The sequence below is a fragment of the Ranitomeya variabilis genome, chromosome 2 (genome assembly GCF_051348905.1).
Source record: "Ranitomeya variabilis isolate aRanVar5 chromosome 2, aRanVar5.hap1, whole genome shotgun sequence".
Taxonomy (NCBI): domain Eukaryota; kingdom Metazoa; phylum Chordata; class Amphibia; order Anura; family Dendrobatidae; genus Ranitomeya; species Ranitomeya variabilis.
In genome coordinates this window covers 1,014,958,545-1,015,102,723 of record NC_135233.1, presented here as the reverse complement: position 1 = coordinate 1,015,102,723, position 144,179 = coordinate 1,014,958,545, and the positions used below count along the sequence as shown (strand labels likewise).

Sequence of the window (144,179 nt, the reverse complement as noted above, 5' to 3'; positions counted from 1 at the left end):
TGGGAACCTCTGTCGGACACAATATTCTCCGGAATACCATGCAAACGAACCACATGTTGAAAAAACAACGGAACCAAATCAGAAGAGGAAGGCAATTTAGGCAAAGGCACCAAATGGACCATCTTAGAGAACCAGTCACAAACAACCCAGATGACAGACATCTTCTGGGAAACCGGAAGATCAGAAATAAAATCCATAGAAATATGCGTCCAGGGCCTCTCAGGGACCGGCAAAGGCAAAAGCAACCCACTAGCAGGGGAACAACAAGGCTTGGCCCGCGCACAAGTCCCACAGGACTGCACAAAAGAACGCACATCACGTGACAAAGAAGGCCACCAAAAGGACCTACCAACCAAATCTCTGGTACCAAAAATACCAGGATGGCCAGCCAACACAGAACAATGAACCTCAGAAATCACTCTATTAGTCCATCTATCAGGAACAAACAGATTCCCCACTGGACAGCGGTCAGGTTTGTCAGCCTGAAATTCCTGAAGAACCCGTCGTAAATCAGGGGAAATGGCAGAAAGGACCACCCCTTCTTTCAGAATGCCGACCGGTTCAAGGACCTCAGGAGAATCAGGCAAAAAACTCCTAGAGAGGGCATCAGCCTTAATATTCTTAGAACCCAGAAGATACGAGACCACGAAATCAAAACGGGAAAAAAACAAGGACCATCGATCGAGGTAAATCAGATTTTTATGATCGGTCAAGACCACAATACGGTGCTTAGCTCCCTCAAGCCAATGTCGCCATTCCTCAAATGCCCACTTCATAGCCAACAACTCCCGATTGCCGACATCATAATTGCGTTCAGCGGGTGAAAACTTACGGGAAAAGAAGGCACACGGTTTCATCAAGGAACCAACAGGATCCCTCTGAGACAAAACGGCCCCTGCCCCAATCTCAGAAGCGTCAACCTCAACCTGAAACGGAAGAGAAACATCTGGTTGACGCAACACTGGGGCAGAAGTAAATCGGCGTTTAAGCTCCTTAAAGGCAGAGACAGCCGCAGAGGACCAATTCGTCACATCAGCGCCTTTCTTCGTCAAATCGGTCAAGGGTTTAACCACACTGGAGAAGTTAGCAATGAAACGGCGATAAAAATTAGCAAAGCCCAAAAATTTCTGAAGGCTCTTCACAGATGTGGGTTGAATCCAATCATGAATGGCCTGAACCTTAACCGGATCCATCTCTATAGATGAGGGAGAAAAAATGAAGCCCAACAAAGAAACCTTCTGCACTCCAAAGAGACACTTAGACCCCTTCCAAACAAAGCATTATCACGAAGGATCTGAAATACCATCCTGACCTGTTTCACATGAGACTTCCAATCATCGGAAAAAATCAAAATGTCATCCAAATATGCAATCATGAATTTATCAAGATAAGTCCGGAAGATATCGTGCATGAAGGACTGAAAAACAGATGGAGCATTAGAGAGCCCGAATGGCATCACAAGGTATTCAAAATGGCCTTCGGGCGTATTAAATGCAGTTTTCCATTCATCACCCTGCTTAATACGAACAAGATTATATGCCCCCCGAAGATCAATCTTTGTAAACCAACTAGCCCCCTTAATCCTAGCAAACAAATCGGAAAGCAGAGGTAAAGGGTATTGAAACTTGACCGTGATCTTATTCAAGAGGCGATAATCAATACAGGGTCTCAAGGAGCCATCATTCTTAGCAACAAAAAAAAATCCCGCTCCCAACGGTGAAGAAGATGGCCGAATATGTCCTTTCTCCAAAGACTCCTTAACATAACTCCGCATGGCGGTATGTTCAGGCACAGACAGGTTGAAAAGTCGGCCCTTAGGAAACTTACAGCCTGGAATCAAGTCAATCACACAATCACAGTCCCTATGCGGTGGAAGGGAACTGGACTTGGGCTCATCGAATACATCCTGAAAATCAGACAAAAACTCTGGAATTTCAGAAGTGGAAGAAGAGGAGATTGACATCAAAGGAACGTCATTATGAACCCCCTGACATCCCCAACTAGTCACAGACATAGACTTCCAATCCAACACAGGATTATGTGCCTGCAACCACGGAAAACCCAGCACGATAGCATCATGTAAATTATGCAACACCAGAAATCGACAATCTTCCTGATGGGCTGGCGCCATGCACATGGTCACCTGTGTCCAGAACTGGGGCTTATTTTTAGCCAAAGGTGTAGCATCAATGCCCCTTAAAGGAATAGGGTTCTGCAAAAACTGCAAGGGAAAACCACAATGCCTGGCAAACTCAAAGTCCATTAAGTTCAAGGCGGCGCCTGAATCCACAAACGCCATGACAGAAAATGATGACAATGAGCAGATCAAGGACACAGATAATAAAAATTTAGGTTGTACAGTACTTATGGAAAATGAACTAGCGATCCTCTTTGTACGCTTAGGGCAGACTGAAATGACATGAGAAGCATCGCCACAATAAAAACACAACCTATTCTGACGTCTGAATCCCTGTTGTTCTGTTCTAGACAGAATCCTATCACACTGCATTGACTCAGGCATCTGCTCTGAGGACAGCGCCACTGCGCGCACAGTTCTGCGCTCCCGCAAACGCCGATCAATCTGAATGGCCAGAGACATAGAATCACTCAGACCGAAAGGCGTGGGAAACCCCACCATAACATCTTTAACGGATTCAGAAAGACCCTTTCTGAAAATTGCCGCCAAAGCATCATCATTCCATTTAGTCAACACAGACCATTTTCTAAATTTCTGACAATACAATTCTGCCGCTTCTTGACCCTGAGACAGGACCAACAAGGTCTTCTCCGCTTGATCCACAGAATTTGGTTCATCATATAATAATCCTAAGGCCTGAAAAAAGGCGTCTACATTAAGCAAGGCCGGATTCCCAGATTCCAGGGAAAATGCCCAATCCTGAGGATCGCCACGCAGCAGGGAGATGACAATTGAATGGAATGGAATGGAATCACCAGAGGATCGAGGTCTCAGAGCAAAAAACAGTTTACAGTTGTTTTTAAAACTCAAAAATTTGGACCTGTCCCCAAAAAACAAATCAGGAGTAGGAATCTTAGGCTCTAAAACTGGAGTCTGAGCAATATAATCAGAAATACCCTGTACCCTAGCAGCAAGCTGGTCTACACAAGAAGCTAATCCCTGAACATCCATGCCAGCACAAGGCTCCTCAGCCACCCAGAGAAAAAGAGGAAAGAAAAGACAAAGCAGGCTACAGAAAAAAAGGCTCTTTCTCTTTCTTCCCTTCTTCTGAGATGCATTTAACTCATTGTTGGCCAGTTGTACTGTTATGATCCAATGACCTTGGAGCCGCATGAGACTTTCTCAGGAGTAGGTGGAACCTGTACTGACAGCAAACCCTAAACTGTCACCGCAACTAGAAGTAGCCGTGGGGTGTACCTAACACATCCTAGACACCTCGACACAGCCGGAGGACTAAATACCCCTATAGATGGAAATGGTAATTCTATCTTGCCTCAGAGCAGAACCCCAAAGGATAGGCAGCCCCCACAAATATTGACTGTGAGTATTAGAGGAAAGACACACGCAGGCAGAAATGAGGATTTAGCAAAAGAGGCCACGCTAGCTAAATAGGAAAGGATAGGACAGAATACTAAGCGGTCAGTATTAAAACCCCAAAAATATCCACAGCAGATAATACAAAAATTCCACCATCTAACTAAAGACATGGAATGTATATCTGCATCTCCTGAGAATCCACCTTGACTGAAATATCCAAACACAGTCTAAAGGCCCCGTCTCACATAGCGAGATCGCTAGCGAGATCGCTGCTGAGTCACAAGTTTTGTGACGCAACAGCGACCTCAGTAGCGATCTCGCTATGTGTGACACGTACCAGCGATCAGGCCCCTGCTGCGAGATCGCTGGTCGTGTCAGAATGGCCTGGACCTTTTTTTGGTCGTTGAGGTCCCGCTGACATCGCTGAATCGGTGTGTGTGACACCGATCCAGCGATGTCTTCACTGGTAACCAGGGTAAACATCGGGTTACTAAGCGCAGGGCCGCGCTTAGTAACCCGATGTTTACCCTGGTTACCAGCGTAAATGTAAAAAAAACCAAACAGTACATACTCACCATCTGTTGCCCGTCAGGTCCCTTGGCGTCTGCTTCCTGCTCTGACTGCCGCCGTAAAGTGAGAGCGCAGCAGTGACGTCATCGCTGCGCTCTGCTCTCACTGTACGGCGGCACACAGTCAGAGCGGGAAGCGGACGGCAAGGGACCTGACGGGCAACAGATGGTGAGTATGTACTGTTTGTTTTTTTTTACATTTACGCTGGTAACCAGGGTAAACATCGGTTTACTAAGCGCAGCCCTGCGCTTAGTAACCCGATGTTTACCCTGGTTACCCGGGTGCTGCAGGGGGACTTCGGCATCGTTGAAGACAGTTTCAACGATGCCGAAGTCGTTCCCCTGATCGTTGGTCGCTGGAGAGAGCTGTCTGTGTGACAGCTCCCCAGCGACCACACAGCGACCACACAGCGACGCTGCAGCGATCAGCATCGTTTTCTGTATCGCTGCAGCGTCGCTGTGTGAGACGGGGCCTTAAGCTGGACAAGAAAAAACATTGAATAGTACTGAATTGTAAAGCACACAGCATGTGTGCTGCAGAAACAAAACCAGACACTTATCTTAGCTGATTTGGCAGCAGGGCAGGAGGAACCAGACAGAGATGCAAAACCTCCAAGAACAATGGGCAACTGGCAAGTGCTAATGAATCCTGCACACCTAAATATCCCAGTCAGAGCTGCAATCAGCAGGGACACCTGCCCAGGATTGCAACCCAGGGACAACTGCATTACTATCAACAACCACCCGAGGAAACCCAAGAGCAGAATTCACAACAGGTGTATTCCTGTACTGATGGCGGTTATGGTGATGGAACCATGTACTGATGATGATTCTGGTGATGTATTGCTGTACTGTTTGTGGTTCCAGTGATGTTTTCATGTATTGATGGTGATTCTGATAATGTATCTTTGTATTGTTGGTGGTTCTGTTGACATATCTATTTACTGTTGGTGGTTTTGGTGATGTATTTCTGTACTGTTTATGGTTCTAGTGATATATTTCTGAACTTTCGGTGGGTCCTGGTGAAGAATTTATGCACTGTTGAAGGTTCTGGTGATGTATTCCTTTGCTATTATTGATTCTGACCCTGTACAGAAGTAATAATCCTTAACTTGTCAGATAACGTGATCAATGACTGTATTAATAAATTATTGTGCTGTCTGACAAGTTACGTTTACTACATTTATATTTATGTTAGGAGAATTAAGAATAAAATGAAACACTGTAGCATGCCAAATCCTGATAACATATAATGTATTCACTGTAAGGATTCAGCTCTGCTTGCTGGTTCCAGTGGTCATAACGTGAACACTCCTGTGCGATTTCTATACTTATGAAGCAAAGGCTATATACTTTCACTGAAAACTGAGAGAACTAGCAAGAGCAGCTAGTTAGCACGTGACTGTAAGTATGACAATTGCATGTGAGCGATCACATTACAACTACTGAAGCAGCTTAATCTTTGTGTGAGAGGAGGAGCAAAACTGAATTTTTCCACAGATACCGGAAATTCTAGATTCGCCTCTACTCATAGTCACCAGTCCGATCTTTTCCATATGTTCTTATCACCACTACAAAAGCTGAAATCCCTGTTGTAATCTTTTGTGAGCTTGCATAGAACCCTTTTCAGAGTCAGAAGTGGATTTCACCGCAAGTGGTAGGAATCAGAAGATGGGATGAGGATGAGGACCGGACAGGCAACCATTAGGATAGAGGGGTCAGAGAGGTGAGCGGTAGAATGAGTAGAAGATTTTTTTTTAATTTTTTACAGCTTGGTGAGACCATGTAGTCAATTTGACTGTGGAGAGAATCTAAGAGCATCCTTAGGGCATTTGATTGCAGTCAGTGATTCCCGTGGGGAAAATGTGCACTGTGATAGCTTTTCATAGACAGCCATTTATTAATATGATGAGCTCTTTTGGGCATTGAACAAAGTGTCATATAGCCAATGTACACGTGTCCTAAATTAGAAGCAGTTAGGAAAAACCCATTGCGGAAGTTTGGCCTGCTGAGAGAAGTAGTGCACTTGAGGTTCCACAGGGTGGTTTCAAAACAATACCTACGCTATTGAGCTGCTGTAACTTTTGGCATGCCTCCCAACATTTTACAGAACAGATGGGCAGACAAATTTTCAAGATGCCCCTACCTACACCCATTTACCATTTGTTTTTACCCTAATAGGAGGAGATGTTAGAGGGGGTGATGACAGTGAGGGACATTTAGCAGACTGCCCAGTACAGCAGGGACTCAAAATCCCAAACTGTTCCACTGTCCTTAAGATGACTGTGACGTGTGGATTTATTTTTTTGTTCATTCATTCATTCATATTTGTAACAATTTTAACTTTTTTATTTTTATGAAAGCTTCACATGAAGGCTGTGGTCACACGTAAATGCTGCATTTTTGCTACAGGTGTTTGCATCAAACTATGCAATAATCTTCTCTGGGTTTATTTTACCTGTAATATAGAAATACATTTGGTATACAGAGATCTATATCTTTGTACTGGTACAATCTCCCTATAAACAACACAAAAATAGAGTATCAAGTAGAGAATATTTTCCCATATCTGTCAATGTAACCTGATTCTTGTACTTTTTGCTGCTGCCTTCAATGAAATAGTTTTGGGGTTCAAATCTTGAGGAGATTAAACTACAGTAAAAGAGAAATGTTAGTTAAATATAACTGTAAAAAAAACATCAGAATTCTATTATTCCTACGCTCTCCCCTTATCTCCACACATAGAGCCCCATATATTCCATTGGCCTCACATATAGATGGCTGGACCATCATTGTAAATACACACCTGTACTTTGTATCTCCCCACCTCATTGTAGATTGTAAGCTCTCACGAGCAGGGTCGTCTTATTTTGCTTTATTGCTGTATTGTTAACATTGTTACCTATGACTGTTGTGTTTGAAACTGTTAAACTGTAAAGCGCTGCGGAATATGTTGGCGCTATATAAATAAAGATTATTATTATTATTATTATATATTATCATGCATGATGGGTTTTAGGCACAATTTTACATATAAACAAACCTCTCTATTGTTTTATTGTTGTCACATACTTTAAAACATTTCTAAATAATGTTTTTCTTACCCTCAGGGGACTTGATCCTGTGATCATTTGATCAGGTATACCATATGCTCCAGTACAGCACTTTTCAAGTAGAGTGAACTAAGATTGAAGTAGCGGCAGCCTTAAGCTGGAGCCCATTTGTCATTTCAACCCATCAGTTCACAATGTCCTAGGGAGATGGGAGAGTCAATTATTGACAGCGGCATTTAGGTGTTCAAACTTCATTAATTGGTGTTAGCTCTGTTTGCTGAGGTAACAGGCAGATGATTTAACACAATTTGCTTCCCTCTCTGTCCCCCCAGTTAATGTAGCAATTTTTTTAACACTATTTTTCATGTCAATAACTTAATTTATTCCTTTTATTGTAGATATATTTTGTTAGTTTTACTGGAGGTATACCTCTCACATATTCTCATGCTTGTCAACGCTTCCAGAACAGCTGGAGGAACAAAGATAAAGGGAGACCTGATATTTGTGAAAAAGCCTGAAAATCTCTAGGACACACTGCAATTTTCTAAAACCTGAAATGTACATTCAGCAATGTGATGTAGATTTGGTGAGGGTCTAGCCCAAAAGCAACCAGTGCTGGCACAGAGACATAAGAAAGCTAGAATGCCAAAATGTTTGTGATTAAGCCAAAATTCTTCTGGGAAAGTGTCTTAAGGACACATGAGACCAAGAGAGAGCTTTTTGGTAATGCACATCATTCTACTGAAGAGAAAATTGGTTGAGCTCACCATGCTGTTTAATTCACATGCTACAGTTACAGTCTAAATGGTGGGTGCCAATCCTGCTAGTGAAGCACAGCACATTATTCTACTGTTTACCAAAAACGGAATGAGGCCTATAAGGATAAGAACACAGGACAATGACTCCAAACAAACTTCAAGATGCACCCAGAAATGGATGGAAACAAAGCACTGGAGAATTTTGATGTGACCAATAATGAGTCCGGTTTTAAAGGGCCACTGTCACCCCCCTCCAGCCGTTATAAACTAAAAGAGCCACCTTGTGCAGCAGTAATGCTGCAGTCTAACAAGGTGGCTCTTTTAGTTTTTGATTCAGTTATTCCCTCAATAAAGCGTTTTAAAATTTGTACAAAATAACCTGTCCTTAGACCTGGAGGCGGTCCGAAGCTTCCTCGGTGAATCTCCCAACGGCCGTCACTCTTCTCTTCTGGGGATGTGGTCGCCGCCCCCTGAGCGCTGTTTCTTCTTAAATCCGGCGCCTGCGCTGTGCGTGCCTGCCTGGGACAGGCGCAGTCTTCATTGTCTGTCATAGGTCAGATGCAGGGTGCCTGACTGCGCCTGTGCGGGCAGTGCAGGCACCCTGTTGCTGAATCCCCGCCCCGCACTGTGTTATTCATTATGCACAGTGCGGGGCTGGGGTTCCTGGGCATGCGCACTGCGCTGTTCAGACGCTCCCCCGGTCCCCTGCCTTCCAGCGTTGCCGTAATATACAGGTTTCCTTGCCAGCGTTTGGAATGAAGCAGCCGCAAATAACGCTGGAAGGCGGGGGAGCAGGGGGAGCGTCTGAGCTGGGGGAGCGTCTGAACAGCGCAGTGCGCATGCCCAGGAACCCCAGCCCCGCACTGTGCATAATGAATAACACAGTGCGGGGCGGGGATTCAGCAACAGGGTGGCCGCACTGCCGGCACAGGCACAGTCAGGCACCCTGCATCTGACCTATGACGGACAATGAAGACTGCGCCTGCCCCAGGCAGGCACGCACAGCCGGATTTAAGAAGAAACAGCGCGCAGGGGGAGGCGACCACATCCCCAGAAGAGAAGAGTGACGGCCGTTGGGAGATTCACCGAGGAAGCTTCGGACCGCCTCCAGGTCTAAGGACAGGTTATTTTGTACAAATTTTAAAATGCTTTATTGAGGGAATAACTGAATCAAAAACTAAAAGAGCCACCTTGTTAGACTGCAGCATTACTGCTGCACAAGGTGGCTCTTTTAGTTTATAATGTCTAGAGGGGGGTGACAGTGGCCCTTTAAATCCCATTGAACACCTGTGGAGAGATCTTAAATTTGCTGTTGCAAGAAGGCACCCTTCAAATATGATAGTCCAGGTGCAGTTTTCAAAAGAAGGGTAATCCAAAATTCCAGTTGAGAGGTGTAACAAGCTTGTTGATGGCTATAGGAAGCAATTGATTGCAGTTATTTATTCCAAAGGGTATGCCACCAAATATTAAGCTGAGGGTGCCATCAATTTTGTCCTGACCATTTTTGAGGTTTTGTGTGAAATGATGTCCAATTTGTCTTTTTTTCTCTGTGTTTTTTTTGTTCCAATACACACAAAGGAAATAAACATATACGTATTACAAAAAAATATGTAATTGGAATACATATTCTGGGAGAAATACTTCACTTTCTGGAACAATTTAAAGGGTGCCAACACTGTTGACAATGACTTTAGCTCAAACCACTCATTGACTCCATTGCATAAAACTCAGGATAGGTGCACCATGACAATACGATCCCAATACACTCACTTGTTAATGGTATCTTTGGCTGTCGGTAAACTGTCTCTTTACATCTTATATGAAGTCTGTGTAATGCATCAATCCCGAATCTGGATGTGTAATTTTGTAGTAAACTTGTATGCCCACAAGTACACAAGTGCTTCATATTTCCAGGGAACATACATGCAAGGAACCGTGGTTGCATATTAAATGGTTTGTCCTGTTTTCGAAAACTTTATACCATATGCAGCGATAGTTGTGAAAAAAAGTAATATTTACCCCTCAAGGGTTCAGCATCAACTTCTCAGCCTCTGTCTTGATCTCTGTTGATTGGCTGCAGATAATCACTGAGTTCAGTGGCTTGGACCAACTGTACGGGCATAGATTCTTAGCTTAGCGATTGGCTGCCGGGAACTCATTTTTTTTTCTAATTCTCGCAGTAAATTGCAGTAACTTTTCTAATACAGAGTAGAGCAATTTCTAGATGTTGAGCTTTTGTTTTTTCCCACATCTTCTTCCAAGAGCCATAACAAACATAAAAATACCATATGTAAATTTTTGGTGAAGAATCAACAACAAGTGGAACACAAATGTGAAGTTGAACAAAATTTATTGGTTATTTTAAAATTTTGTTGAAATTCAAAAACTGAAAAGTGGGGCGTGCAATATTATTCGGACCCTTTAACTTAATACTTTGTTGCGCCACCTTTTGCTGTGATTACAGCTGCAAGTCGCTTGGGGTATGTCTCTATCAGTTTTGTACATCAAGAGATTGAAATTCTTGCCCATTCTTCCTTGGCAAACAGCTCGAGCTCAGTGAGGTTTGATGGAGATCGTTTGTGAGCAGCAGTTTTCAGCTCTTTCCACAAATTCTCGATTGGATTGAGGTCTGGACTTTGACTTGGCCATTCTAACACCTGGATACGTTTATTTGTGAACCATTCCATTGTAGATTTTGCTTTATGTTTGGGATCATTGTCTTGTTGGAAGACAAATCTCCGTCCCAGTTTCAGGGCTTTTGCAGACTCGAGCAGGTTTTCTTCAAGAATGGTCCTGCATTTGGCTCCATCCATCTTCCAATCAATTTTAACCATCTTCCCTGTCCCTGCTGAAGAAAAGCAGCCAAAACCATGATGCTGCCACCACCATGTTTGACAGTGGGGATGGTGTGTTCAGAGTGATGAGCTGTGTTGCCTTTACGCCAAACATATCGTTTGGCATTGTTGCCAAAAAGTTCGATTTTGGTTTCATCTGACCAGAGCACCTTCTTCCACATGTTTGGTTGGTGTGTCTCCCAGGTGGCTTGTTGCAAACTTTAAACAACACTTTTTATGGATATCTTTGAGAAATGGCTTTCTTCTTGCCACTCTTCCATAAAGGCCAGATTTGTGCAGTGTACGATTGATTGTTGTCCTATGGAAAGACTGTCCCACCTCAGCTGTAGATCTCCCCAGTTCATCCAGAGTTATCATGGGCCTCTTGGCTGCATCTCTTATCAGTCTTCTCCTTGTTTGAGATGAAAGTTTAGAGGGACAGCCGGGCCTTGGTAGATTTGCAGTGGTATGATACTCCTTCCATTTCAATATGATCGCTTGCACAGTGCTCCTTGTAATGTTTAAAGTTTTGGAAAACATTTTGTATCCATATCCAGCTTTAAACTTCTCCACAACAGTATCATGGACCTGCCTGTTGTGTTCCTTGGTCTTCATGATGCTCTCTGTGCTTCAAACAGAACCCTGAGACTATCACAGAGCAGGTGCATTTATACGGAGACTTGATTACACACAGGTGGATTATATTTATCATCATTAGGCATTTAGGACAACATTGGATCTTTCAGAGATCCACAATGAACTTCTGGAATGAGTTTGCTGCACTGAAAGTAAAGGGGCCGAATAATATTGCACGCCCCACTTTTCAGTTTTTGAATTTCCAAAAAAAATTTAAAATAACCAATAAATTTCGTTCAACTTCACAATTGTGTTCCACTTGTTATTGATTCTTCACCAAAAATTTACATTCGGTATCTTTATGTTTGAAGCATGATATGTGGGAAAAGGTTGAAAAGTTCCAGGGAGCCGAATACTTTCGCAAGGCACTGTAGCTGTTTGAAAGTTTTTTTATGGGTCAGGTTTTAGTTTTGAATGATGCCTTGAAGTTTACCATAAAATGTGCTGAAGGACGAGTAACAATTCCAAGTTTGATGAAGTGGTGGGAAAAAATTGTAATTAAAACGTAATTCTATCACTGTATTTTGGATTTTGTTTTCCTGAAGTTCATTGTTTAGTAAAAATGACGCTAAATATAATTCCACAGGTCAGTAAGAATACACCAATTCCAACCTTGTAGTTTTTTTATTTAAATAGTGAAAAATATTTAAACGCTTGTAAAAAAAATATGTTTGTTTTGGTATTTTCTAAAATCTATAAAGTTGTTATTTTTCCATGCATTGAGATGATTGGGAGCTTCTGTTTTGCACAGTGAGCTGATGTTTTCCTCAATATCATTTTGGCATTCATACAAAATATTGATAACTTTTTACTATATTTTCTTATACATTTTAGGCGTATTGTGTTTTTTTTTCTGCTTATGAAAAAAATAAGTAAGGGAGGAGGGGGAGAGGGAGCCAGCTCACCAGATTGTTGAACACAGCTGAGGATCTAGCATGGAGCAGCCCGGGATGAGACTTGTCTTTAGGGCAAAAGGGATGGAAAAATTCCAGTGAGAAAAGAAGTCATATAAAATCCAAAATGTATTAAAAACACTAAAAAGGTAGGAAAGACATCTAGCAGCACACAGACCAATGCGTTTCAGCTTACAAAGCTTTACTTATGGTTAAGGCTGATGTTTTCCATACTGATTAATTAATTTTGTAATATTTTGATAGGCCAAACTTTTATGGATGTGGTGATACCAGATTTGTTTATTTTTTTATTTCTTTATTTTTATTGGTGAGAGTGATTTACATTTTTATACTTTATCAATTTTTTATATATATTTCTATAACCTTTTTCTTTATTTTTTTCTTCCTTTTCTAGTTCTCTTCAGAACCTGCGATTGTACGATTGCTTATAATATATACTGCAATGCCACAGTAATGCAAGTGTATTGTAACAATTGTAGTCCCTATGAAGCTCAGCCCATGGCTGAGCTTCACAGAATTGCCATAATGACACTTCAGCCGCCATGGGGGCCAATGACATCACTCAAATGGTGCTGACAGTGATTGACAGCAGCTTCTAAATAGTTAAAGCAGAGATTGGCGCTCAGCTACATCTATTGCTGCTGGACACAGATGCCGACTATATAACATAGCAGGCATCAGAAGTGTGTGGAGGCTGCTCAGCTCCTGAGTTCCCTCCACAAAAGGTAACCCTAGCGCTGAACGTACAGTTAGGCCCATATGTGTGAAAGGGTTAAGGGTGCAATAACTGAAAGGGAGAAGACCAGATTAGATATTAGAAAAAACTTTTTTGACAGTGAGGGTGATCAAAGAGAGGAACAGGCTGCCATGAGAGGTGGTGAGTTCTCCTTCAATGAAAGTCTTCAAACAGAGGCTGGACAGACATGTTTCTGAGATGGTTTAGTGAATGCTGCATAGAGCAGGGGGTTGGACACCATGAACCGGAAGATCCTTCCAACTCTAACATTCTATGATTCTATGAACTGCAATGAATTCCTGGTCCTTGGGTGCAGTCTGGTATAATAAAAACAACACCGTGTTATACTCACCGTCTCCAAATCCGCAAGCGAGTCTCTGCCACTGCTCCCAGTGTCGGGTATTTATTGGCTGCAGCGCTGACGTCACCTTGATAGAACGGTAGCCAATCAATCTGCTCAGTGGCTCCAGGATTGGCTGCCATGATATCAATGTGATATCAGCACTCTAACCAATGCTAGACACTGAGAGCAATAGCAGAGACACACCGGTGGATCCATGGATGGTAAGTGTAGCTTGGTTTGTTTTTTCATACCAAAACACTCTTGGCGACCAATATTTCCTAAAAAGGGGCAGTTGCTTTAATGTCCCCATGAATAAAATAAAAAACCATGTAGGGAGTGTCACTTTTGACTTTAGAGCTGTTTACTATATTTTGTTGTAATTGTTTTTGCTCCATTTATATACGTGTGCATCCTCAGATGATGCTTCTCAAGATTAACTCATTGAATTCTTTGCATCTTTTGTCACAACTAAGATCCTCCATGCATCCTAATAGTAAAAAAAAGTAAATAATTTAATATAAAAAATAAATATAATAAAACCATATCTCTAATACTATAAATCTGTCCACAAACACTAAACTTCAGTATGGCTTTTACCAGCATCCTCTAAGGAGTCAAGGCGGCTGGTACCGGCAGATTAAAGATGATATTAAAGAGAAGAGGCATTATGCAGTCTAAAGGGCCTAGAAGATAGGGCATGATAATTTACACTTATTAGCAGCAGAATGGGCTAGATTAAAGGTAGCATGCTAAAATGGTTTCTCATTTTCCCTTTTTGTATGTGCATGGAAAACTTGCAGAACCTTTTATTCACCTATTAAACTCATTATTCTGTTCTCAAACTTAGATAGCAACAACAGAGAGAAAGCCATCTAGGTGACGTCTTCATAGCGAAAGGGCATATCACAGATTAAAGGTGCGAGCTACAGCTGAAAAGGGATCCTCATTTATGTCAATTCATCTCACTCCAAAGAGGGGTACGGAAATTAATTAGCCAGCAAATTAAAATGATGGGACCAGTGGCAGAATGTAAAAAAAAGACCCTTTTGAAAAAATTACGGTGCATACATTCAAAGGATGAGTGTTAAACACTTTAACTGTACTTTTCGGAGAGATCAAAAGCTTCACTGGCGCGCTGCGAACATGCACAATCATACATGAATATATCTATATTCCTCCCACTCATTCTGTATTTAAATAGGAGGGGGCCTGAAATGGTGCAGATAAAGGCTATTACTGCAGACAGACCTCGTATTACAATATGATGAAAGGTCCGGCCGCTGATACACAGAACGGACATTGTTTTATTCTTTTTCCGATATAATTGCATTTAACACACACACGTATATATATATGTATTGTATATTATATACAATTATATCTTAAAAATAGAATTAAGCATAAAACAGCCATCACATAGAGGGTAGGGAGCTCATTTATTTATCAGAAAACTCAGAAGAACCTGTAAATAATTTTAGGATTAAGCACTTACGGTATGTTTCTACATGTATGTAGATATAGAACAAAAAACCTGACCAGCACCTCCATATAGTGTGAACAGATGCCTACTGCAATGGGAATGTAAAAAAATGTAAGAAATGTATCCATTATTCTCTACTATTTTAGATAAAAATGCACATAACAGATCAAGCTATAAAATAATTGTAAAAATGTACATATAACTTTTACATAAATTATATATAATAGTACTATTTTTTATTTCTATAGCTCCAACATACGCCGCAGCACTTTACATTTTAGAGACGTGTACAGACAATAAAGATATTACAGATTAAGAAAACTCAGATACCCAGAGGAGTGAGGACCCTGCTCGCAAGCTACAATCTATGAGGAAATAGAGGGGACATGAAAGGTGAATGGTAAAATATGTTAAATAAATGTGTTGAGGCGGTAGGCCAGTCTAAAGAAGTGCGTTTTTAGGCCATGCTTAAAGCTGTGAACATTGGGAATTAATCAAATTTTCCTGGGTAATACAATCCAAAGAATTGGTGCAGCATGCAAGAAGTATTGGATACGGGAGTGGGAGGTCCTGATTATTGAGGATGTTAATATTGGGTCATTAGCAGAATGGAGAGCACGGGTAGGGTGGTGGACTGAGACAAGGGAGGAGATGTAGGGTGGTGCTGAGCTATGGAGCGCTTTGTGGATGAGTGATAAGTTTATATTGAACTCTGGAGTGGATGGGTAATCAGTGCAACGACTTGCACAGGGTAGAGGCGTCGGTGTAGCGTTGGAAAGAGTACTGTGCATAAGTTTTAGTCAGGTGTGGTAAAAATGGTTTTTAACAAATAAAAGTGGTAATAGTTTATTTTTATAAATTAACAAAATGTAAAGTGAATAGTGTTGAGCGATACCTTCCGATATCCAAAAATATCGGTATCGGATTGGATCGGCCGGTATCAAAAAAATATCGGATATAAGCTCTGGCCATGTATCCAGCTTAGCAACCCAAAACTTGAAGGGGGAAGAGCCGTCTGGGAGTGCACTGAGAGGGAAAGACATGTAGTCTGTCACCATCTGACGGAAACGATGCCTCCTGCTGACTGGAGCCGTCTGTGATGGTGTAGACATTTGTGGCGGGCACACAAAACTTTTCCACATTTGGGCCATACTGGTCTTGCCTTGTGCTGAGGCACTGCTTCTGCTCCCTCTTTGTGCAGAGCTTCCTTCACTGCCTCGATGCACTGAGCTGCTTTGTATAGCACTAGCAGCACTGCTCTCGGTTGGAATGGAGAACATGATGGAATGCACCAGTGTGTCTTCCCGCATTTTATGCTCCCGGTTCAACGGTGTTATGAGGCTTTGTAAGTTGTCCCAGTAGCAAGGATCTAGGAGGGTGTACACCCAATAATCAGCCGTGTTGATAATGTGGGCGATGTGGCGGTCGTTTCTCAGGCACTGCAGCATGAAATCAACCATGTGCTGCAGACTGCCAACTGTCCCCTGCTTGAGGCGTCATCTCTGCCTGCTCTGCATCACCCCACCCTCGCTCTACATACTGACTACTAAAGCATTGTGTAACTCCCTCCTCTGGATGGATGTCTTCCTCCTCCATTGACTCCTCCTCATCCTCCTCACAAAGTGTCCCCTGCCTAGGCCTTTGTGAGGAACCACGTTGCCCAGACTGTCCAGAAGCAGATGGTGTTTGTGACTCCTCATCCTCCACCTCGTCCACAACCTCCTCCCTTAGTGCTTGCAGTGTTTTTTCAAGCAGGCAGATAAGGGGGATAGTCATGGTGACTAGTGCATCATCTGCACTTGCCATCCACGTGGAATCATCAAAGGCACGCAAAACGTGGCAGATGTCATAGAGGCCCACTCAGTGGTGGTGAAGCGTGAACGGTGCGCAGTGCGAATTGTTTGCGTCTGATGCAGCTGGTACTCCATTACTGCTGCCTGCTGCTCACTAGTGTTGAGCGATACCTTCCGATATTCGAAAGTATCGGTATCGGATTGGATCGGCCGATACCGGCAAAATATCGGATCTCGCCGATACCGATACCCGATACCAATACAAGTCAATGGGACACAAATATTTGAAGGTATCCTGGATGGTTCCCAGGGTCTGAAGGAGAGGAAACTCTCCTTCAGGCCCTGGGATCCATATTCATGTAAAAAATAGAGAATAAAAATAAAAAATATGGATATACTCACCCCTCCGGCGGACCCTGGACCTTAGCATTGTAACCGGCAGCCTCCGTTCCTAAGAATGCAGAGTGAAGGACCTTCGATGATGTTGTGGCTTGTGATTGGTCACGTGACCGCTCATGTGACCGCTCATGCAACCAATCACAAGCCACGACGTCATCGCAGGTCCTACACTCACTGCATTCTTAGGAACGGAGGCTGCCGGTTACACCGCTAAGGTCCAGGGTCCGCCGGAGGGGTGAGTATATCCATATTTTTTATTTTTATTCTTTATTTTTTACATGAATATGGATCCAAGGGCCTGAAGGAGAGTCTCCTCTCCTCCAGACCCTGGGAACCATACACTGGGAACTTCCGATTCCGATATCACAAAAATACCGGAACTCGGTATCGGAATTCCGATACAGCGAATATTGGCCGATACCTAATATTTGCAGTATCGGAATGCTCAACACTACTGCTCACACAACCGCTCCAACATATGTAACGTTGAATTCCCCCTGGTTGGTAGGTCACATATGATGCGATGTTCCGGAAGGAAGAATCGGCGCTGCCGAGCTGCAATGCGCGATCTTGCCATGCTGGAACGCCGCAAGTGAGCGCACTCTAGGCGGACCTTGTGCAGCAGTGCATCAAGATCCGGATAGTCCCTCAAAAAACTCTGCACAACCAAGTTGAGAACATGTGCCCGACATGGGACATGAGTGAGGTTGCCTAGGCCCAGAGCTGCCACCAGATTTCAGCCATTGTCACACACTACCATGCCTGGTTGGAGATTCACTGGTACAAACCACATGTTGCTCTCCTGCTTGATGGCATTCCAGAGCTCCTGCGCTGTGTGGCTTCGATTCCCCAAAGAAATTAATTTCAATACGGCCTGTTGAAGTTTGGCCATGGCTGTGCTCATATCGGTAGTAACAGGTAAGCGTTCATGGGTCCATGTGGAGGTAGACTGTGATGGCTCCTGCAGTGGTGATTCAGAGGAACTGGAGTATGAGGAGGAGTCAATGTGTACAGACTGGATTCCTGCAATCATTTGAGTTGGCAAAACACCTACAGCACCACTCTCAAGATCTGTACCTGGCTCCACAACATTTACCCACTGGGCAGTGAGGGAAAGGTGTCTTCCCTGTCCATGGTGACTGGTCCACGCATCGGTGGTCAGGTGGACCTTGCTACTGACAGCATTTAGTAGTGCATGTTTAATTTTTCCCTCTACATGCTTTTGCAGGGCAGGGATGGCTTGCCTGCTGAAATAAAAGCCTCTGGGCACGTTGTCTTTTGGGACTGCCAATGCCATGAAGTTACTAAAAGTGTCAGTCTCCACCAGCCTGAATGATAGCATTTCAAGGGACAGTAGTTTTGCAGTGCCAGTATTCAGAGCCTGTGCTCAGGGGTGGTTTACCGAGTATGGCCACCTTTTCTCCCATGCCTGTGCTAGCTGGCTGTAGTAGACTGGCCTGGGAGTGTGAGGATGACAGGGAACGTGGTGCTGTGGGTGGAATTACACTGTGTCTCTGTCCAACAGTGCCAGAGGTTCTTCCATGGCGATCCTGTGAGGAAACTGAACCAGCTGTGTGTGAGCTGGAGGAAGAGGCTACAACACGAGCTGAAGAGGTGGTAGGTGCCGCTGTTGGTTGGCCTAGGTCTTCAGCGTGCTTTTGTAACTCCACCACATGCTTGGTCCGCACATGTTTCCACATATTTTGTCATGCAGCTGCAGTGCAGTACAGTGCAACCTTCACCAGGGGGAGCTTTTATAGGGAAGCGAGACTACACACACTGAGCAGCTGAACAGATGCCACCTAAAGGCAAGAGAGTAGTCAGAAAAAGCCGAGTCAGGGCACAAGATAACACGTCAGTACAAAAAGGATTTACACAGAAAGGATAGTCAGGATGTAGCAATAGATCAGTAAACCAGGACGAGCAAAATACGGTACAATAGGGACAAATCCAAACAGAGTCAATAGCCAAGCCAGGAGGTCAGAATCAGAGAATCAAGCAGAACAGACAAACGCAGGGAAAGGGCAGACAGAGGGAGATAACAGACACAGGACAAGTCAGGGTTCACAGCAGGACAAACCAAGGGCTTCCAGAGTCAGGTTCACAAGCCGAAGACAGAACTATAGCTGACACTGCCAGCAAGATTCATGGGAGCTAAATAGCAAACCTGAACCCAGAATGAGGCAGAGCAAAGTTAACTCTTGACATGATTCACCCAAATAGGGCAGACACTAATAAACCCTGGAACGGATCATGACATATTTGTTGTATTGAAGTTGCTGACACTTTTCCCTCTTTTGACTTTCTGATTACACAGCTTGTATTTGACAAAGCAAATGTCATCTGCAACTGTGTGAAAAAAGGACCAGGTACTGCAAGTCTTGGGAGTGCCCATTTTGGGTTTTGGAAGAGTCATGCTCCTAATGGGTGCCGAAGTGGAGGCTACAGGCAATGCAGTCTTCCCCTTCCCTCTCCCTCCTTTTGGGCCGTTCAGGGAATCTCTTCCTCAGAGCTGCTCCAACTACCTTCCTGTACCTCACGCCATGATGGGTCAAGGACCTCATCATCTACACTACCCTCTTCCAACAACTGCTTCTCCTGGGTAGTCTCGGCAGCACAGTATGCACCAGAAAGTGGCACCTGAGTCTCATCATCAGATGCAAACTGAGGTGTGCTGACCGTAGGCGCTGGCCCACCCGCCTCTTCGGATTCAGAGAGACAAAGCTGTTGCGCATCACTGCATACTGCCTCTTCTTCAGTTTCTCGAATGCTGCTTGGCTGGCCCCCTCTTTCCAAGCCAAGAGAATCAGAGAACAGAAGTAGAGATGGCTCCTGTCCTGGGATCTCTGACTGCCTGGGCAATTTGGAAGGTGGTGAAGAGACAGTTGGCTGCTCTTCAGTGCTCTGTGCCTGAGAGGATGTGGCACTAATTGAAGTCAATGTGTTAGCTGCCATCCATCCGACAACGGCTTCAATTTGTTCGTCCCGCAGCAGTGGGGTACGGCGAGCTCCTACAAAGCTGCGCATGAAGGACTGTTCCCTGCTTAAACTGGGAGATGATGAGTCACCGATGCCCGCAGCAGGCACAGAATCCCCACGTCCTCTCCCTGCAGAAACTCCACGCCCACGACCACGTACCTTACTCCCTGCCTTCTTCATCTTGGTAGACTGATAAAGATAGGCAGAAAAGTACTAAGGGCTTAGTGTGCTTATTCTTGAACAGCTGCTAACTAGTGTTGAGCATTCCGATACCGCAAGTATCGGGCATCGGCCGATATTTGCGGTATCGGAATTCCGATACCGAGATCCGATACTTTTGTTTTATCGGGAATCGGTATCGGGATCGATATAATGTGTAAAATAAAGAATTAAAATAAAAAATATTGATATACTCACCTCTCCGACGCAGCCTGCACTTTACCGAGGGAACCGGCAGCCTTCTTTGCTTAAAATGCGCGCGTTTACTGCCTTCCGTGACGTCACGGCTTCTGATTGGTCGCGTGCCGCCCATGTGACCGCGATGCGACCAATCACACAAGCCGTGACGTAATTTTCAGGTCCTGAATGCCTAATTCTAGGCACTGTAAAGTGGAGTGTTGGGTGAACTTTATTAACTTTTTGTTTCTTTCACAAAAAGACACTGGATGTGCCCAAAGATGTAAAACCGATAGTATCACAAACTTTTTGTAGCGATTACAATGCAGGAAGGTAATCTACAATGCAATAGATGAGGCTCCAAAAAATAGGCTAATACTAATCTGGCTGGGGCTGCAGGGCACAAGGCTGCAGAAAGGCTCCTCTATGTATTCCTATATAGTGTTTTTCCACAATCTAGCAGGATACGGATGGAAACCCACTAATAGGATAAATCAGGAAAAATGTGCAGCAGGCAGCTCTAATTGAAAAAAGGACAATGGAACAGTATGAGGCAGTGACGCACGCTGAGCTATCTACAACCAGCTGTGGTTACAGAACAGGCGACAGCGTGAGCTGCACTCACACAGAGACCTTGCAGACAGCTGTGAACAGCGCTGCAAGGCCAAAAAAAGCTCCTCTATGTACTCCTATATAGTGTTTTTCCACAATCTAGCAGGATACGGATGGAATGCCACTAATAGGATAAATCAGAAAAAATGTGCAGCAGGCAGCACTAATTGAAATAAGGACAATGGAACAGTTTGAGGCAGTGACGCACACTGAGCTGACTACAACCAACTGTGGCTGCAGAACAGGCGACAGTGTGAGCTGCACTCACACAGACACCTTGCAGACAGCCGTGAACAGCGCTGCAAGGCAAAAACAAGGTTCTCATACAGCGGTTGCTAAATTAGCCTGGGTAAAGCACAATGAAGCAAATCGCTATCTCAAACTATCCCTCAGTCAGAACAGCAGCGTCCTGTCCCTAACTGAATTCACAGCAGAGTGAACCCAAAATCGCGGCGGCATCTTTTATAGTGCATCATGACATCATTTCAGAAGCCAATCACAGCCCTTATTTACATGCCTAACATGCATAACAGGATGTGCCCACACTTCTTAGGATTCCTTCCTTGGCTCATTGGCTGAATTAAATCAAACTGAGTCATTGCATTATGGGAACTTCCGATTCCGGTATTCGATATACTGAAAGTATCGGAACTCAGTATTGGAATTCCGATACCGCGAATATCGGCCGATACCCGATATTTGCAGTATCGGAATGCTCAACACTAAAAGTGAATGAACAAGAGATGTTTAAGTCAAGTCAATATTTCATGTGACCACCATTTGCCTTCCAAACAGCAGTAATTCTTCTAGGCACACTTGTAGACAGTTTTTGGTAGAATTTGGCAGGGAGCATTGCCTGCCTGGCCTTTTCATCCAATCTGCTGGCATTTTCTATGCCACAGAAATACTACTTCAGTTGCTGACTGGACTAGCATTTCTGGAGCAGCACAAGTAGGTGCACACCACATAGTAGAGAAGTCGAATTAATGAAGTGGCGTGTGCCATTAATGAACTTAGTGCCCTACAATCTGTCCAGACTGGTGTAGTGTGAGTTTGCACTATGCCAATCTTGATGAACTGGCCCTGTATTAAATTTTTTTCTTAAAGGGGTAAAGAGACTTAAGTTTTGTTTTCCTATTTGGCTAAGAGCTTAACAGCTGGTAATTGTAAACTACCTGAATGTTCTGCCCTGCAAAGATCTTTTCCACCTAACATCAACAGAGCAGAACCTTCCGGGCTGCGCTGTCAATGAGGTATCAGGCCAATGTCATGCTGATTGACAGCTGTCTCCCCGTAGTTAGGCAGCAAGGAGCTAGCTATTAATCAGCATGACATAGCATGACATAGGCGAGATGAACCATCAACAGAGTGGATTGGAAGAGAAGATGTTGCTCTGTCTAAGTAACATCACCAGAGGAAGGAGAAATGCCTGCAGGAGCAGTCAATCACCAATATGAACAGGGTCAAATTGTTGCAGGGCTGCATGGGCAGATAGCTTCTGCCTGTAATTTCTTCGTCCAATACAAAAAACCCTATTGCAGAATAACCCTTTTAAGCCACCTTCATAACAATGAAATAGAGTTCTATGATTCTAAAAAAATCTTTATAAATCTGTCATTTTCACAATGTTTTGCAACAATTAATTTATTTCAAATAAGTGGGAAAAAAAATAAAAGAAACAGCCCTGTCTAATGGTCTTTGTACAGGTCACTGAATATACCTGCCTAGGAAACCTCCCATAAAAGTCTTTGGCTCAGATTCATCAAGACTGTCATGTTGTGCACTAATCTTGATGAAGAGCATTATGTGGTAAGATGCACTAAATTCATTAAGAGGCGTAAATTTGGCACATTTTTCAGGTGCGGTGCACAATCGCACAAAATGTGATCCAGTTGACGACTTTAGTACATTTATGTCACGATTGTGGAGTAAATTAAGAAGAATTTGTCACGCTCAGTCATGTCCCATCGAGTTTTAAAAAGCTTACTGAGCTAGCTACAAGATGCACAATCATTTGTCAGTATTGCAAACAGTTTTATTCTGGCAAAAACTATTTTATGAGCTGCAGCCTATAACACAGCTTTAGTCTACCAATTCCTTTGTTCCACGTGGCTGCTGTAAAGAATATCTATTAATACTTTAAAAAGCAACTTGGGCAAGATGGCTGACATGACATGAATGCAAATAACTAAATCTGCAAATAACTAAATCAGAAAATGAAACATTTAAGAATAAAAAGTAAAATTAATCAGTATCTGGCATCAATTACATAAGCCCTCCTTCTCCCCCATCAAAGTTTTTATCCTCTTACTATATTGCAATCACCATATCATATAGCACTGTGTACTTACAATTGCTCATTTCGCCTTTTTACCCAGCTAATTCTTCTCTTTTCCATTAGGTCTATGACATCATGATTAAAAACTGACTAGCTAAATCCTTTATAGAAATAGGAAATTAATTTTCCCTGTATGAGTCATCACTGCAAAAGTCTAGCAGAGGGTGCAGGGAGCAGCTGGGTCAGGAGTTGAAGAGAGGAATGATTTCTTTCTGCAGGGAAAATAGACTTCCCTTTTATAAATAGAGCAGTAAAAAGCAAAGAAATTACTGGGTAGAAAGGCAAAATGAGCAATTGTAAGTTCACAGTTCTACATAATATGATGATTGCAATATATTAAGAGGATAACAAATTTGATGGGAAGGCATCTTTAATAAACTATAATATAGTGGTACATTCCCTTTAAGTGGTAACTTTGAGGCACCTTATTTTCTTACGTGGTTATGTGACGATCCATACTGAGTTCAGTACATTTTTAGCATATCTAATTTGGCTCAATGGTACTGAAGTCAGGAGACTGTGAGGACCACTTCAGAATTATCCAAAAGCACTTCACTGGTAATACAAGAATGCAATTCAATATTGTATAGAACAATAACAAACCAAGCCTGAGATCTGCAGGCCAATAGACAAGGCTGTATGAATATCTTGTGGATGTGAAGAGTGGAGGTACTCCAAAGCACTATACAAGTGATCAAGGATCGTTGCTTCAAGTCCCTACTGCAACAAATAAAATACAATAGAATTATGTTTAATAAAGTTTCAGAAACATCATTTAATAAAAAAAAAATATTGTGACATGTCTTCTGTTTTTATAAACCCTCCCCTCGCACCTAAAGAAAAAGTATAAAAATTTGACAATCAATTCAATGTATGCCAAAATGGTACCAATAAAAACAATAGCTCATCCCACAAAATAAACACAAAGCATCATATGGCTTTATATGAAAGAAAATGAATGTATAAATTACTTATATAATAAGTATAATTAAGTATATAACTTAATACATATAATGTATTTATTGAGTAAAAAAAATAAAAGTGTAAAAAAAAACCCTACAACATATTTGGTGTTCCCACATTCACACCAACTAAAGCCTCATGCAGATGCCCATGATTTTCTCGTACATTGTTCATCAGTGTTTTGGATCAGGGTCATCAGTGTTTGGTCTGTGTCAGTTTTTACCATCAGTTTTTCATCAGCGATTTTCAAGTATGAAAAAATAAATACAGTAAGTAAATTACAATAGTTCTATTTATTACAATGTTAATCATGGACAGCGCACAAATAGCACACCGATACCATCTGTGAATTGTCAGTGATTTATATGGATCCAATGACTTGACCCATAAATCCAATCAAAAATGGACATGCTGCCGTGATTTTTGGTAACATTATTGAAACTTCAGAATGATGTTATTAATGAAAAAATTTTTTAAAAGCTACATATATTGAAATTCGAGGATGAAAAATGAAAAAAAAAAAAGCTTTGTGAGGGAAATCTAAATAGATGAAGTCATTGAAGGAAATCTGTGGTTTTTGCTATGTAATCTAAGATCACCATGATGTTGGGGCAGAGATCCTGATTCCAGCCATAAGTCACTTACTAGGCTGTGTTGTGCTGTTTCAATCCAATCAGTGATTTATCGGTATAACAAATTCACTTAGGGACTGGATGCCTTGTGCCTCCTAGTCCAACCATGCTGCCACCATAGATTAACAGCTTTCTGTCAATATACAATGTAAACAGGGAGGTGTCAATCCGTGGTGTGGGCGGGGCTACACAGCTCAGTATTCCAGGTTTTGCCAAAACTGCTGCAGAGAAAAGTGTGATTCTACCACAACTACTGCACCCAGTAAAATAAGTGATACAGTGCTGGAATCAGGGCCTCTTTCTCTACATAATGCTGCTGTCATATTACATAGCAAAAGCTTAACTGTTTCCCTTTAGGAAGTCAATGTGTTAGGGGGAATGTTTACAGTTGAGCTGGGTTTATCTGTCTAAGAAGGGTTGGGGGTAGCAATTGACACGAGGCATGAAGAACAAAAGTCCAGCTCTTCCGCCCTTTAATTTAGGGGTTCAAGTAAGGTTACATATCTCAACATTGGATGATGATGTCATTTCGGCGAGCGGTGGTGAGGAGTTGGTGACAAAATTATGGTGGGGGGCTGTATATCAGGTGCATGATAACCTCCCCTTTATGTTTGGATTTTGGTTAATTAAGGATTTCCGGCATGCCGGCGTAATGCTGGATGGTTAATTATTATTTAGTGGTTTCTGCTGGTTTTGGAGCTCCAAGAACCCCCTTACGAAAAGTTATTTATATAATTGTATTAATTTATTAATAATTTATGTAATGTTTGCTAATAAAAGGCCGATTTGGCCAATTTATCCGAAGAAAAATGTGCTACAAGTGTTCATTTTGGTGGAAGGGGTGTTCCTTGGGAGCGGGACAGGGTTTTAAAAGGGTAGGGTTGATAGAGAAGGGGGTCAATTGGAAGAAAGCCTCTACAATACCGCAGTCATGCACAATTTACCCCAGTGCTTGTCCTGATGACTGAGAATCGTGGCATTACACACAGAAACCCTTCTAGAAGCCTTGCATTCCAGAGAATTTCCGGAGGCTTCATAATGTGCCCATCAGATGTGTCAACTACTCTGAAAATCTGGGAGCTTTCAGTTTTTACTAGTAGCCTCTCGGACATTTGTAAGATTTGGCAAGTATATGCCATCTGTAGTGACTAAAAAATGCCAGTTGTAGTCCCAATTTTACTATGTAGCGGTAATGTCCACCACATGATACAAGCCACTGCGCCTTTATAATAATACCTTCATTGGACTACGCCAGGCTAGAAGCCTTGATGTAAGGATACTTCATATTTCATATATTTAAGAAAATAGAAAGATCGAGTGAATACAACATTTCCCAACATATATACCAATATGTCTTAAGAAAGCTATAAGGCTTCCGCTACGTTTTGCTAAGGAAATTAGGTGGATCAGGGGTCAGGGCCGTTGTATAAAAAAAGTCATGTAATATAAATAAGTAGAGGGTGAAAAAATGTCTTTAATGTGTAATATTTCCATACTTTGAATGATTTGAAGGATACCTTTGTTACTCGTTGCCTGACCTTGGCATATATGGCCAAGACTCGGCCGTTGTTCCCTCCCATCGCCACCTGCACACATTGTAAGTGTGATTACACCATTAAGAAGTCAGTAGCTGTGTCCTCATCAACAAAGCCTAGTGTGGTGTCCATGAGAAGTTTAATCTCTCTGAATGTAATAATGAGAGATGGATTGGTCATTAAACGTTTCTCGTGCACAGAATATATCTTGTTAGCTGTGGCTATGTTAGAAGGGGGTGTAGGCATTAAAATCTTTCATGAGATAGGATGCCATAATTGGTAGGCTCATATATTCCCTTCCTAAATTATTGCTTAAAGATTACAGTGCCATTAAATGTGAAGTGTGTTCTTCCTATAAATTAGTCCTCTCCAGCTCCGGCTCCCATAATGAGCACACACATATTTCAGTCTTCATTCTCTTTCAGGTTTTATGCCTACTCCAGCTTTCTGTTTATTACTTCTGTGTGGTCGGAGTTTCTAAGTATCCTGAACAAAATGTTTGTCTATCTGGCCTTAAATATCTTTAACACCTGCCTTCACCTTCACGAATAGGAAAAAAACAGCTTTATCTGGGATTGTAGTCATTTTATGGCAAAAACATATATGTGCAACTGTTTTGAGAAATGGGCATTGTTGGAGAAATTCCAAGGATATATGTACACAATACTGCTGAATCCACATGTTTCCTATAGAGATATCAAGTCTAGATATACGGTAGTTGAGAAAAGATATATGTCCATCAAGTGCAATTGAGGGATGAGAAAAGATAAAGGGTCTGCAATAAAAGAGCAAATTTTTTACCTCCTGAACCCAATTGTCAATGCACTGGACGAAACATTTAAAGAAATACTTTGCGCAAGTACAGAATTTGTTACTGTTTTCTAAAAAACATCTAATCCTTTTTTTGAAACCATCAACTGTTCTCGATGTGACCAGCTCCTGAGGTAGACTATTCCAAAGATTAATAGTTCTCATTGCATAAAAGCCTTGTCTCCTCTGGAGACTGAACCTTTCTTTCTCGCAGAGGGAGCACCTCCTTGTTTTTTGAGGGAGTTTGACATGAAACAGCTTTTGACCACAGCTTTTCTACTGGCCATTAATTTACTTATGCAAGTCAATCATATAGGCCTGTAAATGTTTCTTCTCAAGACTGAATAAATGTAACTATTAACCCAGATCCTCCATGTCAGTTTTTTGGCTCTTTTTTGTATCTTTTCTAACCTCACGGCACCCTCCCCATGAACTGGTGCCCAGAGCTGAACCTACATGTTCCAGGTGGGGTTTCATTAAAGTTTTGTATAGTGGTACTACTATTACATTCTTGTCCCATGAGTTCATCCTTCTCTACAAGTGACTCTCCTAGTTTTACTCCTCCGGGGAAATTTGATGCCCACATATTATTACTTCTCAGCTGCATAACTACATTTCTCCACATTGAACCTTATCTGTCATGTTAATGCCCAAACACTTGATTATTAGCTAAAAACAAGTACAAGTCAGCTTGTAACTTATGACCATCTTCCGTAGGCGGCACTATATTTCATAGCTTGGTAGAAACAAAAGTAGAAACAAAACTTACAAAAGTAGTAACAAAACTTACAAAAGTAGAAACAAAACTATTAATCCCGTCTTATAAAGTATTAAATAAGCGGAATAATAGTGGACTCGGCACTGAACCTTGGGGTATAATACCTAAAACTGGAGATAGAAATTAGCAGATCAGGCAAGATTTGAAGTCACCTGTTTATGCAGATGTTCCCAGGAAATTTGATTTGCTAAGAAGTTATTATCCTTTATATTAATGTCCTTCATTATGCTCTGGGTCTCAATAGACCACTGAGCATAATAAATATTACATGTAAAAAATGAAGGAATACTTGTGCTCACCTCACTGGTCACCTCTCCGGCCCCTCTGCTCCTCACTATCACCCACTTAGTCCTTGCCAGCAGTGACTTCCAGCCCTGATCTGGGAGGGTTCTGCCACAATGTGAACTTTGTCCCTTCATCAGACCCCTGACAAAGCATTTGTGAAACGTTTCATCTTGGCTGACAGAATGTATATTATTATATAATTACATTGATTGACTTTTTACATCAATACAATTTTCCCCTAGCATGTCACTCTTATTTCCATTTTACTTATGTGATCATGAATTGATTACGTTTTATTATTTCTACCTGGATTATTACTTTCAGGGGTTATTTTCCCTTTGGCTTACCCTTAAACCCTTGTCAATTAAGTCCTCTATATTGGGACAATTGCCATTATTAACTTTTTTGCATTTTAATCATTTTTTTACAGCAAAAGTTATTTGTTAAATGCAAAATGTAATTATAATAGAAGTAAAAAAAATGCCATATTTAACTAAAAAACATAACTCTTTTATATAAGAAACTTTTATAGTCTATAGTTATAGCGGATCATACAACATACAAGGGGTTTAGTAAAAAGGGAACACTTTTCTCTTTCTATGGTGTTAAAAATTATTTTAAAGCAATGGTTTAATTTTAAATAAGACTTTACCTGATGGGACATGAGGGTTGTGTTGAAAAGCAGAATATGGGTCCCTTGGTTTCCATTGAAGTCACATCAGTTTACTTCCCAATTTGGAGGGCACAGGTGGTTAACTCTTAAAGATGTGATGGCACAGCTGCTTACATTACTTGCAGGGGTTTTCAGGATTTAATTGTTTTAATTAAATTATACCATGGTGTTTTGGTGTAATTTCCGCCATTGTTGAGATATACATTACAGTCATGTGCCCTTGTCTGGTGTGCTGTGATCTGGGAGAGATGGCATCAGCCTCTCTTGTGTTCTATCATTGAATTAATGTTTAGCCATGGTGTGTTGTGCTGCATGTACTGCACTTTAAGCGTTTAATATGGCGATACAAAAAAAAATATTGAACTATATTTGCAGATTTACATTGTCACACAAGAGCGACTCTCAAACAAACATCTTAGATATCTGTTTGCAATATTATTTTTTGCAATTATTTTACCTCCACAAATTTGCCCTGAAAAAAATGGCCAAATTGCAGCCAAGTCTCATGCCCCTAACATAAATACAGATGTAGTAATCTTTACTATGTCAGATGGCACAATACTTTATTAACAAAGTCATGTTATCTGGCAAGTTTTGGATTGCTACATTTGTACAGAATGTGAACCAATACAGGAATATTTCACCAGAGCAATAATCAATACGTGAATACATCACCGGACGCACCATCAGCGGCACCAACGAGTAACTAGGTTTCACAGCCTTCTTGTGAGGGCGGCACTGTCTCTGGACGGACGATCATTTGTAATATTAGTCTGTAATTGTTCTTGTCTCCTTGATGTTTGTAGTTAAATTCGTGGATTTATCAAAGAACGTACTTTTTTTTTAAAGCATCTCCCTCAGCACAGTATACTCCACAAACCCAGCTGGTCTTTGAGAAATCTGGACTCCATTCATTGACTTATGGAACTATGGTGGATCTCCAGTGATTGTTCTACACATCATGCTCTGCAGTCCGTAATTCTTGTATTCTGTCTTATTCTATTGAGTGTTCTTTTCATTTATGTATATACAATATTTTCTCATTATATGTTCACCAATTTATGTACTATTTAGTACACCAGAGGATGACTATGCTGGATATGCACTTTATGTTCTTCCTTCTATAATCAATATATTGACACACAGTTATTGAGAGAATCTGTGCACAGCTAAAATCTTGAATTAATTTTGCACACTGGGATACGGCCTCCATTTTTACTTCCCCCGTTTGATATGCAATTCTATATTTTCTATTATAAGCACTGTAATATGATATATTTTGCATCTAATATTTTTGTTTAACATTTGCACTTGCACTTTAATGTTTTGTCTCATGTTTAATGTATTTTTGGTGTATATTGGTGTGTGTACTGTGCATTATGATGCTGGTTACATCTGACGCTGGGATTTCTTGGCATTTGCTTTGTAAACAATTACATGTTGAGTTATCAATATGATGCTAATGTTATATTTTTGCCTATAGATTTGCCAAAAGCAATATGGTGGCGCTGGTAATCGTATGCAGACTGGTAGTGATATTGTGCGCATGTCTCCAATGCAATCAGAGCTGGTACATCATTTCCGGAGCCTGTTAGTGACACGTGCGGCTCACTGACGTCACCTATACTGTCCACTCCTATTGCCCAGTCTTTATATTGTGCTCTATTTTTACACTTTTCCCCCATATTGTGCCCTCACACTGTCCCCCCTTGCTCCCTCCTCTCTAAAATGTCCCCTCCCACATTGCCCAGTCACTATAATGTGCCCCCTCACACTCCACCCAATAAAAATCCCTTGTTTCTTCAGCTCTATTGTAGAGCTTACTTATTGCCATCCTCTCTCTGCAATGATGTCAGCAGCGTTATGGAGTGACCTCATCATGCTGCTGTACATCTCCTTGATCTCAGAAGTGTTGATGGTCATAATGTCAATTGTACTTAGAATATTACAAGTTAATGCAGGGAACTGGCCTTTTACATGATCTCTGAGCCAGCTGTCAGTTTAACAAGCGACTCAAAGAATTACCGTGCCACCCGTTTTATGTGTCCAGGGGCATATGCTCAGTCTGCCCCTCTAATTTCATGCCTACTAAAGATTTTGTTTCCTGTAGCAATTATGAAGCGGGACACTAGATAATTCAGGTTTTTGTAGACTAGGAAATTTAGTTTCATCTAAGGCTCTGCACTAGGCATAGTGTTTGAACGTGAATTCCCTAAAGAATTTAAAGCACCACTCCATTGTTTTTATTTATTTCACCACTGGAGTGGTCCTGTAAATGTAAATTCTCTGTCCCCTGTCTCATACTAACCTTTTGGTTGTTTCATCTGTGTTGACCGCCACTCCCACTATTCTCCAGTGAAAGTGACCTCCCTGCACCACCGGTTCTCATGGAACTGTGCAAAGCTCACTTTTCAATACAAGTCTATCGGAGCCTTGTTCTGGCTCTCGTAGACTTGAGCATTGAGCTTTTGTGACGTAGCTTCTTACTTTCGGCCAGTCAGAAGCTGTGCTCACAAGATGGTGTCACGGGACTGGAGCGGTGCCGAAAAACGGAGAAGATGCCCGAGGGTGAGTATGTGAATTGAGGTAAGGGGCTTACATTTAAAGCTCCACTCCAGTGGTGAAAAAAAAACCTGCTGGAGTGGTGCTTTAAGTTTTTTTTCTTAAAAAATAAACTTGAAGCAAGCTATGTAGCAGAAATGGTTTAGACTGGGAATATTTAAAGTTTTATTTTCCACAAATTAACGATGAATAGTAGTCTGCACTCCTAACCCATCAAATACAAAATCCCTGGCTGCAAATATGCAGGAGAACAGTGGAAACAAGTGAAAATTAATCTTACGTTCCTTTCCCTTACAATTCTCAGTGCCTCCTTCTTTTATATTGTTGGTCAACAATAGAAAATAGCTTAGAAGGCTAAGATGTTGTTATGAATCAAGGTTATTTAGCCAGGAATCTTTTCACAACAACAATTCTTTGTTATAGCATTGAAATAAGAAAGAGAGAAAGGAGTAAGAGAGGGGATAAAACAGAGGTACAAAGGATTGGCCTGCATAGACAGTAGATAAAGCTCTCTTTGTAATGCCGCTGAAAAGCAGGTGTAGAGCTTGGCCTAGGAGGGTGAAGGTGTAGGCCTCATTGGAAGGTGAAATTAGCAAATCCATTGTGGACAAGCAATACAAAGCCTTTGTCATCTGCTAAAGAAATAGCTTGTACATTGTGATTCTTGTAATGTGAAGGATTTTTTACCTCTACCAATGTTTTCCCCCACATTATGCTCATCCTATAATAATTAGCCCTGATTTTTCAGATGGTCCATTGTGGTTGTAGATTGAAGGATTAAAAATGATTGTACAGCTCAAAAAAAGTCATGCAAAGAACCCACTTCACAATGCCTAGAGATGTTGTAGTGCCAGGCCGTCGGCTCAGTTCTAGGATGTCTGATAAGAGACGAGAATGAACATTACACATCGGTTCGGTAAGGGTTGAAGTCAATCCAAAAGTGTACAAAACAGGAAACATTCAATCATGTGAATCTATTACGTCTTTGATATCTTTTATTACAATTTAGATAAAGTTGGACTAATAATAATCTCTAAATTATCCTTCATTAGGTAGATGACAATTCTCAATGCCAATAGACCTGTATCTCTCCATACTCTGCTTCTGGAACGCCCCCCCAAGGCCGTGGGGTACTCGGTACCGGGTCCGGTACTTAAAGGGACGTGTCACGGTGGCGGCGACTCGGTCTGTGGCCCTGGGCACCCATGTTAAAGGGAAGGTCTTTAAAGGGATTTGTGAAATAATAACAGTTTGTGACGCCATCTGTGGTATTTGGTCAGGGGTGACCAATGCTGCTTAAAGGGGTCCTCTGGGGTGATGTTATGGCAGCCAGATGGTATAACTTCCCACAGGTGAAGTAGGTCCCCAGGGCTCCCGGTGAATAGATGGAAGATGGAGAGTGGTGCAGTAAAGAACGAAGGATGCAGTTGTGCAGTCTTTTTACCTGGCTTACTGATGGTAGCAGGCAGCCACAGTCCAGGGCACCAGATCACAGGTACAGGCAGGGTCTGGCTGGCTTGGAAGCGAGTTCAGAGTCCAACTTTAACCAGGTGGAGATAAAAGCCTTCTTTTAGCGCAGTGGTATTGAAATCCCTTACTGCCTAAGGCTTCTGGCAAGGTCCTCTCAGTTCTCTCTGTCCCCCTATAGGTAGGACTCAAACCCGTATGACAGGTGACTCGAGCCCTTTCACAGGCTCTCTATCACGACCCAGGCCCTATACGCCACTGTGTCTTCAGGTGTTAGGGCGGGCAAGTGATCTGTAGTTCAGTTTTCCTGCCAGTTTCTGCTGTGCCTCCTAGAGTATGACACAACCTTGGTCTTCCAGTTACCGGTATCTGCACTCTGTCAGGGAGGTAGCCCAGTCGCTGCTATTCTCCCTTGTTGTCACTCTCTTGTGCTTTGCTCTCTGGCATGTTAGCTAAAGGATGTTCTTCCTTCTGTATCTCTCTATCTAGGAGCTACAGCACCTCAGGCTGTACGGCCCCTCAACCGTCCTTCTGCCTCAGACTGCTCCAGTCTGCTGTCTGGCACCAACTCTCCAAATCTTTCTAACTGCCTAGCAACTGCCTTGCAACTAACTCCTCCTCCCGACCAGAGAGAGCAGATCCCCTGAAGTCGGGTGTAGAGCTCCCTCTTCTGGCCTGGAATCAGAATGGTGTTGTATGTGCTAATTACCTGTTAAAAGGAATCTTCCATTGCTTCCAAGCGTGACATCACTCTCCCCATGAGGAAAGCAATCCCACTGTGATAACCAGGACCAGGGCATCATACTTCTATACCTTAGACTAAGGTTAAGTTCCCAAGATTTTGTTGACCAAAAATGCAACATTTTTCAGTTCCAGCAAAGTGAATGGAATTTATAGAAGTGTCATGGCCACGGCGGTATCTTTTTTACAATGTGTAAACTGACATGTGGTGCGTGTATGAAATATGCAACATGTCAATCTCTCTTATCAGTATGCTAAGTTTTATGTGTCGATGTTCCAATACAATTGCATTAGAAATGGAATATCCACAGGTAAACAACACAAGGCATTTTCAGTGCAATTTTGCTATGGAAATGCTCTAAAAACAATATTATCTTTACATACAGCTCTGACAAAAATTAAGAGACCACTGCAAAATGTTCAGTTTGTCTGATTTTTCTCTTCATAGGTATATTTTTGAGTAAAATGTAAATTGTTCTTTTATTCTATAAACTTCTGACAACATGTCTCCGAATTTCCAAGCAATAATTTTTGTATTTTTTTTCTGACAAAGAAAAATGGTCAAAATTTAAAAACCCCAGTGCTTTCAGACCTTAAATAATGCAAAGAAAACAAGTTCATAATAATTTAGAAACAACAATACTAACATTTTAATTCAGGAAGAGTTCAGAAATCAATATTTTGTGGAATAACCATAATCACAGCTTTCATGCGTCTTGGCATGCTTTCCACCAGTCTTTCACACTGCTTCTGGTGCAAAAATGTAAGCAGTTCTTCTTTGTTTGTTGGCTTGTGACTATCCATCATCCTCTTGATTACATTCCAGAGGTTTCCAATGGGGTTCAGGTCTGGAGATTGGGCTGCCGATGACAGGGTTCTGATGTGGTCTCTTAATTTTTCCCAGAGCTGTATATTATTAAAGTTTGCCAAAGACAATTACCAGGAAGTACAAAAACAAAGCAGCTTAAATTAAAACTTAAATGGAACCAGTCGCCATTTTTGTGTCATACCAGCTACAAATATAATCTTGGTCAGCGTCTGCTATGCATTCCATAACTACTTATGTAACTCCGACTCCCCCTGTATAGCCCTGAAAAAACTTTTTTATTTCTCCCGTGCTGTATTCTAATCAGGTCCGTCCGGTCCAATGGGCATGGCTTCAGGCCACTCCACCCCTCCCCCCGGCTGCTGCTTGATGTCCTGGACATGGATGACATCTCCTAAGTCATCCTCTTCGCCATGAGAAATTTTGTGTCTGCGCAGACAAATTGTGTCTAGCACCTGCGCAGTATGCTTTGCCCAACTGTGGGCAAAGATGAAAAGTAGAAGTGCACATTCTCCAGCAAACGTATTTCTGGCTTATGTACTGGAACTACTTCCATGTACCGGAAATATGTTTGCCAACGTATCTCTGCTTTTCGGCCTTGCCTGCAGTTGGTGGAAGCATACTGCGCAAGCACGAAACACGATTTGTCTGCGCAGGCACGAAATTCCTCTCAGCGATGAGGATGATGCAGGAGGTGTCATCCACGTCAAGGATGGCGAGCAGCAGCCTTGGGAGAAAGTGACCCGAAACCACTCCCATCGGACCAGATAGACCTAATTAATTTACAGAGCGGGAGAAATGAAAAAGGTTTTTCAGGGCTATACAGGGGAGTCCTAAGTAGTTACAGAATGCAGAGAAGACACTGACCAAAGTTATATTTTTAGCTGGTAAGACACAAAAATGGTGACAGGTTCACTTTAACATACTAAAAAGAAATAAAAACAATGGTGTCAAAAAGGCGATAAAAACATGAATAAAAGAACACATTGAAAACTGAAGTAGCCTAATTCAGCTAATAGGTGCAGAAATGCTACAGAAAATCTGCAACATCAAAAGCTCAACAAATACTCATTGTGGGATCAGTGACCTGTCATAAGCCATACTGATGAGTATCTAAGCAGAGCACCACTTGAAGACCCCCCCACAGGCCGTCCCGAACCATGAAAATCTCATTAACTGAAAAATGAAATTAAAGATTAAACAACAACCACAAGACGGATTTCATTACCCAGGTATCATGTTATTCAGCATAACGGCGCCAACCTGACACTGTCTGAAGGTTACTGTGCACAATCCTGCTGACAGGATCCCTTTAAAAGAAGGCATTTTCGGATTAAGAAGTGGCAAATTTATTAAGAAGGATGCTAACGAATTTGGCACATCTTACACTTGCCATGCACTTCGGCCAGAAATATTATTCCAGCCAGGGACCGGTGTACATTTCCAGGTTTAACTTATGCCACTTTTGTGGTGTAACTCATGATAAATTTGTCAGGCAGGCTTCACCAGATCTGACAAGTTTGGATGGCGTAAAAACAACAAAAGTTGCAACATTTTTAGCTAAAATTTGAGTTTCTAAAAAAATTTGCGACATTTCAAGGAATTTTCATTCAGAATTTTGGCAAAAACTTCTTGATGATTCAGGACCTTTGAACCTGGCTAGGGACTCCGCTGATATCAGTACAATACCTACTGTACTGCTGTTATCACCACTGCTAAATCATTTCTCGGGTTTGAAACTTTTGTACAAAATTATGAATTTTGGGGCAGATTTCTTTCCTGTGGTAATTATTGCTTTAAAGATGATGTGATGTGTCAATTTTCACCTTGATTCAAAACCAATCACAAATGAAGCTTCTTATCAGTAATTAGCACAATCCATTGTCTGGAACCCCGTATCTGCAGCATATCATGCGAACAAATGAAATTACCTGGTCAGATTAACAGCATGGCGCGGCTGATGTAGACACAATGTTATATTTTCCTGAAATCATTACAATGAACTCAAATTCTCATACTACAATGCAGAAAAGCAATTAGTTATCTAATTAATTCAATGCTACTTTGTGACATGTGGACCGACATTAAGGGGAGAAAGCCTGTACCAAAACATAAAATGCGCCTTTTGAGAAGATGCTGTCATATGTGCACATGAAAAATAACGTTATTTCTAGACATTATATGACTTGTATCCTGCATTTTTCTTAAGTTTTCCCCCCTTACTAATTTTCAGCTGTCTCTGAGGTAGTGGTTAGAGACTAAATGCTAAGATGTTTCCCCCACACAGCACACACAGACATGAAGGATTCCTGCTAAACTGTCCCTGTGAGGCATATGTATAGAGGTAGCAGCAGTGTAGCTGTGAATCCAGCTCTGGAGTGAGATGAAACATCTATTATAAAGTGTGTGTTTTTGCCTCTGTCACTCTGCTCCTCCTTCTTAATTTACCCTTCCTAGGGTTCAAAAGGTCACAAGCTTTGCTGTTCATATGAGGATTTTTTTTTCTCTTTTTTCTTTTGAAAAGCGTCTGATATAACAAATGAAAGAGCACATCACTTCTTCTAAGTGAATCCTGAAGAAACCTCTTCTAACTAGGCACTCGCCTCATAAAACTGCTTCAGGATGACTTTCAGGATAAGAATTGATTTCTCCTTGAAGAACTCTTCATAAAACTCTCTGTGAACATAGCCAGAGCAGCAAGCAGCCCAGTAAGTGACACATCATTGGAATCAGACTCTCCGCCCCTTCATTACGGTGATTTGTTGGCAGATTCTTTTTTAATGTAATATAAGCTCTTAAGCAGGGGATTTGGTGCTTTGAGTTATAAAAATATGAGCCATGGCTGCTATAATTATATATTCAGAAATCAATCAACAAAATATATGGACCATTTAAAAAAAAAAATGGTGATCACAGGAAAAAATGCAGTCAAAACTGCAGAAAGCAATACAATTAAAATTGACAGCTATATAATAAATACTTCCTAAAAAAAAATGTAAGGGCAAGAAATCGTAAAAAAAAAAAAATTAAAATACCAATGTAATGATTACCGCCGGACATAACCTCCATTTTCTTGCATACGACTCTATCCTGTGTTCTGTTATCTCCCTCCTTTTCAAACTTTTCTTATGTTCACCTTTCATTAATATAATTCAGACACTTCTTTTATTAAATCAGTCCGGTTCACATCCCATGATGCTTAGCTTGTCAGGTCACATCGAACACAGAGAGGTCAGGGTGCGATTTAGTGTAAGGAAGGTTAGCCGGGGTTAATAGACTGGCTGCCTGGGATCCTGCTATCTTCCATAGGAGGATAAAGAAACATCGTTTTCAATGAGGAACAATGGGCCCTGGGATTAGATAAACCCCAGATTCCTATTAGATGCTGATAGAGTGAGCGTTTTTAACCTGACAATACCGTCAGATAAGATAATCGCATCACGCCGTCTTGTTACCGCAAAGGTGTTGTTTCCTACATTCGGTATAGCAATGTCAGCGGGGGGTTAAACGAAGAAGTCCATAATGTATATATGTTTCATGCCTACCCATCCTAAAGAGAATTCATATACTAGTCCCGTGTGAGTCATCAATAGGCCTCTGTCTGAGGTACACCACCATCAAATGGCTTCTACATATGCCACTATGTAAGCAAAATGATGAATACATCGCCCATAGGACCCAATGGAACAAAAGAGTATGTGTGCACTGTAAGTTTTTCCACAGTACGCCTCTGCTTGGAATAGCGTATTCTTAGTGGGATAACCTGAAGCTCAAGGCCCTCAAGGAAAATCCACATAGCCCACAACTACAGTTTCAAGGGTCTTAAAGTGAATTTTAAGGATTTTTTCACTCAATCTGACAGCAGCAGAATGTAGAGATAAAGATCCTTGATTGTAGTGATGCATCACACACTGGGCTACATTCTGTAGTTTCGACAAAATCACTGATTTATCAGCAAGAGATTATCAGTAGAGGACTAGCAAACCTTCTGACAGATAGTCCTTCATCTGCATGAGTTCTGCATAACTCCTCCCCCATCACTGATTGGCAGCTTTCTGCCCATGCACACTGTGCACCGAGAGCCACCAATAAGTGGTGCAGGCGGGGATATACAAGGCTCAGAATTCAGTGAAACAGTAGATCTGCAGCAGATAAAATTGGTAAATTTATCAGAACTACAGTAAGCAGCCGAGTATTTCATTTCCACCATATTTACACCTGTGATTATAGACAACTATGTTATTCTATTGAGCAAAAAAAATGCTAACAAATAGCAATGGGTGAACCTGAACGATAACATTCGGGGCACGTATCGAATACCTAGTGTCTGTGCATGGACCACAAACACAGACTTCTGAAGTCCATGTTACTGTTTGTGTTTTGCAGCATGAACGTGGTAAAAAGGTTTCTGTTGGTCACACGTGTCGGCTGTTGAGAGTACTACTCTCATCATCATACGCCTGCTCTTGCTTACAGCAAAAAAATTACGTGCAGTCCTCTCTATTTTTGACAACCAGCGCAGGCAAAAATGACAGCTGCAGGCTGCAGCCCTTAGCTGTCAGGGCTATCTTGGTTGCTAATCAAAAACAGAGGATTCCCCAAGCCATTTTTTTTAAATTATTTAAATAAATAATAAAAAGAACAGCGTAGGGTCCCCCTCTTTTTTTGACAACCAGCTAAGCTAAAGCAGAGAGCTGGGGGATGGAATTCTCAGGCTTAGAAGGGGCCATGGATATTGCCCCCTCAGCCTAAAAATAGCAGCCCGCAGTCACCCCAGAAAAGGGGCATATATTAGATGCGCCAATTTTGGCGATTTGCTTGGCTCTCCCCACTTGCCCTTGTGTGGAGGCAAGTGGGGCAATAGTTGTGGGATTGATGTCAGCTTTGTAATGTCAGCTGACATCAAGCCTACATGTTAGTAATACAGAGGCGTCTGTAAGATGCCCCTATTACTAACCCCACAGTAAAATTGTAATAAAGACAGAGCAAGAATAAAGACCTTTATTTGAAATAAAACTCCCAACCCTCTTTTACCCATTGCTTTTCAAAAATTAAAAATAATAAAACACCATATTCCTCTGTTGTCCAATGAGAAGATAATCCATATCTGTTCCACGACGATCCGAATGGTTTGGAGAGCAGTCACATCAGCGATGCTACCACTCTCCACGCCAGCTAGAACACACTGAGGAGAGCATGAGAAGCTCTGCCTGTGACCAGCGGTAACCTCAATGACATCACCGCCGGTCACGGGCAGGCAGTGTTTCTCACGCTCTGCTCAGTGTGTTGCAGCTAGCGTGGAGAACAGTCGCATCACTGATGTGACTGCCCTCCAAATCATCCGGATCTTCGTGGGACAGATATGGATTACTTTCTCATCGGAAATGTGAGCAATATGGTATTTTTTTATTTTACAGTAATAAATGGGCATAATGGGTAAATATTACCCCACTTGCCACCACACCAGGGCAAGTGTGAAGACCCAGGCAAAGTGCCAGAATTGGTGAATCTAATAGAAGAGTCTTTTTCTCTGGTGGCTGCGGGCTGCTTTTTTTTAGGCTTGGGGGAAATATCCCAGTCTGAGAATATCAGCCCCCAGCTGTCTGCTTTAGCTTGGCTAGTTTTTAGAAATGGAGGGACTCTACACCATTTTTGTAAATTATTTATTTAAATAATTTAAAAAGAATGACATGGGGACCCCTCTATTTTTTCATAAGCAGCCAAGATAAAGCTGACATCTGGGGGGTGCAGCCCACACCTGTCAATTTTGCCTGCACTAGTTGTCAAAAATAGAAGGGACCCCACGCCATTTATTTATTTATTGCACAGGCACCCGCCAGCTGGTGAATACTCCCATCATCGTACATGGAGAACAGAGAGAGGAGAAGAGGACTCTTTAGAACAATCTGAAGGTTAAAAGTCCATCTCCAGAGATCTTGATATTCCTTTTTCCATTGTTCACAACATAATTAAGAAGTTTACAACCCATGGCACTGTAGCTAATCTTTCTTTGGGTGGCAGAGAAAAATTTATGAAAGGTTTCAAGACAATCCGGATGATGAATTAGCAGCCCCAATCAAGTTCCAAAGAAATTCAAGCTGTTCTGCAGGCTCAGAGTGCATCAGCATCAGCGCAAACTATCTGTCAATATTTGAATTAAATGAAACGCTATGGCAGGAGACTCAGGAGGACACCACTTCTGACACAGAGACATATCAAGGCTTAACTGCAGTTTGCCAAAATGTAAGTGAGTTAGCCAAAATCCCTCTGGGAAAGCGTCTTAAGGACAGATAAGACCAAGATAGAGCTTTTTGGTAAAGAACATCATTCTACTGTTTACTGAAAACATAATGAGATCTACAATGAGGTCTACAAAGAAAAGACCACAGTACCTACAGTGAAATATGGTGGATGTTCAAAGATGTTTTGGGGTTGTTTTGTTGCCTCTGGCACTAAGTGCCTTGACGGTGTACAAGGAATCATGGAATCTGCAGATTCCCAAAGGATTTGGTGTTGCAAAGTAGTGTCCAGTGCCAGAAAGCTGGGTTTGCGTTCTAGGTCATTGGTCTTCCAGCAGGACAGTGACCTCAAACATACTTCAATAAGCCCCCAGAAATGGATAGATGCAAAGCGCTGGAGAATTCTAAAGTGTCCAGCAGTGAGTCTGGATCTAAATCCCATTGAATACCTGTGAAGAAATCTTAAAATTGCTGTTAGGAGAAGGCATTTTCAAATATCAGAGACCTGGAGCAATTTGCATAAGAAGCGTGGTCCAAAATTCCAGTTGAGAGGTGTAAGAAGCTTGTTGATGGTTAGAGTAAGCGATTGATTGCAGTTATTTATTTATTTAAAGGGTGTGAATTTATGTCTAATTTGCCTTTTTTTCCCTTTTTTTAATGTTGCTCCAATACATACTAAGGAAACAAGCATTTGTATAACAAAACATGTAACATTGTTCATTTTCTGGAACAATTGCAAGGGTACTAACACTTATTTATATATATATATATATATATATATATATATATATATATATATACTGCTTTATGATGACATATTGCCAAACTAATCATGTGTAAGGTCAAACTGATGCTCAAAATAAGTGAAAAACAAAATCATATAATAAAATTTGCCCTTGAAACCAGCTGTCCCTGTGCCCAGGGTAAGCGCGTATATTCCATGTCATTCATTGTGATTTGGGAAAAATCCTGCACAGACTAAATTCTCAAAGGAAACAATATATGACACATGGCTGCCATCTAGTGACACATTTTGGGTAATAGTAGTGTTTGTTCAACACTTTTGTGAAACCTGTGAAAATGTTGAAGGATTCTTCTTAATAAACTGAAGGAAGGTCTATTCCGTGACTTTCATGTGTCCCACAAACATCATTACAGCCATTCATATTTTTATACATATATCGTCATATAGTAACTACTAGTTAGGTACGGACTGGGGCTGAAATTCAGCCCTGGCATTTGAAGTCACACAGGCCCATGTTGTCACCGTCCCCAAGAACCAGAAGGGATATATTACTAATATTACTCTGGATGGAGGAAAGGAAGATTTACTACAAGACCAATATTGCTAATGATACCCGTGGCCTGCTGGGGTAAGTGATGGAATCAGCAACTTTGTGCTCCATCACAACTCTTAAGAGTATGGGTGTCTTGAGAACACCACTTCTGTTAACAACATAGCAGACAAGGCGGCCCATGACCTGATAGGCCCTTCTGGCATTTGCCAGAATTGCCAGATGGCCAGTCCGGCCCTGCTACTAGTGATGAGCGAGTGTACTTGTTGCTTGGGTTTTCCTGAGCACGCTCGGGTGACCTCCAAGTATTTATGACTGCTCGGAGATTAAGTTTTCATCGCCGGCAGCTGAATGATTTACTACTACTAGACAGCTTGATTACATATGAGGATTCCCTAGCAACCAGGCAACCCCCCATGTACTCAGCCTGGCTAGTAGCTGTAAATCATTCAGCTGAGGTGGTGAAAACTTAATCTCCGAACACTAACAAATACTCGGAGGTCACCCAAGCGTGCTTGGGAAAACCCGAGCAATGAGTATACTCGCTCATCACTAGTAACTACCTCTTTTAAATACCTTGCCACTGTTCTGACCAGTAATATGTGGGGTATAATATATCCAATCAGGGGTTTTCTTTTTCTGGTGGGTGATCTTCTCAAAGTAGATGGCCAGTATGCATAATATATAGAGCAAGAGGAAAATCTGGTCTGAGGGTGCAGAGCTCCGACTATCCTATTTTTGGTCAGTGTGCTGTGCATGCTGGCAATGGAGTGAGCACATACAGCACCCTGGTAATGGAGGGTCAATGTTCAAGAAAATTAGGCTAGGTTCACATTGCGTTCCCCCGGTCCGTTAGACGGACCGCGACATAACGCGGTGTAACGCAGTCCGTTAACGCCGCCATTAAGCCCTATGTCAGACGCATCCCTAGCGCACGCCCATAATGGGCGTGCACTAGCGATGTCCCATCATTGAGTGACAGACCCTGGGACGCGGGCTGCAGCATTTCCGGGTCCATCACCGCTAGCGCAGATAGAGCATCTGCTAGCTCTATCTGCGCTAGCGCAATCACATTTTGGCACTTACGTTAACGCAGCCCATTTAACGCATGTGTTGAACGGGCTGCATTAACGCAATGTGAACCTAGCCTTATATGGACTATTATCCTCTGTTTCATGGATGAGAACAATGCATGGTAGGGGCACGGACCTCCGTCACCTGTCCGTGGTGCTGACAAGTGGGAAGAACAGTACACAGACCCAGTAACGTTGTCCTGAAGGCCCTGATGAGTTTATTAGGTACAACAAAGGGTAATGCCAGCTCACCATATGTTTAGTTACTCTTTCATGCATGGTCAATCTGGCCAGGTGCAGAAATGACTGTTGAGACCCCAAACCATCAATCTAGAAAACACAACATATGCCTAAGCAATCAATAAAGTCATAAACATCCAAACTTCCTAAAGGCATCCTTTCAATGGATGGGGTCTGATCACAGTTTTATTAACTTTAACATTATTTACTTTGTAACAGTAAGGCACTATTGGCTAGGGCCACCAAATGGAGAGTACGAAGTGATATGCCAACCGGCAGACTCCCAGTGGGCAAGTCACCATCATAGCCATGAATCACATCAAATTACTGATTGCGACTGTGACTTAGAGAGAAAATAAAATACACCTAAAATTAATAAATAAAATAATATACAGCAAACCCAGGGAGAGAGGGTGGGACAGACAGCCGCTGGGAGCATGGTAGGCTGGGAAGAGGTCACTTACATTAAAGGGAACCTGTCAGGTGATTCATGCTGCCCAAACTAAAGGCAGCATATATCCCAGCCGGGCTACATGACTGCAGGAAGGTATATTACTTTCTGAAACACTCAACTGCTCTAGTCAAATACATTAGGCAGAGATTCAGTAAATGGAGCTATCGAAAATGGATGTTAAATATGGTGTGCCAAATTTGTCACTCCCCCAAATGAAATATTATCAACAAAAGACCTGTTTTAGCATTAGCCCCTTCACCCATTTTCTATTTTTTTTTAATTTTCGTTCCTTCCTACACTTCTTCTAAGAGCCATAACTTTTTTTTACTTTTCCATTCACATAGCCATATCAGGGCTTGTTTTTTGCAGGATGAGTTGTGTTTTTGTATCACACCATTCATTTTCTCATGTGATGCACTTGAAAGTGTACAAAAAAAATTGCAAGTACATTGAAATTGCAAAAATAAAAACAGCAATTTCACAATTTTTTTTTATTTACCATGATCACTGTACAGTAAAACTGACCTTGTAATATGATTTTCCAGGTCAGTACAATTATGCAGATACCAAACACGTCGGTTTTTTTTATATAAAAAAATAACTTTGCTTGTGTCACCATTTTCCCATGATGATACCCATGACGTTTTCATTTTTTAGGACTATTTTTTTAAATATTGTATACATGTCCTGAGCTGACTTGTATACAATATTTTAACAGCTTCTTATACAGTTGAAACCAGAAGTTTACATACACTATATAAAAAGACACATATGCATGTTTTTCTCAATATCTGAAATGAAATCAGAATAAACCTTTCCCGTTTTAGGTCAATTAGGATTACCATAATTATCTTAATATATACTTACCTTGTAATGTCTTCACATCCTGTTCCGTCCAAATGTGTCCGGATCCCAGAATTCCAAGGGGCGGAAGTTCACCGACCTCCATATTGGGACACCCAAGTGATGGATGTCTCAATATGGAAACTGCTGGTGGTAGCAGCCTCTTCCGAGATACCACCAGGGGAACACCGTCGCACCACACACACACACTTTATATGCCGTATGCACCACACACACAAAAACATACACTGTATATGCCGTTACACAACACACGCACACACACACTGTATACGCAGTATACACCACACACATACACACACTCACACTGTATACGCCGTACGCAACCTCTTGCGCGGTACCACTAGCGGAACACCGTCACGAACACACCGCCGCCGGGATCAGCCGAATGATTCACTGACTGCCGCCATGACTGTACAGGAGGAGCGCATGCGCAGTTTTAATGTGACCGCTGCTATCAGTCTGCACAAAGATGGCAGTATTCTGATTTACTGCGCCTGCACGAATTCCCCACAGGCACAATGAATCATTCGGCTGATCCCGGCGGCAGATGCATGACGTGTCTACAGGCAGAGGAAGCCGGTCACATTAAAGGAGTTTTCCCACGAACGAAAGTTCATTTTAAAAATTGTCTGTGTCTGACTGTGTATGGAGCATACCACATCTCCTGGGCAGGGGAGGAAGCAAAAGACAATACTGACATTACAGCAGGGGATCACACAGGATTTCTTTTGTGATGTAAAATATTTCACTGACTGCTTTTAAACAATATTCTCGCGTCTAAGGAGGAGCTTATTCCAATCCCCGCCCCGCGCGGGTAAGCGGACCCTCTTAATCCCTGCAAATGAGAGGACTCCTGGATTCCCCCCATGTACCTCTCTTATGTGAGTGATCAATCTCGGAACTCCTTTACCTGTTTTAATTGATCTATAATGCTCTCGGAAACGCACGTACATGGGACGTATGGTTTTTCCTACATAATAGAATCTGCAAAATGCGAGACGCGAGACAAAATGGATAATGCGTACTAACGCAATGGGACCGATGGGATTTAACGATAAGTTGGACATGTTGGTCTTTTTGTAAAGCTATCAATAGAGCTTCAGTTGTATCATCGTCGGACATTGTTAATGGAAGAGCATTCTCCTTTATGTTAAGGATTCACTTGTAAGATTGAGGGTTGTTAATGGGGAAGGAAAGAGAATAATTATTGTTCCCGATATTTGTGCTATTGATACTGTTTAATAGATATGATCTATGGATGCTTTATATATTTTTAATTATGTTTTAAATGTTTCTTTGGATTTTGTATCTCATGGCTAGGTGGCAGGAGCTGGGAATGGGAGGAGTATTCCACGGCCGGGGCATATGATCTTCCCTCCCGACATCCTTCCACATACAGACCCGTGGAAGCGCAGAGAGAGAGCGAAATGGCCGTCGTCCTCACACTGCTCACAAGAGCTCCTTGTTCTCTCTCCCGGCCATGATATTTTAATCGATATCTAATAAAGACAAGTCAAGTTTCAGTTCGGTGAGTGCCTTCCTCTCTTTTTCTTTTGCAGCAAGTTGATATTTTTGTGGTTTCCTGGAGGAGCACCCGGTAACTGGAGGTGGAATCTAAATTGCTTCTCTGAATGAATGCACCTGTTTTGCACATGAGCTGGAAGTCTCTACGTGGAAGGTAGTGCCGTCCATTTTTTATTTTTTATGTTATAGACTGTAATGTCAGTAATGTCTTTGAGGAAAGAACACAGCACAGGAAGGAGAGAGACAGCAGACAAGGGGGTAAACAGGTTAAAGAAGAGAGCAGAGATGGGGGAAGTCAGCACACGGGGAAAGAGAGAGTGAATAGGTGGGTGAGCACATGGAGAGAGATTCTCAACGCTGCAAAGCCTGTCCCCATCGTGATATTACCGCCCTCCTGATGCGATAGCATCGGGCCTCCATCTAGTTATTAATATTTGCCAAATGCCTCAATAATGAGAGAGAAAATGTTTTAAATCATTTTTATTACTTATTGCAAAGTCATAAGTTTACATACACTAAGATTACTATGCCTTTAAACAATTCTGGACTGTACATATGATGATGTCATGTGTTTGGAAGCTTCTGTTTTTTGGCAACATCTGAGTTAATTAGAGGCAAACCTGTGGATGTATTTTAATGCACACATGAAACACACTGCTTCTTTGTGTAGAATCATGGTAAAGTCTCAAGAAATCAGCCAAGATATCAGGAAGAGAATTGTTGACTTGCACAAGTCTGGCTCATCCTTGGGTACAATTTAAAAATACCTAAACGTGCCTTGCTCATCTGTACAAACAATTATACGCAAGCACAAACAATGGGAATGTCCAGCCATCTAACCGCTCAGGAAGGAGACGGGTTCTGTGTCCCAGAAATGCTTTGGTCCGACATGAACATATCAACCCAAGGACAAAAGCAAAAGAGCGAACCTTCAAGAGAGAACCTTGAGAAGATGATTGCGGAAGCTGGTAAGATTGTGTCAATATCCACAGTGAAACGAGTACTGTATCAACATGGGCTGAAAGGCCACTCTGCCAGGAAGAAGCTATTACTCCAAAAGAAACATAAAAAAGCCAGATTAATGTTTGTAAATGCACACAGGAACAAAGACCTTAATTTTTGGAGACATGTCCTGTGGTCTGATGAAACTAAATTTGAACTTTTTGGGCATAATGACAGTCATGTTTGGAGGAAAAAGGTAAAAGCTTGGAAGCCTAAGAACACCATCCCAACTGTAAAACACCGGTGTGGCAGTATCATGTTGTGGGGTTGTTTTGCTGCAGGAGGGACTGGTGCATTTCACAAGATAGATGGCATCATGAGAAAAGAAGATTATGTAGCAACTAGATTGTGGCCCGATTCTAACGCATCGGGTATTCTAGAATATGCATGTCCCCTGTCATGGTTCTCAATGGCAAGAGAACGTAATTAAGCATACAAAAGGACTAGCTCTTGGAAGATGGGAACTCGAGCTGACCATGAGCTAAACCTACCGCACAACTAACAGTGGCCGGGTAGCGTGCCTACGTTTTATCCCTAGACGCCCAGCGCCAGCCGGAGAACTGACTGACCCTAGCAGAGGAAAATACAGACCTGGCTTACCTCTAGAGAAATTTTCCCCAAAAGGCAGACAGTAGCCCCCACATATATTGGCGGTGATTTTAGAGGAAAATGACATACGAAGTATGAAGATAGGTTTAGCAAATTGAGGTCCGCTTACTAGATAGTAGGAAGACAGAAAAGGGAACTTCACGGTCAGCTGAAAACCCTTTCAAAATACCATCCTGAAATTACTTTAAGACTCTAACATCAACTCATGACACCAGAGTGGCAATTTCAGCTCACAAGAGCTTCCAGCCTCAGAAATATTCAATCACAGAGAACTGGAACAAAAATGCAAAACAAACTTAGGACAACAAGTCCAACTTAGCTGATAGTAGTCTAGGAGCAGGAACATGCAACAGAAAGGCTTCTGGTAACATTGTTGGCCGGCATAGAAATGACTGAGGAGCAAGGCTAAATAGAAAACTCCCACATACTGATGGAAAACAGGTGAACAGAGGAGATGAAGCACACAAGTGCAGTACCACCAGAAACCACCGGGGGAGCCCAGAAACCAAATTCACAACAGTACCCCCCCCCTCAAGGAGGGGGCACTGAACCCTCACCAGAACCACCAGGGCGATCAGGATGAGCCCTATGAAAGGCACGGACCAAATCGGAGGCATGAACATCAGAGGCTGTCACCCAAGAGTTATCCTCCTGACCGTAGCCCTTCCACTTGACCAGATACTGAAGTCTCCGTCTGGAAACACGGGAGTCCAAGATCTTCTCGACAACGTACTCCAACTCACCCTCAACCAACACCGGAGCAGGAGGCTCAACGGAAGGCACAACCGGTACCTCATACCTGCGCAACAATGACCGATGGAAGACATTATGAATAGAAAAAGATGCAGGGAGGTCCAAACGAAAGGACACAGGGTTAAGAATCTCCAATATCTTGTACGGGCCGATGAACCGAGGCTTAAACTTAGGAGAAGAAACCTTCATAGGGACAAAACGAGAAGATAACCACACCAAGTCCCCAACACAAAGACGAGGACCAACACGACGACGGCGGTTGGCAAAATGCTGAGTCTTCTCCTGGGTCAACTTCAAATTGTCCACCACATGCCCCCAAATCTGATGCAACCTCTCCACCACAGCATCCACTCCAGGACAATCCGAAGACTCCACCTGACCGGAAGAGAAACGAGGATGAAACCCCGAATTACAGAAGAAAGGAGAAACCAAGGTGGCAGAACTAGCCCGATTATTGAGGGCAAACTCCGCCAAGGGCAAAAAGGCAACCCAATCATCCTGATCCGCAGACACAAAACACCTCAAATAAGTCTCCAAGGTCTGATTAGTTCGCTCGGTCTGGCCATTAGTCTGAGGATGGAAAGCAGACGAAAAAGACAAATCAATGCCCATCCTAGCACAGAACGCTCGCCAAAATCTAGACACGAATTGGGTTCCCCTGTCAGAAACGATATTCTCCGGAATACCATTCAGGCGCCTGGCAGACTCAAGATAAATCAAATTCTTGTGGTCGGTCAATACCACCACCTGATGTCTAGCCCCCTCAAGCCAATGACGCCACTCCTCAAAAGCCCACTTCATAGCCAAGAGCTCCCGATTACCAATATCATAATTTCGCTCAGCGGGCGAAAATTTACGAGAAAAGAATGCACAAGGTCTCATCACGGAGCAGTCGGAACTTTTCTGCGACAAAACCGCCCCAGCTCCGATTTCTGAAGCGTCAACCTCAACCTGAAAAGGAAGAGTAACATCAGGCTGACGCAATACAGGGGCGGAAGAAAAGCGGCGCTTAAGCTCCCGAAAGGCCTCCACAGCAGCAGGGGACCAATCAGCAACATCAGCACCCTTCTTAGTCAAATCAGTCAACGGTTTAGCAACATCAGAAAAACCAGTTATAAATCGACGATAAAAATTAGCAAAGCCCAAAAACTTCTGAAGGCTCTTAAGAGAAGAGGGTTGCGTCCAATCACAAATAGCCTGAACCTTGACAGGGTCCATCTCAATGGAAGAGGGGGAAAAAATGTACCCCAAAAACGAAATCTTTTGAACCCCAAAAACGCACTTAGAACCCTTTACACACAAGGAATTAGAGCGCCAAACCTGAAAAACCCTCCTGACCTGTTGGACATGAGAGTCCCAGTCATCCGAAAAAATCAAAATATCATCAAGATACACAATCAAAAATTTATCCAAATAATCACGGAAAATGTCATGCATAAAGGACTGAAAGACTGAAGGGGCATTTGAAAGACCAAAAGGCATTACTAAATACTCAAAATGGCCCTCAGGCGTATTAAATGCGGTTTTCCACTCATCCCCCTGCTTAATTCGCACCAAATTATACGCCCCACGAAGATCAATCTTAGAGAACCACTTGGCCCCCTTTATTCGAGCAAACAAATCAGTAAGCAGTGGCAAAGGATACTGATATTTAACCGTGATTTTATTCAAAAGCCGATAATCAATACACGGCCTCAAAGAGCCATCTTTTTTAGATACAAAGAAAAAAACGGCTCCTAAGGGAGATGACGAAGGACGAATATGTCCCTTTTCCAAGGACTCCTTAATATATTCCCGCATAGCAGCATGTTCAGGCACAGATAGATTAAATAAACGACCCTTTGGAAACTTACTGCCCGGAATCAGATCTATAGTACAATCGCAATCTCTGTGCGGAGGTAGTGAACCAAGTTTAGGCTCCTCAAAAACGTCACGATAATCAGATAAAAATTCCGGAATCTCAGAGGGAATAGATGACGAAATGGAAACCAAAGGTACGTCCCCATGAGTCCCCTGACATCCCCAGCTTAACACAGACATTGCTTTCCAGTCGAGGACTGGGTTATGAGATTGCAGCCATGGCAATCCAAGCACCAACACATCATGTAGATTATACAACACAAGGAAGCGAATAATCTCCTGGTGATCCGGATTAATACGCATAGTTACTTGTGTCCAGTATTGTGGTTTGTTACTAGCCAATGGCGTGAAGTCAATACCCTTCAGAGGTATAGGAAATCAAACCCACAGCGTTTGGCAAAGGACCAATCCATAAGACTCAAAGCGGCGCCAGAGTCGACATAGGCGTCCGCGGTAATAGACGATAAAGAGCAAATCAGGGTCACAGATAGAATAAACTTAGACTGTAAAGTGCCAATTGAAACAGACTTATCAACTTTCTTAGTACGTTTAGAGCATGCTGATATAACATGAGTTGAATCACCACAATAGAAGCATTACCCATTTTTTCGCCTAAAATTCTGTCGTTCGCTTCTGGACAGAATTCTATCACATTGCATAATCTCTGGCGCCTTCTCAGTAGACACCGCCAAATGGTGCACAGGTTTGCGCTCCCGCAAACGCCGATCAATCTGAATAGCCATTGTCATGGACTCATTCAGACCTGTAGGCACAGGGAACCCCACCATAACATCTTTAATGGCATCAGAGAGACCCTCTCTGAATTTCGCCGCCAGGGCGCACTCATTCCACTGAGTAAGCACAGACCACTTACGAAATTTTTGGCAGTATATTTCAGCCTCATCTTGCCCTTGAGACAGGGCCATTAAGGCTTTTTCAGCCTGAATCTCTAAATGAGGTTCCTCATAAAGCAACCCCAAAGCCAGGAAAAACGCATCCACATTGAGCAACGCAGGATCCCCTGGTGCCAAAGCAAATGCCCAATCCTGAGGGTCGCCCCGGAGCAAGGAAATTACAATCCTGACCTGCTGTGCAGGATCTCCAGCGGAGCGAGATCTCAGAGACAAAAATAATTTACAATTATGTTTGAAATTCTGGAAGCGAGATCTATCCCCAGAGAAAAATTCAGGTAAAGGAATTCTAGGTTCAGATGTAGGAGCATGAATAACGAAATCCTGTAAGCTTTGAACCTTCATAGCGAGATTATTCAAACCTGTAGCTAAACTCTGTGGATCCATATTAATCAGGTGAAATCAGAACCATTCAAGGATTAGAAGGAGAGAGAGACGAAGGCTGCAGTAAGCAGAGATGCTAGTGAATCAACTAATGAGCAAACTCAGGAAAAAAAAAAAAAAAAAAAAATTCTCTGCAGACTTCTATTCTCTCCTTTCTTCTGCCAATTATTTTAACCCTGGGCCGGCCAAACTGTCATGGTTCTCAATGGCAAGAGAACGTAATTAAGCATACAAAAGGACTAGCTCTTGGAAGATGGGAACTCGAGCTGACCATGAGCTAAACCTACCGCACAACTAACAGTGGCCGGGTAGCGTGCCTACGTTTTATCCCTAGACGCCCAGCGCCAGCCGGAGAACTGACTGACCCTAGCAGAGGAAAATACAGACCTGGCTTACCTCTAGAGAAATTTTCCCCAAAAGGCAGACAGTAGCCCCCACATATATTGGCGGTGATTTTAGAGGAAAATGACATACGAAGTATGAAGATAGGTTTAGCAAATTGAGGTCCGCTTACTAGATAGTAGGAAGACAGAAAAGGGAACTTCACGGTCAGCTGAAAACCCTTTCAAAATACCATCCTGAAATTACTTTAAGACTCTAACATCAACTCATGACACCAGAGTGGCAATTTCAGCTCACAAGAGCTTCCAGCCTCAGAAATATTCAATCACAGAGAACTGGAACAAAAATGCAAAACAAACTTAGGACAACAAGTCCAACTTAGCTGATAGTAGTCTAGGAGCAGGAACATGCAACAGAAAGGCTTCTGGTAACATTGTTGGCCGGCATAGAAATGACTGAGGAGCAAGGCTAAATAGAAAACTCCCACATACTGATGGAAAACAGGTGAACAGAGGAGATGAAGCACACAAGTGCAGTACCACCAGAAACCACCGGGGGAGCCCAGAAACCAAATTCACAACAGTCCCCGTAGTATATGGACAATGATGATTCCGACTGTGCCCGTCGCTGATTGGTCGAGGCAACCTTTTTGACATCATCATCGCCATGGCAACCATTATGACATCTACGTCGATACTGTGCCCGTCGCAATCAGAGACGCGGGATTTCCATTATGACATAATCGTCGCCATGCTGTGCCCGTCGCTGATTGGTCGAGGCCTGGCGGCCTCGACCAATCAGAGACGCGGGATTTCTACGTCGATACTGTGCCCGTCGCTGATTGGTCGAGGCCCAGGCGGCCTCGACCAATCAGCGAATGAATAAACGGGACAGACAGACAGACAGACAGAAAAACCCTTAGACAATTATATATATAGATACTGAAGCAACATCTCAACACATCATCTAGGAAGTTAAAGCTTGGGCAGAAATGGGTCTTCAAAATAGACAATGACCTGAAGTATACTGCCAAAATGGTAACAAAGTGGTTTAAGGATAACAAAGTCAATGTTTTGGCGTGGCCATCACAAAGCCCTGATCTCAGTCCAATAGAAAATTTATGGGCAAAGCTGAAAAGGCCAGTGCGAGCAAGGCGACCTACAAGCCTAGATCAGCTACACCAGTTTTTTTTTAGGAGGAATAGTTTGTCAAGAGGAATGATTCCAAATTCTGACTAACTATTGTAAGAAGCTTGTAAAAGGATATCCTAAATGTTTGCCCCAAGTCATTCAGTTTAAGGGCAATGGTACCAAATACTAATGAAGAGTATGTAAACTTCTGACTTTGCAGTAAGTAATAAAAATGCCTTAAAGCATTCTCTCTCTCTTACTATTCTGGCATTGGCAAATATTAGTAATTATGCTAATCCTAATTAAACTAAAATGGGAAAGGTTACTTCTGATTTCATGTCAGATATTGAGAAAAACATGGATATGTGTCTTTTTATATAGTGTATGTAAACTTCTGGTTTTAACTGTAGATTTTATCACAATGTTGAGGCAGCAAAAAAATCTTTAATTTTAGAGTTTTGATTTTTTTTTTCTCATTACATCATTTATCGCTGTTTATCAATCATATTGATCCATATCATATTTTGATATATCAGACTTTGTCAATTTTTTACATTGTTTTATTTTGAATGAGGCAAAAGGGGACAATTTCAACTTCTGTGTTTTTTTTCTTTTTTTCGTATTTTTAAATATGGGGACTTGAAGCTTGGATTGTCAGGGTTTGAGCACTGCTATTTATAAGGAAAATTATGATGTCTTATGAACGCCAGCTAAAGACTGGCTTTCACAGGAGTACCATAATGACAGACACGGGTGTCTTAAGAAGACCTCCAGCTATCATGGCAACCATGATTGTGGGGTGCTGATGGGGATGTGGAATGATGTGCCCCCCTGTCAGCAAGTGTTAAATGCAGCTGTCAAAGTTTGACAGAGGCATTTAAAAGGTTTTATTTTATTAGCCATCATGTGCCTGCAGATGCATACATGTGGCTGTTAAAGGCGCATGATGCCTGATTAAATCAGCCATCATCTGTCGGGAGAGGCGCAGCCTCAGTGTGCAGGGACTCAACAAATGTACTTCATATGTTGTGAAAGGGTTACATCAGTCAACAATTTAAAGAGAATCTGTCACCATGAAAATGCAGTCAAACTTGCAAGCACCATGTTATAGAGCAGGAGGAGCTGAGAAGATAAATATATAGTTTTATGATGAAAGATTCACTATAACCTGTATTTTAATCATTTAAAGGGAACCTGTCATTTGAGAAAACTCTATTAACCTGCAGATATGGGGTACATTTTGTTCTGAAGCCGTCAGGCAGAAGCCTGGATACTGGAAGAAAATTAACATTATATCCCCGGACAGCTTTCGGCCTTTAGTCATTGAGGCATGGCCGATGAGGTTTCAGACACTGCTCAGTACATAGTGGGCGGCAGCTTTAACCACACATGTGGCTCTGACTGACAGACAGTGCATCAGCGCTAAGCTGTCAGCCACTGCTGGGATCGGTTACAGCCACTCATATTCTGAGTTGTGACTGAAGAAGCGTTGGCCGCGCCTCAATAACCTAAAGTCCGAAGCTGCCAGGAGGATTAAAGTTAATTTGTTTCTGTCAGTGTGGCTTTCAGTGTGCAGCTACAGAACACTATTAGGCTATGTGCACACGATGCGGATGTAGTGAGGATCTGCAGCGTTTTTTTCCGCACAGAAACGCTGCAGATCCGCAAAGTGATTTACAGTACAATGTAAATCAATAGGAAAAAAAAATGCTGTGCTAATGGTGTGGAAAATTCTGCAGATTAAAAGAAGTAGCATGTCACTTCTTTTGTGCGGATCTGCAGAGTTTCTGCACCCTTCCATTATAGAAATCCGCAGTGGTAAAAAACGCATGAAATCCGCACAAAATACACAACAAAAACGCAGTGGATAGGCTGGACACACAATAGTGTCGGCTCCTTCCACTTGGCCACCAACGCTTGCCTCACGTGCAGGGAAACAAGGAGATTTGGATCGCTATCGCCCCCTGTTCCCCTTGGGATATGTAAAACTACACAGGGACCATACAGCCTGACCTGTACCCCTGACTCTATATGCAAGACAGCACTATCTCTCCTTGCTTCTTCCCCTGGGAAATACCAAGCTACACGGGGACCACACAGCCTGACCTGTACCTCCGATTCTATATATAAAACAGGTCCGGTCCCAACTGGAACTACGTTCATATTGCACTGGCGAGCACTTAGACCATACCAGTTTGGTGTAATAATTATAGGGGATAATTCAGGAGACTCTTTGCGTGGAACAAGACAACAGGACACAGTTTTATAAGTGGTAAAGTTTATATTATCGTGATTCAAACAGGTGCAGAGAGAAACTCAAGTCCACAACACTTGGTGCAAATAATAAATGCAGCTTAGCAGTCAATAGGAAACTTCAGAGGTAGATGCAAACAAACAGAGAGTCTATGAAGCACAGTTATTCTTGAGGAAACTTGACACGAATATATCCTTGACTTAGTCCACACAGATAGATAAGCTTATAAGGCAGTTCAAATCATATCTTAGCTCAACCAGGGAGGCCTGGTTAATAGTCTCAGGTTATTGCAGAGCAGCACAGCTTACATGTCCAGCAAATGCAGATGGAAGTAACGCGAGCAGCAGATGAAGGAGGATTACTGAACACTGGTGTATGCAGCAGGAACTCAGAGCAGAGTGGCAGGATCTCCAACACAGGTTCACAGGAGCAGGGGCAGGTGCAAGGCCAGGGAGTAATCAGGAGCTGGATCCAAAGCAGAATAATCTAGCACAGAAAGAAGGCTGGGGTGGAGTTTTATAGCAGGAAGACAAGTGCACATGTGTTATGGACCTGGTGGTTAGGAGCACCCGGAATGACCTGATGAGTAAACTAGTAATCGGAACAAGCTCTGGGAAAGTGGGAACTCTGCTGACCGCAAACTCTACTCCTATCACACACACTAGAAATAGCCGTGGAGCGTACCTAACTCTCCCTAGACGCCTCTTCACAGCCTAAGAGCTAACTACCCCTAAAGATAGAAATAGAGCCTAACCTTGCCTCAGAGAAATTCCCCAAAGGCAAAGGCAGCCACCCACATATATTGACTGTGAGTTAAGAGGAAAGTCACAAACACAGGAATGAAACAGGTTTTAGCAAAGGAGGCCAGACTTCACTAAACAGTCAGAGGATAGAAAAGGGATCTATGCGGTCAGCACAAAAGACTACAAAAAACCATGCAGAGTAAGCAAAAAGACTCCCCACACTGACTCACGGTGTGGAGGTGCCACTCTGCACCCCAGAGCTTCCAGCTAGCAAGGGAATATCATGATAGCAAGCTGGACTAGAAATTAGCAGTACTAAGAAATATATTCAGGAAGCAGTAACAACAAATGAACTAGCAAAGACTTAGCTTCTGCTGGAGTAGACAGGTCCTCAGAGAAGTCCAAGAGAGATCTGAACCAATACTGATACATTGACAGCTGGCATGAAGTAACGATCTGAGTAGAGTTAAATAGGGAAGCCAGCCTAACAGTAAACGAGGTCAGCTGAGAAAGCAAACCTCAGAGACCAACAGTTCCGCTCAAAGCCACCAGAGGGAGTCCAAGAGCAGAACTAACCAAAGTACCATTCATGACCACAGGAGGGAGTCCGAGAACGGAATTCACAACATTACCCCCCCTTGAGGAGGGGTCACCGAACCCTCACCAGGGCCCCCAGGCCGATCAGGACGAGCCAAATGAAAAGCACAAACTAAATCGGCAGCGTGGACATCGGAGGCAACAACCCAGGAATTATCCTCCTGACCATAGCCCTTCCACTTAACCAGGTACTGAAGCTTCCGTCTCGAAATACGAGAATCCAAAATTTTTTCCACCACATACTCCAACTCCCCCTCAACCAACACCGGGGCAGGAGGATCAACGGAGGGAACCATAGGCGCCACGTACCTCCGCAACAACGACCTATGGAACACATTATGGATGGCAAAAGAAGCTGGAAGGACCAAACGAAATGAGACAGGGTTGAGAATTTCAGAAATCTTATAACGACCAATGAAAGGAGGCTTAAACTTAGGAGAAGAAACCTTCATAGGAACATAACGAGAAGACAACCAAACCAAATCCCCAACACGAAGTCGGGGACCAACACAACGATGGCGGTTAGCGAAACTTTGAGCCTTCTCCTGGGACAACGTCAGATTGTCCACTACGTGAGTCCAAATTTGCTGCAACCTGTCCACCACAGAATCCACACCAGGACAGTCAGAAGGCTCAATCTGCCCCAAAGAAAAACGAGGATGAAAACCAGAATTGCAAAAAAAAGGCGAAACCAAAGTAGCCGAACTAGCCCGATTATTAAGGGCGAACTCAGCCAATGGCAAGAAGGTCACCCAATCATCCTGATCAGCAGAAACAAAGCATCTCAGATAGGTTTCCAAAGTCTGGTTGGTTCGTTCGGTTTGGCCATTTGTTTGAGGATGGAAAGCCGAAGAAAAAGACAAATCAATGCCCATCTTAGCACAAAAGGACCGCCAAAACCTAGAGACAAACTGGGAACCTCTGTCCGACACAATGTTCTCTGGAATGCCATGCAAACGACCCACATGTTGAAAAAATAATGGCACCAAATCAGAGGAGGAAGGTAATTTAGGCAAGGGTACCAAATGGACCATCTTAGAAAAGCGATCACAAACCACCCAGATGACAGACATCCTTTGAGAGACAGGAAGATCTGAAATAAAATCCATGGAAACATGCGTCCAAGGTCTTTTCGGGACTGGCAAGGGCAAAAGCAACCCACTGGCATGAGAACAGCAGAGCTTAGCCCGAGCACAAGTCCCACAGGACTGCACAAAAGAACGCACATCCCGAGACAAGGAAGGCCACCAAAAGGACCTAGCCACCAAATCTCTGGTCCCAAAAATCCCAGGATGACCAGCCAACACTGAGCAATGAACCTCAGAAATAACTCTGCCAGTCCATCTATCAGGGACAAATAGTTTCTCCGCTGGACAACGGTCAGGTCTATCAGCCTGAAACTCCTGCAGCACCCGCCGCAAATCAGGGGAGATGGCAGACAGAATTACCCCCTCTTTGAGAATACCAGCCGGCTCAGGGACTCCCGGAGAATCAGGCACAAAACTCCTAGAAAGGGCATCCGCCTTCACATTCTTAGAACCTGGAAGGTACGAGACCACAAAATCGAAACGGGAGAAAAACAGCGACCATCGAGCCTGTCTAGGATTCAACCGCTTGGCAGACTCGAGATAAGTCAGATTTTTGTGATCTGTCAAGACCACCACGCGGTGCTTGGCTCCCTCAAGCCAATGTCGCCACTCCTCGAATGCCCACTTCATAGCTAGCAGCTCCCGATTGCCAACATCATAATTACGCTCAGCAGGTGAAAACTTTCTAGAAAAGAAGGCACATGGCTTCATCACAGAGCCATCAGAACTTCTTTGAGACAAAACAGCCCCTGCTCCAATCTTAGAAGCATCAACCTTGACCTGAAAAGGGAGCGAAACATCTGGCTGACGCAACACAGGGGCCGAAGAAAAATGACGTTTCAGCTCCTGAAAAGCCTCAACGGCCGCAGAGGACCAATTCACCACATCAGCATCTTTCTTTGTCAAATCAGTCAAAGGTTTAACCACACTAGAAAAATTAGCGATGAAGCTACGGTAAAAATTAGCAAAGCCCAGGAATTTCTGGAGGCTCTTCACAGATGTAGGTTGAGTCCAATCATAAATGGCCTGAACTTTAACAGGGTCCATCTCGATAGTAGAAGGGGAAAAAATGAAGCCCAAAAAGGAAACCTTCTGAACTCCGAAGAGACATTTAGACCCCTTCACAAACAAGGAATTAGCACGAAGGACCTGGAATACCATTCTGACCTGTTTCACATGAGACTCCCAATCATCCGAAAAGACCAAAATATCATCCAAATATACAATCATGAATCTATCCAGATACTCTCGGAAGATGTCATGCATAATGGACTGAAACACAGATGGAGCATTTGAAAGCCCGAATGGCATAACCAGGTACTCAAAATGGCCCTCGGGCGTATTAAATGCTGTTTTCCATTCATCGCCCTGTTTAATATGCACAAGGTTATACGCCCCTCGAAGATCTATCTTGGTGAACCAACTAGCCCCCTTAATCCGAGCAAACAAATCAGACAGCAGAGGCAAAGGGTACTGAAATTTGACCGTGATCTTATTGAGAAGGCGGTAATCTATACAGGGTCTCAGAGAACCATCCTTCTTGGCCACAAAAAAGAACCCTGCTCCCAACGGTGATGAAGACTGGCAAATATGCCCTTTCTCCAAGGACTCCTTTATATAACTCCGCATAGCGGCGTGCTCTGGCACAGATTGATTGAAAAGTCGGCCCTTAGGAAACTTACTACCAGGAATCAAATTTATAGCACAATCACAATCCCTATGAGGGGGTAGGACACTGGATTTGGGCTCATCAAATACATCCTGGTAATCCGACAGAAACTCAGGGACTTCAGAAGGAGTGGAAGCAGAAATTGACACCAACGGAACATCGCCATGTACCCCTTGACAACCCCACCTAGACACAGACATTGATTTCCAATCCAATACTGGATTATGAACCTGTAGCCAAGGCAAACCCAACACGACCACATCATGCAAATTATGCAACACCAAAAAGCGAATATCTTCCTGATGTGCAGGAGCCATGCACATGGTCAACTGAGTCCAGTACTGAGGTTTATTCTTGGCCAACGGCGTGGCATCAATTCCCCTTAATGGAATAGGATACTGCAAAGGCTCCAAGAAAAAACCACAGCGCCTGGCAAACTCCAAGTCCATCAAATTCAGGGCAGCGCCTGAATCCACAAATGCCATAACCGAGTAGGATGACAAAGAGCAAATCAGAGTAACAGACAAAAGAAATTTAGGCTGTACAGTACCAATGGTGACAGACCTAGCGAACCGCTTAGTGCGCTTAGGACAATCAGAGATAGCATGAGTGGGGTCACCACAGTAAAAACACAGCCTATTCTGACGTCTGTGTTCTTGCCGTTCAGTTCTGGTCAAAGTTCTATCACATTGCATAAGCTCAGGCCTCTGCTCAGAGGACACCGCCAAATGGTGCACAATTTTCCGCTCACGCAAACGCCGATCAATTTGGATGGCCAAGGACATTGATTCATTCAGACCAGCAGGCATGGGGAATCCCACCATAACATCCTTAAGGGCTTCAGAAAGACCCTTTCTAAAAATTGCTGCCAGGGCACCCTCATTCCATTGAGTAAGCACAGACCATTTTCTAAACTTCTGACAATATATCTCTGCTTCATCCTGACCCTGACACAAAGCTAGCAAGATTTTCTCTGCCTGATCCACTGAATTCGGTTCATCATAAAGCAATCCAAGCGCCAGAAAAAACGCATCTACATTAAGCAATGCAGGATCTCCTGGCGCAAGGGAGAATGCCCAGTCTTGAGGGTCGCCACGCAACAAAGAAATAATAATTTTTACTTGCTGAATGCGGTCACCAGAGGAGCGGGGTTTCAAAGCAAGAAACAGTTTACAATTATTTTTGAAATTCAGAAACTTAGATCTATCCCCAGAAAACAAATCAGGAATTGGAATTCTAGGCTCTAACATCGGATTCTGAACTACATAATCTTGAATGCTTTGTACTCTTGCAGTGAGATGATCCACACAAGAACACAAGAGGACAGACCTTGAATATCCATATCTACACCTGAGTCCTGAACCACCCAGAGATTAAGGGGAAAAGAGAGACAAAACACACTGCAAAGAAAAAAAAATGGGTTCAGAACTTCTCTTATCCCTCTTTTGAGATGCATTAACACTTTGTGGGCCAGCTGTACTGTTATGGACCTGGTGGTTAGGAGCACCCGGAATGACCTGATGAGTAAACTAGTAATCGGAACAAGCTCTGGGAAAGTGGGAACTCTGCTGACCGCAAACTCTACTCCTATCACACACACTAGAAATAGCCGTGGAGCGTACCTAACTCTCCCTAGACGCCTCTTCACAGCCTAAGAGCTAACTACCCCTAAAGATAGAAATAGAGCCTAACCTTGCCTCAGAGAAATTCCCCAAAGGCAAAGGCAGCCCCCCACATATATTGACTGTGAGTTAAGAGGAAAGTCACAAACACAGGAATGAAAAAGGTTTTAGCAAAGGAGGCCAGACTTCACTAAACAGTCAGAGGATAGAAAAGGGATCTATGCGGTCAGCACAAAAGACTACAAAAAACCACGCAGAGTAAGCAAAAAGACTCCCCACACCGACTCACGGTGTGGAGGTGCCACTCTGCACCCCAGAGCTTCCAGCTAGCAAGGGAATATCATGATAGCAAGCTGGACTAGAAATTAGCAGTACTAAGAAATATATTCAGGAAGCAGTAACAACAAATGAACTAGCAAAGACTTAGCTTCTGCTGGAGTAGACAGGTCCTCAGAGAAGTCCAAGAGAGATCTGAACCAATACTGATACATTGACAGCTGGCATGAAGTAACGATCTGAGTAGAGTTAAATAGGGAAGCCAGCCTAACAGTAAACGAGGTATGGAGATCACTGCACACGTACAAATAGAGAGTATGCTTAAAGTGGAAATTTATTTATAGTGATTTTCAGAAAAAAAAGCGACTGGTGAGCGTTGACGTTTCGGCTAATGCATAGCCTTGATCACAACGTCGCTAGAAAAAATACAAATATTTACAATTAGATTTGAACAATAAGTGGTGTATATACATATATCAAGGAATGTACATTAATATACAGAATTTACAATTGAGGTATTCATGTACAGAGAATATGTCTCTGTGTAACCTAGTAACGAGATGTCCTAGAAAAACATATGCAGATAAAGAGACATAAAGACATATTTCTTTAGAGAGACAAGTATAGGGAGATTCATATCATGGTGTATATCCTATATAGAGTGAGTAAGGTAATAAGGTGGCCTACCCAATATATGGAGAGTCTATCTTGGTCTAAGACCGTGGTGTTGTAGGGCAATGGAAATGGTGTATCCTGTCAGAGTAGATAAAAAGAGGGACATATATACGTTGAAGTCCCATGGGGTAAGCATGGTGTGTCTTTACCGTGTGAAGAGGTAACTAGGACCTACCCTTGAAATTTAGTTGGTTGTCATATAGCATGGAGTATCCTCTGCCTTGTGGGGCACAATCAACGTAATGGTTGGAATGAGGATGGGAATACTATGTCAAGGGGCCTGTGAAAAGGTATGATAAAGTCATTCTGGAACAGGTTGTCTAATGTGTCCTGTAGGGTATGGTAGGAACCTACCATACCCTACAGGACACATTAGACAACCTGTTCCAGAATGACTTTATCATACCTTTTCACAGGCCCCTTGACATAGTATTCCCATCCTCATTCCAACCATTACGTTGATTGTGCCCCACAAGGCAGAGGATACTCCATGCTATATGACAACCAACTAAATTTCAAGGGTAGGTCCTAGTTACCTCTTCACACGGTAAAGACACACCATGCTTACCCCATGGGACTTCAACGTATATATGTCCCTCTTTTTATCTACTCTGACAGGATACACCATTTCCATTGCCCTACAACACCACGGTCTTAGACCAAGATAGACTCTCCATATATTGGGTAGGCCACCTTATTACCTTACTCACTCTATATAGGATATACACCATGATATGAATCTCCCTATACTTGTCTCTCTAAAGAAATATGTCTTTATGTCTCTTTATCTGCATATGTTTTTCTAGGACATCTCGTTACTAGGTTACACAGAGACATATTCTCTGTACATGAATACCTCAATTGTAAATTCTGTATATTAATGTACATTCCTTGATATATGTATATACACCACTTATTGTTCAAATCTAATTGTAAATATTTGTATTTTTTCTAGCGACGTTGTGATCAAGGCTATGCATTAGCCGAAACGTCAACGCTCACCAGTCGCTTTTTTTTCTGAAAATCACTATAAATAAATTTCCACTTTAAGCATACTCTCTATTTGTACGTGTGCAGTGATCTCCATACCTAGTATATTAGGAACCTCTGGCTCCTTTCACTAGCACCGTCACTCTCAATTTTGTCGTGTGCGGGCCATCACAGCTACATATAACAGTAAACGAGGTCAGCTGAGAAAGCAAACCTCAGAGACCAACAGTTCTGCTCAAAGCCACCAGAGGGAGTCCAAGAGCAGAACTAACCAAAGTACCATTCATGACCACAGGAGGGAGTCCGAGAACGGAATTCACAACACACATGAGACCAAAGACGCCATGTTGGAAAAGGGCAGTAATGCACAAAAGGCAAAAAATGTTCAGAGTCCTGACATTACTCCCTCCTTAGAAGCGGCCTCAGGACGATCCTGGACCTGGTTTCTCAGGGAATCTCTGAAGAAAATGAGAAATCTTCTGTTGGGCATTGATGTTTTCCACAGGTTCCCAAGAGTCTTCCTCAGGGGGATATCCCTGCCATCTTATCAGATATTGGAGCCAATTCCTGTGAATCCTGGAATCAATAATTTCCTCCACCACAAATTGTTCTTGCCCATCAATCAACACAGGCTGCGGAGGTGGCACAACACTGTTGTGAAATTGGATTTTGGGCTCCCCCGGTGGCCACTGGTGGAATTGAACTGGTGTGCATCATCCCCTCTGTTCACCTGTTTCCATCAGGATGTGGGAGTCGCTATTTAACCTTGCTCCTCTGTCACTTCCATGCCGGTCACCATTGTAATCAGAAGCCTTTCTGTGCATGTTCCTGCTGCTAGACAACTCCCAGCTAAGTTGGACTTTAGTCCTCGTTTGTTTTTGCATTTTGTTCCAGTTCACAGCTGTAGTTTCGTTTCTGTGTCTGGAAAGCTCTTGTGATCTGAAATTGCCACTCTGATGTTATGAGTTAATACTAGAGTCTTAAAGTAATTTCAGGATGGTATTTTGATAGGGTTTTCAGCTGACCATGAAAGTGCCCTTTCTGTCTTCCTGCTATCTAGTAAGCGGACCTCAGTTTTGCTAAACCTATTTTCATACTACGTTTGTCATTTCATCTAAAATCACCGCCAATATATGTGGGGGCCTCTGTCTGCCTATCGGGGAAATTTCTCTAGAGGTGAGCCAGGACTATATTTTCCTCTGCCAGGATTAGTTAGTCCTCCGGCCGGCGCTGGGCGTCTAGGGATAAAAACGTAGGCAACGCTACCCGGCTACTGTTAGTTGTGCGGCAGGTTTAGTTCATGGTCAGTTTAGTTTCCATCCTTCCAAGAGCTAGTACCTATGTTTGCTGGGCTATGTTCTCTTGCCATTGAGAACCATAACACAACACGTCCCTGGAAGGTATTAGGAGATACAGGCTTTTGTAAAGATACATGAAAAACTGGGCGTACCTTCATTGTCCTAGATAGCTTCAGCCGGCAGGCCACAGAGCTCACAATACCGTTGATCTTGAAAGGGCCAATGAATTTCTGTCCAAGTTTTTGTGAAGGAACGTTTAACTTCAGATTCTTAGTTGCTAACAACAAGGAATCTCCTACCTTGAACATGGGTGCAGGTTTACGGAATCTATCAGCCGATCTCTTATAACGTTCTTGAGCTGTGGTCAGGGATTCCTTCAGAACCTCCAGATTTTGTCTCATCGCAGTCAGCCTTTCCTCCACTGCTGGAACCAGAGAATTAATTGGAGACCTAGGTAAAATACACGGATGATAACCCAGATTGGCAAAGAAAGGTGTAAATTTAGTGGAGGCGCTCTGAGAATTATTATATGAAAATTCGGCTAACGGCAACAACGGCAACAACGCCAACCAATCATCCTGGAGATGGCTGACATAGCATCTTAGATGTTGTTCCAGCATCTGGTTGGTACGCTCAGTCTGACCATTTGTCTGGGGATGGTAAGCAGAAGAGAGACAGACATTAATATTGAGTGCAGAGCAAAACCCCTTCCAGAATCTTGAAGTGAACTGTACTCCACGGTCAGAGATGATCTCATCCGGCACCCCATGCAACCGAAAGACATTCTGTATAACCAAGTTCACTGTATTTTTAGCTGAGGGGAGGCCGGTGCACGGAACAAAATGAGCAGCTTTAGTCAGGCAATCAACTACCACCATGATTGTATTCATGCCCCCTGATGTAGGCAGCTCCACAATAAAGTCCATTGATATAGACCCCCAAGGGCGGGATGGAACAGATAATGGTTGTAGAAGACCCGTAGGTGCCACATGAGGAGTCTTGTAACGGGAACATACCTTGCAAGAGAGAACATAGTCCTTGGTATCCTTCAGGCAAGTTGGCCACCAGAAGAATCAGCTCAGGAACTCTTGTGTCTTTTGTACCCCCCTGTGACCAGCCAACTTGGAGTCATGTACCAACTTGAGGATCTGCAGACGGACGACCTCCGGGACGTAGATTCGTCGATCTCTGAACCACATGCCACCCTTAAAGACAAGATTAATATCCACAGGTGGGTTGGCCAGAAATACATCACCTTCATAGGCCTCCCTGCACTCCTTCCACAAGTCCTGATCGTGGATAACTCCGATGAAATTGACATCAGATAGAATGGTCTTGGACGGGGCTCCAGGTACGGAATCCGCAGCATGGATTCGGGATAAAGCATCAGCCTTCCCATTACGAGAACCTGGATGGTACGAGATAACAAAGTTAAATTGATTTAAGAATAAGTTCCAACAAGCCTGACGAGGAGAAAGACATCTAGCGGATCTAAGGAACTCTAGATTGCGATGGTCAGTTAGCACTATGATCTGTTGTGCAGCTCCTTTCAGATGATGCCTCCATTCTTTGAAAGCCGCAATAATAGCCAGCAATTCCTTGTCTCCCACATCGTAATTCTTCTCTGCTGAGGTTAGTCTACGGGAAAATAAAGCACAAGGATGTAGCGGACCCTTCTCTCCAGTTCTTTGGGAGAGAATAGCCCCCAAAGCATTATCAGAAGCGTCCACCTCCACAATGAAAGGATGTGTTGGATCTGGGTGTATCAACAGCGGTGCTGATGTGAAACAGATCTTCAGCCGATCAAAAGCTTCTTGAGCCTGTGATGACCACTTAAAGGGCTTTTCCTTCTTTGTCAAGGAAGTAATGGGATGGACAATATCAGAAAAATTTCGAATGAAGCGTCTGTAGAAATTTGCAAAACCAATAAAATGTTGGACCTCCTTAACGTTCTTGGGTGCCGGCCAGTCAAGGATAGCCTGAATCTTACCAGATTCCATGTTCAGCCCCTGGGGAGAGATGATATAACCCAAGAACTGTATCTCAGAACAATGGAACTCGCATTTCTCCGGCTTGATATACAGTTGGTTCTTTCAGACGTCTTAAAACAGTTTTGACATGTTCTTCATGTTCCTGTAGAGAGTCAGAAAAGATTAGTATATCGTCCAAATAGATCATCACAAACTGGTCCAACAAATCTCTGAAGATGTCATTAACAAGGTGTTGAAATGCTGCAGGGGCGTTACAAAGCCCGAAGGGCATCACAAGAGATTCAAAGTGTCCATACCGGCATCTGAATGCTGTCTTCCACTCATCCCCTGGACGAATACGCACCAAATTATAAGCCCCACGAAGATCCAGCTTAGAGAACACATTAGCATGGCGGACTCTTTCCAGTAATTCGGGAATCAGAGGCAAAGGGTAACGGTTTCGTACGGTTACCTTATTGAGTTCCCGATAGTCAACACAGGGTCTCAGGGTCCCATCCTTCTTCTTTACAAAAAAAATGGATGCCCCTGCTGATGAGGAAGAAGGACGTATGAAGCCTTTGGCCAGATTTTCATCAATATACTCCTTTAAGGCTTGAAGCTCAGGTGCCGTCAAAGGGTATACGTGACCAAAAGGAATATCTGCCCCAGGAAGCAACTCAATGGAACAGTCAAAATGCCTGTGTGGAGGAAGCTGATCTGCATTCTTCTTGTCACAGAGGTCAGAGAACTCTTTATATGCTGGAGGTAAAGAAAATACCTGTACATGTGGTTCCGTAGCCGTGGACTCAGGGACAGCTTCTGTTAACGCTGAGTTGCTCCTTGTTGGAAAGATAATCTCCTTTGTCTCCCAGTTGATAATTGGGTTCTGAGAACGCAACCAAGGAATGCCTAAAATCACAGGAAAATGAGAAGAAATTAGCAAGAAAGAAAGTTGCTCCTGATGATTAGGCTCCAACAAAATTTCAAGGGGTATGGTCTCCTGATCCACAGGCCCAGAGATTAAAGGTGACCCATCCACTGTTTCCATGGTAATTGGAGAGGCTCTTTGCTGAATTTTAATACCATGTTCCTTGGCAAATGCAATATCCATGAAATTGCCACCTGCACCAGAGTCAATCATAGCTGAACTGGAAATCCACTGTCCTGAACACAGGATCTTAATAGGGAGAGAACAGTGAGAGTTCTTTTCCTTCAGCTCCTTGGGGGGTGAAGTCATAGAAAGTGAATGGAATACAGTGTTTAAAGGCAGGCTACATTCAGAGATGTCAGATTCATCATCACAGTTGTCATACTCCCCTATTGCTGCTAGCACCTTGTTAGGCCGTCTAGGACACTTAGGACAATTGATCAAGAAGTGGTCAGACTGGCCGCAATAGAAACATAGACTTTCACAAAGGCGATGCTCCCGGCACTCATTGATCTCGCATCTCTGAACGGAATCAATTTGCATGGGCACCTCCTCCACTTCCCGAGATGTTTTACCTGCAGGCTCTTTGGAAGGAAGGGAAAAGTTAGAAATATGGTTATATGCAGCAAATTTCTCCTGCCTACGCTCGGTAAGGCGAATGTCTATGCGCACACAATGCTGTATAAATGTCTCTAGTTCTTGTGGTGACTCCGAGCGAGCTAGTTCATCTTTTATAATACTAGACAGACCCCTTTTAAAAATAGGCAATTGTGCATAACTGTCCCAATTGGTATCTGCCGCCAATCTCCTGAATTCAGTGGCATACTCAATAACAGAACGTTTAGCCTGGCGTAAAGACAACAAAGCAGATTCAGCGGTTGCACGGCGATTAGGGTCATCAAACATTAATGCCATAGCGGCCAAGAAATCATCCAAGTCATTTAACCGTGGGTCACGAGACTCAATCATCGGATTCGCCCAGGTGAGCGCTCGTGAGGTCAGTAGCATTATTACACACAATACTTTGGATCTATCAGTAGGAAAATGGTCAGCATGCACATTAAAATATAGCATACATTGATTCACAAAGCCACGAAATTTGTCGCGATCGCCATTAAATCTGAATGGGGGCAACTTAGGTGGGCTAGTTACCCAGAGGGTAAAGTCACTTGTGCAGCTATTTGCGTGCTTATGTCCTGAAAAGCCCATCCATACTGGGACTCTATGCCAGCAAGTTTGTTTTCATGGGCTGCCATGCGATTGCTTAAGTCCTGCAAAGATTGTCCAAACACTTGTTGATTGTGTTCAAAGCTTCCAAACTTCTTTTGCAGACCTTCCACATCTTTCTGCAGTGATCTAATTATGGAAAACACCTGCTCTAATCTGCTCTCTGCAGTCATTGTTCCAGCAGTCTCCTTTTTTATGGCTAGATTATCCTGTAATAATTATAGGGGATAATTCAGGAGACTCTTTGCGTGGAACAAGACAACGGGACACAGTTTTATAAGTAGTAAAGTTTATATTATCACACGGTGATTCAAACAGGTGCAGAGAGAAACTCAAGTCCACAACACTTGGTGCAAATAATAAACGCAGCTTAGCAGTCAATAGGAAACTTCAGAGGTAGATGCAAACAAACAGAGAGTCTATGAAGCACAGTTATTCTTGAGGAAACTTGACACGAATAGATCCTTGACTTAGTCCAGACACAGATAGATTAGCATATAAGGCAGTTCAAATCATATCTTAGCTCAACCAGGGAGGCCTGGTTAATAGTCTCAGGTTATTGCAGAGCAGCACAGCTTACATGTCCAGCAAATACAGATGGAAGTAACACGAGCAGCAGATGAAGGAGGATTACTGAACACTGGTGTATGCAGCAGGAACTCAGAGCAGAGTGGCAGGATCTCCAACACTGGTTCACAGGAGCAGGTGCAGGTGCAAGGCCAGGGAGCAATCAGGAGCTGGATGCAAAGCAGAATAATCTAGCACAGAAAGAAGGCTGGGGTGGAGTTTTATAGCAGGAAGACAAGTGCACATGTGACCAAAGACGCCATGTTGGAAAAGGGCAGTAATGCACAAAAGGTAAAAAATGTTCAGAGTCCTGACATTTGGTTACACAACTGCGTCCTTTACCAGACTCACCAGTCATACAGTGTCCTTACTGTAATAAATTCTGTTTGGGCAATTTTGTGATCAAGGCCACGGGCTGGCCGAAACGTTAATTATTGCCTATCGCTCTTATCATGAACTTTAGCCGAATAAACTTTTTGATATAAGCAACTTCAAATATACGAGTGCAGTGATCTTTTGTCTATATGATTTATGGGACTTCGGGCCCCGTTCACTGGCACCGTGAACCACAGTGATTGAGTGCTAGCTTTCTATGTACTCTACAACTCTTGGCTAGACACAAAGGGGTTTTTTCGGTGTGGTTCCTACCCTTGCAAAATGTTCTCCTATACCAAGCCTTGGAAAACATTGAAAAATGCCAGTGGGATCAACACATATAACATCTAACGATACATCAATCTGACCTCCAAAAACAGCGTCCATGTCATAGATTGTCAAGAATGCAATTTGATGTAAGGTGTCTAGAAGCCTTAAAGAGCTGTCATGTGTTTTAATGGATCCATTACAATAATTGGATGACAATACAAATGAAAAATCATCATTTTTTTCTGGATGAAAAACAGCTGATTTTGCATATGCTCTTATGAACTCGGCCTCAATCCGCTCATCTTAATATTTGAAATACAGCAAATAAGGTAACAGAAGTAGTAGCTAAAGCCAGGATCTGATGACTGAGTAGCCCCAATAGCCACATTGCCAAATAATCAAACATCAGTATTGTAAAAATCACATGGCAAGTAAAGTGTCATATTCTAGATTTTGTAATAAGTCCCAGAAGTAAAGGGGTTGTTCGGGAATTTAACATTGATGGCCCATTTTTAGAATAGGTCATCAATGTCTGATCAGTGGGGGGTGCCATGTCTGGCACTACCGACGATCAGCTGTTTCCGGTATCAGCGGTGGCTGGAACTGCTCAGTTACGTAGCTACAAATCATGGCTCCATCAACAGTAAAGTAGCCATGGCTGGGCACTGTACAATCATATAAGAAAGGAAAGGATGTGCAGTACCTGCTGAGTGTGACCACTATTCCATCGACGGAGTTGTGCTGTGAAGTTCCGTAATTGAGCAATTCCTGCCACCACCGGCACCAAGGAACGCTCTTCGGCAAGGTTTACGGGTATCACACACTCACTAAACAGACATTGATGACCTACCCTAAGGATAGGCCATCAATGTTAAAGTTCTGGACAACCTCTTTAATATTACACTACTGCTTCAGTGTCACAAACTTTTATCATTAGTCTTCAATGTCACCAGAGCCACCAATTGAATGTGTATCAGTAACTTGGTTTAATTGGTAAAAGTAATATGGGTGATATGCAGGGAGAGGGAGAGGGACAAAGGATCTTACCATGCTGAGAAGTTACGGTAGCCTATAACTAAGGGTGTGTATACACCTGAAACGCGTCAGTACCACCCCTCGCCTTTTAATGTTTTAACTACGTTTGAATAAAGAATCTGTTTTATCCTTGGATGATTGTGCCAGAATCTTTCCCCATTTTTCATCTACCGATATGGCTGATGCAGTCCCTTTAAACAAAAGATTTCTAGCTTCAATTTTTAATATGATGTCTTTAGTGTACAAGAACATATGTTTTGCATTATATCTGTAATTGTAGGTGTCATCTGGTCACCTTGCTGGGAATAAACCATCAAATGGTACATGCACTCCAAAATACTCCTAATCCCCACCCCCAACCTCACTTTCCTCAGCAAGATTACTCTTTAAATCTTTAGCTCGCAGGCTCTGAAATATAAATTACAAGCTCTATTTTTGGCTTAATGATCCTGTGACTTATTTTAATCTGCAGACACATGAGCATATTTCAAATAACAGAGAGATAGAAAGAGAAGGAAGCAAGTTAAATGATGGATCTGGAGTGGAACACCTAACTTTTAATTGAAAAATAATTATATCCACTTAATCATTTCAAATGAGGGTTGTAATTCGTGTTCAGAACATAATAGTGGAATACAGGGACTGCGGCTCCTGGAATAATGAGAACCTGGCTCTGCATCATTTGCTAATAGCAGAACCACTCCTTTACTCTATTGTCTCTCAGATTAATTCCGAGGAGGCCTATTAGTTGGGAGAAATTGGTTTTCCCATTAAGAACTTGTGTTGGAGAATGAGTGACGGATGAGAGTAGCTCTTTCGATAATACCACTGCTTTGTCAATTTGTTTCCAATTGTTTTATTGGATAATTGCTCCCGCTGGAAGCTTCTGGTCAATTTAATCCTAAATGTGATCCTCAGCCAAGCTTTAATGATATGACCTGAGAATTAAGGGGGTGATTGTCACTGAATATGTGCATAAAATCCAGAAAAGTCTATTTTAAATGGCTGTCAATTTATTGTATTAAAGAACACAAGTTATTGACCAAAATCATTTTTTTTGTGACTTGCGCAACTGTGTGTACACTAATGTCATCATGGGGAGGGCATGCTTTTTAAAATGCAACCTTTAAAGGGAACCTATCATTAGATCCATGCTTCCTAAACCTCAGGCAGCACAAGGAAGAGCCTGGCTGCAAGATTGCTGCATTACGGGACTACTGTTGGCTGTTATACACTGTGGGGGGCATTATGCCATTATACTCTAGATGAAAAGCTCTGGAGGGCATCATACAGTGTGTGTGGGGGGCATTATACTCTATATAGGGGAGCTCTGGAGGCATCATGTAGTGTATAGAGGGCATTATAATATGTAAAGGTGGGATTACAATGTGTGGTTGAGCTATGGGGGAATTATACTGTGTGTAGGGGGAATTATACTGAGTATAGAGGGCTGTGGGGGCATTATACTTTATGAAAGAGCATTATACCATGAGTTACAGGAGCTACAGGGGTATTATACTGTGTGTAGGGGGGCATTATACAGTGTTTAGGGAGCTAAGCCAAATTATACTGTGTATAGGAGTGCATTATATTGCATATAGGGAGATGTGAGGGCATTATACTGTGGGTAGGGGATCTATGGGGGCATCATACTGTGTATAGGGAGCATTATATGGAGTTTAGGAGGCTATGGGGCATTATACTTTGTGAGGACTTATGTGGGTGGATAGCATACAGGATAGGGGCATAATAATAATAATAATAATAATAATAATAATAATAATTTTTATTTATATAGCTCCAACATATTCTGCAGCGCTTTACAAATTATAGAGGGGACTTGTACAGACAATAGACATTACAGCATAACAGAAATCACAGTTCAAAACAGATACCAGGAGGAATGAGGGCCCTGCTCGCAAGCTTACAAACTATGAGGAAAAGGGGAGACACGAGAGGTGGATGGTAACAATTGCTTTAGTTATTTGGACCAGCCATAGTGTAAGGCTCGGGTGTTTATGTAAAGCTGCATGAACCAGTTAACTGCCTAAGTATGTAGCAGTACAGACACAGAGTGCTATTAACTGCATAGAGTGTATGAGAACATGATGAGAGGAACCTGATTATGTTTTTTTTTTTTTTTTTGAATGGGCCACACAGGGATGGTTAGGTTAATGCATTGAGGCGGTAGGCCAGTCTGAACAAATGAGTTTTTAGGGCACGCTTAAAACTGTGGGGATTGGGGATTAATCGTATTAACCTAGGTAGTGCATTCCAAAGAATCGGCGCAGCACGTGTAAAGTCTTGGAGACGGGAGTGGGAGGTTCTGATTATTGAGGATGCTAACCTGAGGTCATTAGCGGAGCGGAGGGCGCAGGTAGGGTGGTAGACTGAGACCAGAGAGGAGATGTAGGGTGGTGCTGAGCCATGGAGTGCTTTGTGGATGAGGGTAGTAGTTTTGTACTGGATTCTGGAGTGGATGGGTAGCCAGTGTAATGACTGGCACAAGGTAGAGGCATCGGTGTAACGTTTGGTGAGGAATATGATCCTGGCTGCAGCATTCAGCACAGATTGGAGCGGGGAGAGTTTGGTAAGAGGGAGGCCGATTAGTAGAGAGTAGTGTTGAGCGATACCGTCCGATACTTGAAAGTATCGGTATCGGAAAGTATCGGCCGATACCGGCAAAGTATCGGATCCAATCCGATACCGATACCCGATACCAATACAAGTCAATGGGACTCATGTATCGGACGGTATTCCTGATGGTTCCCAGGGTCTGAAGGAGAGGAAACTCTCCTTCAGGCCCTGGGAACCATATTAATGTGTAAAATAAAGAATTAAAATAAAAAATATTGCTATACTCACCTCTCCGACGCAGCCTGCACCTTACCGAGGGAAGCGGCAGCGTTCTTTGTTTAAAATTCGTGCTTTTCTTTCCTTACGTGAAGTCCCGGCTTTGTGATTGGTTGCGTCGCAGTCACATGGGCGACGCAACCAATCACAGCAAGCCGTGATGTAATTTCAGGTCCTCAAGGATTTTAAAATTACGTCCCGGCGTTGTGATTGGTTGCGTCGCAGTCACATGGGCGACGCAACCAATCACAGCAAGCCGTGACGTAATTTCAGGTCCTTAAGGATTTTAAAATTACGTCCCGGCTTTGTGATTGGTTGCGTCGCAGTCACATGGGCGACGCAACCAATCACAAGCCGTGACGTCACGGGAGGCTGGACACGCGCGCATTTTAAAATGCGCGCTTGTCCAGCCTCCCGTGACGTCCCGGCTTGTGATTGGTTGCTTCGCGGTCAACCAATCACAAGCCGGGAGGCTGGACACGCGCGCATTTTAAAATGCGCGCTTGTCCAGCCTCCCGTGACGTCCCGGCTTGTGATTGGTTGCTTCGCGGTCAACCAATCACAAGCCAGGAGGCTGGACAACGCGCGCATTTTAAAATGTCTGTAGCCAGCTTCCCTCTCCCATAGAGGCACAATTGCTTACAGCTGCAGTAACAGCATTTCGTAGAGCGTCACTTCACTGCAGAGTAGAACGCAGACCAAACAGGACGCTTATAATCCATGGGCAGTCCGGAAGTAAAAAAGGGTTGTCCATGTTTGAGGACTTTCTTTTTTTTTTTACGTAAATGCATGTTTGCATTTTGGCTTTTTAAAATGCGCGCGTGTCCAGCCTCCCGGCTTGTGATTGGTTGATCGCGACGCAACCAATCACAAGCCGGGACGTCACGGGAGGCTGGACAAGCGCGCATTTTAAAATGCGCGCGTGTCCAGCCTCTCGTGACGTCATGGCTTGTGATTGGTTGCGTCGCCCATGTGACTGCGACGCAACCAATCACAAAGCCGGGACGTAATTTTAAAATCCTTAAGGACCTGAAATTACGTCACGGCTTGCTGTGATTGGTTGCGTCGCCCATGTGACTGCGACGCAACCAATCACAACGCCGGGACGTAATTTTAAAATCCTTGAGGACCTGAAATTACGTCACGGCTTGCTGTGATTGGTTGCGTCGCCCATGTGACTGCGACGCAACCAATCACAAAGCCGGGACTTCACGTAAGGAAAGAAAAGCGCGAATTTTAAACAAAGAACGCTGCCGCTTCCCTCGGTAAGGTGCAGGCTGCGTCGGAGAGGTGAATATAGCAATATTTTTTATTTTAATTCTCTCTTTTACACATTTTTACATTAATGTTGTTTCGATACCGATACCCGATACCACAAAAGTATCGGAATCCCGGTATCGGAATTCCGATACCGCAAGTATCGGCCGATACCCAATACTTGCGGTATCGGAATGCTCAACACTAGTAGAGAGTTACAATAGTCCAAACGAGAATGAATAAGTGAGACAGTAAGAGTTTTTGCAGAGTCGAAAGTAAGAAAAGGGCGAATTCTAGAAATGTTTTTGAGATGCAGATAAGAAGAGCGAGCCAGTGATCGGATGTGGGGGGTTAATGAAAGCTCAGAATCAAGGATGACCCCAAGGCAGCGGGCATGTGGCTTTGGAGTAATGGTGGAACCGCACACGGAGATGGCAATGTCAGGCAAAGGTAGGTTAGTAGAGGGAGAGAACACGAAGAGTTCAGTTTTTGACAGGTTCAGTTTCAGATAGAGGGAGGACATGATGTTAGAGACAGCGGTAAGACAATCACTGGTGTTTTCTAAAAAGGTCGGCGTGAAAACAGGAGAAGAGGAGTATAATTGGGTGTCATCAGCATAGAGATGGTACTGGAAACCAAATCTACTGATTGTTTGTCCAATAGGGGCAGTATACAAAGAGAAGAGGAGGGGGCCTAGGACTGATCCTTGAGGAACCCCAACAGTAAGGGGAAGGTGAGAGGAGGAGGAACCAGCAAAACATACAGTGAAGGATCGGTCAGAGAGATAGGAGGAGAACCAAGAGAGAAAGGTGTCCTTGAGGCCGATGGAGCGGAGCATAGTGAGGAGGAGCTGATGATCCACAGTGTCGAATGCTGCGGAGAGATCCAAGAGAATTGATGCAAGGAGCCTGCTTACTTCTTCTTCTGTAACTGGTTCAAAGTCAGAGAGTGAACTAGATGCAGTGGGGGAGGGAGGACAGTGCATGGTATGAAGAGATTGGGAGATGATTTCCTGTCAAATGTGGTCAATTTTTTCTTTGAAGTAATTGGCCAGATCGTCAGCGCGGAGATCTGTGGTTGGGGCCTGCTCTCTTGGGTTGAGTAGGGACTGGAAAGTGTCAAAGAGACGTTTAGGGTTATTTGACAGCGAGGTGATGAGGGTGTTGAAATAGGTTTGTTTGGAGAGGTGAAGGGCAGAGTTGTATGTATTTAGCATGAACTTAAAATGGATGAAATCTTCGGGTAGATTAGATTTTCTCCACAGATGTTCGGCGCACCTGGAGCACCGCTGCAGGAAATGTGTTTGCAGCGTGTGCCACGGTTGTCGCCATCTGTGCCGAGGTGTTCTATGTATAGGAGGTGCTGCTTCATCCAGGGCACTTTGCAGGGTTTCATTGTAATGCTTCAGAGCAGAAGCAGGACATGAGATGGAGAAGATTGGGGCCAATGAGGACTGCAAGTTCTTCATGAGTTTCTGGGTGTTAATGGCCTGTATGTTTCTATAAGTGTGCAAAGTGGGGGTGACCTGAGCAGGGTGGCAGTTCTTCATAGAGAATGAAAGAAGGTTGTGGTCAGGGAGTGGGAGAGGGGAGTTTGTGAAATCATCCACTGAGCAAAGCCGGGAGAAGACCAAGTCAAGGGAGTTTCCATCTTCATGCGTTGGAGAGTTAGTATGCTGCGAGAGGCCGAAAGAAAAGGTTAGAGATAAAAGGTGAGAAGCAGATGGGGAGAGGGGAGAAGCAATGGGGATGTTGAAATCACCCATGATAAGGGTGGGGGTGTCACAGGAGAGAAAGTGTGGAAGCCAGGTGGCAAAGTGATCCAGGAACTGATGAGAGGGGCCGGGAGGACGATACACCACCGCCACTCGCATGGAGAAGGGGACGTAGAGTCTGACTGCATGGACCTCAAAGGAAGGGAATACAAGTGAGGGTACTTGGGGGATAACTTGGAAGGTACATTTGGGTGAATAGTAAACTGTTGAGTTATTATACTATGTATAGAGGGCCTCTGGAACATTATATTTTGTAAAGGGGGCTTTGCGTGCATTATATTGTGTGATGACTACAGTCAGGGCCATCATGTGGGGGGGCATTATACTGTTTATAGGGTTTTTGTGCCATTATACTATACATAGGGAGATGTTAGGACATTACCAATTAGAGCTATGGGTACAGCATGCTGTGTTAAGAGGAGAAGTGGGGGTTATCATTCTGTGTATAGAGACACAGTGGGGACATCATACTGTGGGGGCTTTGGTGGCCATCATACTGTGTATAGGGGAGCTGTGGATTACCATACTATGTATAGGGGGCTGTGGGCTCATCTTACTGTATGTAGGAGAGCGGTGGGTCAACCATACTGTACATAGGAAGGTGTGGCGACATCATGCTGTGTATAGGGGAGTTGTGGGCCCATCATACTTTACATAGAGGAGCAGTGGAGGCATTATACTGTGCATAGAAGAGCCGTAACGACATCATATTGTGTATAGAGGAGTTATGGAAGCATTATACTATGCATTTATGAGCTGTGGGGGCATCATACTGTATATAAGGCAGCTGGACATGAGAAGACTCCAAGGACATAGTTACTGTACATGGGTAGACTCGGGGGGGCATTAGTACTGTGTGCGAGGGGAAATCAGTGGACATTATTACTGTACCTGGGGGGAACTTAGGAGCGATTATTGCTATACATGAGGGGACTCAGTGGACATTATTAATATTATTAAATGTTAAATGGGGATTTAAGTAGCATTATTGGCATTGTGATCATCAATAGGGCATACAGGGGAGATTATACATTTTTACGGAGAAAACTGTGGGCAGTGTTTTTTAAAGCACTGGTAAGACTCCCCTCAAACGAAACATCACAAGAAGTAAAGTACAAATACAGATATAGGGATTAGTTATATAAGGTGAATGGTAGGGAATTTTATTGTAATAATTTTGAAAAGTGGTTAAGGCTTAAAGATATATATATTTACAAAGGGCATTATAGTTATTGGACTACCCCACAAAGGACACCAAGTTGGGATGTGCTGCAGAAGGCTGGAGAACAGAGTAGTCTGCAGAGAGGAGCTGAGGATGAAGTCACCCTGTCATCATTACCAGATTAAGAAGAAAGGAATGATGCCCAACATTTTAATGATTAGATATATGATATCAGCTCTCTATACTAGAGACCTGATACATAAGTAGGCCGGGGTCACACTAGCATAGAATACGTGTAGAATACGGATGAGTGCTATGCGAGAAAACATCACATAGCACTCGGACCAGTGTTAGGCTATGTGCACACATCCGGAATTGCACGGAAATTTCCACGGCAATTCCGCAACTGTACCGCGGGTAAAACGCATATGGAATTGGCATGCATTTTCCCGCTAAACACTATAATTTTACAAGCCTAATTAGCTTGCAGAATGCTAGCGTTTTCCAAGCGATAGAATGTTAAAAATAATAAAAAAAAATAAAAAATCATGATATTCTCACCTTTTGGTGTCCCCTGCAGCCCTCCCGCTCCTCGCGATGCTCCCGGCAGCTTCCGTTCCCAGTAATGCCTCACGGCAATGACCCCAGATGACGTAGCGTCATCACAGGTCATTGCCGCAAAGCATCCCTGGGAACGGAAGCATTGCGAGGAGCGGGAAGGCTGCTGGGGACGCCGGAAGGTGAGAATATCACGATTTTTTATTTTAATTTTTTTTTTTTTACAGGTATATGGTTTCCAGGGCCTGGAGGAGAGTCTCCTGTCCTCCACCCTGGGTACCAACTGCACATGATCCGATTACTTCCTGCATGGTGGGTATAGCCACATGCGGAAAGTAAGCGGATCAATGCATTCCTATGTGTGTGGAATCCCCGCGATTCCGCACAAAGAATGAACATGCTCCATTTTTTTCCAGAATGCGATTCCGCTGTGGAATAAAACGCAACATGTGCACAAAAATGGCGGATTGTATTCTAATAATAGGATGCTTAATGTATGCGTTTTTTTTCGCTGTTTTATCTCATTTTTATAGCAAAAAAACAAGAAAAAAACGCGAAAAATCCGGAACATGTGCAGACAGCTTCAATCTATGGGGCAGCTCACATCACCATTTTTTTTCTTTGGGCGTATTCAGCATGCGAGAGAAATCACAGCATGCTGCGATTGTATGCGTATATTGCCCGAGTCTTGCCAATGCAAGTTTATGGGTGCAAGAAAAACTCGGACACCACAAGGACCATCAGTGTGACTTGTGAGAAATACGCACACATATTCCTCATTTCAGCCCATTGAGCCATTAAATTCATTGAGAAAAGCAGTGAGAAATGTAATGCCATAGGCATGTCATACGGATACATAGGTGCGAGAAAATCACATCATCACATTGCAAATGCATCACACACGGATGACCATACAGAGAACACTTGTGCGACTCTCAGCAGATCGATTTTCAATATGTTTAATGTGACCCCGGCCTTAGATGTAGAGTTTTAGCAGTCAGTATCACATAAGATAGGCTTAAGCAAGAATCATATTTGCTCTTGAGCCTCCACACGGAAGATATGTCGTGAGCTGTATTGTACCATGATGGAACAAATAGACCATCAAATAGACCACCTTTCACTGTAATGGAATAGGTTTGGTTTGTGTTAACCTATATCATCAAATACTGGACATCTTAATTTAAATGAAATGGACCCCATTATAACTAAGCTATGTTAGTTTCCATAATTGAATAGTCTTAGCAAAACATTTTAAATATAGGATGTCAGTAATAAATAACACTATTTATCCATAGTATACTGTAAAATAATTTTAAATTATCTACAAACAATGAGAAATGTATATATCTAACTACAAAATTGCACACACTGTTAACCCCTTTCCGACATCGGGCGTAATAGATACCTTCCCTTTGGTAGTCAAAGCTTTCCCACAGAAATCACATCAAGGCACTATACTAAAAAACAGTGTTTTCCATCTTACACCCATTCATTAAGCACTCCCACTTCACAGTCTCATCCAGCTTCAAGCAACTCCTCTGACACATAGTATCATCTTGTCTCCAGGTTATTGGACTTAAATTTCTCTGAACACCCAAGGCCAGTATTTGTGAATCCAGATATTCTCATCTCTGCGGAGCTACAGTGGCATGTAAAAGTTTGGGTACCCCTGGTCAAGATTACTGTTATTTTGAACAGTTAAGCAAGTAAAGATTAAATGATCTCCAAAAGGCAAAGTCAAAGATGACAGATTTGCTTTGTATTTAAGGCAAATAAATGTATATTGTATTTTTTATGTTTTAAAAATCACAAACAGGAACAAATGGGCAGATTAAAATGTTTGGGCACCCCTGGAGTTTTGTGTGCTCAGATAACTTTGACCAAGGCTTCAGATATTAATTAGCCTTTTAGCATTATGGCTTGTTCACTATCACCGTTAAGAAAGGCCAGGTGATGCAAATTTCCAAGCTTTATAATAACTTAGCCTCCTCTAACCTTGTGTCAAAAACAGCAGCCATTGATTTTACTAAGCAACTGCCTGGCACTTTGAAAATGAAAATGTTGGAGGCCCACAAAGCAGGAGAAAGCTATAAGAAGATAGCAAAGCATTTTCAAGTTGGCAGTTATCAGGAACAGTGGAGGTCAAGATAAGGTCTGGAAGATCAAGAAACATTTTAGAGAGAGCTGCATGAAGGATTGCTAGAGAGGCAAATCAGAACCCTTGATTGACTGCAAAAGACCTTCAAAAAGATCTCCCAGACTCTGGATTTGTAGTTCATTGTTCTACTGTTCAGAGACAACTGCATAAATATGGTCTTCATGGAAAAGTCATCAAAAGAAAACCTTTCCTGTATCCTCACCATAAAATTCAGCCTCAGAAGTATGCAAAAGAACATGTAAACGAGCCTGATACATTTAGGAAACAAGTCCTGTGGACCGATGAGGTTAAAAGAGAACTCTTTGGCTGCAATGATCAAAGGTATGTGTGTAGAAAAAATTTCAGAAAAAGAACATCTCGCCAACAATTAAGCATTTTGGGGTTGTGTTGCAGCCCATGGCACAGGGGAACATTTCATGAGTAGTGGGAAGAATGGATTCGATGAAATTAATTAGAGACTCATCGATTGCAGGCTAAAAATAGCAAGAACATGCTACATAGGGAACTGGATACTAATGATTAAGTAACCCACTCAAGTAGTATTTTTTAGACTTAACAATGATATCATGTGTGAGTGTATAAATAAGAAAATATCACCACTATAAAACAGAAGTAAGTGATACATTGATTCAGTCACTCTTCCTAGTATCTGAAACAGAAATGAGTCACAGTTTCAATCTTCTGTCAATGAATGGCAAGAGGGACATTGTGAGCCTTAACACGAAGCGGAGATCACCTCATTGCTCACAGTGTGAGTAGACAGGGTGCGGAGGGCGTCTAATCTGCAGCAATAAACACTGATATGTTTAGTTTTGCTCATAATTAGTGAGTGATACCTGCAGTGGTCGCACAATTAGAACTAGTGAAGGCAATGGGAATGGCTTTCACTTTTCTCTTTCCATGTCTCATAAGCGATGAGGAAAGGTAGATTCACAGAGGCAGATTTTAGCAAAAAAATGGCACCCATCAACAATATAACAAGATTTAAGGTCTGTTTATATAGGCTATAAATTAAAAAAAATTAAATCCTGGAAAATAGAATCATGAGTACAACGCTATACCAAGAGTAGATGACTAAAACATAACGTATGATGAAGTATAATATAAAAAACCTCCTGGCTATGAAACTGTAAAAAGAAAGACACACTAACATATAGCAAATCCATAGTTTTGGTACCGGTTGCTAAATGCGACCCACAAATGAGTGATTATGATGGTCAATGCAAACGTCAAAAGAAACAAAATTAGTAAAGCATAAAAAAGAAGAATGGAACAATCTCTCCCAGAAGGAAACCTTGGTAAGTCCAGGTGGTGTCTACAAGTGATTCTAAATTATAAGGGGAGGCGCCTCATGATACTGCCATAAATTATCCCAGTCAAGATCAACAGGCCACAAATGCTCCCAGTCGCTTCCGACGTGTTTTTTCATGCAGATTCATCAGGGAAGTTCTGTTGGTGGCATAGGGAAACAGTCTACAATAACGACTCAATGATGACTTATAAATAGTAAGCTATGTGTTTATATTCATTTTTTACTAGTTTCAATAGCGGTATATGTCTCTCAATCTACAAAAATATTATACATGAGGAAATCTGTTGAGCTTTGAATTCTGCAGATCGTTCAAGTATGGAAGGGAAATTCGATTAACATTGAGTAACATTGAGTAACTTTGATGCTTATTTAATTTTCCTGCCAAATTTAGGTGACTGAATGATAGAATGTTCTTTATTATGTTCTCAGTTCTTTCCCATCCCTCTACAATCTCTCCTCACTCCAGAAGCATGATAAACAGGACGTACAAAATAAATACTCACTTCACTATTCAATAAGACTCTTTTATCTGCCTTGAATAATAAATATTTCTTGAAGCGCCACTACAGTATTTTTTTAAAAAAAATGTATTTCACCGCTGAAGTGGTGCTTTAAATCTAAGTCCCATGCCCCCAGTCATATACTCACTTTCCTTTGTTTTAATTTTTTTTTGTCGGTCTCCGGCGAAAAAGTGATCTGTCGGCTGCTCCAGTGTTTCATGCCTGAAGGTCACTTTTCAATACAAGTCTATGAGAGCCTTGTTTTGGCCTTGTTCTGCCTCTCATAGACTTGCATTGAGAGCTGGTGACGTAGCTTCTGACATCCGGCCAGTAAGAAGCTACTGTCACAAGACTGAAGTCGTGGCCAAAAACGGGGAAGACACTGGAGGGTGAGTATATGACCTGTGGGCAGGGGGCTTACACTCCAGCTCTGCAAAAAAAAAAAAAAAGAGAACGCTGGGCTGGTGCTTTAAAGACTTGCATGCTAAAAAAAATTATAAGATCAAGTTTATTTTTTATTTTCAATTTCCTTTATGTACCATATATAATGTCCTCTTTCTTTCACAGTTCACTCCTATAGAAAGAAGATTATTCAGTATAATTTTTTGGTATATTTTTTCCATGCACTTTCTATTAGTATTCTATTATAATATTATTTAGCTGACTCATTTTTGTAGACTGCTCACTTTTAAGTGTTACTCATGAATATGATAGGGGTGGAGAAAATGTTTTTTTTTTTTTGTTCAGGTTAAACAGGGAAAGTCTGGTACAACAATAGCTACCTGGTACTGAATGGCATACTTATCTGCCAGTTTTAGATTAGATCTGGGGCGGGTGCTCATTCCATGCAGCTGTACGGCTGCATATGTGACGTATATAACACTGCAAGTGTAAAAATACAACATCCCTACAGTTCTGCCACTAATTGCATTAACCACTCTTTAGAATCTAAACTTGTGGCCACATAGACACGTAGCGTGGCATCATGGCTTTAGCACTCTGCCAGTGCTTGGGGTTCTTCCTTGCAGCTATTGGCGTGGCTGGCATAACAGCGGCCACTGTTATGAATCAATGGAGCACTCAGGACCTCTATAATAACCCAGTGACCGAGACATTCAATTTCCAAGGTTTATGGCAAAGTTGCATTAGAGATAGCTCCGGTTACACTGAATGCCGCTCGTATTTCACTATCCTTGGATTACCTGGTGAGACATTTTTTTTCCCATTTCATTTCATGGTTGTGATGTCTGATGTTAATGACCATATAGATAAATGAACCATTTGGGGCTGTGAAAGATGTACAGATTGTACTTAATTCTGGAGTCCTTAAAAGAACATATGCTTATATATGGCAGATATAGACGAGAAATTTCTCCAATGGTTTCCAGTCATAAAAATAGAGTTTGAAAATATCCATGTGAGTCTGGCTGAATCTTAATCGTAGATATAGATTTTCCTATTTTAGAGTGAATATTGACAATTTTTCTTTTGCAGTAAATCTCTGAGAAGCTAATTGCACCAAGTACACCACATCTTGTAGCAATTAGTATAAAACTATTAATAATATAAATAATGTGTATATTGTTCTATTGTTATTGAATTGTGTTTAATTTTATAATTAAAGAAGGTATTAATTTAAAGAGAAATATTTTAATATGAAAGAAAAAACAATGAATATGAATGAAGCAGATCTGTCACTGATAATATATTTTATTTATACAATCCAAAATATTAATTGTGATTTGTGTAATTTGTATGCATTCTACATCCATGTAGTTTCCAAAAAAATCTTTGAGATTGAATTCACACATGTAGTTTTTTCTTCTTTTAGCCAAAATAAGAAGTGGATCTTAAAAGAAACAAACATGTCATCATATTTTTTATGAGTCTATTCATAGTTTAAAGCTGGATTTACAAATTCAGCTTTCCAGCTCATATTATGTATCTGTGAAAAGGTCCAAAAATTAACTTTCTCCAAAAAAACACATTTTTTAAAATAGTAAATTGATACAAATGAAAACAATTACTTCTTTACTATTATATATATATCCGCCCATGAAAATATAATATTTCCAAAAACATTCCATTTATTTTATCAAATTTTGCTAAAAGTTTACAATAATTTTTCTAAAAATAGATAAAAATGTCTTAGCCTTGAGTTTAATATTTAAAATGAATAAGTAATATCATTAGGAGTTTGAAAATTAAATATTTAAAACCTGTATTTTTTGTGAATTTCTTGCATTTTATTTATAACATACAGTGAAGTTAAATTAATGAGAGATATAGGAAAATATTACTCCACAAAAATGATTATCAATTTGACTATGGAAGCTTGGGGCCAAATTCATCAAGGTGTTTTCCCCAGTATTCTGGTTTAATGCTCCTTGAATTGTCACCATTTTTAACTCAACTTGAGCTTATGAAAAGTTAATTGTCTTTTGGTGTTTTTATGCCAATCTTGGCCAACGCTACCAAGATGGGTGGAGCTTGGGAGACATGGGTGAGGCAAAGCCTGCTCAACAATTTCATCACAATTTGAGCTACTTTAGAACATAAATTGCACTAAAAATGTTCTCCAGTCCTCTTTAATGAACTAAGTGCATCTTACTCCAGCGGTGCATTGATTAAAACTGGCATGCACAATGGCAGTCTTATAGATCCGGGCCTTTGGTGTCTTTGCTGAAATATGTACTGGACTTTAGATTAAAAATTCTTAATTTGAGTCTTAATTTATTTTGAGCTCATTGTATTAGAATTAAATTGCCATAGATCAGACCTTAACACTCCTGTAACTATTTTCAATTAAGCCTAGAGGCCGCTATGTGCATTAGATTAATGTTTGCCAAACTTGCTGATATTGATGGGCTTGGCTGACAGTCTATTGTGTATGGGGTTACCAGCAAAGTGATCACTGGGAGAGATATTAGGTGGGCATGTCCACTTTTGGACTGTTGATTAGATTTTTCTCTCTAAGGCTAGGTTCAGATTGCGTTAGTGCAATCCGTTTAGCGCGAGCGCTAGCAGATTGCGCTAACGCAATGTCTTTTTCGGGGCCACGTTCAGGGGTCGCGTTAACGTCCCCGCTCTCGCAGATCCTCGATCTGCGAGAGCGGGGAACGGACCTCTGGCGCGCCGCGGACGCTGCAAGCAGCATCCGAGGCGCGCTACAAAAGACCGGCACATCGCTAGCGCGTGCCGAAAATGACACGCGCTAGCAATGCGCTCTAACATTGCCGGCAATGGGAGCGCTAACGGACGCGGTGCACGGCGTTAATTTCGCCGTGCAACGCTGTCCATTAACGCTATCCCATTAACGCAATGGGAACCTAGCCTTAGATAAGTTGCCGGCTGACGTGTTAACCAGTGGCTTTCTCACAGGGAACACCGGAGTATCGGAGAATTGTCTGGGATGCTTAAATGGCAATGTCCCCAAAGTACAATTTATTATATAAAGTAAGAGAGGGCAATTTAATGAGATTATGTTCTAAATATTTTATATTAAAGAAATTGTCTAAGCAATTTTTTTTCCCTTAACCCCTTAAGCCCCGAGGGTGGTTTGCACATTAATGACCGGGCCAATTTTTACAATTCTGACCACTGTCTCTTTATGAGGTTATAACTCTGGAACGCTTCAACGGATCTTGTCGATTCTGACAATGTTTTCTCGTGACATATTGTACTTCATGATAGTGGTAAAATTTATTCGATATAACTTGCGTTTATTTGTGAAAAAAATGGAAATTTGGCGAAAATTTAGAAAATTTCGCAATTTTCCAACTTTTAATTTTTATGCCCTTAAATCACAGAGATATGTCACGCAAAATACTTAATAAGTAACATTTCCCACATGTCTACTTTACATCAGCACAATTTTGGAGCCAAAACTTTTTTTTGTTAGGGAGTTATAAGTGTTAAAAGTTGACCAGCAATTTCTCATTTTTACAACACCATTTTTTTTAGGGACCACATCTCATTTGAAGTCATTTTGAGGGGTCTATATGATAGAAATTACCAAAGTGTGACACCATTCTAAAAACTTCACCCCTCAAGGTGCTCAAAACCACATTCAAGAGGTTTATTAACCCTTCAGGTGTTTCACAGGAATTTTTGGAATGTTTAAATAAAAATGAACATTTAACTTTTTTTCACACAAAATATATTTCAGCTCCAATTTGTTTTATTTTACCAAGGGTAACAAAAGAAAATGGACCCCAAAAGTTGTACAATTTGTCCTGAGTGCGCTGATACCCCATATGTGGGGGTAAACCATTGTTTGGGCGCATGGCAGAGTTCGGAAGGAAAGGAGCGCCATTTTACTTTTCAATGCAAAATTGACTGGAATTGAGATGGCACGCCATGTTGAGTTTGGAGAGCCCCTGATGTGCCTAAACATTGAAACCCCCCACAAGTGACACCATTTTGGAAAGTACACCCCCTAAGGAACTTATCTAGATGTGTGGTGACTTGAGCACTTTGACCCACCAAGTGCTTCACAGAAGTTTATAATGCAGAGCCGTAAAAATAAAAAATCATATTTTTTCACAAAAATGATCTTTTTGCCCCCAGTTTTTTATTTTCCAAGGGTAAGAGAAGAAATTGGACCCCAAAAATCGTTGTGCAATTTGTCCTGAGTACGCTGATACCCCATATGTGGGTGTAAACCATTGTTTGGGCGCATGGCAGAGCTCAGAAGGGAAGGAGCGCCATTTGACTTTTCAATGCAAAATTGACTGGAATTGAGATGGGACACCATGTCGCGTTTGGAGAGCCCCTGATGTGCCTAAACATTAAAACCCCTACAAGTGACACCATTTTGGAAAGTAGACCCCCTAAGGAACTTATCTAGATGTGTCTTGAGAGCTTTGAACCACCAAGTGTTTCACTACAGTTTATAACGCAGAGCCGTGAAAATAACAATTATTTTTTTTTTTTCACAAAAATGATTTTTTAGCCCCCAGTTTTGTATTTTCACAAGGGTAACAGGATGAATTGGACCCTAAAAGTTGTTGTCCAATTTGTCCTGAGTACACTGATACCCCATATGTGGGGAGGAACCACTGTTTGGGCGCATGGCAGAGCTCGGAAGGAGCGCCATTTGGAATGCAGACTTAGATGGATTGGTCTGCAGGCGTCACGTTGCATTTGCAGAGCCCCTGATGTACCCAAACAGTACAAACCCCCCACAAGTGACCTTATATTGGAAACTAGACCTCCCAAGGAACTTATCTAGATGTGTTGTGAGAACTTTGAACCCCCAAGTGTTTCACTACAGTTTACAATGCAGAGCCGTGAAAATAAAAATCTTTTTTTTCCCACAAAAATGATTTTTAGCCCCCCAAATTTTTATTTTCCTAAGGATAACGAGAGAACTTCGACCCTAAAAGTTGTTGTCCAATTTGTCCAGAGTACGCTGATACCCCATATGTTGGGGTAAACCCCTGTTTGGGTGCACGGGAGAGCTCGGAAGGGAAGGAGCACTGTTCTACTTTTTCAACGCAGAATTGGCTGGAATTGAGATCGGACGCCATGTCGCGTTTGGAGAGCCCCTGATGTGCCAGAACAGTGGAAACTCCCCAATTATACCTGAAACCCTAATCCAAACACACCCCTAACCCTATTCCCAACGGTAACCTTAACCACACCCCTAACCCTGACACACCCCGAACTCTAATCCCAACCCTAATCCCAACCATAAATGTAATCCAAACCCTAACCCTAACTTTAGCCCCAACCATAACCCTAACTTTAGCTCCAATCCTAACCCTAACTTTAGCCCCAACCCTAACTCTAACCTTAGCCCCAACCCTAACCCTAACTTTAGCCCCAACCCTAACCCTAACTTTAGCTCCAACCCTATCCCCAACCCTAGCCATAACCCTAGCCTTAACCCTAACCCTAGCCCTAACCCTAGCCCTAACCCTAACCCTAGCTCTAAACCTAGCCCTAACCCTAGCCCTAACCCTAGTCCTAACCCTAACCCTAACCCTTGCCCTAATGGGAAAATGGAAATAAATGCATTTTTTTAATTTTATTATTTTTCCCTATCTAAGGGGGTGATGAAGGGGGGGTTTATTTACTTTTATAGCGTTTTTATATCGGATTTTTATGATTGGCAGCTGTCACACACTAAAAGACGCTTTTTATAGCAAAAAAAGTTTTTGCGTCTCCACATTTTGAGACCTATAATTTTTCCATATTTTGGTCCACAGAGTCATGTGATGTCTTGTTTTTTGCGGGACGAGTTGACGTTTTTATTGGTAACATGTTCGGACACGTGACAGTTTTTGATCACTTTTTATTCCGATTTTTGTGAGGCAGAATGACCAAAAACCAGCTATTCATGAATTTCTTTTGGGGGAGGCGTTTATACCGTTCCATGTTTGGTAAAATTGATAAAGCAGTTTTATTCTTCGGGTCAGTATGATTACAGCGATTTCTTATTTATATAATTTTTTTATGTTTTGGCGCTTTTATACGATAAAAGCTATTTTATAGAAAAAATAATTATTTTGGCATCGCTTTATTCTGAGGACTATAACTTTTTTATTTTTTTGCTTATGATGCTCTATTGCAGCTCGTTTTTTGCAGGACAAGATGACGTTTTCAGCGGTACCATGGTTATTTATATCCGTCTTTTTGATTGCGTGTTATTCCACTTTTTGTTCGGCAGTATGATAATAAAGCGTTGTTTTTTGGCTCGTTTTTTTTTTTTTCTTACGGTGTTCACTGAAGGGGTTAACTAGTGGGACAGTTTTATAGGTTGGGTCGTTACGGTCGCGGTGATGCTAAATATGTGTACTTTTATTGTTTTGTTTGTTTTTTTTTTAGATAAAGAAACGTATTTATGGGAATAATATATATTTTTTTCTTTATTTAGGATTTTTTTTTTTTTTTTACACATGTGGAAATTTTTTTTTTTACTTACATACAGCTGTGCAGGCTTACCAGCGCCTGCTGTGGACCCAGAAGTACTCCCTGCAGGACCCGGATGCAGCCCCGCGGCCATTTTGGATCCAGGGACTGCAGGGAGGAGACGCTCGGTACAAGGTGAGTACATCGCCTTGTACCGAGCATCTCAGGGAAGCACGCAGGGAGCCCCCTCCCTGTGCCATGTTTCCCTGTACCGGCGGTACACTGCGATCATGTTTGATCGCAGTGTGCTGGGGGTTAATGTGCCGGGGGCAGTCCGTGACCGCTCCTGGCACATAGTGCCGGATGTCAGCTGCGATAGTCAGCTGACACCCGGCCGTGATCGGCCGCGCTCCCCCCGTGAGCGCGGCCGATCGCATATGACGTACTATCCCGTCACTGGGAATTAAGTCCCAGGTCACCTCGACGGGATAGTACGTCATATGGGATTAAGGGGTTAATGGGATTTTCCCATGAACATCTTAATATATAAATTTTGGAATAAAAACAGATTCCACAAAAGAAATGTTCCTTTGCCGAGATAATCTTATAAGTGTGCCCCTACTATGTACTGTGTAATGTCTGTGTCTGACCGTGCAGGAACAGGGTCTGATCATACCACAGCTGGTATCGCATGGGACAGCATGGGATCGCAGCTGCTGCTTTTTGTGAGGTAATTTAAAAAAAAAAAGCAATGACTTTATCTCACAGAAAGAATCTGCTGCTATGCCATGCTGTTGTGTCTGTATACAGTACTCTTTTGCGTCCTCCCCTGTCCAGGAGATGTGGTATGAATAGACCATTTACCTACACGGTCAGACACAGCCATTACACAGTACACAGCAGGGGCACATTTATAACATTATCTCAACAAAGGAACATATTTTTAACACATTCAATTGTGGAACTAACTTTTATTCCAAGACTGTTCATTGAAATGTACTTTGTTCATGGAACAATCCCATTAATCTTTCCTAAACATGTATGTTTTACAGAGTAAGTGTTTTCCCAGGTTTACAGCACCACTCCAATTCTCTCGTGCGCCTTATGACTTGAAATCAATCTATCCAGATCATACAAGGGTTTGGGTGGATCACAAGTAAGTCTATGGAGCCTCTTTATGAGTCTCATAGATTTATACTCATAATGTTACCCAGCAAAGTTGAAGAACAGTTACGTGGGCCAGAAGAGGACCGGAGTGGACCTGGAAACCAAAGAATGTGGCAATCAGTAAATATTTTAATATATTTTCACAATTTATCTACATAATTAGGAGAGATTATAGAAATAATTACTAAGGCATCTTCCTTAAGACATGGTAGATCTATGGGGCACCAGATTAAATCTGCTTAACACTGTGGAAACTAAGCCTCTTGTGCCATGATGTATAAGAGATTGCCTAAGGTTGAAGCTGAGGATATCAAGTCCAGAATGCTGGCTGCCAAGACTTTGAAGAGCTTTGAGGTAGACCGTGGCACCATTGTATGGACATTTAAAGGGTGAATTATATTTCCGATACTGCTGAAGCAGGAAAGTTTGAAAAGTACATATGAAACACTGAAGAGTTATGTGAGTCCGCACCAAACACAACTGGCTACATGGTGATTTACTATATGAGTTTGTCTGCTACAACGTTTAGGTGACTGAGCCTCTCGTCTGGAGAGCAGTTGTGTCTATGATCCCTTGTGATAGTCCTTTCTATGTGATCAAGTTCTGAAGCAAAGAACTATTCCTGAGTTAACACTGCTAAAACTGTGCTCTTGTTTATGTGCCTCCTTATTTATCTGTAGCTTGTCCCATTGACTTATAGTTGTGCACTTCGCAGCAGCAACAGCAAAGTCTCCAGTCAGTTTTAGGTAGAATAAAATAAGTTTATTCAGCGCTGCAAAATTGTTCCAGCAACAGTTAAACTGCATTAGCTTGATAAATAAACACTCAATGGTTGGATTTTGGTGGCCTTCCCTCTCCAAAGCTCTAACAAACATCAGGGCAATGTGAATTCCTACAGGTTGGGTCTTCTCCCCCTTAAAGGGAAACTGTTGCCAGGTTTTTGTTACCTCATCTGATAGCAGTATTATGTAAGCAAAGAGAAGCTGAATCCAACAAGGTATCACTTAGATTACTGGGTGCAGCCGTTGTGATATAATCAGAGCTCTTAGATGTAACATGAAGCAGAGCTGAGAAAGCAAACCCTGCCCACACAATGTTCTCCATGTACGAAGTCCATAAACAGTGAGGTGCCTAGTTGCCGGACTAGTTCAGCAATGTTAATCTCTTAGTGATAAATACTTCACAGTTGGTAAATGGCAGCAAGCACTTTGACAAGTGACATATCCCTGAAATCCGTGTTCCAGCCTTTATCTCCTGCTGTCTTCAGATTACATAGCAAAAACTTTCAGACAGGTTCCCTTTAACACTACCTTTCTGTTCCTGGAACATGCAATCGCTATTTCAATGCTTTCTTCAGCTCACCAGGTTCAGGTGGCACCTGATGCAGTCAACCTATAACTGACTTGAAATGAAAAGGAATGGTTTCCAGTTCTCTATCACATTACTTCTCCTATAATCACATCTGGAAATAGCCTCACTATTTTCTTTAAATGGTTATTTCCATGTTCTTAGATAAGAAAAAAAATTACAAAATGCTTGTTAAAATAAGCAGCTTCTCTGTTTACTTCATATAAAAAATAGAGATATTAAAAAAGGGAATGATATTTAATGTTATTGTTTATGGCTCGCTGGATAGGCTAGTAGGTAGATAGACTACCTCTGCAGTCTATCCGAGATGGCTGAACATGCAGAGTGTTTACAAGCGCTTAAAGTGTTTGCAGCATTGGAGAAAGCATGATTCAGACCGGCTGTGCAGGAATGGCACTGCCCCAAACCGTGAATCAAAGAGGAGCACACCACCATCCAGAAAGCAGTAAGCTGGTGAGATTCTGCAGAAAATCATGAGAAAAACCCTTTGAAGCAGATCAAATAAGTAGAGTTAGTGTTGCAATCTCATGTCAATGAAGGTAAAACCTTATTTTGGGAAAATTATTTTATCCATAAAATTTAGTGTATTGTGGCTAATTGATGGCAAATGGCTTTTCTTACTGGTTATGGCAATGTTGGCATTATTAGATCATTTTCAACATTTTAGATGGGAAAAATAAATTTTAAAGTTTTGTTTTTTTCTTGCCTTTTATTGTTTCTAAAAGGTTATTCTTATCTAACACATATATGGCATAAATATAGTATATACCAAAAATGTGCAGTATGTGTGGCTCCCCAGGACCAAGTATAAAAAGCTGGCTGCTGATGCACTTGATTCACTTTTATGTGAGCGCTCTCTCTATAAATGTCCCAAATGGAACAGAAAATTGTAGTTAATCATCTTGGGCAGATTTTCTCCTCCAGTGAGGGTAAACTCAGGCTAGGCAGTCTCCTGATGCGCATAGTTTATCACAGTACCGCACTCTGTGGGATGGATTTGGATCATCTTGCTAATAGTCAAGCACCTTTACTGATATCAGTTCTTCGTTGGCATGCTTTAGACTAATAAATGTCAAAAATCGGGCCCACATCTATCCAAGAGAGGTTGGAAAAGTTGGGCTTCTTTAGCTTAGAAAAAAGACGTTTCAGAGGAAATCTCATTTACATGTATATATGTGTGGAAAATGCAAAGGACTCATTCCTTCCAAAGATCATACTAAATACCAGGGGGCACTCATTATGGGTGGAAGAAAGGAGATTCCGGCAGCTAAATAGGAAAGCGTTATTTGCAGTTAGAGTAATAAGACGGCGATAGTAATGGCACACACTATAACAGCTTTTAAAAACTGGCTGGATGATTTCCTCAGCACACAACATTGTAGGCTATAGTTAATTTAGTGAGAAAATGTATAATTGGTGGGAAAAGGTTGAAATTGATGGAATTAGGTCTTTTTCCAAACTATGTAACTATATAAAAAAAGAGAACAAAAGTTTTCATGATATTAGGCTTGTTTTATCTAAAACCTAATGTCACAGCACTGTTGCAGGCTCCTTCACTATCCCTAAAGCAAGAGGGAAATTATCTAATTAAGTTTTCTTAACAAAGAAAAACCTCACTGCAATGGGAGACAAAGAAGGTCTGATATGGCCCTTTGCCAGACTTTCAGCAATATAGTCTGTAATGGCCACTGGACAGGTCCTTGAGGGGAGATATGTATCATCGAGGTTAGTAGCTTCGGTAATGTAAACCTGGGAAAGAATGCCCCAGCACGTATAATGCTGAGAGAGTTAATAGGGCAAATCAGGGCTGGGTTTTGTGAGCAGTCAAAGAGATGGGTGGGAGTGGCTGCTCACATATCCCCAACCCAGGGGCATGGTTTGGCTGAAAAAATGGAGACCAAGTGTCTCATTCAGTGTCTGTGACTGTATGGAGACCTCCAGTGCATGTGCTAAAGGACATTGGCCTGAGCTGTTGAACCTGCGATACTGAATGAACTATTTATTTTCTGTTTTCACTTTGTGCCTAGAAAGGCTGTCTTTTTGCTTGCTTATGCTGAGACGCTTATGAAATTCTAATAATCCTTTTTGGCGTTCTAATGAAACCATGTTCCTGTGACTACCTCAACCACAGCTTAGTGAGTAAAAAATTACAAGTCCTTCATGGCCTGCCTCTCTGGACCGTAGATATTATATAGCCTGCTCTTTGGCAGCTTGGCCCCAGGAATCAGGTTATCGATGCAAGCATAAGGATGATGGGGATGAAGTTCTGGACACCCCTGTTCTGAAAACGCAACCCCGAAGTTAGACAGGCATTCAGGCAGATACTGGGGCCCCACCCTGGCCCGTTGGGTACCCAAGCAGTGTCCTTGACAATACTCACTCCACTTTACCACCTCCAGAGTCTGCCAAGTACTACAGGAGAGTGCAAGCCCTCTAGCACATACAGTAACGGTCAATAAATTCTAAGTGTGTGGCCCCTACCTGTAATACTAAATGACAAGAGTAAAATACCCCTGGCTCAAGGGTGCAGTCTCAATGGCAATTATAGGTATTGGTCTAGACAGTTTATATTGTTTGAGGCCCTGGACATAGATGAACCTACAGTGAGTACGGAAAGTATTCATACCCCTTTAAATTTTTCACTCTTTGTTTCATTGCAGCCATTTGGTAAATGGAAGGCTGCAGTGATAGATGACTTTGTGGAACTTTCTCCCATCTCCCTACTGCATCTCTGGAGCTCAGTCACAGTGATCTTGAGGTTCTTCTTTACTTCTCTCACCAAGGCTCTTCTCCCACGATTGCTCAGTTTGGCTGGACAGCCAGGTTTAGGAAGAATTCTGGTGGTCCCAAAGTTTTTCCATTTAGAGATAATGGAGGCCATTGTGTTCTTAGGAACCTTGAGTACTGCAGAAATTCTGTTGTAACTTTGGCTAGATCTGTGCCTAGCCATATTTCTGTATCTGAGCTCCTTGGCCAGTTCCTTTGACCTCACAATTCTCATTTGGTCTGACATGCACTGTGAGGTCTTATATAGACAGGTGTGTGCCTTTCCAAATCAAGTCCTATCAGTTTAATTAATAACAATCTTTATTTTTATATAGCGCTAACATATTACGCAGCGCTTTACATACATTATTATCACTGTCCCCAATGGGGCTCACAATCTAAATTCCCTATCAGTATATCTTTGGAATGTGGGAGGAAACCGGAGTGCTCGAAGGAAACCCACGCAAACACAGAGAGAACATACAAACTCTTTGCAGAGTTTAATTAAACACAGCTGGACTCCAATGTAGGAGTAGAACCATCTCAGTTAGGATCACAAGGAAATGGATAGCATGTGACTTAAATGGCAATATTGCCTTGCGCAGGCGTGTACTCCGGAGGACAGAGAATGAACTTCAATCCAATATTGCGGCCAGCATGCAGCCAGCAGGTAAGGAAAGGGTGAATCAAACACCCGAAAACCCCGCCCATATGACCCAAAACTGGTCCCGCCAAATTCAGGTGACAGGTTTCCTTTAAATATGAGTATCTGAGCAAAGGATCTAAATACTTATGACCATGTGATATTTCAGTTTTTCTTTTTTATTACATTTGCAAAAATTACTACATTTCTGTTTTTTTCAGTCAAGATGGGTTCAGAGTGTACATTAATGTGAAAAAATGAACTTTTTGGAATTTACCAAATGGCTGCAATAAAACAAAGAGTGAAATATTTAAAGGGGTCTGAATACTTTTCGTACCCACTGTAGCATCGATCAAATTAACCTCTGCCCCACTGTCCAGAAAGGCTGAAATAATTACCTTATTTTTGCCCAGATGGATCTCAGAAGGTAGAAAATTGTGACCTACCCACAGAGGAACTAAGTGCATCCGGGTTGTCAACCTCCCCGCAACTCGGGCTCCTTAGTTTTCCGGCTGCTGATGATGATGTGATAAGGAAGGAAAAGTACCCACGAAATAGCTCTTTCCACCACAGAAAAAGCACACTCCCCTTTTTGATGAACTATACTTGGACCAATAGAATGAGTCACCCCGTCCAACTGAATGGGTTCCACAGTTGACTCAGACCTAGGTTCCCTTGACACCGGGCACCCCTCAAATTGGAGTGTCTCAATATGTCTCTGGTGGAGATGGTTGTCCACACAGATAGCTAGAGACATGGCCATCTCAAGGAAAACCGGCGTCTCATACATAGCAAAAGCATATTTCACCTTTACAAATAGCCCTTGACTGAACTGGCTACAGAGGGCCGGGTCATTCCACTTAGTATTTGTGGACCACTGCCATAACTAGGAGCAATACTCCGCCACTGTCCGGTTTCCGTGATGAAGCTGATGTATTGCAGACTCTGCCGAGGAGACACAATCGGGATCGTTGTATATGTGATCCAGCACCGTTGCCTGGGAGTTGCAGTCACTAAACCAGACTTGTATGGGTGGTTCAAAACAACAGTGTGTAGGTATGCCATCCCCAAGCTGAGTTGCTGTAGTTGCCTTTCCAGAGCAGCCACTGGATCCATGATGGATCAAAAAAATGATTTGGGCCAGTGTTAATGTCACAGCACTTTTGCAGGATATCCCAGTTCTAAGTGGCTCCGTCCATAAAGCTAAAAGTGCCATAGCTTTCACTGCTCCCCGGATTACTTCTGATGGTGAAGACGGTGGGGCCACGTGCCTTTCTGAGCTACCAAATCAGCCCTTTTCTGTCTCCTCTTCCACCCAGGGAAGTGGGGAGTTTTAGTTTATAAAAATACACAAACCAGACTAACAAGGGAAGATGTACTTGGATAAATGAAAATGCCAGTCATACAGATATGCACTCACAAACAACATAGTGGAACACCGAGAAGTAAAGGAAGGAAAAACCAAATAGGAGACAATGAGGATATGCACACAGACAAATCACCAAGCAATAATTTTCGGAACAACACTCCAAACGTCTCTTCAAACAACCAACCCCTCCAGCTCCAGAGTCAGGCAGTATGAAACTAGCACTGGCAATCCCTGATAGCCAGAGGTGGGTTTATAAAACAGAGTGGAGTGGCCAACACTGAACAGCGGAGACCATCAAAGCAGGAAAGCACAAGGAGATCTAAACTGAACAGATTAACCCCTGCACTTCTAGCAGAAACCTTCAATGTTTAATATGGTGGTGAAGTGCAGCTAACCAGTGCAGGACTATGTGAAATCAGACACCGCAGTCTTCTGGCCCCTTTCTGTTGTACTAAACCAATGACACCTAACTTCTCTCAGAGCCTCTACATTTAGGCTTAAGACTAATTACAGGCACTGCAGTATTCTAGGGTGTTGGTAGAGGTTCAAAGACAAATTATTTCTTATATTTTCTATCATACTTTCTTATATTACAGCATATTTTTTGCATCATTAAGGGGTTTTTCTGTTTTTACAAAATTATATTTTTTTCCACATCACAAAAAGGAGCAGACATTTTTGGAAAATAAGTTTGAGTCACACTTATGTGGAATGTTTTAATATTGTATTCAGTCGCTTATGAATTTTCAAGGCCTTCTACATACAGTAAGTAATGGCTGGGAAATATCCATTAGTGTCACTCCTTTCAGTGTTAATAGAATTACCCTCTAACATTCCACATACCCAGAATTACCCATATACTCAAAACTCTTCATTGTTATGTTTTGTGTTTTATGTCTAAAAAAACTCTGTGATATTTCTGTGAATATTCTGTGATATTCTGTGCAATATGACTGCATAATAATATAGTAATCAAAGGTGTTGTCCACTTTATCACAACAAATATGTTTGGGACATGATTTTGTAAGACTTACTAATATATAAGTATTATAGATTCTTCTACTGCTTTTGTTACAGGAGCCTTCATCACAGACTCCCAGGTCTACTGTTCTCAAAATGGCTGCCAGTGGAGGAGTATCATGTGACCAGACTTGTCCATCAGTGTCTTTCCATTGCATTTAATGTGCAATATTGTTCAATTGGAGGAGACTGATTGACAGGTCTGGTCACATGCTCCTCCACTAGCAGCCATTGTATGGACTGGAGAGCTGTACAGTCTGGATAAAGGCTCCAGTAACAAGTGCAGGAGGAGAATCTGTAAGAACCTTATAAGTTTGTAAGTGCCACAAAATAATGCTCCCAACACATTTTTTTAAAATAAAGATGAGGTAAACAGACCCTTTAAATGTTGTGGAAAGTGGGTTAAAGGGACCACTTTAGGCCCTGTAATGGTTGCCATAAAAGGCTGCCACTGGACATCCGTTACTTTTGTTGAACAGTGTTTCTGAGACATTCCTAACTATCATGATTCAAAGATCACCTAAAGAGGGATCACATATGATAATTATTACCAATATAAAGGTATTGTTTAAAACTAGATCCATATAATTTAAAGGGTTTTTCCTCAGATTATGTTATCCTTTTAGGATTAGGAATGGCCTACTGATCACTGTGGTGATGACCTCAGCAAAAGTCAAGCATGCTCACCTCTGTTCCCTTATTTGTCTAAAAAGTGCTCAGCTATGTCCAGCAGTCCCATAGATGTGCATACTCAACTTCTGCTCCATTTAGGCAGGGCTCTTTATAAACTGAAGTTCCCCCTGGTCAAACTTCCATTGATCAGAAAGATATCGGCTATCCTATAGGTAGTAGATAACTGACTATGTTGGGAAAACTTCTTTAAGCCATATGTTAACCATACTGTATACAATGGAAAATGCCTTCAACATGTATTCTTAACATGACCATAGATTTCCATATGCCACCTAAATAGCAGACATGGCTGTTAAATGGCAGTCAGTGGCTGACATATTTTATACTATATTGCCATACAGTTGCATGCCCAGTTGGCTTACCTTTAAGAGCATATTTCAAGCATGGTGACCAATAGTTAGGTGAACAGAAACAAAATAATGTATGCAATATTGAGGAAGTCCATTTTAGATTACGGTATCCCTATTTTAAATATCAATGGGGTAGCAGACCAAGATAAGTCCGTAATGGCATAAAGTTTGGATATTCAGAATTTTTTTGTCAGTTGAAAATCTGATACTTAATGGTGTCAATTTATAGCATGATGTAGAATTGCATCCACTGAATTATAAATACCATCTATGGTCAACACACACTGACTTGTAATGGGATCTCTCAGATTCCATCCACTCCATTCTATTCAACAATCAACTTTGTCATAAGCTTAATTGCAAATATGAACACAGTGATACTGAATTTGAAACATTTGTGAACTCTACAAAAAAAATTTCTGTATATAGTCATCCAACAAAAAGCATAAGAGGTTTCGATCAAAAATAGAAACCATGACGATGGCCCTAACATGATGCCAAAACCTTGCAGCCTGCTGCATTGTGTCATGTGAAACTCAACCACACACTACCCACGATGAGGGTGAAACTGCGATATCTTATGAAAACATATTAAGCAAACAAGGCAGGTGGCAGAGAGAGGAGGTTACAATTGTCCTTCAGAATAGGAGTGCAGCATATCAGAAGAAGCAGACAGAACCAGCTTGGACCTTCAACATCTCTCAACCATGTCGGTCACAATGTGCCAAACGATGGGCTTCGTAGTCTCAGCCCTAGGCTTTGCTGGCATCATTGCAGCCACAGGTCTTGATATGTGGAGCACACAGGACCTCTACGATAACCCAGTGACTGCAGTCTTTCAGTACCAGGGACTATGGAGAAGCTGCGTACGACAGAGCTCTGGATTCACGGAGTGTCGACCCTACTTCACCATCCTCGGATTACCAGGTCTACCTTTTTTTTCAAAATATTTTTGATTATGGTTGTAGATTTTTTTTATTCTGTTTTATTCTTTCGACAGTGAGAGAGTCAATGATATAAAATGTACCGTAATATATTTTAGGATCGAATAGATGTTGACAAAATATTTTCACATACATTTTATCAAGATTTCAAACAGAATTGATCTAAGTGTTGTTTTTGAGATGGTTATTTTTATTATGAAACATATTTAATCTCTGAGGATTTGCAATTTTGTCATATTCATATTTGCTAAGTATGGTGGTGAAGAATTTTCACCGTTTGAGCTGAGATGATGACGTTGACAAACACTTTTTCACGTCTAAAGACTGATATCTGAGTAGAATTCGAGGTAACTGTAAAAGCACAAATGTACTTAAGGAATAATGCATAAAAATATGAAAACTTGCTCTTTATTCAAATTAGGAAATAAAATGGCATTTGTTTTTTACTGGTTTCCAGATGCTGTTAAACAATAGCACCCTTGTTGTGAATTTGCTCTTTTGTTCTGCAAAGCAGAACACATCTTATCATCACCAGTGATTCAGGTGTTCTGGTCCTTATCAGACATATGAATAATGTCAATGCTGTCCACACCCTGCCCGTGAAAAAGAGAAATGTGATAGGAATGATTAGTCTCTTTTTACACAAATGCACTTATATTTTCACAGGAATGGCGGACAATAGCTTTAATGTGTTATATAAAGGTATATAAGTAATAAGGTGAAATTACAGTGTAGCAAAAAACGTTTGGTTTAGTCATTTACACATGTTGGTGTTTAAATATTACAGACTAGACATAACAAGCCAATAAAACCTCAAGCATATATATAATAAATAGTTCAAATTTGACATGTTTTAAAGGCATTATCCCATGATTTTTTTTTCATGCAAAAAGTCTTAAAATGCTGTCAAACGTTGTTTTAACTTGATATATAGTGTTTGTTGAATTAAAAAAATATTATTTTAAAATTCTTTTTTTTTCTTTTCTCCCTATTTTGTGCTGTTGTTAGTTTGTGTTGAAACTCAATCTCCTTCCCCTTCTGGCAGCCATTTTACGTCACCTGCCGAAAGAGCCTTTTTTGAGCTATACTGCTATGTTACTGCAGAGGTTCTGCTTTTTCCTTGACAAACAGGAGGGAAATTTATTGCTATTTCTACTTACTGCTCTGTTGGAAACTCAGGATCTCTGTGTGGAGAAGTGGGTGTTAAGGAGACTGGGGACTGACTGAGCATATGTAGTAGTTGGAAAAGTACAATACTATACACTTTGAACACCAATAATGTCGTACTCCTCATCATATCATTTTTTTTTTAACAGACTGTTAATGCCAAACATTGTTCATTTTAATGTTTTATACAAAAAAAATCATACTTAAAGGTGGAACAACCCATATTAATGAAAGCAAATTTGACATAAGATGTATTTGGAGGTCTGCATTTGGGCACAGCTTTAGTGGAGTTCGATGGAGCATATTCCCTGGTTGTCTGAATTTTCACATGAAGAAAACCAAGCTACAATTCCAGAACCCTAAGCATTAGGGTGTAGCAACCTTTAGTTTTTTAGGGTTGAGTCGGGTTTTGTGAAACCCGACTGTCTTAAAAGTCGAGTCGAGTGTAATCAGCAGACCACCGTGAAAAGTCGGGTTTCGGCCGAAACACGAAACCCAATGAAGAAATTTTTTTAATATTATATTTTAAATCTCTCTCTCTCTCTCTCTCTCCCTAAACGCTGATTTTCCACATCGCTCCCAGAACGCTCATTTTACACTTTGCACATCGCTGTAATGCACGCGAAAAAAAATGCCTGTTGTTGTGTACGCCCCCTAACACCTACGTCAGCACTCTACCGCTCCTTCATTGGCTGCAAAAATGGCGCTAAACGCGTCATACGAAACGCGACTTTCGCGCCTAGATCGCGTACCGCATGGCCGACCCCACACAGGGATCGGGTCGGGTTTCATGAGACGCCGACTTTGCCAAAAGTCGGTGACTTATGAAAATGAACGACCCGTTTCGCTCAACCCTACTAAGCATCCCACTGTACAATTTACTGGCCATGCAACTTTGCTATATTCTCTCACAAAGGAAATTTAGGTTGTAGAAAATAATTGTATTGCAGACAATAAAAAAGTCAGATAGAAAAAGAAAAAAATAAATTTGCCCTCTAATTTAAATATTTGAAACCTATTGTTTTTAAATTTGTATTTCCATACTGTATTTAAATTACTAATTGTCTATGGACATAACTGAATATTTTATGATCCAAAATAAAAATATATTTTTGTTCTAAGTGTTAGAAACTAAACTAAAAAAAATTACAGAAAGGGAAAAATTACTAGGATAAAATGTTGGGGTAGTTGCATAAAACAATAGTATAAAGAATATTTCTATATATTTGTACATAGATGTATATGATATTCACATATAAATTGGGAATAACAAGGTTTTATTTTACCTAAACAATCTACACTAATAATGACTTGAGATCATGGGATAATTATCAGGGTAACATTTACCCAAAATGAGAATTAATGTGAGCTGCAGTTAATGATTGAAGAATTTGATGGAAGGGGAAAGTGGAATTTTGGTGCCGTTAACTAGGAAATCCCCCAAAAAAGGAGACAAGGACATGGAGAACAGATGGTAGAGTAGGGCCCAGCTTCATGTTTACTTGTTCTACCAAGTCTTTTCACAGCCTGGCTTTTGATCAAGTGTCCTGAGATTCTGGAATCTATAAAGTAGTCATCTTATAGTTTAAACTTCTACAAAAAATCTGTAACTGATCCTGATGTCTTTCTCTTTATAGCTATGTTCCAGGCAGTCAGATCCTTGATGATTGTAGGAATTGTACTAGGAGCAATCGGTTTACTCATTTCCATCTTTGCCTTGAAATGTATCAGAATTGGAAGCATGGAAGACTCGGCTAAAGCCAATATCACCCTGACATCCGGAGTAATGTTCATTGTTGCAGGTGAGAAGGCAGTTTCTTTTTCTTTTATCTTTTTTAAAAAAACTAATACTGAAATAGACTTAAAGGAGTTGTCTACTTTCATAAAATTGTGCTTCTAGGGTGCAGTGTTTTTTAATAAATAAATAAATTGTGCTTTACTCACTTTTCCTGGGTCCAGCGCTTAGTCTCTGCTGTTGTTCTCTGTATCTGGTATTGGCAGCAGTGCTGATGTTTGGTTGACAGCGCAGCAGCCAATCAGTATGCTCAGTGGCTCTGCATGGGACGATTCATCTACACCAAAGAGCTGCTGAAATCATTGATTGGCTGTGCACTACCTTAATGATGTCAATGCTACAGATAATACCAGAGACCAGGAGCAGCAGCAGAGGCTCAGCATTGGACCTGTGGAGGTGGAGTAAAGTGAAGCTTTATTTTAATTATTTTTTTTTACAATAAGATATCTTATGTGTGTACATGAGGGATAGAACCATAACTTGTATTCTGTATTTTTCAGCTGTTTTATCCTCTAGAAAATCTAACTCCTATTTTCTGTTCTGTCAAACTTTCTGTGTGGAGAGTACCTACAATTATGTCTCCTATACACATCACACGCGGAGATAGATTCCTGCACTTCCATCTTTATGTACCATATAGACAGAAGCAGCATGCAAAACATTACAAAGCAGTATTGAGCAGTGTGGCTGTGAATCCTCACCATGCTGATTGTTCATCATCCCTCCCCTCTTAAGGTACCTTCACACTACACGACTTTGCAACGATAACGATAGCGATCCGTGACGTTGCAGCGTCCTGGATAGCGATATCGTTGTGTTTGACACGCAGCAGCGATCAGGATCCTGCTGTGATATCGCTGGTCATTGCTGAAAGTTCAGAACTTTATTTGGTCGTCAGATCGGCGTGTATCGTCGTGTTTGACACCAAAAGCAACGATGCCAGCGATGTTTTACAATGGTAACCAGGGTAAATATCGGGTTACTAAGCGCAGGGCCGCGCTTAGTAACCCGATATTTACCCTGGTTACCATTGTAAAAGTAAAAAAAACAAACAGTACATACTCACCTTCTGCTGTCTGTCACACGTCCTCCTGCCGTCAGCTTCCCGCACTGACTGTGAGTGCCGGCCGTAAAGTAAAAGCAGAGTGACGTCACCGCTGTGCTGTGCTTTACGGCCGGCAATCACAGTCAGTGCAGGAAGCAGACGCCGGGGGACGTTACGGACACCGGAATGTAGGTATGTAGTGTTTTTTTTTTTTACGTTTACACTGGTAACCAGGGTAAACATCGGGTTACTAAGCGCGGCCCTGCGCTTAGTAACCCGATGTTTACCCTGGTTACCAGGGGACTTCGGCATAGTTGGTCGCTGGAGAGCTGTCTGTGTGACAGCTCTCCAGCGACCAAACAGCGACGCTGCAGCGATCGGCATCGTTGTCGATATCGCTGCAGCGTCACTTAGTGTGAAGGTACCTTTATGGAGTATAAAAAGACTTGTAATCTGATCCCTCATTGTGTTGGCCATTCGTGTTGCTTTGAACAAAATAGATTTGAGCTGGGTTTTCTTTCATCACAGTGGATAGTGTGTTGAAGAGCCATGAGGGAGGAGAAGAAGCATTGACTATCTAAATTACATTTACTGTTTGTAACCGATAATGCCTGGATTTGTAATTTTACAACATTTTTACCATGGAAAAACCACTGATAAAATGTTCCCGCCAAGGGAATCCATGCAACTAACTGATCCTTACAGTAATTGTGATTAATCTGATCTTCCATGGAACACTAAATAGATCTTAAGGTATCTGGTTGTTGCAATTTATAACATTGATGTGCACAATGAAATGTGAAGCAAGAAGAGGTGCAGAGGTAGAAGATGCATCTGGGCCCTGTTATCGCAAAAGAAGACATCATTATTATAAATAAAATAAAACCAACAAGAAAAAGAAAGCAGCAAGCAGTCCAATTATTATGAATATACAAAAAATCTTTATTGATAATAAAACCAGGTAAGAACATGACATAGAGAAAAAATCCCCATACAACAATCAGCATGTACTTGAAAGGACAGGGGGGAGGTGACAAAACAATATAAATCACCACTTAATATCCACTATTGACAAAGTAGAAACAAACTATCAGATGTAACTACATATAATGGACACACAGTCCAAAAGCGGTGACTATAGAGACTGGCACATAGATAATATATACTTATACATACCAGTTAATGTGGAGATATGTCCTAAGTAGGCGAGCACCTCACCCCTGTCCACCCCGACGCACGTTTCGACGGATGCCTTTCTCAAGGGGTGCAACAGTATAATGCTGGATGTAGTGTCTATATAAGGGAAGGGCACACAACAAATTGCGGGCTAGCCAATAGCGTTAAACTACCCCCTTAATCCACTCACAGCACACCTGGACGGCACACAACAGGAAACACATGGGGCCCCATGCGCTCCTGGAGTAATGGCGCCATGGTGCCGAGAGCAGAGGACACAGTTCCGGGATCCGGTATGGGCGTATAATATATGCGCTTGCGCACATCATGCCATTCGGCCATCATAGTGAGGGCCATAGTTTGAATATACTTAAGCGGCCATATTATTGTAGTCTGACATGCGCAGACGATGCGGAAGGCAGAGGACGCAATGCAGGGATCCGGTGTGGGCGTGTAGTGTATGCGCATGCGCACATCTCGCTATTCGGCCATCATATTGAAGGCCATGTTTGAATACACCGAAGCGGCCATGTTGTTGTAGTCCGACATGCGCAGATGAAACCTACACTAATATATAGAAAAAAACACTGCAGCTCAATAGATTACGGTAGCCATCTTTTGTAGTCCAAGATGAATATCAAAGACTGCGCAGCCATACTATCAAAGACTACAAAAAGAAATAGTAGGAAGAAACAGCTACACAAACAATTAAATAAAGTAAGTATATCATATATTGGGTAACCTTATAGCAGCAAATCCTACTATTCAATCATGACATACCTGGCTAGTGCTATAGCGATGTATGAGAAAGATTATACATATATATATGTGTAGACCTATATCGCCCCAACGTATGCTAAATAGTGTTGAGCGATACTTTCCGATATCGGAAAGTATCGGTATCGGAAAGTATCGGCCGATACCGTCACAGTATCGGAATCCAATCCGATACCGATACCCGATCCCAATGCAAGTCAATGGGACGAAAATATCGGAATTAAAATAAACCCTTTCTTTCCTTGTAGGTTAATTCTACATGAAGGAAAACAACTAAGAATAATGTAGGATGTATTGGGGGAGGTGGCGGAGACATTAAAGGCACAGGGGTTTATCCCAATCAAATAGAATAGCAGTATTTTTAATTTTTTTATGACGTTCGGCGTTAGAAAGAAATTGACTATGTTAATTTTTTATTTATTTTGTCAGATATTGATGTTTCACTACTTCCACGCCCTTCACCCTATTTTTTACTTCTCCCACACTTTCTTCTTCATTATCCTCATCATCAGCTTCTGTGACATCAACTTCTTCACCTTATTCATCTTCTTCTTTTCTACGTATATATATATTTTTTTTTTTACATTGTTCATATTCTTTTTATTTAACTATTATCTTTTTTATATTCAACTTCTTCATCATATTCTTATTTGTGACAGGCATTCCCGTAGTTGTTATCTATAAAAGTTTGAAGATTACACCTTCCGTTCTGCCTGTCACAAAACAGTTACATTTGTCCGCGTTCAGTTTGGCCTGCAGCATCAGGCTTTATCCAGGGGCACCACGAGGAGGAACGGACTCACCCCCATACACTGCTTAGTCTTCTTCTGCTTATAATTTAGATAATATCTTTTGCTCTGATATTTAGTCTTATGCTTAATGTTCTTCTGCTCTTTGTTCTGCAGCCTCTTGTTCTTCTGCTTCTCGGTCTTCCAGGTTGTCGTCGTCATCTCCAGGGTCGTCATCTCCAGGGTCGTCGTCATCGGGGTCGTCGTCATCGGGGTCGTCGTCATCGGGGTCGTCTTCAGGGTCATCGTCTCCAGGGTCGTCGTCATCTCGGTGGTTGTCGTCTCTGGTGTCGTCATCATCTTAGGGGTGGTCTTCCGGGTCATCGTCTTTCGGGTCTTGAACTTGGAAATGTAGCAGAAGGTACAAGAAGGCTGAGAAAATGCCGAGAAACAGCTGATGGAACTGGAACTCGGATGGCTACCCGAAGGTCCAAGAGCCAATGGAACTACCGAGGACCAGCTGACGTTACTGGAACCCGGTTACTAAGCAGGAGGTACCCGTGCCTGAAAGCACTACCAAGGACCACCTGACGTTGGTGGAACTCGGATACCCAGAGGGAGGCACCTAAGCCAAAGGCTCTGCCCGGAACCAGCTGACAGTACTGGAACCAGGATGGGGAGCAGAAGGTAAAAGAGCAAAAGACACTGCCGAGAACCAGCTGACGGTACTGGAACCCGGATGGGTAGCCGAAGGTCCAAGAGCCAATGGAACTACCGAGGACCAGCTGACGTTACTGGAACCCGGTTACTAAGCAGGAGGTACCCGTGCCTGAAAGCACTACCAAGGACCACCTGACGTTGGTGGAACTCGGATACCCAGAGGGAGGCACCTAAGCCAAAGGCTCTGCCCGGAACCAGCTGACGGTACTGGAACCAGGATGGGGAGCAGAAGGTACAAGAGCAAAAGACACTGCCGAGAACCAGCTGACGGTACTGGAACCCGGATGGGGACCTATTCAAGCTTGTCTTCCTAGGGCCCCAACTGGCGGTGTGTTAGAGCCCAGGGACAGCAGGAGGAGGAGCAGGAGGAGGAGGAGCAGGGGGAGGGGAGTGTAGGCCGAAGCCTGCACTGGCGGCAGCTTTGGGTGTGTTGTGTCTGCGTGGCTTTTGCAGGACACGTTGCCGGCTACACAGCAGGGGAACAGCTGGCGGTGCTGGACCCCACTGACACATTGGCGAGGTGTTTGGCTCTGTGCAGCCAGCACTTCCGGACAGCAACTAGCGTTGTTGGAGCCCGGGCTCTGCAGGTGGAGCAGAGTGTAGGCCGAAGCCTAATTGAACCGATTTCAAAAGTCACCTTTAACCCCCCCTCAGGGGTTACAAAGTAGAAGAGCCACAGCTTATGCAGCAGCAGTGCTGCGCAAGTCAAAGGTTGCTCTTGTAATTTTTCTCCTTGCACACGCTGAATGGAACACGTATAACATTTAGCCCTTTATACAGTCAAACTGTGTAATGGAGGCGAGAGTTCCCTTTGTAATGAGACGCAGCACAGGTGTCAAGAATCCCACCTTGGTGCTGGGTGCAGCCTCCCGAGCGTTGTTATTTGCTGTACAGGAGTCTGCGCTGTCGTGTTATCCCCTGGCCTAGCGCCGTTAGCGCTGCCCATCTTCTGGCATCATGTAATGTCGGCCGGTGCGGTTCGCGATGCCCATGAATCCCAGCCCCGCAGTGTCTTAACATTGTTAAAACACTGCGGGGCTGGGATTCAGGGCCTGGCGCAGCACATATGTTCGCCTCTCACACTCGGGTCCTTACACCCGCTTCAGACTGTGCGGCGTCATCTGATCCCTTATCGCATGCCACGGCCATGAAGCCGCACAGTCCGAACAAGGCGGAAGGAGAGGAGGGACAGGCGAACTGATGCACTGATCCTGCCCATGAATCACACCCTCGCAGTCCCAATAAATAAGACACCGAGGGGCGTTGTGTGGGTCAGGGCGGCCGCAGAGGCGCAGCCAGCCAAACAATGATGCCAGAAGACGGGCAGCGCTACCAAGGGGGTTGCAGCGTGTCATTACAAAGGAAAGTCACACCACCGGGACGGTTAAATGGTCACACAGAGGACACATTTCAGACGTGTTTTCAGTTCCACATGTGCGAGGAGAATACGTTTCTGAGCCACCTTGCACACATGCAGCATTACCGCTGTACAAGGTGGCTGGATAACGTAAAAACGCCTGGGGGAGGGGGGACAGGTTCCCTTCAATTTCAGTTCTTGTGTCTGCGTGGCTTTTGCAGGACACGTTGCCGGCTGCACAGCAGGGGAACAGCTGGCGGTGCTGGACCCCACTGACACATTGGCTGGTGTTTTTCTCTGTGCAGCTAGCACATCTGGGCCCCAACTGGCGGTGTGTTAGAGCCCAGGGACAGCAGGAGGAGGAGCAGGAGGAGGAGGAGCAGGGGGAGGGGAGTGTAGGCCGAAGCCTGCACTGGCGGCAGCTTTGGGTGTGTTGTGTCTGCGTGGCTTTTGCAGGACACGTTGCCGGCTACACAGCAGGGGAACAGCTGGCGGTGCTGGACCCCACTGACACATTGGCGAGGTGTTTGGCTCTGTGCAGCCAGCACTTCCGGACAGCAACTAGCGTTGTTGGAGCCCGGGCTCTGCAGGTGGAGCAGAGTGTAGGCCGAAGCCTAATTGAACTGATTTCAAAAGTCACCTTTAACCCCCCCTCAGGGGTTACAAAGTAGAAGAGCCACAGCTTATGCAGCAGCAGTGCTGCGCAAGTCAAAGGTTGCTCTTGTAATTTTTCTCCTTGCACACGCTGAATGGAACACGTATAACATTTAGCCCTTTATACAGTCAAACTGTGTAATGGAGGCGAGAGTTCCCTTTGTAATGAGACGCAGCACAGGTGTCAAGAATCCCACCTTGGTGCTGGGTGCAGCCTCCCGAGCGTTGTTATTTGCTGTACAGGAGTCTGCGCTGTCGTGTTATCCCCTGGCCTAGCGCCGTTAGCGCTGCCCATCTTCTGGCATCATGTAATGTCGGCCGGTGCGGTTCGCGATGCCCATGAATCCCAGCCCCGCAGTGTCTTAACATTGTTAAAACACTGCGGGGCTGGGATTCAGGGCCTGGCGCAGCACATATGTTCGCCTCTCACACTCGGGTCCTTACACCCGCTTCAGACTGTGCGGCGTCATCTGATCCCTTATCGCATGCCACGGCCATGAAGCCGCACAGTCCGAACAAGGCGGAAGGAGAGGAGGGACAGGCGAACTGATGCACTGATCCTGCCCATGAATCACACCCTCGCAGTCCCAATAAATAAGACACCGAGGGGCGTTGTGTGGGTCAGGGCGGCCGCAGAGGCGCAGCCAGCCAAACAATGATGCCAGAAGACGGGCAGCGCTACCAAGGGGGTTGCAGCGTGTCATTACAAAGGAAAGTCACACCACCGGGACGGTTAAATGGTCACACAGAGGACACATTTCAGACGTGTTTTCAGTTCCACATGTGCGAGGAGAATACGTTTCTGAGCCACCTTGCACACATGCAGCATTACCGCTGTACAAGGTGGCTGGATAACGTAAAAACGCCTGGGGGAGGGGGGACAGGTTCCCTTCAATTTCAGTTCTTGTGTCTGCGTGGCTTTTGCAGGACACGTTGCCGGCTGCACAGCAGGGGAACAGCTGGCGGTGCTGGACCCCACTGACACATTGGCTGGTGTTTTTCTCTGTGCAGCTAGCACATCTGGGCCCCAACTGGCGGTGTGTTAGAGCCCAGGGACAGCAGGAGGAGGAGCAGGAGGAGGAGGAGCAGGGGGAGGGGAGTGTAGGCCGAAGCCTGCACTGGCGGCAGCTTTGGGTGTGTTGTGTCTGCGTGGCTTTTGCAGGACACGTTGCCGGCTACACAGCAGGGGAACAGCTGGCGGTGCTGGACCCCACTGACACATTGGCGAGGTGTTTGGCTCTGTGCAGCCAGCACTTCCGGACAGCAACTAGCGTTGTTGGAGCCCGGGCTCTGCAGGTGGAGCAGAGTGTAGGCCGAAGCCTAATTGAACCGATTTCAAAAGTCACCTTTAACCCCCCCTCAGGGGTTACAAAGTAGAAGAGCCACAGCTTATGCAGCAGCAGTGCTGCGCAAGTCAAAGGTTGCTCTTGTAATTTTTCTCCTTGCACACGCTGAATGGAACACGTATAACATTTAGCCCTTTATACAGTCAAACTGTGTAATGGAGGCGAGAGTTCCCTTTGTAATGAGACGCAGCACAGGTGTCAAGAATCCCACCTTGGTGCTGGGTGCAGCCTCCCGAGCGTTGTTATTTGCTGTACAGGAGTCTGCGCTGTCGTGTTATCCCCTGGCCTAGCGCCGTTAGCGCTGCCCATCTTCTGGCATCATGTAATGTCGGCCGGTGCGGTTCGCGATGCCCATGAATCCCAGCCCCGCAGTGTCTTAACATTGTTAAAACACTGCGGGGCTGGGATTCAGGGCCTGGCGCAGCACATATGTTCGCCTCTCACACTCGGGTCCTTACACCCGCTTCAGACTGTGCGGCGTCATCTGATCCCTTATCGCATGCCACGGCCATGAAGCCGCACAGTCCGAACAAGGCGGAAGGAGAGGAGGGACAGGCGAACTGATGCACTGATCCTGCCCATGAATCACACCCTCGCAGTCCCAATAAATAAGACACCGAGGGGCGTTGTGTGGGTCAGGGCGGCCGCAGAGGCGCAGCCAGCCAAACAATGATGCCAGAAGACGGGCAGCGCTACCAAGGGGGTTGCAGCGTGTCATTACAAAGGAAAGTCACACCACCGGGACGGTTAAATGGTCACACAGAGGACACATTTCAGACGTGTTTTCAGTTCCACATGTGCGAGGAGAATACGTTTCTGAGCCACCTTGCACACATGCAGCATTACCGCTGTACAAGGTGGCTGGATAACGTAAAAACGCCTGGGGGAGGGGGGACAGGTTCCCTTCAATTTCAGTTCTTGTGTCTGCGTGGCTTTTGCAGGACACGTTGCCGGCTGCACAGCAGGGGAACAGCTGGCGGTGCTGGACCCCACTGACACATTGGCTGGTGTTTTTCTCTGTGCAGCTAGCACATCTGGGCCCCAACTGGCGGTGTGTTAGAGCCCAGGGACAGCAGGAGGAGGAGCAGGAGGAGGAGGAGCAGGGGGAGGGGAGTGTAGGCCGAAGCCTGCACTGGCGGCAGCTTTGGGTGTGTTGTGTCTGCGTGGCTTTTGCAGGACACGTTGCCGGCTACACAGCAGGGGAACAGCTGGCGGTGCTGGACCCCACTGACACATTGGCTGGTGTTTTTCTCTGTGCAGCTAGCACATCTGGGCCCCAACTGGCGGTGTGTTAGAGCCCAGGGACAGCAGGAGGAGGAGCAGGAGGAGGAGGAGCAGGGGGAGGGGAGTGTAGGCCGAAGCCTGCACTGGCGGCAGCTTTGGGTGTGTTGTGTCTGCGTGGCTTTTGCAGGACACGTTGCCAGCTACACAGCAGGGGAACAGCTGGCGGTGCTGAACCCCACTGACACATTGGCTGGTGTTTTTCTCTGTGCAGCTAGCACATCTGGGCAAAAACTGGCGGTGTTAGAGCCCAGGGTCAGCAGGAGGAGCAGGGGGAGCGGAGTGTAGGCCGAAGCCTGCACTCGAGCAAGTTGAAAGGAAACCTTTAACCCCCCCCCCCCCCCAGGCGTTTGTAGCTGAAAGAGCCATTGTGTACAGCACTAATGCTGGAAAAGGTAAACTTAGCTCTTTTAATTATGGTCCTTGTACATGCGGAACCTAACATTTATGAAATGTGTCTCCTCACAGCGTTAAACCGTCCGGTAGGTGGAACTTTCCTTTGTCGTGTGACGCAGCACAGCCATCATTTTTACCCCCTTGGCGCCGTGCGCCGCCTCCTCAGCGTTGTTTGAATCTGTCCCGGAGCATGCGCTGTTAGGTTACCCCTTGGCCATGCACACATGTTGCGCTGCCCGTCTTCTGACCTCATTTGTGGTCAGGCTGGCTGCGCCTGTGCGGGTGCGCTGGCCGAGATCCCGCCTCGCAGTGTCGTCTAATGTAATCCCACCGCGGGCCTGTGATCCGTGCCCGTGCGCAGTGCATATCCTCTCCTCTCACTCCCCTCCCTACGGCTTCTTTTTCAGACTGTGCGGTGTCACGGCCGTGGCATGCTATTAGGGACCAGCTGACATCGCACAGTCTGAAGAAGCCGTAGGGAGGGGAGTGAGAGGAGAGGATATGCACTGCGCACGGGCACGGATCACAGGCCCGCCGTGGGATTACATTAGACGACACTGCGAGGCGGGATCTCGGCCAGCGCACCCGCACAGGCGCAGCCAGCCTGACACCAAATGAGGTCAGAAGACGGGCAGCGCAACATGTGTGCATGGCCAAGGGCTAACCTAACAGCGCAGGCTCCGGGACAGATTCAAACAACGCTGAGGAGGGGGCGCACGGCGCCAAGGGGGTAAAAATGATGGCTGTGCTGCGTCACACGACAAAGGAAAGTTCCACCTACCGGACGGTTTAACGCTGTGTGGGGACACATTTCATAAGTGTTTGGTTCAGCATGTGCAAGGAGCATCACGAAAAGAGGCACTTTTTCCCTTTGCATCATTACTGCTGCACAAGGTGGCTCCTTCAGTAACAAACGTCTGGGGGGGGGGGGGGGGGGGTCAGGTTCCCTTACATTAAACTTGTTGTGCCTGCGTGGCGGTCGCAGTACACGTTGCCGTATACACAGCAGGGGAACAGCTGGCGGTGCTGAACCCCACTAACACATTGGCGAGGTGTTTGGCTCTGTGCGTACAGCACTTCTGGACGGCAACTGGCGGTGTTGGAGCCCAGGGACAGGTGGAGGAGGAGGAGGTTGGAGGAGGTTGGAGGAGGTAGGAGGGATTGCCACACACACAGCAGGGGAACAGCTGACGTTACTGAACCCCAATAACAGAGGAGGGACTGTTGACTGTGCGTACAGCACTTCTGGACGGCAACTGGCGGTGTTGGAGCCCAGGGACAGGTGGAGGAGGAGGAGGTTGGAGGAGGTTGGAGGAGGTAGGAGGGATTGCCACACACACAGCAGGGGAACAGCTGACGTTACTGAACCCCAATAACAGAGGAGGGACTGTTGACTGTGCGTACAGCACTTCTGGACGGCAACTGGCGGTGTTGGAGCCCAGGGACAGGTGGAGGAGGAGGAGGTTGGAGGAGGTTGGAGGGATTGCCACACACACAGCAGGGGAACAGCTGACGTTACTGAACCCCAATAACAGAGGAGGGACTGTTGACTGTGCGTACAGCACTTCTGGACGGCAACTGGCGGTGTTGGAGCCCAGGGACAGGTGGAGGAGGAGGAGGTTGGAGGAGGTAGGAGGGATTGCCACACACACAGCAGGGGAACAGCTGACGTTACTGAACCCCAATAACAGAGGAGGGACTGTTGACTGTGCGTACAGCACTTCTGGACGGCAACTGGCGGTGTTGGAGCCCAGGGACAGGTGGAGGAGGAGGAGGTTGGAGGAGGTTGGAGGAGGTAGGAGGGATTGCCACACACACAGCAGGGGAACAGCTGACGTTACTGAACCCCAATAACAGAGGAGGGACTGTTGACTGTGCGTACAGCACTTCTGGACGGCAACTGGCGGTGTTGGAGCCCAGGGACAGGTGGAGGAGGAGGAGGTTGGAGGAGGTAGGAGGGATTGCCACACACACAGCAGGGGAACAGCTGACGTTACTGAACCCCAATAACAGAGGAGGGACTGTTGACTGTGCGTACAGCACTTCTGGACGGCAACTGGCGGTGTTGGAGCCCAGGGACAGGTGGAGGAGGAGGAGGTTGGAGGAGGTAGGAGGGATTGCCACACACACAGCAGGGGAACAGCTGACGTTACTGAACCCCAATAACAGAGGAGGGACTGTTGACTGTGCGTACAGCACTTCTGGACGGCAACTGGCGGTGTTGGAGCCCAGGGACAGGTGGAGGAGGAGGAGGTTGGAGGAGGTAGGAGGGATTGCCACACACACAGCAGGGGAACAGCTGACGTTACTGAACCCCAATAACAGAGGAGGGACTGTTGACTGTGCGTACAGCACTTCTGGACGGCAACTGGCGGTGTTGGAGCCCAGGGACAGGTGGAGGAGGAGGAGGTTGGAGGAGGTTGGAGGAGGTAGGAGGGATTGCCACACACACAGCAGGGGAACAGCTGACGTTACTGAACCCCAATAACAGAGGAGGGACTGTTGACTGTGCGTACAGCACTTCTGGACGGCAACTGGCGGTGTTGGAGCCCAGGGACAGGTGGAGGAGGAGGAGGTTGGAGGAGGTTGGAGGAGGTAGGAGGGATTGCCACACACACAGCAGGGGAACAGCTGACGTTACTGAACCCCAATAACAGAGGAGGGACTGTTGACTGTGCGTACAGCACTTCTGGACGGCAACTGGCGGTGTTGGAGCCCAGGGACAGGTGGAGGAGGAGGAGGTTGGAGGAGGTTGGAGGAGGTAGGAGGGATTGCCACACACACAGCAGGGGAACAGCTGACGTTACTGAACCCCAATAACAGAGGAGGGACTGTTGACTGTGCGTACAGCACTTCTGGACGGCAACTGGCGGTGTTGGAGCCCAGGGACAGGTGGAGGAGGAGGAGGTTGGAGGAGGTTGGAGGGATTGCCACACACACAGCAGGGGAACAGCTGACGTTACTGAACCCCAATAACAGAGGAGGGACTGTTGACTGTGCGTACAGCACTTCTGGACGGCAACTGGCGGTGTTGGAGCCCAGGGACAGGTGGAGGAGGAGGAGGTTGGAGGAGGTTGGAGGAGGTAGGAGGGATTGCCACACACACAGCAGGGGAACAGCTGACGTTACTGAACCCCAATAACAGAGGAGGGACTGTTGACTGTGCGTACAGCACTTCTGGACGGCAACTGGCGGTGTTGGAGCCCAGGGACAGGTGGAGGAGGAGGAGGTTGGAGGAGGTAGGAGGGATTGCCACACACACAGCAGGGGAACAGCTGACGTTACTGAACCCCAATAACAGAGGAGGGACTGTTGACTGTGCGTACAGCACTTCTGGACGGCAACTGGCGGTGTTGGAGCCCAGGGACAGGTGGAGGAGGAGGAGGTTGGAGGAGGTAGGAGGGATTGCCACACACACAGCAGGGGAACAGCTGACGTTACTGAACCCCAATAACAGAGGAGGGACTGTGTACTGTGCGTACAGCACTTCTGGACGGCAACTGGAGGTGTTGGAGCCCAGGGACAGGTGGAGGAGGAGGAGGTTGGAGGAGGTTGGAGGAGGTAGGAGGGATTGCCACACACACAGCAGGGGAACAGCTGACGTTACTGAACCCCAATAACAGAGGAGGGACTGTTGACTGTGCGTACAGCACTTCTGGACGGCAACTGGCGGTGTTGGAGCCCAGGGACAGGTGGAGGAGGAGGAGGTTGGAGGAGGTAGGAGGGATTGCCACACACACAGCAGGGGAACAGCTGACGTTACTGAACCCCAATAACAGAGGAGGGACTGTTGACTGTGCGTACAGCACTTCTGGACGGCAACTGGCGGTGTTGGAGCCCAGGGACAGGTGGAGGAGGAGGAGGTTGGAGGAGGTTGGAGGAGGTAGGAGGGATTGCCACACACACAGCAGGGGAACAGCTGACGTTACTGAACCCCAATAACAGAGGAGGGACTGTTGACTGTGCGTACAGCACTTCTGGACGGCAACTGGCGGTGTTGGAGCCCAGGGACAGGTGGAGGAGGAGGAGGTTGGAGGAGGTAGGAGGGATTGCCACACACACAGCAGGGGAACAGCTGACGTTACTGAACCCCAATAACAGAGGAGGGACTGTTGACTGTGCGTACAGCACTTCTGGACGGCAACTAGCGGTGTTGGAGCCCAGGGGCAGGTGGAAAAGCAGAGGAACACAATGTAGGCCGAAGCCTGAGAAAGTCGAAAGGGAACCTTTAACCCCCCCCCCAAGGCGTTTGTAGCTGAAAGAGCCAGCTTGTGCAGCACAAAAGATGCAAAAGGAAAAGGTGGCTCTTTTCATCATGCTCCTTGCAAACACAGAACTAAACACTTTTAAAATGTGTCCCCTGAAGCCGTGAAACCGTCCCGGAGGTGGGACTTTCCTTCGTAATATGACGCAGCACAGCCATCATTACTACCCCCCCGCCGCCGTGCCCCGGCTCCTCAGCGTTGTTTGATTCCGTCCCGGAGCCTGCGCTGTTATGTTATCCCGTGGCCAGGCACACTTAGCGCTGCCCATCTTCTGACATCATTTGGTGTCAGGCTGCCTGCGCCTGTGCGGCCGCGCTGGCCGAGAGCCCGCCTCGCAGTGTCTTCTGATGTAATCCCACTGGGGGCCTGGGATCCATGGCCATGCGCAGTGCATATCCTCGCCTCTCACTCCCCTCCCTACGGCTTCTTTTTCAGACTGTGCGGTGTCACGGCCGTGGCATGCTATTAGGGACCAGCTGACACCGAACAGTCTGAAGAAGCCATAGGGAGATGAGTGAGAGGTGGAGGTTCAGATATGCACTGCGCATGTCCATAGATCCCAGGCCCCCAGTGGGATTAAATCAGAAGACACTGCGAGGCGGGCTCTCGGCCAGCGTGGCCGCACAGGCGCAGCCAGCCTGACACCAAATGATGCCAGAAGACGGGCAGCGCTAAGTGTGCCTGGCCACGGGATAACATAACAGCGCAGGCTCCGGGACGGAATCAAACAACGCTGAGGAGCCGGGGCGCGGCGCCGGGGGGGTAGGAATGACGGCTGTGCTGCGTCATATTACGAAGGAAAGTCCCACCTCCGGGACGGTTTTACGGTATCAGTGGACACATTTTATAAGTGTTAAGTTTTGCGTGTGCAAGGAGCAAAACCAAAATAGCTACCTTTTTCCTTGTGCAGCATTACTGCTGCACAAGGTGGCTCTTTCAGTAACAAACGCCTTGGGGGGGGGGGACAGATTCCCTTACATTTCAGTTGTTGTGTCAGCGTGGCGGTCGCATGACACATTGCCGGCTACACAGCTGGGGATCAGCTGACGTTACTGAAACCCAATAACACTGGGTCGTATGTTTTGACTGTGCAGACGGCACTTCTGAGCCTCAACTGGCGGTGTTGGAGCCCAGGAATTTAAGTTCAGGTGGTAGAAAGATGAACACAACAGGAGACCTGGATAACGTATACAGTGACCTAATTATTTAATCAGGAGGAGGAGTGGCAAATTCCTGCGAGATCCAGGCCTTGTTCATTTTCAGGAAAGTAAGCCGGTCAACGTTATCGGAGGATAGTCGCATGCGACGGTCAGTTAGTACACCACCTGCAGCACTAAAGACACGTTCCGATAATACACTGGCCGCAGGGCAAGACAGCACCTCCAATGCATACTGGCTTAGCTCTGGCCATGTATCCAGCTTTGAGACCCAAAACTTGAAAGGGGAAGAGCCGTCTGGGAGTACAGCAAGAGGGCAAGACATGTAGTCTGTCACCATCTGACGGAACCGTTGCCTCCTGCTGACTGGAGCCGTCTGTGATGGTGTAGACTTTTGTGGGGGGCACAGAAAACTGTGCCACAGTTGGGCCATACTGGTCTTGCCTTGGGCAGAGGCACTGCTTCTGCTCCCTCTTTGTGCAGAGCCTCCACCACTGCCTGGACGCACTAAGCTGCTTTGGAATGCACTAGCAGCACTTCTCTCAGTTGGAATGGAGAAGATGATGGAACTGACCAGTGTGTCTTGGTACTCCCGCATTTTTCGCTCCCGGTTCAACGGTGTGATGAGGCTTTCTACGTTGTCCCGGTAGCGAGGATCGAGGAGGGTGAACACCCAATAATCAGACATGTTGAGAATGTGGTCGATGCGGCGGTCGTTTCTCAGGCACTGCAGCATGTAATCCACCATGTGCTGCAGACTGCCAACTGCCCAAGAAACGCTGTCCCCAGCTGGAGGCGTGATCTCTGCCCGCTCGTCATCACCCCACCCTCGCTGTACACACTGAGTACTGGACAATTCGGGAACTCCCTCCTCTGGACGGATGTCTTCCTCCTCCATTGACTCCTCCTCATCCTCCTCACAAACTGTCCCCTGCCTACGCGTTTGTGAGGAACCACGTGGCGCTGACTGTCCAGAAGATGATGGAAGTGGTGAATCCTCATCCTCCACCTCTTCCACAACATCATCCCTTAGCGCTTGCAGTGATTTTTCAAGCAGGCAGATAAGGGGGACAGTCATGCTGACTAGTGCATCATCTGCACTCGCCATCCGCGTGGAATAATCAAAGGGACGCAAAACCTGGCAGACATCCTTCATAGTGGCCCACTCTGTGGTTGTGAAGTCTGTACGGCGCTGACTGCGACTTTTTTGCGCCTGATACAGCTGGTACTCCATTACAGCTTGCTGCTGCTCACACAACCGCTCCAACATATGTAACGTGGAATTCCACCTGGTAGGTAGGTCACATATGATGCGATGTTCCGGCAGGCGGTGTCGGCGCTGCAGAGCCGCAATGCGCGCTTTTGCCGTGCTGGAACGCCGCAAGTGAGCACACTCTAGGCGGACCTTGTGCAGCAGTGCATCAAGATCCGGATAGTCCCTCAAAAAACTCTGCACGACCAAATTGAGCACATGTGCCAGACATGGGATGTGAGTGAGGTTGCCGAGGCCCAGGGCTGCCACCAGATTTCGGCCATTATCACACACTACCATGCCTGGCTGGAGATTCGCTGGCTCAAACCACACATCGCTCTCCTGCTTGATGGCATTCCAGAGCTCCTGCGCTGTGTGGCTACGATTCCCCAAAAAAATTAATTTCAAGACGGCCTGTTGATGTTTGGCCACGGCTGTGCTCATGTCGGTCGTAACAGGTACACGTTCATCACGGGTCCATGTGGAGGTGGACTGTGATGGCTCCTGCAGCGATGATTCTGAGGAACTGGTGTAAGAGGAGGAGTCAATGCGTACAGAATGGATTCCTGCAATCCTTGGAGTGGGCAGGACACGTCCTGCGCCACTCGCACGGTCTGTACCCGGCTCAACTACATTAACCCAATGGGCAGTGAGGGAAAGGTATCGCCCCTGTCCATGTTGACTGGTCCACGCATCGGTGGTGAGGTGGACCTTGCTACTGACGGCGTTCAGTAGCGCGTGTTTTATGTGTCCCTCCACATGCTTGTGCAGGGCAGGGACGGCTTGCCTGCTGAAGTAAAAGCGGCTAGGCACATTGTACTGTGGGACTGCCAATGACATCAAGTCACGGAAGCTGTCAGTCTCCACCAGCCTGAATGACAGCATTTCCAGTGACAGAAGTTTGGCAATGCCTGCAGTCAGAGCCTGTGCTCGTGGGTGGTTTGACGAGAAAGGCCGCCTTTTCTCCCATGCCTGTACTACCGATGGCTGTAGACTGGGCTGGGAGTGTGTGGATGACTGGGAAAGTGGTGCTGCGGGTGGAATTACAGCGGGTCTCTGGACAACAGGGCCAGAGGTTCTTCCACGGCGATCCTGGGAGGAAGCCGAACCAGCTGCGTGTGAGCTAGAGGAAGAGGCAACACGAGCTGAAGAGGTGGTAGCTGCCGCTGTTGGTTGGCCTAGCTCTTCAGTGTGTTTGTCTAACTCCGCCGGGTGCCTGTTGCGCACATGTTTCCACATGTTGGAGGTATTGAGGTTGGCGACTTTTTGACCTCTTTTGATTTTTTGATGACACACCTTGCATCTGACATAGCAAATGTCATCTGCAACTGTGTCAAAAAAGGACCAGGCACTGCAAGTCTTGGGAGCCCCCCTTTTGACTTTTGGAAGAGACATGCTCCTTACGGGTGCCAAAGCGGAGGCTGCAGGATCCGCAGTCTTCCCCCTCCCTCTCCCTCTTTGGGCCGTACGGGGAATCTCTTCCTCAGAGCTGCTCCCACCACCTTCCTGTCCCTGACGCCAAGATGGGTCAAGGACCTCATCATCTACACTACCCTCTGCCCCCAACTGCTCCTCCTGGGTAGTCTCAGCAGCAGAGCACGCACCAGTAAGTGGCACCTGAGTGTCATCATCAGCTGATGCGGCCTGCGAGGTGGTGACCGGAGCCACTGGCCCACCCGCCTCTTCAGAGGAAGACAGAAAAAGCTGTTGGGCATCACTGCACCCTGCCTCTTCTTCCATTTCTCCAATGCTGCTTGGCTGGCCCCCTGTTTCCAAGCCAAGAGATGATTCAGAGAACAGAAGTAGAGACTGCTCCTGTCCTGGGATCTCTGTCTGCCTGGGCAATTTTGCAGGTGGTGAAGAGACAGATGGCTGCTCTCCAGTGCTCTGTGTCTGAGAGGATGTGGCACTAATGGAAGTTGATGCATTAGCTGCCATCCATCCCACAACGGCTTCAATTTGGTCTTCACGCAGCAGCGGTGTACGGCGCTCGGCGACAAAGCTGCGCATGAACGACTGTTCCCTTGTGAAAGTGGGTGCTGATGACTCACCGGTGCCCGCAGCAGGCACAGAATCCCCACGTCCCCTCCCTGCTCCGCGCCCACGCCCACGCCCACGTGCCTTACTCACTGCCTTCTTCATCTTGGTTGACTGATAAAGATAAGCAGAAAAGTACTAACGGCTTTGTGTGCTTATTCCTGAGCAACTCCTCCTAACAGGTATAAGACACACTAATTTTCTAAAGTGTGGACTAGACTTGAATATGAGCTAATGTGGCCTACACAAATGTAAAGTGGTGTAACTGGTGTGTTTGGTGAACTTTATTATTTATTTATTTTTTTGGGGCTGAACTGACAACGGATAGAGCTGCAATCACACGGAGACCGTGCAGACAGCCGTAAACGGCGCTGCAAGGCCCAAAAACCCTCCTCTACTTTATCCTATGTAGTGTTTTTCCACAAATTAGCTGGAGACGGGTGGAAAGACACTAATAGGATTTTTTAAAATAAATTAGCAGCAGACTACACTACTTTGAAAAAAAAGAAAATTGATTTGGCGGTATGACGCAGTGAAAAACCCTGAGCTGCAGACAACCAGGCTACGGCTGCTCACAGACTACAGGGCGAGCTGCAGTCACACGGAGACCGTGCAGACAGCCGTAAACGGCGCTGCAAGGCCCAAAAACCCTCCTCTACTTTATCCTATGTAGTGTTTTTCCACAAATTAGCTGGAGACGGGTGGAAAGACACTAATAGGATTTTTTAAAATAAATTAGCAGCAGACTACACTACTTTGAAAAAAAAGAAAATTGATTTGGCGGTATGACGCAGTGAAAAACCCTGAGCTGCAGACAACCAGGCTATAGCTGCTCACAGATTACAGGGCGAGCTGCAGTCACACGGAGACCGTGCAGACAGCCGTAAACGGCGCTGCAAGGCCCAAAAACCCTCCTCTACTTTATCCTATGTAGTGTTTTTCCACAAATTAGCTGGAGACGGGTGGAAAGACACTAATAGGAATTTTTGGAAAAAATGTGCAGCAGCCTGCACTACTTCAAAAAAAAAAAAAAAAAGGACAGTATGAGGCAATGAACCACCCTCCCTGAACTGAATACAACCAGCTATGGATGGCCTATGTGGCTGCACTCAGACTAGAGAGTGGGCTGCACTCACACACACACACACACACAGACCTTGCAGATCGCTGTGAAAACAGCGCTACAAGGCAAAAGCAAGGTGAATAGTAGGTGAACACAGCGGTTGCTAAATTAGCCTTTGGAAAGCACAAAGAAGCAAATCGCTATCTCTAAACTGTCCCTCAGTCAGCAAACAGCGTCCTGTCACTAACTGAATTCACAGCAGAGTGATCGCAAAATGGCGCCAGCGACTTTTAAACTGCATCATGACATCATTTCAGCAGCCAATCACAGCCTTGCCAGTAGTTTCATGCCCTCCATGCTAAACAGGATGTGCCCACACTTGGAATCTTTCTCATTGGCTGAATTTCTGAATTTTGAATCATTGAACTTCCGATTCCGGTATCCGATACGCGCCAAGTATCGGAATCCCGGTATCGGAATTCCGATACCGCTAGTATCGGCCGATACCCGATACTTGCGGTATCGGAATGCTCAACACTAATGCTAAATGAAATAGCCCACATAAACAAACATAACAAAACAAAAACAAAATGGAAACACAATAAATGAATATCATATTGTTAATTTACAGCTGAATTTATCCCAAAAATTGGGAAAATTGTCCCTAAATGAAAAAAGTCATTTCTTAATGGAGAAAAAGACAGACATTATTATTAATACTACATCAGTAGCAGATAAATATAAGGTCGAAGTCCATACTAGTCTCCCATTATAGATGTATATACTTAGGGGAATCAGTATAAGTATAGTCCAAGTGGATTTCTTCAACCATTATGATCACAGAGGGCTTGCTAGTACTCCATTCCAAGGATGTATATTTACTCCATATAGTTAGTTGACCTATTTCCAGGGGGATAGCCGAATAGTCATCCTTTGTGTGCCACAGACATCAATACTAAAAATAAAGAATAACAGCCATTAAAATCAATGTAAAAACAAGAACATGCGGAAATGTGTACAGAGAAATCTAGCACAAACAGCCAGTGGACTACAAAAATGGGGCGAATGAGATATTTTCATTAAGACCCTCCGGGTGGATAGTCCGGAGATGCCAAATCTATTGCGTCTCCAGTCTACAAAGCCTTTTAGAGAGCTGACCTCCCCTGATATTTATTCTTAGGGTATCAATGCCCCTAACCCTGAGTAATGATGCATTACAGTCGTGAAACTCCTTGAAATGTCTAGGTATGGTATCAAGCTTGGATGCATCCGTGTGGCCACATGCCGCCTGTATCCCCAAGACATGCTCCCTAATGCGGACCTTCATCTGGCGGGTAGTTAATCCCACATAGATCAGTCCGCATGGGCAGGTAGCATAATATATCACATATCGTGTAAGACATGTAATATACGATCTAATAGAATATGTCCTGGCACCTCTCGAATCAGTGAACGTATTACAAGTATCGACATTGGGGCAGGCGACACAGCGGCCACACGGACGGCATCCAAATCTGGAAGTAGATCTTTCCAAAAAAGTTGCGGGGTGCTGGCTCACATAGTGGCTTTGTACCAAACAATCTCGGAGATTCCTAGCACGTCTGAATGTCATCAAAGGTCGGGTGGGGAGGAATTTACCAATAATCGGATCCACCTTTAGGATGGGCCATGCTTTTTCTAATGTCCGACGTATCTGATCGGATTGAGTGCTGAAAGTGGTGATAAATCTAGTTTTTCCACCCCCACCCGAAGGTCGTATAGAGGGGCCATATACCAGGCTATCTCGAGAAGTATGTTTAGCTCTCAAGTATGCTCTTTTTATAGACCTCCCACTGTAGCCACGCTCCCTAAACCTCCCGGATAATTCCTCCGCACGTTTTTCGAAATCCCCCAGGCTGGAGCAAATTCGTCTTAAACGGAGGAACTGCCCCACCGGGATGGATTTTATCATGTGTCTTGGATGTCCGGAGGTAGCATGTAGCAGGGTGTTGGTAGATGTTTTTTTGCGGAATATATCCGTATTTAAAACACCCCCACTATCTCTTTTTATCGTGACATCCAAGAAATCGATGGAATCAACATTAGATACAAACGTAAGATGGATATTCAGCTCATTGCTGTTCAGGAGAGACATAAACTGCGTAAGGTCGACGGCTGTGCCCTGCCAGATGAAGAAGACATCATCGATATAACGTGTCCATAAGGGGACACGATCGATCGACCCCTGTTCATCTGACAGGGGAAGGTCCCTCTCCCACAGCCCCAGGAACAGACCAGCATATGCGGGTGCGAAGGCAGCCCCCATAGCGGTCCCCTGGAGCTGTAGGTAGAAGGACCCTTTGAAAACAAAAAAATTGTGAGTGAGGGTGAACTCCAGAAGTTCCAGCAGAAGTGATCTCATACCAGTGGAGAGTGACGAAGTTTCCAAGAAATATTTGACGGCACGGATACCATCCCCGTGCCTAATATTGGTATAAAGAGATTCAACATCCGCTGAAACTAATAGAGTATCACCCTCTAAACACAGACCGTCGACCCTACGCAGAAGATCCCCAGTGTCCCTGAGGAATGAGGGAAGATTAGTAACCCTTCCCTTATATAGACACTACATCCAGCATTATACTGTTGCACCCCTTGAGAAAGGCATCCGCCGAAACGTGCGTCGGGGTGGACAGGGGTGAGGTGCTCGCCTACTTAGGACATATCTCCACATTAACTGGTATGTATAAGTATATATTATCTATGTGCCAGTCTCTATAGTCACCGCTTTTGGACTGTGTGTCCATTATATGTAGTTACATCTGATAGTTTGTTTCTACTTTGTCAATAGTGGATATTAAGTGGTGATTTATATTGTTTTGTCACCTCCCCCCTGTCCTTTCAAGTACATGCTGATTGTTGTATGGGGATTTTTTCTCTATGTCATGTTCTTACCTGGTTTTAATATCAATAAAGAATTTTTGTATATTCATAATAATTGGACTGCTTGCTGCTTTCTTTTTCTTGTTGGTTTGGTCTATTGTGTTGCAGTTAGTCCACTATGGTCCCAGTTTTTGGTCCCAATACTGATATATATGCGTATACCCAATCTGGGTAAATAATTACTATGGTGGTGACCTTACATTTTTCCACAACTTTGTTCTATTATTATAAATAGCACATGGACCTTTAGGTCCAAATTGCAAACTTTTGCATTGGGGCCCAACAACTTCAAATTACAACCATAGCACAAAGTCTGAAGAGATGTGTCCTAACCATTTCTTTGGTCTCTCTCCATCACTCTAGAATTGGAGTTGTAGTAAAATGTGTCACATTATCTCTTTCGAGTCTGACTATATCCAAAGTGGTATTAAAAGCCTTCGTCAATGTGTCAAAAAATGGTGACAGACCATGAAACCAATTTAATGTTCTGTAGCACAAAAAAGAAGCGGGAGATGAATCAATAGTCTGTAAGACATCCTATATGTGAGGGTGCTCGCCCTACTAAGCTTTTGTTGGTTTCCATCCATTTATTTTTTTCCATTTTTATCACCAAGTAGTGATGTAACCTTGTTATTAATTAGCGTTATTAATGTTGTCTTTTTCATTTTGGTCTATTGAAGGTCTTTGCTCCATAATCGGGGTGTCAGTCTTTGCTAATATGCTGGTGACCAACTTCTGGATGACCACTAGTAGCATGTACACAGGTGGAGCCATTAGTGGCATGGGAGGTATGGGAGGTCTTCAGACACTTCAGACAAGGTAATTGTGAAGATTCACATCACTTACTTTATGCAAACGAGATACATAAAACCCATTTATTGTATGCAGTTACTCCAGGAATTAAAAGATAAAATACTGTGTTATGACTGATTCAGAGCCTGAAGGGGTGACCATCATGCATTACCCACTAAGGTCATAAACTGTCCGTGCTCTCAAATTACCAATTTTAATGCAACATGAAATATGTTAACTCCTGACAAGGTCTGAAATGACCTTCATTGGCTGATGACTTTTTTACCATCTCTGTGTGCATGGGTCTAGATAACTGGAGAATATAATTCATCTGATCCTAACAATGGATGTTGTCTCCTTGTGACGCAGGTACACATTTGGATCTGCACTGTTTGTTGGATGGGTTGCTGGTGGCGTCACATTAATTGGTGGAGTAATGATGTGCATAGCATGCCGTGGTCTCATGCCTGAAGAAACTAAGTAAGTCGATTTGTGAACTTAATTTTAACAAATGAGTTTCCTAAAAACAAACTATAGACAAGCTCCATTTAGACAAAAGTATAGCACTCATTTTTAATGCTTTAAGTTCAACTAGGAGGACTCCTGTTGCTACAAATGGAAAATTGGATGAATAAATACAGTGGCTGTCTAAGGGCAACCAATCTTTATATTACTGAGCAATGGGTTTGAATCCATAATTAACAGGCAAAATACTATATGAAAAGAAGAATTGTTCTTGATGCATCTACTATGAATTTCCAAAACTTTTTTCAATGTAGATTTCTTCTTTGTAGTTGGGAGCTTTATGTGTTTAACCAATTAATAATTTTTCTTGGACTCACAGTCAGCAAAGTTATTATTTCAGAATTCAAATCAGTGTTTGTGCAAAAATGTTGACAGTTTTGGAGCAATCACCCCAGTTGACTGGTGAAAAAAAAATAAAAAATTGAAAGATTATTGCACAACACAGAACATGAATTATTGTGGCATTCCTTATGCCAGAAATCGTACTTCAGTCCTTGATTGTAATAAGGTTTGTAGCAAGGTGCATGGTGGTGCCTGTCACTTATCAGACATCCCTGATTCATTAAGAGGCTTTTTGTCTTTTAATGAGTCAAGAGCATCTGATTCCAACCTGGTCTAGATGAAATTGGGGCCTTCACGAATTCAGTGCATCACACTCCAGCTCGTTAAGATTTAGGTGTATAACATAAAATTTGCTGCTTCAGAGTTTTTCAATCTTTAGTTGGATGTTACTAAACTACAATATTATTATATATAAATTGTTATAAATGGTATAGTAATGTTATAAATGGTATAGTCTCTAACTGGGTCGCTGTGACCAGTGGGGTACCGCAGGGGTCGGTATTGGGACCTGTTCTCTTCAACATATTCATTAATGATCTGGTAGAAGGTTTACACAGTAAAATATTGATATTTGCAGATGATACAAAACTATGTAAAGCAGTTAATACAAGAGAAGATAGTATTCTGCTACAGATGGATCTGGATAAGTTGGAAACTTGGGCTGAAAGGTGGCAGATGAGGTTTAACAATGATAAATGTAAGGTTATACACATGGGAAGAAGGAATCAATATCACCATTACACACTGAATGGGAAACCACTGGGTAAATCTGACAGGGAGAAGGACTTGGGGATCCTAGTTAATGATAAACTTACCTGGAGCAGCCAGTGCCAGACAGCAGCTGCCAAGGCAAACAGGATCATGGGGTGCATTAAAAGAGGTCTGGATACACATGATGAGAGCATTATACTGCCTCTGTACAAATCCCTAGTTAGACCGCACATGGAGTACTGTGTCCAGTTTTGGGCACCGGTGCTCAGGAAGGATATAATGGAACTAGAGAGAGTACAAAGGAGGGCAACAAAGTTAATAAAGGGGATGGGAGAACTACAATACCCAGATAGATTAGCGAAATTAGGATTATTTAGTCTAGAAAAAAGACGACTGAGGGGCGATCTAATAACCATGTATAAGTATATAAGGGGACAATACAAATATCTCGCTGAGGATCTGTTTATACCAAGGAAGGTGACGGGCACAAGGGGGCATTCTTTGCGTCTGGAGGAGAGAAGGTTTTTCCACCAACATAGAAGAGGATTCTTTACTGTTAGGGCAGTGAGAATCTGGAATTGCTTGCCTGAGGAGGTGGTGATGGCGAACTCAGTCGAGGGGTTCAAGAGAGGCCTGGATGTCTTCCTGGAGCAGAACAATATTGTATCATACAATTATTAGGTTCTGTAGAAGGATGTAGATCTGGGGATTTATTATGATGGAATATAGGAATATAGGCTGAACTGGATGGACAAATGTCTTTTTTCGGCCTTACTAACTATGTTACTATGTTACTATGTTACAATTATAAACATTTCATTAGTTTTTAGTCTTTTGCTGACAAATACATCAATTTTATACAAGACTCAATATTTACAGGGTTGACCCTTTTTTCAAGACTTCTGTAATTTCTATTGGCAGTGGGATATCGGCTTCTGGGCCAAATTCTGACTAATGGCAACCTATTTTTTCTAATCAGTGCTCAAAGTTTACCACAAGTTCTGTGTTTTTGTTTGTCCACCCACTTTTGATGATTGACTACAAGTTCTCAATGGGATTGAGATGTGAGGCATTTCCTAATCATGGACCCAAAATTTAAGTATTTTGTTCACCGAGCCGCTTAGTTATCACTTTTGCCTTGTGACATGGTGCTTTACCGTGCTGGAAAAAGCATTGCTCATGACTAAATTGCTCCTGGATCATTGGAAGAAGTTACTTTTGGAGGATGTTTAAATACCATTAATGGTAGTTGTTCTTGCCCATCTAACAGATTTCCTGAACAGTCTGAAGGGGGCTTCAAAGAAAATAATTTTATCCTAATCCTCTGCAGTTCCACTCCTGTACTTTATATAGAACCACAGTCTGTCCTTGATATTTTTCATGGAGAGGGTAGGCTTCTATGCCAACCTTCTTGACAACAAGCCAGCTTCTAAAAGCCTTTGTCTCATTTTGCATAACAATGCACTGACACCTGTCTACACCCATTCCTTAGCATGTTTGTACTCGTATTGAACCAATCCTGCATCTTAAAGCTATTTAAGAGACAGTCGTGGCACTTGCTGAATCCTACTTTTCGGCAATTGAACCTCTGTCTTTAAAATTCTTGACATTTTACGAAAATGGTTGATTTAGGTACAAACTTACAAGCAAGAATGGCCTTGCCTGTAAAGTCCTTTTGATGAAAATGCCTTTCATATATTTTCTTGGCGGTAACCATGGTTAATAGAAAAGACAATGATTTCAAGCTCCAGCCACCTTTTAAAGCAACTAGTCTGCTCTCATAATTCAATCAGTATGACAGAGTGGTATCAGCTATCTTGTCCTTGTTAACACTTTCTCCTAGGCTAATGATAAAATCACTAAAATTATGTAAGCCGGTTATTTTGTGGGAAGACTAAAATTCAGTGGGATTTTTTTGTGATTAAGTTAATTTTCATAGCAAAAAATGACTTTACAATTTGTTTGCAATTCCTCTGATTACTCTTCCCAATAATCTAGAATTGAGACAAATTGTCACTATAAAAATTGAAGAAGCAAAGTTTCTGAAAAACAACATTTGTGTCAGTCTCAAATTTTTTTTGCCATGACTGTATATCCAAACAAAGCTCAAAAAATTAAAGAAGATGGATGATAAGAACATCTATTGGCTATCACCAGGTTGTATGATTGCTAAAATGTATGATTGCTGAGACCCTCCAACCATGTTAAGAGCATTTTTTGTATATGGGACTGATAGATAGTCAAGCATTTTACTATGTTAGCTCCATCTGTCGCATAGTAGTTGTGTATCGGGGTAGTACGAAGGCATGACCACCATGCTGAGAATGTGTGACACAGGTTCTTACAATTGATGGCGGTTTCGGCAACCTCCAGGATTCCCTAGAGATAATACATTTATATTCTATCCTATGGAGAGGTGAAAAATGGTGTTTATGGTCCAACCCTTTTAAAGATCCTATAGAAACAACTCAACTTCCTAAAAATACTGCAATTCAATTCTAAAAAAACAATAAATGTTTTTTTATTTTCTTAAGCCAGTTCCTTATAGTAAATGAAGGACCAATCAATTGTCCAGATTACAGTACCCCTAAATCAGCCCTGATCTTACATCAATGTGTGTAGAAACCTGCTGGGTCAAGCCAAATGTGTTATGTATGGCAATAAATATAGCATTAAATATAGAAAGGAATGATATTATATCATTAATATATCTTTAATAATTTTTCTCTAGGTACAAAGGTGTTTCCTACCATGTATCTGCCAAAAGTGCTGGTTACAAGACATCAGTATACGAAGACAAGAGCAAGAAATCAATTTACAATGAGTCTCGACGCAGCGAGGATGGCAAGAGCTACCCTTCAAAATATGACTATGTGTAAAATTGTGAATGACCCCCATTTATCTACAGTGGCATAATGTGTATGATGCAAATCAAAGAGTCCTGTATTTAGCGGCACCTGCCTGCAATAATTATTAAACTAGACAAAAAGTTAGGGTACTGTCACATCATATACACTGTATTATCCCAACTTTAGTATAATTATGGTATTTGTATATATATTGTTTTCTTAGCTCTTCATAAATAATGCTGCATTCCTGGTCTAGTCCATTATAACTGTTTTTGTAAAACTTTATAGAAAACTAGTGTGAGTAAAGATAACCAATTCTATCATAGGATGGCCCCATGTCACTGTCTACCTGTGACAGCATCACAATAATTATCATCTAGGTAGGGTTAACATGGAACAGATGCATGCTCGTTGGGATGTTATGCTTCGAATTACTTACATTTCTGTGTGTATTGTTTACTGTTGATAGTTTGGGTTCTAAAATATATATAATAAAACATTAAACTGATAAAATATCAATTTTTTTATCTAGAAAAGGTATTTCATACACTTAACCAACTGTACTAATTATAGCTGAAGTCACAAAATCACTTTCTAAACATTCAGTATCCAACCAGCCTAGCCAAAGCTTTATAAGAAAAGCCATAATTGTCTTTGGTTCTCCCAGCAGTGACAGTTTAATAGCAATGGCAGTAACCTGTGCCTCTATAGCAAATATGAAGGTAACAGTTCATGTGTTCCAAAATCTTCAGTCTGGACACTACTTATGAATTTGTCACAAACATTGGCTTGAAGTTAATTCAATATACACTGTAGCGTAGCTGAGAAGGAAAAGGTTAAATCCCAGCTCTGAAGGGTATTGATTAGATACACCTGTATGGTTTTGCTAAGAACTAGAAAGTAGCTTCATGGAGGAGCATTCTCCTAAGGGATCATCAGTCTGATGAATGATGCAGAGTGGAGTGTGATGCTAGTGAGTGGCCAGCCAAAATGTGAGCTGTAGCTGAGAAAGAGACATGCCGAGATCTCTCCCTGAATGGAGACTGCGCTAAGCAGTCTGTTTATGAGCCACAGACAACCGTGCAGAAGCTGTAGCCTGTTCTGTGTGAACAGTGTCTGGAATTGAACACTTCTGTTTGATGCTGGAACCTGATGGAGCCTAGGCTGAAGGTGATACCGCGACTGATAGGATTATGCCTCTTCTATGTATGAAGTCTGCTCCTGGAGTATACACTGTAATCTGCTTGGGTAAACCTGCACCAATATATGTGATCATGATTAAATGCATAGGCTTTGTGTAGTGAACCTCAAGTATCAGTGGTTGCTATGGACAATATCTGTTTTGTTTGACTGATCTGGGCTAGCTCAGCCGTGTATGAGTAGTCAAGGTCTGTTCTGTTTAGTTAGCGCCTGAACAAGGGAGGAATTTATGTTTATGATTTTGTTTTGGAAAGTAGTAAAAACTGTACGTGTTTGGACTGCATTGCCTGTCTTAACGCTAGTTAAGACCTAATGCCTAGCAGAGAGAGTGAACCCCTACAAAACCTTTAACCCCAGCAGATGAGGAGATGTGGCCATTCTTTCCTTTTTTCACTTATGTTTTCAACTTCTAAAAACCAAAACCTTTTTATTTTGCTGTTAATAAAGTTAAATGATGGCTTGTTTTCTTTTTGCAATACAATCTGTAGTTTTTATTGGTTCTATTTTAGGGTCAATATAACATTTTGATCTCTATTGAATTTTTTTAGGCGCTGACGTGATTAATAAATTCTGCCATTTTCTGTTACGGTGTTTACAGTATGATATAAGTATTTTTGTATTTTATTAATTTGGACAATTGCTCACAAGGTGATACCAAATATGGTATTTTTTTATTCAACTTTTTAATACAATTAAAAATAAAAGTTGTAATGTAGTTTCCAATTTTTTAATCAGTCCCTTTATGGAACTTGTGCCTGTGATCGCTTGTTTGCCTATTTAATACTTTGCAATACTGTTGTATTGCAACCTACTGTTTGCTACTGGTAGCCTTGAGACTAGGGGCTATGAGCCTTGGAAGCAACTTCTTCTGTTCCTATGTTGTGATTAACAGAGGTATCTAAGAGGTTAGTAAAAGAGGTAATCAGCTCACCTTCCAATGAGGTCAATTCAATGTGAAAACCACGTGTATTCATATAGGAACCTTGGTAGACCTTGTTTGGTCAAAGTGTGGTGCAAGGAATGAAGAAACACGCCAGACTGGAATCCAGGCGAGAAATGGAAAAAACATGATGAGAAAAAGTAAAATGTTTATGTGTTTTGGGTTAGAAACCCTTATTCATAGCTATAAATAAAGGTTTCTATCCCGAAAGGCATAAACTTATGGAGCCTTAATCTTATGGATCCTTCTTCCATCTAGGAGGTTAGACTTTTGTCACTGGAGCTTGCCGCATAACAACCGGCGCCCAGGCTCTATAGGATTAAACAACATCTGTTTTTCTTTTCTTTTCATTTCTATAGATACAATATTCTATAACTTTTACAGTTCTCATAATGAGCAGGAGGCATTGACACATTTATTGATCTAAACCTCTTCTCATTCTACTCTGTGCAGTCTCATTCCCTGGCTGACAGCCAAGCCTTTCCATACAGCTGTAGCTGCCACTGATAAGGACTACCTAATGAACCCTTAAGCTCAAAATGAATGTAGATTTTAATAAATCTAATTTTTCAGCTCCTCCTGCATATGTTCATAGAGACAAAAAATGTGTAGTATTGTTTTTATAGATACAAAGTGAAACAACTTCAGTCCAATCAGGTGCATCAAAGTTTTAAGGCTACTCATCTGAGAAGTGTTCAACTTATCCCTATTTTTTTTTATTATGGGGGAAGTTTCATTACATTTTGAAACTTCTAAAAAGTTTCTATATGTGATAAAAAAAATATACCTTCCAGTACAGGTGGTCAAATCTATAAAGATGGAAATGATGCAATCTATGTTCAAAGCAGAGAAGGGAGTTTTAAGAGGTTTTAGCAGCTTATCAATGAAACAGTTCACATTTAGGCACATCTCTATTCAGTTCCTTGCTGGTTTAACTTCTACAGACTTTACTCAAATGCGTTTCTTCCAGTGAGTTAAAGAAGACATAAATTCTGATTTTACACACTGTCAACAGACTATGAGATTTTATAGAGAAGCAGGAAAGGAGCATTGAGAAAACATTTCTATTGCATTTTGAAAGCAAAACATTGAGTTTTCTGGGGTTTTATTGCCATATACAATCAGCGAGTTGTGCCAGTTTAAGGTTCTATGGAATATCACTACAATTTAATTTCCAATTCTACTCCTCTTCTTTGAATAAAGATGGATTTCATTTCAAAAAGCCCTGTGCCTTTCCATGTTAACATAAATATTGGAGAGGAGATAGCTTTCGAAAGCATTGCTATGCTGTCGATGTAGATGAGGAAAAGACAAAATTCTAAGACTTCCCATGTCGCCAATAAGTAATCATTCCTCATTTATTTATTTGCAATTTTTGCATTTTCTTCTTTTGTGAAAACAGATTTTATTTGATCTTTTCAAAAGAAAAATAGTTATTTTACAACAAACGGCCATAAGCATAGAGAGGTCTAGGACTAAGAATTTACATGGCCAAATAGGGCTTACAATTCCGCATTTGTTTGCAATTTTTTCTTTTTTTTCTTTTGTTAAAACAGATTTTGTTTGCTCTTTTCAAAAGAATAATAGTTATTTTAATGAAAACACCCATAAGCCTAGAGAGGTCCAGCACTAAGACTTTACATGGCCAATTAGAGCTTAGAGAATATTCCCCCCCCCCAAAAAAAAAAAACTCTTCAGGTATGAGGGCGCCACTGGAGGAAGTGGAGACCTTCAAGTAGAGAAGGCAAATCTCCAAGGCATTAACAATTTCCCTCAGAGGTTTCTTGTGCCTAAGTGTCTGGATAGTGGGGACGATGATCACGCTTAAGTTTTCGGGAAATATCTAATGTTTTCATCCCTTGACCAAGGCATTGTACTATTTGATGCTTTTCAGCAGCAGCAAAATCCTTTTTCTTTCCCATGTTACTTGAAAACTGTGGCCTGCTTAATAATGTGGAACATCATTTTTAAGTAGATTTCCTTTAATTAGAATCACCTGGAAAACTAATTATCACATGTTTTTAAGATTGATTTCAGTGATCCATTGAGCCCTGAGACACAATACCATCCATGAGTTTATTTGAAAAACAAAACAATTAAATCTTTATCACACTTAAATCCAATTTGCATAATAATTTGGAACACATTGTAGAAGTTTTTCTGGGCTCTTTTGTTACAATTCGTATTATCTGTCTCTTTGGTTTGTCATCAATTTTCCTCCTGTTGCCCGTACAGGGAGGTTGGCTACAGTCCCATGGATCTTAAATTTCTGAATAATATGTGCAACTGTAGTGACAGTAACATCAAGCTGCTTGGAGATGGTCGTATAACTTTTAGCTTTAACATGTTTGTCTATAATTTTCTTTCTAATCTCCTGAGACAACTCTTTCCTTCGCTTCCTCTGGTCCATGTTGAGTGTGATACACACCATGTCACCAAGCAGCACAGTGAGTATCTGTAGCCCTATATACAGGCCACTCACTGATTCCAAGATTGTAGACACCTGTGATGCTAGTTAGTGGACACACCGCGATTTAACATGTCCCTTTTGTCACATTATTTTCAGGGGTACCATCATTTCTGTCCAGGCCTATTTCATGAGTTTTATTTTTTTTTTAATTCTGTGGAAGCATGGTTGAAAAGCAATGTCTGACTTTCATTTGTTCGTTTTCATCGATTTTTTATTTATTATTACTTTTGTCAGATTCAAGTTATTTCTGTGACCATTGTGGGGTTTTCTGTCATTAAACGAGGGGTACCAACAATTGTGACCACGTGTGTAAGTCAAGACTCCTACACCTTAATACAAAGTATATTAAACTGCTGATATTTATGGAACAACTATAAAAACAATCCAATAATTCTGTTTTAAAAATTATTTATGAGAATTTCAACACTATGCCTGCTAGTAATTGTAAGAATTTGTAAGCAGGACCACAATCATAAGCATTTAGTTGTTCTTAAAGAAAACTTGTTACCAGGTTTTTGCTGTTCCAACTGAGAGCAGCATGAAGTAAGGGCAGAGACCCTGAGTCCATTTCTGTGTCATTTACTTGGCTCCTTGCTGTTGTCTTGATGAAAGACATTTATCTGTTGCAGCTCTGCTAATCCTCTTAATAATTAGTTCCAGATTTGCAGTCCTTGATATTCATAAACTACCGAATTCGCAGCCCGAAACATTTGATTGGAGGGTTTCTGTCTATGCACAGCGTGGCAGGAAAGCTGTCAATCAATTTTTTGGTGCAGCTAGACAAACTTCATCATTTAGAGGACTTGCAGAGCAACTGCATTGATTCTTTCAAAACTACAGCAAGGAGAACAGTAAGTGACACCAAGGTTTCTATCCCTATTATATTGTGCTCTCAGATTTGGAAAGCATAACGTTGGTGATGGATTCGGTCTAAAATTATGGCATTATCGTTGTCAATGCTGTATTTATATAACTATTTATCTGGTATCAAATTGTACCTTGCCCCTAAAATATTCAAAAGTATATTTCATTTTTTGTTTGTTCTATTTGCATTACTTTTATAGAAATTTGTAATATACAGCTCTGGCAAAAATTAAGAGACCACTGCAAAATATTCAGTTTGTCTGATTTTTCTCTTTATAGGTATATTTTTGAGTAAAATGTACATTTTTCATTTATTCTGTAAACTTCTGACAACATGTCTCCGAAGTTCCAAGCAATAAATTTTGTTTTTTTTTCTGAAAAGGAGAAATAGTCAATTTAAAAAAAAACAAAAAACAGTGCTTTCAGGCCTCAAATAAAGTAAAGAAAGCAAGTTCATCATCATTTAGAAACAACAATACTAATGTTGTAAAGCAGGAAGAGTTCAGAAATCAATATTTTGTGGAATAACCATGATATTTAATCACAGCTTTCATGCGTCTTGGCATGCTTTCCACCAGTCTTTCACACTGCTTCTGGTACAAAAATGTAAGCAGTTCTTCTTTGTTTGATGGCTTGTGACTATCCATCATCCTCTTCATTACATTCCAGAGGTTTTCATTGGGGTTCAGGTCTGGAGATTGGGCTGCCCATGACAGGGTTTTGATGTGGTGGCCTCTTAATTTTTGCCAGAGCTGTATGTGCCCATAAGTATTAGCACGACCACCTTATCCAATAGGTTTACCATTGACAGCGTTTCTATATTATTAACTGTATGTGTTTTCATATTAAAGGGGTTTTCTACTACTTTAACAAAAGTGGTCTCCAAAAATTTTAATACTTGCAAAAACAAACAGAACTTGTTACTCACCCTCTCTGGATTTAGCGCTAGGTCTATGTCTCTGCTCCAGTCTGTTTTGGCTGCAGTGGGGATGTCATCTTGACAGCGCACATCTCAGCTGCAGCTAATCACTGAGCTCAGCGACTCTTCTGATGTAGACCGCACAAGCTGCTGAGGTCAGTGATTGGCAAAAATAGTAATGTGCACTGTTAATGTGACTTCTTTGATGCAACCAAAATACAGAGTCCGAAATAGTGGCGTAGAACCGATGCTGGACCCAGGGAGGGTGACTACCTGCACTCTTTATGAATTTAGAAATATAAAAGCTTTTGGGGAAAACTTTTTTTTAAAGTTTTAAACCCCTTGAAGACTTGTAGAATTACTTTTTTGGTATTCTTTGTCTACATTTGCTTACATATTACTAAACAAAACAAACAAGATATGTCTGTTTTCATGTATTACTTTGTTGTACAATTGTTTAATTGATCACTAGAATATTGCTATGAAGGCAATTGTTTTCCTGCCCCATTTAACAGTTTCCAGCTCTGGCTAAAGTATTTTTGCAGAAAACTTCTAGCTAGTTTTGTGCTATGTATTCATGGTATCTTAACTATTTCTGTTTAGTGTTTGGCAATATTCACATCTCTAGTGCTAAGCTATACACTCTGAAACATTCATGTTTTTCCTTATTGTGCCTTCCCCTGTAACAGCACACACAAAGTGCAGCTGCATCCTTGAATCATAGAATCATAGAATGGTAGAGTTGGAAGGGACCTCCTGGGTCATCTAGTCCAACCCCCTGCTCAAAGCAGGATTCACTAAATCATCCCAGACAGATGTCTGTCCAGCCTCTGTTCTATGTTGTCTTTCCTTAATAACATATATTAAATGGTTACTATACAATGGTACATCAGAATATGAGAATATCATCTGAGAAATCTGCTTCTTGCTCCACTTATGAGCCATGTCTTTCTCTCATCTTTGCCTCTTGAGCTTGTCAAATACTCTATAAAACACAACTAAACTTCCTCTTGATCAAGATAAAATGGGCCTGGCAGCACTATGAGGAGAGGTAATGAGCAAGTGATAAAATAGGCAAAGGGAAAAACAGAAAGATGGAGCTGAGCTTTCTAACAAGTCTTTTACCTTACCAAAGGGTTGGATTCACAGCTACACAGCTCAGGACTGTTTTATAATTTTCTCCATGCTGCTTTTTATCTCTGAGTAATAAAGAGCAGAAATCCCTCTCTGTGTTTTATGCAGGGTATGAGAGACATCATAGCAGATAGTCTCATCCTAATAGCTCAGAGACAATGGCTACTTAAGAGATAGAGCATGCAGAGAAGAAAACTGGTGAAAATGGAGAAATCAAATCATCTAATTGTGGAAATAGTGTTATTTCTCATGTACACATAAGGCAGCTTATTCTGGCATGTTGCTTGAAAGTATAGTTACCATCTAAATTTCATGGAATGACTTCCAAGGCTGACTACAAAGAGTACTACATTAGCTCCAGATAGCATACTTCTAACTTATCAGACATACGATAAAGAACAGTTAGAGGATTTAACAAAAAAAATAAGTAATACATCATTTTATTGCTTTGAAATGTTAAAATGGTTTACATTTTATAGGTGGAAACTCATAATTATTAAATTACAAATCAATTTTTCATTTCATTTTTCATTAAAATTGATTGAATGGATTTCAAGATAACAATCATATTCAGGATTTAACCTCTGAATCCTAAATCTCAGGCTAGTGTTATGTATCCCACTACTGTATATATAGAACCCTTGCAGTGTGCATCAAAGTTTGTATATAAAACCCTTTTTTGTACCACTGTTCTTACATAGTTAACTACGGACCCTGAAAAGCAGCCAACAGAAACGTTCCAGTTCGCACCATGTTCCTGCCTTTATCTAGGTAGCGCTCTGCATGTTGACATAGTTAAGTCGACCAGTAGATAATTGGCGTTATCTGTGTTTTCACACCAGACACCCAACCCTGTTATGTTTACCATATTAGAAAGATTTGGGCTTTTTACATGTCATTCCTGAGTCATGAGGCATTAACAGACTGATGCATTTTATAGCCGAAATGGAAAACTAAAGCATATCCCCATTTCAACCCAAACTAATGAGCGCTCAGCAGCAGTTATTGTAATAGCTTTGTGGCGTTGAGCTTGTATTTACTGATTGGAAAGCTTTAGGCAATGAATGGAGGGAAACTGGTTCACAAAATGTACTAATACCAACCATATGAATATTTTCTATGAACTGGTTTATATATTATGGCTGGAGGGAGAGTAGTCAGTCAGTCTGTGAGAGAGACAGAGGAAAGGGGCCATGCAGACGAGATGATCTGCAGCTCCTGTGAGGAAATTGAGGGGCTGTGCAGCCACGTGAGGTGCTGCAGCTTCTGAAAGGAAAGTAAGGAAAGCAGAATAAGTTGTAGAGAGCATGAAAGAGGAAAAGAGCAAATGTGAAGTGAAGAGATGGGGAGAAGCTGCGACTGAGCTTCTTCCATGCTGAAGCACATGAAACCTTTAGCCAGAGGACCTACGTTGTAAGGGTAACTTCATACCCCACAGCAGAAACCGGTCGACAGCAGATTGCAAGTTACCTGTCCACCATAAACACCAGAAGACACAGTAATGCTTAAAGCCCGGGTCGTGATAGAGATCCTGTAAAAAGGCTTGAGTTACCTGTCATGCGGGTTAGTGTCCTGTGTCCTACCTAAAGGGGGACAAAGGGGAAAATGTGAGGACCTTGTGTGAGGCCTAAGGCAGCAAGGGGCTACAACACAGCGCTAGAAGGAAGGCTTCCAACCCCACCTGGTTAGGGGGATTCCAGAATCGCTTCCAAGCTGGCCAGACCATACTAGCACCTGTAATCCGGTACCCTGGACTGTGGCTGCCTGAATTCTACAGTAAAGAGGTAAAGAGACTGCAACTTGTGTCCTATGTTTCTTTCTATACAATCTACTATCTGTCCCTACTACACCGGGAGCCGTGGGGACCCAGCTTCACCTGTGGGAAGCCATACCCTCCCTGCTGCCATAACATCACCTCAGTGGACCCCTTTAAGCAGCGCCGGTTATCCCTGACCGAATACCACAAGTGGCATCATGAACACTTTTGTAAACTTTATTCCCCTTGTATTGGATGCCCAGAGCCATGGACCGGGTCACTGCCACCATGACACATCCCTTTAAGAACCAGTTCCGAGTACACCATGGCCCTTGTGGGCGTTCTAACTTGGCGTCATGAACAGGATGGATCGACCCAGCAAACTGAGTCTTGTGCGCCTAAGACTGTGATTTGTTGAGAGACCATTGAAATGCTAATTGCCGCCAAAACTGCCACCATTATAGCACCACGAGGAGCGCAGGAGAAGAAAGGCGTGCTCTCGTGGGTGGAGTCTAGCGTGAGGTGCGAAAGCCATGAGCGCCCCCTTCAAGTGCTATTATACTAAAAGGACATGTCCATAGGCCAGGGAGATCCGCCTCCTGATCTGTTATCACGGGAACCAGAGGAAGAAGAAGCCCCGCCTATGGAGAACAGAGCAGGAACAGCCCGTGTGTGCAGCTGCAGACTCGGAGAAAAAGATGGTGACCGATGGCCACCCGGAGGGTGGAGAAGCAGCTGAGGACTGTCCCAGATGATGGTAGGAGGACCCGGACCTACCACCACTTGAGGATCCGGAACTCCTGAGAGCACAAGTGAAAGAGCTGAGCCACCAGCTCCTGAGCATGGAGCTGACCGCGGTGAAGAAATGGAAGGCGACTCTGCACAGAAAGACCGCACTTCAGGAGCCGCGGCCTGTCCAGCGATCAGTGTCCACAGCCTCAGCAGCAGAGCAGACCGGCACCAGAGGGATCACATCTGAAGCAGGTATGGAGAACGGCCTTGCCCCGGTGACTGACCCCACTCCAGCAACTGCTCCTGCCCCAGCTACTGACCCCGCTCCGCGGCCACCGACTGTGCCACTCTGCCGACCAAGGAGACACTGGTGGGCCCTCTCCCAGCACCATCAGCCCCCTGACCTGGTTGGGGCCCTTACAACGCTGCCTGGGACTAGGCTTGGGACTGGGTATCCGGTATGGAGGGACACATGAGTGCTCCACTGAAAAACCCACAGGCACACCACTGGAGGTGAACGCAGTGGGAGTTGTGTTTCAGTGGAACAATCCGGAGACAGACCTGATCGGGTTCCCTGGGGAGCCCCAACCAGAGGTGTCCTGTATAGAAGTCCTCAGCTGGAAGAAGTACGGACAGAGCTTAGAGTTAAAATGGAAGAAACAGGATGAGGAGCATGATGCCTGGCATAAGGCCAATGAGCGCAATCTGAGGGCCAAAGTTCAGACCCTCAGAGTAGGAACGGATCAAATTTTCTTTATCCCAGGAATAAAACTGGATCCCAGGATGAAAGAGAGTTGCTTCCAGATGCTACCATGGAAGCAGGATTAGCACAGAACCAAGAGTATAACTGCAAAGAGTTAAGTTAACCCAGTTGGGTTATGTTCTTGTTGCCCCAGTCTAAAGAACTGCATAATCATGAACTAGGCATGATCAGAACTGTCCTTGTAAATAATTGGCACCTGTTTAGGTGCTTACTACTGTTTTTACATAGAACCATTGAAGAAACTGTTTATTAATGTTTTGGCTTAAGAAGTGGTCTTTGTCTTAAAGTCATCTGAAGAAAAACCATTTGGCATGGCTGAATACAAGATCTGAATGTTATGCCTTGTAGACCTACGTTGGGGGTTTAGAAAGGGTTCCCCCACATCAATGCATCGCTTGTTGGTGAGAAAAGTCTCATAATTTGTTGAAACTGAAACTGCTGCTGTTATAATGTAAATTACTTGAATGTTTGCACTTTTAAAGGTTGCACTACCTCAGTATAGAAAATGTTGACCTTATTGCACTGTCTTAAAGTAAATTGTAGTTAAAATGTCAGACACTTAATATATGCATAAGTAATATTTGATATTAAAAAGAGTTTCTTATATATCTAAGTAAAGTTTATGTTTTGCACTTATATAAATAGTTATGTATTGTTAAAGAAAAACAGCCTCCCATAAAGGGAAGAAAAGTTTTAACCTGTTGTATTCATTTCAAAAATTTTGCATATGCCTTTAACCAAATTATTGTCTTTTTGTTTTCCCAGTCCGGGAGTACTGGATTTAATGGGGGGAGTGTAACACCCCAGGATCCTGGTTGTTACAGTGACATTGCTTTCCTCACGGGGAGAGTGATGTCATGCTTGGAAGCGAGGAAGGATCTCTTTATCAGGTATCACAAACATGCAACGTGTTCATACTCCAGGCCAGAAGGGAGAGCTCAGATCCAGCTTGTGGGTGGCTTTCCTATATATATTCTGGCTGGAGGGGGAGTAGTCTGTCAGTCTGTGAGAGAGACAGAGGATAGGGCCCATGCAGGCGAGAAGATCTACAGCTCCTGTGAGGAAAGTGAGGGGCCATGCAGACACATGAGGTGCTGCAGCTCCTAAAAGGAAAGGAAAGCAGAATAAGTTGAAGAGAGTGTGAAGGAGGAAAAGGAGCAAAGGCGAAGTGGAGAGCTGGGGAGAAGCTGCGACTGAGCTTCTTCCACGCTGAAGCGCATGAAACCATAGCTGGAAGAATAAGGTTGTAGGGGTAACTTCATACCCCACAGCAGAACCCGGCAGACAGCAGATTGCAAGTTACCTGTCCGCCATAAACACCTGAAGACACAGTAACGCATAGAGCCCAGGTCGTGATAGAGATCCTGTAAAAAAGCTCAAGTTACCTGTCATGCGGTTAGTGTCCTACCTAAAGGAGGACAGAGAGAAAATGTGAGGAACTTGTGTGAGGCCTAAGGCAGCAAGGGACTACAACACAGCTCTAGAAGGAAGGCTTCCAACCCCACCTGGTTAGGGGGATTCCAGAATCGCTTCCAAGTTGGCCGGACCATACTAGCACCTGTGATCCGGTACCCTGGACTATGACTTCCTGAATTCTACAGTAAAGAGGTAAAGAGACTGCAACTTGTGTCCTCTGTTTCTTTCTATACCATCTACCATCTGTCCCTACTACACCGGGAGCCTTGGGGTCCCAGCTTCACCTGTGGGAAGCCATACCATCCCTCCTGCTGGCGGGCATTCTAGTTGCAATTCCATAATGTCAGCTCAGGAATTGAACCCACATCTTTGCAAGAAAATGATGAATATTCAGCCATCATCTATTCGTCACGAGTAGTGTTGAGCATTCCGATACCGCAAGTATCGGGTATCGGCCGATACTTGCGGGTATCGGAATTCCGATACCGAGATCCGATACTTTTGTGGTATCGGGTATCGGTATCGAAACAACATTAATGTAAAAATGTGTAAAAGAGAGAATTAAAATAAAAAATATTGCTATACTCACCTCTCCGACGCAGCCTGCACCTTACCGAGGGAAGCGGCAGCGTTCTTTGTTTAAAATTCGCGCTTTTCTTTCCTTACATGAAGTCCCGGCTTGTGATTGGTCGCATGCCGCCCATGTGGCGGCGACGCAACCAATCACAGCAAGCCGTGACGTAATTTCAGGTCATTCAGTATTTTAAAATTACGCTCCGGCTTTGTGATTGGTTGCGTCGCAGTCACATGGGCGACGCAACCAATCACAGCAAGCCGTGACGTAATTTCAGGTCCTTAAGGATTTTAAACTTACATCCCGGCTTTGTGATTGGTTGCGTCGAAGTCACATGGGCGCCGCAACCAATCACAAGCCGTGACGTCACGGGAGGCTGGACACGCGCGCATTTTAAAATGGGCGCGTGTCCAGCCTCCCGTGACGTCCCGGCTTGTGATTGGTTGCGGCGCGGTCAACCAATCACAAGCCGGGAGGCTGGACACGCGCGCATTTTAAAATTTTTAAAATGCGCGCGTGTCCAGCCTCCCGGCTTGTGATTGGTTGACCGCGCCGCAACCAATCACAAGCCGGGACGTCACGGGAGGCTGGACACGCGCCCATTTTAAAATGCGCGCGTGTCCAGCCTCCCGTGACGTCACGGCTTGTGATTGGTTGCGGCGCCCATGTGACTGCGACGCAACCAATCACAAAGCCGGGACGTAAGTTTAAAATCCTTAAGGACCTGAAATTACGTCACGGCTTGCTGTGATTGGTTGCGTCGCCGCCACATGGGCGGCATGCGACCAATCACAAGCCGGGACTTCACGTAAGGAAAGAAAAGCGCAAATTTTAAACAAAGAACGCTGCCGCTTCCCTCGGTAAGGTGCAGGCTGCGTCGGAGAGGTGAGTATAGCAATATTTTTTATTTTAATTCTTTCTTTTACACATTAATATGGATCCCAGGGCCTGAAGGAGAGTTTCCTCTCCTTCAGACCCTGAGAACCATCAGGAATACCGTCCGATACTTGAGTCCCATTGACTTGTATTGGTATCGGTATCGGATTGGATCCGATACTTTGCCGGTATCGGCCGATACTTTCCGATACCGATACTTTCAAGTATCGGACGGTATCGCTCAACACTAGTCACGAGTGGAGCAGAGCTATGTACACATCTGTCAACCAGTATAATGCTGCGGTCAATTGTGACTGCGACATGTACAGCACATGTCCAGATGGGTCGAGGGGCAAATTGTTTAAACAAACCATTGGCACTCATCTGCTTAAATCATCATGCCACTCATGACAGTACTTCTGTAATAGCCAGCTTGTGGCCAACATTTATAGGAGAGTGTGATTTTTGATATATGCAGCAATATAGTAATACTGCTGTGCACAGTATAAGTGATCAGGCAAGAGAAGGCTCCCCCC

The 144,179-nt window shown here is 43.3% G+C and overlaps 1 protein-coding gene across 2 annotated transcripts; it reads left to right on the top strand.

Moving 5' to 3' along the window:
• The first annotated feature begins 83,386 nt into the window (after positions 1 to 83,386).
• On the top strand, positions 83,387 to 131,920 carry CLDN18 (claudin 18). Of its 2 annotated transcripts, none has more exons than XM_077293026.1 (5): positions 83,387 to 83,672; positions 102,447 to 102,611; positions 125,461 to 125,599; positions 125,942 to 126,052; positions 129,882 to 130,515. In XM_077293026.1, exons 1-5 carry the CDS (start codon positions 83,453 to 83,455, stop codon positions 130,027 to 130,029), a joined length of 783 nt encoding a protein of 260 aa, XP_077149141.1. In that variant the 5' UTR covers positions 83,387 to 83,452; the 3' UTR covers positions 130,030 to 130,515. The 2 variants fall into 2 exon arrangements, with proteins under 2 accessions (XP_077149141.1, XP_077149140.1); XM_077293025.1 differs by lacking the exon at positions 83,387 to 83,672 and adding an exon at positions 99,356 to 99,625 and having other exon boundaries at positions 129,882 to 131,920.
• Positions 131,921 to 144,179: the final 12,259 nt, after the last annotated feature.

Coding starts and splice junctions, on each gene's coding strand:
- CLDN18 (XM_077293025.1), top strand. CDS start 99,406: ATGTCGGTCACAATGTGCCAAACGATGGGCTTCGTAGTCTCAGCCCTA. Junction 102,612..125,460: donor AGTAATGTTCATTGTTGCAG/GTGAGAAGGCAG, acceptor GGTCTATTGAAG/GTCTTTGCTCCATAATCGGG. Junction 125,600..125,941: donor CTTCAGACACTTCAGACAAG/GTAATTGTGAAG, acceptor CTTGTGACGCAG/GTACACATTTGGATCTGCAC.